Source organism: Camellia sinensis, chromosome 10 (assembly GCF_055761805.1).
Source record: "Camellia sinensis isolate YWXY chromosome 10, ASM5576180v1, whole genome shotgun sequence".
Lineage (NCBI taxonomy): Eukaryota > Viridiplantae > Streptophyta > Magnoliopsida > Ericales > Theaceae > Camellia > Camellia sinensis.
In genome coordinates, this window is record NC_138970.1 from 27040412 (window position 1) to 27176525 (window position 136114).

Here is a 136114-nt window from a genome sequence, read left to right on the forward strand (position 1 = left end):
AAAGATAATGCTTATCCTTCAACACCCTCCTCACTGCTTAAACCAAGTGAGATGGTTTTACCATGGTCAGACTCCACTATGACCGAGGTAAGTATGGCTTATGCTAAGCCGCAGACTAGACCGAGCTAACTTTAGTTCGGCTCTTCCATTCATTGCTCTTACCCAGGTTTCTCCTAGTGCCAACCATGGTGTGATCAGACCGAGCTATCAAACAGCAAGGTTCTGGCCGAGATAACCTCGATAAGCCAAGACTGGGCTAACTTTGAGTACGGCAACCGGGCTATGTTCAAAGCTTCCTTTAGACCGGAGTAACCTCAAGATTCTTTCGGACCGGAGTAACTTTATACCTCTCTTGGGCTGGAGTAACTTTACACCTCTCTTGAGCCGGAGTAACTTCATGGCCTTTTTACTCAGTCCTTTGCAACGTGGCCCATAACGGCCCATTACCCAGCTCGGCCCAATTTATAAGTATAAATTACCCTCTCAATTGCCCCTTAATTCCATCTGCGTAGCATAATAGAGATTACCTGTTACCAGCCGAGCTAAAAAATTTTAGAATTCCAACCGAGCTAAAACCATTTAGCCTTTCCAGCAGAGTAAAAAACCCTTTTAGCCTTTCCAGCCGGGCTAAAAAACCATCTTAGCCTTTCCAGCCGAGCTAAATTCACACCGGGTTGTACCTGTCCGGTCAAAACGTCTCTTCAATCACAGCAACTGAAACGCTTCTTATTTCATGGACACGTGGCATGCTCTTATTGGCTGAAGGCAGCTGTCACGCCGCCCTCGTACCTCGCATTTTTTGAACAGTTCCCGCCTTTTCGTCCTTTCATCTACACAAAACAAACCCTTGCTATTTTGAATCACTACTCATCTCATTCTCTCTCTCTTCTAACCTCCACTGTCCTTCAACCTTGCAACTGTGAAGCTCGTGTTTTGCTGCTGCCGTGTGCTCCCATCCTCTAGGCTGTTCGATCTTCATCAGGTAAGCATTATAAATCTGTTTTATTTTTCTTGTTTTCATATTTGTTCAATCCACTGTATCTTGTCACTCTTTCTTTCTACTTGATTTGTATGTTTCTGGAAAAACTTAGCAATAGAACACTCGAATACATGTAATACCCTGTAGAACACTGGTTTTCGATCCAAAATCATAATGCAACCGGACTAGGATACTGTTCATGTTATGTGTAAGTCTAGCCAGACCATTCAACCGAACCAACACTTGTACCAGTAGTTTTAACAAGTCAAAAAACCATCTTTTGATTTATCTTAGCCGAGATAACAAACCGAACTAAGTCTGCACTTAGTGTGTTTGAAGGCCTTAATTCCGACCGAACTCTCTTGGGGCTAAACCAGCACTCTTAGTTCAGACCGAACTAAGAAAGCTGCCCCTAGAATTTCAACCGATCTGACAAATCACTCGCCCCAACCAAGCTACCAAACACCTTGCTGAAATCGAGATAGGACCTGCAACATTTCACAAAGCCGAAGTAGGACTTAACTTGTTTTTAATTGGTAGCACGGTCTAAAGATCTGTGCTTAACACTTCTGTTTTTTCACTTTGCAGACTTAGGTTGCCCAGGCACTCCTTTTGATCGCTCAACCGAGCTACACAGCAACATTTTCTGACCGAGCTAGCACCAAGCATAATTTATACATAACTTAGGAGTAAATGGGTAAATATAGGTTTTTAGTAGAAACACCAGGTAGCATGGCCGAATTCCGAAGGGATTATAACATCCCTGACGATGTCCACCTAACCTTAGCCAAAAAAGATGTTATACCTTGGGGAAACCAGGGCTTTGTACCCTTTACCCTTCTATCAATAATAGAAACCGGACTAAGATTTCCAGTCCAACCCTTAATTTGTGAATTCCTTAGGCAAACGAGAATATGCCCAACCCAGCTTTCCACCAACACATACCGCATAATAATGGGCATAGCCGAGCTAAACCACCGAGCTGGCATTAACCTTGGCTTAGCCGAAATCTTCCACCAGTACTCCATAGGGTCGAAAGAAGACGGCTGGGTTTACTATCTTAGAATACGCCGCCGCCGAGAAAAAATAATAAAAGACACACCGGACAAAGACTTGAATGATGATGACTTTTTCTGGGTGTCTGGCAATTTTGAAGACCAGCAAGCCCAGATCCCTGGCCGAAGTATAAACTGGAATAAAGGAGAACCTGGTATAATTACTTCGGTTTGTTGGCATGCTTTGTTTTATTTCGGTTACCCGTTTCTGATCCGAACTGACAGCTTGTCTTCTTTATGCAGATTCAGCCAATCTTCAATCTTTGTACAGTTACCCCATCCTGAACACTATCCGCGCCGCACTACGTTTTCCAGAAAGAAGTTGGGCCAAACTTCTAAATTTCGAACCGACATATAGATACAGCGGCCGCCGAAAAGCCAGAGTAACTGACTTTTTGTTGGAGGACGCCCTCGAACCGGACCCAATCTTGCCACTGACTGCTGAAGAAGAAATGGCCAAGAGAAACAGAGTCAGGGCCCTCTTGGCCGAGACAAATAGGGCCGAGGTACCACCACCAAACCAAACACAAGAAACCGTGGTGGCCCTACCATCACAACAACCCTCCTCATCATGCCGAACTAAGCGCGCCCGTACTATCCAGACCGAACAACGCTTAGTTGATGGAGACGAAACCACTCTGCCACCAAGCCCTCCATCGAGCTCACAACCGGAGCACGCCGACCGAGCCAGCTCTTCTAAATGGGCACCCAAACTGACTTTCCAGAACCGTGATATTCAATACACTGATTCAGTTGTCGCTGAAAAAGACCATCTGATGGCTTTCAACCTTGCGAAGAGTGTGTGCCTCCCAGCTGACATGGAGCACCACAAGAACTTGACTGAGCTAAAGGCCATCCGCTCGGCCACAAAATCAATGATCCTGGTAAGTTGTTCTTATTGTCTCTCTAAATATTACCAACTTTCTGTTCGGTTTTGTCATTAGTTTTTTTTTTTTTTTTTTTTCAGGTCGTGCAAAAAGGCCAAATTGCGCATAAAAAGGTGTTGGAGCTCAGGAGCACAGCAAGGCAAGCCATGACAGAGGTTGAAGCAAAAACAACCGAACTAAAGGAGTCCTACCAGAAAACGGCCGAGCTAGAGGCCGAGGTAGCTCGTCTGACCGGACTAGTTACCTCGGCCGATGCAGACAAACAGAAGGCCCTAGCTGTGATGAAGGATAAGTACCTTCGTGAGCTAGTCAAGCTCGAAGGTAAGAAGGACGCCGAGATAACGGAGCTGAAGAAGAAGGCAGAAGACGCCGAGCTCCGGGGTTTCAAGGAGGGCGAAGCCCTTTATATCAAACAATGTGAAGCAGCAAAGGATTTATTCTTCAAGTGCGGCTGGGGAGGTGCTGTGGAGCAGCTCGGTTGTGGGCCCAAAACCGAGGTCTACAATGCTCCTCAGTATTTCATTCCGGCCTCACTGGCAGAGTATGCTGCCCACCTTTAGAAGCAATTTCTTGAAGAAGGTGGAGATGAAGGTTCTTCTTCTGAAGACGTCTCCCAGCCCAGTCGCCAGCCTACTCCTCCAATTCCAGTGATCTCCAATCCCCTAGCACCTGATGCTATAGTCGTGTCTCCAGCTGAGCCGAACCCAGAGGAGCTTGTTTCAACCGAGCCCAACTGAGTTCTGGCTACGATCGAACTTCCTGCTGAGACCGAACTCAGAGTTGAGCTGGATGCTGATCTGGACGATCTCTTTAACTGATTTTGTATCTTCTTTTTTCTTTTTGCTCTTGTAACCGGGCTGTGGCCCCTCCTTTGTACTTGTTTTGAATTTGATCAATGAAAATCATCTTTTGTATTCAACACTTATTCCTGTTTGATCTGTATGCTTGCACTTGTAATGAGTTTTTCAATGAATTCTTTTGCTCTAACTATTATCTCGGTTTACTTTCCTGTTTGTGCTTGCTTTCTAACTGCAATTTGAACAAAACACAATATTTTTCGGCCGAGATACTTTATTCTGGTCTTAGCTGAGCAATCTGACTGAGCTTACTAGCCAACCACTCTTTAGCCGATATCCTTATTTCGGCTAAAGAGTACTAAGAGTTGGTTTAATCTAGCCAACCACTCTTTAGCCGATATACTTACTTTGGCTGAGGAGTACCAAGAGTAGTTTAATCCAGTCAACCATTCTTCAGCCTATACTCTTACTTCGACTGAAGAGTAATAAGAGTTTAATCCAGCCAACCTCTAAGTTGGTTTTTTCCAGCCAACCACTCTTTAGCCGATGTCCTTATTTCGGCTAAAGAGTACTAAGAGTTGGTTTAATCCAGCCAACCACTCTTTAGCCGATGTCCTTACTTCGGCTAAAGAGTACTAAGAGTTGGTTTAATCCAGCCAACCACTCTTTAGCCAATGTCCTTACTTCGACTAAAGAGTACTAGGTGTTGGTTTAGTCCAGCCAACAACTCTTTAGCCGATATCTTTACTTCGACTAAAGAGTACTAAGTGTTGGTTTAATCCAGCCAACCTCTAGATTGGTTTTTCCAGCCAACCTAAAGTAAAGTGTTTGGTTATTTCGAACAAACGTCCTGCAGCCTGGATCCTTATCTTGGGCTTAGGAAGGGTGTTGGTTTTTCCAGCCAACTTTTATATTGGTTTTTCCAGCCAACCTAGAGTATAGTGTTTGGGTATTCCGACCAAACGTCCTGCAGCCTGGATCCTTATCCTGGGCTTAGGAAGGGTGTTGGTTTTTCCAGCCAACCTTTAGATTGGTTTTTCCAGCCAACCTAAGGTATAGTGTTTGGGTATTTCGACCAAACGTCCTGCAGCCTGGATCCTTATCTTGGGCTTAGGAAGGGTGTTGGTTTTTCTAGCCAACCATGTTTTCAATGCCCCTAATTTGCTAAAAAAAATTTTACAGAATAAAACACTTATGCTGAAAAAACTACTTGTTTTATTGGGGAAAAGAAAAATTACAAGTATTTTGAAGAAAAGCTAAAAATAAAATAGTTTGAGATTGGCAGTGTTCCATGGCCTGGGAATTGCTTTGCCGTCCTCATCTTCTAAGTGGTATGCCCCTTTGCCGGCTAACCTAACGATTTTGTAAGGTCCTTCCTAATTGGGCCCTAATTTGCCATCTCCCAGAACCAAGGTGTTTCCCATTACTTTGCGCAGTACCCAATCTCCGATCTTGAATTGCCTTGGATGTACTGTTTTGTTGTATTTCCTGGATAACTCTTGTTGGTATGAGGCAATGTGAACCAGTGCTCTGTCTTTTCTTTTCTCTGCAAGGTCGAGCTCCAATGCTATGGCTTCTCCATTCAAGTCTGGATCAAAATTTTCGCTTCTAATTGTGGGGAGGCCAACTTCCAGCGGGATTACTGCTTCCATGCCATAGGCTAAGGAGAATGGTGTTTCTCCTGTTGATCGTCGAGGTGTGGTGCGGTAAGCCCATAAAACATGAGGAAGTTCCTCCGCCCATTTGCCTTTTGCCTTCTCTAACCTTTTCTTCAGTCCATCCAAGATGACTTTGTTTGATGCTTCCGCCTGGCCGTTGGCTTGGGGATATGGCGGTGTAGAATTGTAGAACTCTATCTTGTATTCTTCACAAAAGCCTCTAAAGATTCTGCCATCAAACTGGGTGCCGTTGTCTGATATTAGGGCTTTAGGTATGCCGAATCGAGTAATGATATTCTGCCAGGCGAACTTTTTCACATCTTTTTCTTTGATTGATGCCAATGCTTCTGCTTCCACCCACTTTGTGAAGTAGTCTGTTGCTGCGAGAAAGAACTTCCTGTTTCCGAGCGCTGTTGGAAGTGGTCCTACTATGTCCAAGCCCCACATTGCAAAGGGCCATGGGCTGGTCAATTGTAGGAGTTCTCTGGCCGGCTAATGTATTTGATGTGCGAACTTCTGACATTTCTCACACTTCTTCACATACTTCTCTGAGTCTGCTTGTATGTATGGCCACCAATATCCTTGCGAAATGGCTCTGTAAGCTAACGATCTTCCTCCTTGGTGGCTTCCGCACACCCCTTCATGTATTTCGAATAAGAATGCTTCGACTTTACTGGGGTGGACACACCTTAGATAAGGTCCTGAGAATGACTTTTTGTACAATACTATAGATGGGGAGAGCCAAAATCGCTATGACTTTGCTCTAATTTTGTTGGCTTCTTTCTTATCTTCCGGTAAGATGCCGTCTTTTAAGAACAATATGATGGGATCCATCCATGAGGGGCCTAATTCGGCGCAACATACCTCTTCTACTTCGGGATCCTTAATGCTTGGTCTTGGTAGGTAGTCAATTAGTAGTGGGTGAGGGATGGATGTATCTGCCATTGACGCAAAGCCTGCTAGTTCGTCTGCTCAGCTGTTTTTCCCCCTGCCAATCTGTTCTATCCTTACTACTTCAAATTTCTTGATCTCTGTTCTAACCAATTCTTGGTACTTGGCCATCCTGTCATCCTTTGCTTCATAGTCGCTAGAAATTTGGTTTACCACCAGCTGTGAGTCGCTGTAGACCATTAATTCGGTGGCCTTCATGTAGAATGCTGATTTGAGTCCTGCAAGAAGTGCTTCATACTCCGCTTCGTTGTTTGATGCTTGGAAGCCAAGGTTGATTGCTTGCTCCACAACCAGGCCGTCTGGTGAGATGAAGACTATGCCAAGTCCTGCACCATGCCGGTTAGATGCTCCATCCACAAAGAGCTTCCACATCTCACCAACGAACAACTTCCAGCAAGTGGAGGGGTCAGATGATGTCGTGGGGTCAAGAATGTTGCTGGTGTTCTCTTCAAGGTCCATGCTTGCTGTTTGCCCCTCGCTATCTGATTGTACCAAGTCTTTATTTGTTGGTGAGTCTTGGCTCGGTGTAGCTTGGTTTGCTTCTTCCTTGCTGTCTTTATTTTGGTCTGCCTTGGGGTCTGACTGAATATCCTGCACCAGGGGTTGTGCTATTCCGGTGTCAACTTCTATCTCTGGTTTGGTTGTATCAGTCAGGTCGACTGGGCAGATATGATGACTTCTTGGGGTGAATTCTGCGACAAAGTCTGCCAAAGCTTGGGCCTTTATCGCAGTTCTGGGTTGGAACTTGATGTCGAATTGTCCCAACTCTACTGCCCACTTTAAGATTCGCCCAAAAAAGTTTACCCTCTCAAACAAAGCTTTTAATGGGAAAGCTGTGAGGACGACTATGGTGCGGGCGTGAAAGTAGTGCGATAACTTTCTTGAGGCCATCATCAAGGCCAGTGCCAGTTTTTCCAGTGGCAAATACCTTGTTTCGGTACCCAGCAATGTCTTGCTGACATAATAGATGGGCAGATGTTGGATTCCTTTCGCACGGACCAATACTGCGCTAATTGCGTGCTGAGAGACTGCCAGGTACAGGAAGAGTTCTTCTCCAGGTATTGGGGTGACCAGTAATGGTGGAGAGGACATGTATTCTTTCAATCTTTTCAGAGCGCGATCGCATTCTTCGTCCCATTCGAACTTGGCTTTTAATGCTTGAAAGAATGGTCGTAGTCTGTCTGACGACCGGCTAATGAATCGGTTGTGTGCAGTTGCCATGCCGGTGAGATGCTGTACTTCTTTTACTGAGTTAGGCCTCTCTAGATTCTGAATAGCTTTGATCTGGAAGGGGTCTGCCTCAATACCCCGGTTGGTCACTAGGAAGCCCAGGAATTTGTCAGATCCTACACCGAACGCGCACTTGGATGCATTAAGGCGCAACTTGTGCTTCTTCAGAATCTGGAACATCTAACCTAGGTCCCTTAGATGGTCATTCTCATCCTTGCTCTTGACCACCATGTCATCGATGTAAGCCTCCATTGTTCTGCCTAACAACGGCTCAAACATCTCGGTGACCATTCTCTGGAATGTTGCCCCTGCGTTCTTTAGGCCAAAGGGCATGACCTTATAGCAATACAATCCTCTTGGAGTGGTAAAGGACGTGACCTCCTGGTCTGGTTCGTATATGGCAATCTAATGGTAGCCTCTGTACGCATCCAGAAAGCTAAGTCGGTTGTGCCCCGCCGTCAGATCTACCAGTTGATCTATCCGTGATAGGGGGAAGCTGTCCTTTGGACATGCTTTGTTGACTGTCTTATAGTCGACGTAGACACGCCATTTGCCATTCTTCTTTGGTACCACGACTGTGTTGGAAATCCATCTGGGGTAATGTACCTCTCTGATTGCTCCTGCCTCTAGCAGGTTTCCCACTTCTTCTGCCACTATTTCAGCGTGGTGGAGTGCTGACCTGCGAGTGCGCTGAATGATTGGCCTGGCGGATGGGTGGACATTGAGTTGGTGACAGATGAAGTTTGGATCAATGCCTGGCATGTCGTAGGGTGTCCAGGCGAATACTTCGATGTTAGAGGTTAAAAATTCCAAGACCTCTGATCTCTCAGTGCTAGACAACGACGAACCGAGCAAAAAGAACTTATCCGGGTTCTTTTCATCTATTCTTACCTCTACCAAATCTTTCACCGCTTTTTGATCAACTGCTCTGTCGATATCTGCGAACAGTTCATTATTCTTAGGTTCTTCCACCGAATGAACATATCCCTTGGCAGTGCGGCTGCCATTAGCCGTGACAAAGCATTGCTTGGACATAATCTGGTCTCCAAAGACCTCTTCAATTACTCCAGTTCCGTTGGGGAACCGCATTACTTGATGGTAGGATGATGCTACTGATTTCATGACATGGAGCCATGTTCTTCCCAAGATTATGTTGTAAGTGGAAGAGACTTTCAATACCCAAAATTCCACTTGTTTTGTCACGCTTCCTATCCTGACTGGCAGGATAATTTTACCGACTGGCCGTTCTTGCATTGAGTTGAATCCGATTAGGGAGGATACAGCCGATGCCAGGTCTTTGTCCTCCAATTTCAGTTGTTTGAAGGTGTCGTAATACATTATCTCACACGAGTTGCCTTGGTCTATCAGAATTCGTTTGACGTCATAATCCTTGATGCGGAGGGTGACGACCAGTGCATCGTTGTGAGGGCAATATATTCTTTCCAAGTCCTTGTCTGAAAAAGACATGACGTTCGTGGCCTCTATTCTCCCCTTTTTAATGGTAGGTTGGGCACTTAGCACCTCCCTTAAGTGCTCAGCCTTCTTGATCGACCCTCTGAGCTCGCATACACGCTCAGGTTCGAATACTCCATGTATCACATTGATCACTCCTTGAGGTGGGGCGTCAATTGGCATTTTATTGGGGTTATTGTGGTCCTGGGGGGCTGGTTGCGTCCCTCCTTCAATGTATTTATCCAAGTGACCGGCTGCCACCAACTCCTCCAGATGCTGTCTCAATGGCATGCAATTTTCAATGCGGTGCCCCTTTTCTTTGTGGAAGGTGCATCGCGACCTTTCGTCGTAGTCTTTCTGTGCTTCTCCTAGCTTTGCTGGCCATCTGATGAAAGGTTTATCGCGTGTTTCGCTCAGAATCCAGTAGATTGGTTTCTTGAATACCGTGGTTATGGCTGTGCATATTCTTAACCATCTTTTATCCTGGTCCTCTCGTTGTCTCGCCTGCTTCGTCTGTTTTTGTTCGGACGTTCTACCGCGTTGATCTTTGCTGTGGTCTTTTTATCTGGTACTGCGGTCGTGCCAGATTTTGATTTGGCACGGGCGCCATCCTCTTCCACCTTGATGTGCTGATGCACTCTTTCCATCAAGGCCTCCATGGTGAGGGGCGATGTCATGGTGATTGAGTCCCTTAGTCTGTTTCCGACTGGAAGGCCTCTTTTATATTGTGCAATGGCGAGATTGGTGGGGCAGTCCCCAATCTGGTTGAATGTCTCCCAGTAGCGACTATTGTAGGATCTTAGTGTCTCCTTTTCACCCATGTCGATGGAGAGTAACTGGTCAATCTCCACTGGGGTTTTGGTGTTCGTTCTGAACCTCGTGACGAACGCCTCCGCCAATTGTGCCCAGGAGGCTATGCTGCCTTCTGGAAGTTTTTTGAACCAAGTTAAACCTAGATCACCAAGGCTTGATGGGAAGAGGATGCACATCAAAGCCTCGTTTCGCCGATATACCGCTATAACCTGGCGGAAGTGGCTTAGGTGTATCTAGGGGTTCGTCTTCCCCTCGTACGTGGTGAATTTGGGCTGAAGGAAGCCTGAAGGTAGGGGCGCGCTTTCTATTGCCGGAACGAACGACGAGGTCTGTAGCCTTGCTAATGCTTTGTCCGTTGGTTCGTAGGTAGGGTACGGTAATGGCATTCCAACCTTGATGCTTCCATGCGTCCGAGGAGCCAACCGCTGAAGGGCAGATACCCTGCGAGGGTCGCGCGCCCTAGTATCCTCTTTCAATCGTGCCCTTTCTTCCAGTATGATCCACAAATCGGATGATTTGGGCAACTCCGTTTGCCTGGATGATGTCTGGTGCGAGCGCGAGGGTCGATAGGTACTTCCCTCTGTGTAAAACCTCAATGATCTCGTTCTCTCAGACCTGGAGAAACGAGTTCTGGAGGTTCTGGATTGAGTATCGCCTGTCCTGAGGCTCCTACTCTCTGCTTGCGATGGTGTGGAATGCCTTCCACGGTCTTCTGAGCGGCAAGGAGGCGTCTTACTTTTGCACCCCTCTCCTGTCGCAACTCCTTTTCCCTTCATCTGGCGCTTTATGGCCTCCATGTCCGCCGCCATCTTCCTTATTAATTCATCTTGCTCCTTTATGTGGTCCTCCAGAACTTGAGGATCAATCGTCCGCCTTTGTCTGTCAGGACTTTGTGAACGAGAGTGACGGGGGCTGTTAGTCCGCCTCCTCCCCCTTGTATCCCTCCTGGGATTTTGTCGCTGTGGCTCCAAGTCCGCTATGGGAGGGATAGAAGGTAGGCTTTCGCGCCTTGCACCCCCCTCTGGTGTTTGTCCGTCGATGGCGGACTACGGCAAATCTTCGTTGTGCGCCATTGCTTCTTAAGAGGAAAAGCTTGATCAAGAGTTTTTGTTCTTGTCTGAATTTCTGACAGACGGCGCCGATTGTACGGGAAAGAAATAAACCTTCTCGTATAATCCTGTTGATCAAGTCTGCGCTCCTCCAAACGTCGTTACTTTACTTCCTGAAAACACAAACGTGAGCTAGCCGGTGGGTCTGTGCCGAAAACCCCTCCGATGCCTAAGTCAGAAAAATAGACAAAGACAAGAAGCTCTGTGTATCAAAGTTGTGTTACCTCTCCCTAGGTGATGTTTGTGAGCTTTTATAGGTTCCGTGTGGTACAATCCAAGTAGGACTCTTACTCCTCCATGTAGAGTCCTCCTAGGATTCATACTCCCGAAAGATAATGCTTATCCTTCAACACCCTCCTCACTGCTTAAACCAAGTGAGATGGTTTTACCATGGTCTGACTCCACTATGACCGAGGTAAGCATAGTTTATGCTAAGCCGCAGACTAAACCGAGCTAACTTTAGTTCGGCTCTTCCATTCATTGCTCTTACCCAGGTTTCTCCTAGTGCCAATCATGGTGTGATCAAACCGAGCTATCAAACAGCAAGGTTCTGGCCGATATAACCGAGATAAGCCAAGACCGGGCTAACTTTGAGTACGGTAACCGGGCTATGTTCAAAGCTTCCTTTAGACCGGAGTAACCTCAAGATTCTTTCGGACCGGAGTAACTTTATACCTCTCTTGGGCCGGAGTAACTTTACACCTCTCTTGAGCCGGAGTAAATTCATGGCCTTTTTACTCAGTCCTTCGCAACGTGGCCCATAACGGCCCATTACCCAGCTCGGCCCAATTTATAAGTATAAATTACCCTCTCAGGTAGGGTATTTTGGGTCAGTTTATACATACCACTAAGTCTTTATAACCTAAACAAGCCTTTCGAAGTAGGACTTATGCTCTGTAGTCCGTGACCTCAAGGTATGCATTTGCTGGTTAGGAAATTCAAATCTGAGACCTGAGAGGGAGCAAATCTCCAAACCCAAGCCGTCACCCACTAAGCCAACCAACAAATTTCTAACTTCTAGGTTCAAGCACCATTGCAAAGTTACATTTTCTTCTTCACCAAACACACGGGAGACATAATTGTTTGGTTTGTATTTTGAAATTTTATTTTAAAAATAACTTTTTGAAGAGCTTTTAAAAAATTGAGACTAGTGTCTCCAATTGAATCATATTAATTTGGGTTGACTTTTTGAATTTTGTTAAAAAAAATAAAATGATTATTATTAGAATGTGATATTTTATCTTATTAATTTTTTAATTGCTAATTTAGTTCCAACCCAACCCAACTCACATAGCCACACGGACCCTTAATAAAAGGCTAAAAGTCATAAGCTAGTAACCTCTAAGCCTTCGTTTGGAATGTGAGTTGTTTTTTGGCTTTTTAATTTTTTGGCTATTTTAACTTTTTGGCGAAGATTATTTTTTGACTTTTTGGGTTAAAATTCACAAAAAGACAAAATAGACCAAAATAGTCAATAAGACAAAATGTCACATTAAATCAATAATCATTTCACTTTTTCTCTCATAAATATCACATCTAACTACAAAAAAATCTAATTATCTCCGTAAACACAAAAATTTTAACCTATTAAAATAGCTAAAAACTAAAATAATCTACTAAAATAGAAACTTCCCAATCACCCAAAAGTTTCGTTTTAGATAAGTTTTTTGACTTTTTTGACTTTTATGAGTGAAAAAATAAAACAATTATGGTTTGAATGAGATTATCTTATTAACTTTTTGTTTATTTTATTTTTTTATGATTAAAATAACCAAAGTAGCCTAGGGTTCGTTTGGAAAGTGAGTTAGCTTTTTGACTTTTTTAGCCTGGGGTTAAAAAGTCTCGTTTATGAATGACTTTTTGACTTTTTATGAGAGAAAAAATGTAACAATTATGGATTGGATGTGATATTTTGTCTTATAAGACTAAAAAATCTATTTTATCTTTTTGTGCCTAAAATATCCCAATCCTTCTTCCCAAACAAAGCCAAAAGGCTATGTTTGGCAATGGATTTTTTGTTAAAAAAAGTACAAAAGATAAACTTGATTACATTAAGGGGTTGTTTGGAATGTCCTAAATAAGTATACTTTTTAATTTTTTAGACTAAAAAGTTGAGAAAAAAAATGTTTGGGTTAACTTTTTGACTTTTTATGGAAAAATGTGTATTAAAAAATTGTATAAATTAGTGTGTAGGGGAAAATTAAGATTGAGAGTTGTGCAGCCGTACTTTTTGACTTTTGGTGAATAGTGATAATTTTTTAATTTTTTGAGTAACTTTTTAGCTTTTTGACTTTATGCCAAACTTAGTCTAAAACTATAATCATTATATTTTTTCTCTCATAAAAGTCAAAAAAATCAAAATCAAAAACAAAAATTAAACGAGACTAAAAAAATCATGTTGAAATAGTTAAAAAATTAAAAAACTAAATTATTTTAACTTTTTCCAAACGAAGACTTAGGCTAAGTTTGGGAAGTCCCAAATAAGCTAAAAAGCCAAAAAGTTACTCAAAAAGTTAAAAAGTTAATACTATTCACCAAAAGTCAACAATTACGGCTGCACAACTCCCAATTCAAATTTTCCTCTACAAACCAATTTTTACAATTTTTTATTACACATTTTTCCATAAAAAGTCAAAAAGTTAACCCAAACATCCATATTTTCAATCTCAATTTTTTAGTCCAAAAAGACAAAAAGTGCACTTATTTAGTCTTCCCAAACTTGGCCTTATTAAGGTTAGTAATATGGTGTTTTAAGTCAAAAAAAACAAACTTCATAATTTATGTCATATAAATTGCTTGAGCTAGTGGCTCTTCATCACCAATTTTCAATTTATGGAGGTTGCGCTAACAAGTGAAATTTTCATTCCTCTTCTCTCCCAACAAACAGCAACTTTTAAAAACTGTAGTCTATAATCTCTTGATAAAAGTTTCATTTTCTGTCATATTCTTTATCCACCTATGGCTATCAATGAGTATACTCTAAAAAATAAAAAATAAAAAATAAAAAAAGGCCTTGTCTTCTGCATTTACAATCATATGATCTGAGTGTATATATATATTATTTTGAAACTTTTATTTCCTAACAGTTCAAAATTTTAAGATAATTAATTAGTAACATGAGTTTTGATTTCCAAAGAAGTATGTTTGGTTTGGATTTCTAGAGTGATTTTGGGGAAAAAAATTTAAAAAATTTGTTTGGTTTGTAAATTTTTCAAAATAATTTTCAAAATCACTTTCTCTTTCTTACCTATCAATCAATTATTTTTTCTTTCTCCTTTCTCCTTCTCAATTACTTTTTTTTCTCACACACATCTACTCAATTATAGCAAAATATCAAATCATTCCAAACTCTCAAACTCCAAAACTGCTTTCAAAATACACAACCAAACAAATCAAAAAAATTTTTTAACTCTTTCTCCAAAATAATTTTTAAAAACTATTTTCTCAAAATCAAACCAAACATACCCCTTGATTCTTGAGTTCAATTCTTGCCTCTCCCGTTATTTTTGTCACTGTGCATCATGTTATGTATAGATATTTTTGTGTTTTGTTGGGTTCTTTCTCTTTGTCATTGTGCAATATGCCAAACATAGTTTGCTGGGCAAATCCTTATAATTTAAAGATTATGTTATTTTAGTATTTGATTTTTCAATTGTAACATATTTAAGTCTGAATTTTAAATCTTATTTTAAATAAGAACAATTGAAGATACTATTACTTAATTTTAAGGGCAAAATTGTTAATTTAATAAAATATAGAAACATTTACACACAAATCTTAATTTATAAACTTATACTCCATTAAATCCCAATTAAGATTTTTTTGACTTTCAAGTATCATTAAATTTCTAATAGTTGGAATTGCTCTTCAAATAATGATTGTTCATCATTTATAATTATCTATATAGGAATATGATAATTTGACATTTATTTTAATTTTCAAAATTTTAAAATATCAACTCTCTAATTGAAAAAAAAAAAATTTGAAAAAAATTATGTACAAAAAAAAAAAGCAAAATATTTTTTTTTTGAAAAAATTGAAAAAATTTTTTTATTTTTTTATGCAAAACTGAATATTTTAGGATCATTATGATAGAACGTTGATGTGCAAAACTGAAAAAATAAAAAATAAAATAAAATATTTTAAAAATGAAAAAGTGATAATATTCTCAGTTTTAAAACTAAAAAAAAAATGGATAATGTTCTCGATTTTATTAGATAATTGTATCAAACCAATAAGTAGAAGATCAAAAGCGTTTAATCTCATGCTCTGTTTTTTTTCATCAGTTAGTGAAATAATTATCTGGAACATCACTATACAAAAATTGATAATATTTTTAGTTTTACTAAATAAAACTTATTGGTTCAAAAAATCTTAAATAAGACTTGAGTTACCATAACATTTGTAAACAGGACTTTTCAGTAATTAGTCTAAAATATAAACTAATATCAAAAAAATATTTTGAACTTTTAAAAATTATTTCTATCTCCAAAGATAAAATTATGTAAAATTGATAATTTTTTTAGATATTTAGTTTTTTTTGTCACCAAATTAATTTTTATTATGTGTTTGAATGATAATCACGTAATTGGTAGTTGTTTTTATTTTCATTAAATTAGTTTTTATTTTTTCAAAAGTCAAATATTGAGACAACTTTGATATCATTATTGAACCAATCCATTAAATCAAAAAATCCAAAACTAAAGATATTTATATATTAAATATATCGATTACACATTAAAATCCTAACAACCACCTATTACATAATCATCATCCAAACATATAATAAAAATTAATTTGATAAAAAAATAAAAGTCTAAAATTTATTAATTTTACATAATTTTATCTTTGATAAGTAAAAATAATTTTTTAAAATTAAAAAAATATTTTTTTGATATTTATTTTTATCAAATTAGTTTATATTTTATCAAATTGATGATTTTACCCTTGAAATTAAGTAATAGTATCTACAATTGTCTTTGTTTGAAACAATATTTAAAATTTAAGGTTAAATGTGTCATAATTTAAAAGTTAAGAATTAAAGTAATACGACTCTCAAACTATAAGGATTAATAGTTTAATTCGCCCAGTTTTATAGTAATTTATACCAAGAATTAAAACAATAGGAGAGACAAAGAACTATCAGCAGGAATTCTTTTCAAAACACAATTATCAAACAGGCATACATATGTATTAAAACATAAGCACTGGATATTTTATATAACATTAGAGAAGGCATAAAATGTTACAACAATTGCCACTAAAAACTATTTTAGAAAAAAGAGTCAGACCTTGTGTTTAAAAAAAAAAACAAAAAAACAAAAACAAGGACAAAAACACAACTGAACAAACCTCAACATTTGAATGGCTTGGCAATAACCACCAATACATGAGAATGAAGGGGTTAGGAGGTCAAGTAACCCAATAGTCGTCCCCTCTTTGATCCCCAACATACTGTGAAAACCTTGAGTGGATTACCTGGAAAACATGAAGTGACACCGCTAAATTTTTTATTCCTAAACTTTTTCCAAAAAACGTAACTAAAATGAGTAAATCCAAGTGTACAAAAGATTTTCACAAAACAAGACACAGTTACGAGACAAATGGTGAATTCCACATATGTGATCAATCATTTATCTCACATCTATACCCATTATGTGAAATTTTTTTGTGTTCATAGCACATCTGAACTAGAATTTTACCTGGGCAAAAAAGGAGAAGAGTTTGAGTGAATAATTCAATGCTTTCCAAACACAATCTGAAACATAGCCTTCACTAATCTTGAAGATGTTGCTTAGATAAACCCCAGTTGCACAACTGAGCATTGCTACAATTACAATAACCAATACATTCCTTGTTCTCATTGTAACAAGTTTCTTGAAAATTGAAGAAAGGTAAAGCAAGATGATCAAACTACACAAAATGATTCCTTTATGATCTTTCTGAGAGATCAATTGGGACAGAAAAGCAATGATTCCAATGACAATGGAACTGACAAACACTGGTTCCTGCAATCACATATGTCAAATTGCAAAAATCAGCATAGAGATTAGGTAGGACTAATTCACTTATAAATTTCATATACAAACAATCAATTTCATCAATTTAATTCTTAAAATTTCTAATTTTAGTTAATATGGTTCAATTGGAAACACTAGTCTTAGCTAATACTGGTGTGAACTTAACCTAAGGTGCAATAAAATAATTAACATAAATCATATAACCAAACACTAATCTTCTTACTCGCACTATAAACATCCATTTTCTTCTCCACCTCTCGTCCTCTCTCATCCTATCCCTTTCTTAATTTGTTCAAATTTTAAAATGATTTTTTCGCCCATCAAATTAGGCTTCAACGATTATTGATTTGACCAATCGTCCTCAATTAGAAACTCTAGGACTAAATACATGATATTTGATTGCTTAGAGATGAAACGCCAAAAAATAAATAAATAATTTGAAGATAAAAGTGAAATTAACCCAAAGATTATAAAGTTACAGCAATACAAGCCCAAAAAATAATAGCAGAAAGCTTATAAAAAGTAATTTTACAGCAAAAAAAAAAAAACACAAAAATAAACACAGTTTTTGCTTTACTAATTTCCCATAAAGCTATACCTCATGAGAAAATTGTCTGGGTTGATTTACTGGAAAATGAGGTTCTGGGTGTCCAAGATTTGAGATTTGCTTGACAGAAGAGGCTTTTTTCTTGGTGTGTGGAGGCCGAATTTTCCCAAGAAAGCGGAGGAATTTGGATTTGAAGGATTTTCCTTTCCTGGGAAGGGGAAGCTGGGGGTCTGATTTCTTCCTGAATTGGAAGACAGAAGGACAGAGACTGAGATTGAGGTTGAGATTGATGGGAAATGGAGATGAGTTGGAAGTGGGTAAAGTGTTGGTGGCATTGAATTTGAAATCGAAGAGTTTGTACTTGGCATGAACTTTGATCTGCCATGGATGTTGTTCTTGTTGTTTTTGTTGTTGACTCTTCGATTGCATTGTGAGGAGGAGAAGAAGAGTGGACTCAATGTGTACTTGCAAATTCACAATCACTTCTGAACTTCCAGAATTGGGTTAAGTATTTGGAGGAAAAATGTAGATCAAAAATCAACCAATTGATAGGGATTAGAAGTTGACTTGACAGTATTGGAGGAAAAAATGTATATCAGAAATCAACCAATTGATAGTGGCATTAGAAATCGACTGCTTAACTGACTTAGGTTTTGTTTGGCGTTTTAAAATAGTCTAGGTTATTTTAGTATAAGTACTATTTTATTTGGATTATAAAATATTTAATTTGGATCATGAAAGGGAGATTTGCGCCGGACAAGTACGGCCAAGCTACGATAACGCGGGTTATAGCGGGTGGCCGAGTCACATCGTTTGCTCGGTTGGAGTGGCTCCACGGGCCGTCGCGTCGGGCCGAGCTAGATCAGTCGATCGGAGCATGGGGTCATGCGTGTTCCCGACCGAGCTGTGATTCGGCTAGGCATTCGTGTTCCTGATCGAAGCCGCGCCAAGCATAGCCCAGAATGAATTTAGACCGGGGCGAAGGCCAGTGCGCCTCACGGCCAGTCAATCCAGAAGAACTGACTTCTTACAGCTTGGCCGTATTGATCGTAGTTGTGTTTCTTCAAGGGATAGGTCGGTCATGATATCCCGGTTGAGTGTGCCACCTGGACCAATGATGTGATGGAGGGGAAACCCGCTCCAAGCACTCATCAATACTGCTTGGCAGTTCTGCATGTATTGTTTGGAGGTTTTGGCCTTTACACGCGTATGGTGGTGAGAGGCGAGCACTGCCACCTGTCTAGGGAAGGACAGCAGAGATAGTACGCGCATAATCCCTGAGGCTGCATGGCCAGCCTAGAAAAGGAAGAAATGGGAACGTTGGAGGTATGCTATCTGAACGACTCTCTCTCTAAAAAACAATATTCTTCTCCCTCAAGTGCTCTGACTTGATCGTCGGCGGGCTATTCGGGAAACACACCGCCGGGCAGCTCACCGTTTCTCTGTTTCCAGGTCAGACGTCGTTACGTGAAGCTTGAGTTCTAGGAGTACGGAAAGCAAAGGATATTTCACCCTCGTACAATTGGCGCCGTCTGTGGGAAGAGTTTGATACACAAACCTTGCTCTTCAAGCTTTTTCGACCGTTTCCATGGCTAACAACGATGAAACTCCACTGTCTGTCGTTGATGGTGTCACACCAGAATTTGTTTGTCGGAGAGAAGGCCCCCCAAACATTCCAACTATGGCGGGCCTAGAGACCTCTTCGAGAGGTGCACGAGACAAACGCGCAAGGAGTACTGATCGCTCAAAGAGTCCAGAGGGCCGTCGTCGGCGGGGGGATTCGCATGCACAGCGCCTGGAGCACAAACTCAAAGATCAGGACGCCCTCATTCGCAAGATGGCGGCTGAAATGGAGGTGCTGAAGCGCCAGATCAAAGGAAAGGGTGTTGCTGGAGAGAACAACCTCAGTAAGCGCACCCCGTCTCCTCGTTCTGGCAGTCGCAGCCAAGGAAGGACGCATTCTCTCTCTATCACCAGGAGCTATGGGGTTGGGGACTCCAACCCACAGGAGGGTAAATCTCTCACTCGCGACAGCGCCTACCGTCCCTCGCGCCCATCATCGACGTCGCGATACTTTTTTTCCACCCGTTCCAGAGACCTAAGGGATATGTTGGAGGAGAGGGCACGCCGTAAAGAGACTCAGAGATTGCCGGCGTTGCAGAGGCTAAGTTTCCAAATCCGGTGTAGTGAGGAAGTGGCAATGCCAGCGCCCAGAATGGTGGCCCCAGCGCTTATGGACAAAGAGCTGGCGAGACTTACAGCTACACCGTTGTCTCCAGAAATCGAGAGTACACCACTCTCTGCCGGATTCCACCAGCCTAAGTTCACCTTGTACGACGGCAAGACGGATCCGTACATGCACGTGAGTCATTACCGGCAAGTAATGGCTGGACACCGGCGCAATGACGTCTTGATGTGCCTTATATTCTCGGCAAGCTTGGGAGAACTGGGCCTGAAATGGTTCGAAAGGCTTCCGGAGGGGAGTATCGAGGGGTGGCAGCAATTAGTGGAGGCCTTCGTCACCAGATTCAAAACCAACACTCGAATACCAAAGGAGGTCAACCATCTCTTGGGCGTCAAAATGGAGTCTGGAGGTTCGTTGAAGGCGTATAATGCAAAGTACTGGGAAACTTACAACGAGATCCTCGACTGCCCCACCAATCTAGCGATTACTCAATACAAGCGAGGTCTCCTAGTCGATCATAGGCTGCGAGATTCACTTACAATGCACCAGTCCACAACCATGGAATTCTTGATGCAACGGATCAACGAATACATCCGTGTGGAGGATGATGCCGCCTCTGCGACCAAGAAGACTAATCCAGTCGCGGCGGATAGAAGAGTGGCGGGAAAGGTTCACTCGGTTGGGCAAGAGGACAACCGCCCAAACGACCGGTCAAAAGATCAACGTCGTAACTCAAACCGCGATGATAGAAACAAAGGCCGCAGAAACGACCGAGCTAACGCTCCCCATGATGAAGAGGAAGACGCCAAGAGGAAATTGAAGGCGCGAACTGGTATCACCACTGTCTTTAAGATCCCCATTTACCGCATCCTGATTGAAATCCGAGGTGAGCCCTTCGTCCGCTGACCGGTAAAGTTGGGGAATGCACAGAGAGGCTTCAACTCAAGGTATCGCTGCACCTTCCATGAGGAACGGGGGCACTGAACGGAGGATTGCTTGCCGCTCAAACAACATTTTGAGGAGCTGGTGGCGGTGGGACATTTGGACCAGTACATAGATAGGGGTATGAAAGCCGCCCCGCCGAGGCAAACCGAGCCAAACGACCTGGCCGCCCTGGAGGCAGCGCCCTAAGGCGTAATCAATGTCATCCATGGCATCATTGAATCGGCAAGGGTCTGCGAGCTGAGAGGGATGATTAAGAAAGCCGATCACATGAGAGAAGTGCTCTCCATTCAGTCCGCTGTAAAGAAAGGAAAGTCCGAAGAGAAGGATATCCTCACATTTTCCAGTAGAGACTTGGAGAGAATTTAGATGCCCCACAATGACGCCCTAGTAGTGACTCTTCGCGTCAAGGACTTTAACATCAAAAGGATCTTGATTGACCAGGGGAGTTCGGTCGAAATCATGTATTACGATACGTTCAAGCAAATGAAGTTGGAGGACAAGGACTTGGCCCCTGCGACGTCTCCTTTGGTTGGCTTTAACTCTCAGCCAGAATGGCCGGTGGGAAAGATCATTTTGCCGATCAAGGCGGGTTCGGTCATAAAGCAAGCAGAATTCTGGGTGCTCAAGGTCCCATTTACCTACAACTTAATCTTGGGCAAGGGCTGGTTGCACGCTATGCAAGCCGTAGCATCAACCTACCATCAGGTTTTGCGCTTCCCGACGCCAACCGGGCAAATAGAAGAGGTTCGAGAAGACTAGGTGATGGCGAAACAGTGTTTCGTTGCGGTGAACGACAGCCGAGCTGCCAAAGGGTTCGTTCAAATGATAAAGGGATCGGAAGGAAAGAAGGTCTTGGAAGACGTGGGGAGAAAGGCCGAAGAGAAATCAGTTGAAGATTTGATGGAGGTGCGCATAGACGATAATGACCCCAACAAGTTCTTTTTTTTGGGCTCATCCCTGTCCAGCGCCAAGCGACATGAGTACGTTGACTTTCTGATTTCCAATATGGAAGCCTTCGCGTGGACGCCTTACGATATGCCTGGCGTCGACCCTAGTTTCATTTTCCATCAGTTGAATATCTTCTCCAATGCACGACCGGTCATCCAGAGGACACGTCGCTCGGCCTTGCACCACACCGAGGTGGTGACGGAAGAAGTCAAGAACTTGTTGGAAGCAGGGGCAATATAAGAAGTGCAATACCCCCGATGGATATCCAACACGGTGGTGGTTCCAAAAAAGAACGGCAAGTGACGGGTGTGTGTCGATTATAAAACAGTCAACCGTGCGTGCCCAAAGGACAGCTTCCCCTTCCTACGGATCGACCAGCTGGTGGACTTGACCGCTGGCCATCAGAGGTTCTGCTTCCTGGACGCATACTGCGGCTACCACCAGATAGCCATGTATGAACCAGACCGAGAGATCACTTCATTCACCACACCGAGGGGCCTGTATTGTCACAAAGTCATGCCGTTCGGACTAAAAAACGCCGGGGCAACTTTTCAAAGGATGGTAACCAAGATGTTCGCTCCCCTTCTGGGACGCACTATGGAGGCTTACATAGATGATATGGTGGTAAAGAGCAAGGGAAAGTCTTAACACCTCGCTGACCTAGCGGAGATGTTTGCTACACTGAAACATCACAAGCTTCGTTTGAATGCCTCCAAGTGCGCCTTCGGAGTCGGCACTGGAATGTTTCTGGGTTTTCTGGTCACGAACCGAGGGATTGAAGCCGACCCATCCCAAATCAAGGCAATACAAGAGCTAGGGCGATCAAACTCCACGAAAGACGTGCAATATCTCGCCAGGATGGCAGCCGCGCTGAATAGATTTATAAGTCGGTCCTCAGATTGTTGCAAGCCCTTCTTCAAAACTTTGAAGGCCAAGTTCTTCTGGGACAACGAATGTGACCGTGCGCTGGCGAATCTAAAAGCGTACCTGTCCTCAGCCCCTATCTTAGTTACACCACAGCCGGGCGAAGAACTGTATCTCTACTTAGTGGTCTTTCAACATGCGGTGAGTGTGGTTTTGGTCCGTGCTGAAGGCACCCAGCACCTTCCCATCTTTTACGTAAGCAAGACCTTGCTCCCTGCTGAATCGAGATATCTGACGCTAGAAAAATTAGCCCTGACCCTGATGATGGCTTCCAGAAAACTGGAACACTATTTTCATGCCCACACGATAGTGGTGTTGACCGAGTTTCCACTCAAGGTGCTCTTTGAAAAGGTAGACTTTATAGGGAGAATTTTGAAATGGGCCGTAGAATTGGGGCAGTACGACATCAAGTTCCAACCGCGTACCGCGATCAAGGCTCAGGCTCTTGCAGACTTTGTGGCGGAGTTTGCCCCTGGAATGCATCTGGTTTGCCCGGTTGATTTGGCTAGTGCGGATTTGGCACGGCCTATGGTACAGGTAATAGAGACAAGTGTTGGGTCACAAATGGAAGAAGGAAAAATGACAGCCGAACTGGAAAAGCCGGATAACTCATCGAAAGACAAGCCTAACTGAGGCATGGAGAAAGACCAGAATGAACCGACCGGAACCTTGGAGTTGAGGAGCTCCCAAAACCCATCCGATTGTTGTAAGTTGTTTATTGGCGAGATGTGGAAGCTCTTCGTTGATGGGGCCTCTAACAGACATGGCGCCGGGCTGGGTATCGTGCTAACTTCCCCGGACGGGCTGATTATCGAGTAGGCAATTATGCTCGGCTTCCCGGTGTCCAACAACGAGGCGGAATACGAGGCCCTCATTGCCGGACTGAGGAGTGCATTAAGAATGAAAGAATCGGCTCTTATGGTATTCAGCGACTCCAAGCTGGTGGTCAATCAGGTCTCTGGGGAGTATGAAACCAGGGATGAAAGAATGGCCAAGTATCAGGCGCTGGTGCGCGCAGAAATAAAGAAGTTTGCCGTAATAAGAGTGGAACAAATCAACCGTGCAGAAAATAACACAGCTGACGAGTTGGCCAGCCTTTCATCCACGCAAACAGCTTTCCCCAATCCTTTGATGATAGAATTCCTACCTCGGCCAAGCATAAAGGAACCAAAAGTGTCTGAGGTACTCTGCACCGACATGGGACTATCCGGGATGGACCCCATCATCGCTTTCCTAAAAGATAGAATTTTGCCAGAAGAGAAGAAGGCGGCCAACAAAATCCAGGCCAAATCAGAGTGGTTTTGGCTCTCTTTGTCCGGAGCCTTGTACAAGAAGTCTTTTACCTGGCCGTATCTGAAGTGCGTCCACCCCGACAAGTTTGAAGCTTTCCTCTACGAGATCCATGAAGGCATCTACGGGAGTCATATTGGGGGTAGGTCTCTGGCTTACCGAGCGATTTCCCAAGGTTACTGGTGGCCATGCATGCAGGCGGACGCACAGAAATACGTTCGCAAGTGTGAAAAATGCCAGAAATTTGCTTACCAAATCCACAAACCGGCCAGAGAACTGCTTCCCCTTACAAGTCCTTGGCCGTTCGCGCTTTGGGATTTGGATATTGTAGGACCACTCCCAATAGCCCCGGGCAACCGCAAGTTCTTCATCGCTGCCACCGACTACTTCACCAAGTGGGTTGAGGCGGAGCCATTAGCGACCATAAAGAAAAAGACGTAAAGAAGTTTGTTTGGCAAAATGTCGTCACTCGCTTCGGTATACCAAGGGCCCTCATCTCAGATAATGGCACCCAATTTGATGGTAAACTTTTTCGTGGATTTTGCGAGGAGTTAAAGATTGAGTTCTACAACTCCACACCGGCCTACCCTCAGTCAAATGGTCAAGCAGAAGCCTCAAACAAGACCATCCTGGACGAGCTGAAAAAGTGGCTAGAAAAAGCCAAAGGGAAGTGGGCTGAAGAACTCCTTAACGTACTCTGGGCATATCGCACCACGCCCAGACGCTTTACCAGAGAAACACCGTTCGTCTTTGCCTATGGCATGAAGGCCGTCATCCCACTGGAAATTGGTATGCCTACCATCCGGTCTGAAAGTTTTGAGCCAAACTTGAACAATGAAGCAGTGGCATTGGAACTTGACCTAGCCGAAGAAAGAAGGGAACGGGCTCTGATCCACATAGCAGCCTATCAACAAGAGCTCTCCAGGAAATACAACAAGGTCGTGCATCAAAGGCTGTTCAAGGTTGGGGAGACTGGGTCTTAAGAAAGGTGATAGGCAACATAGTAGTCCCTGGCGAAGGGAAACTTGGTGCAAATTGGGAGGGGCCATATAAGGTGACTGGCCTGGCAGGCAAAGGGGCATACAATTTGGAAGACTTAGATGGAAAAGCTATCCCTAGACCATGGAATGCAACTAATCTTAGGATTTTTTACTTTTGAAATGTAATTGTTTTTGTTACTTAGCCTTTTGAATCTTTACCCTTTTGGCATTTGATGTAAATCACTGGCATGTAATGAGAAATAGCCCCACTTTTTTATATTATGAGTTTCTGCATAATGACATCACAGGGATATTGGGCCACTGAAGACGCCAGGAGCAAGAAGACCAACTTACACTGAGCCAACTTACACTGAGCCGAACTGACTTTTTCTCGCCGGTGTAGAGACAGGCCATACAAACAGTTAGTATTCTGTCCAAATTGCATGAAGGCTGAGCTGATTTTTGCTCGTCTACAATGAAATGTTGGTGCTTGTCCAACTTTCTTAAGGGTCGAGCTGACTTTGCTCGTCCGTGTAAAAAGTTGGCGCTCTGACCAACCTATAAGGGCCGAGCTGATTTTGCTCGCCCAAACGAAATGTTGGCGCTTGTCCAACTTCCTTAAGGGCCAAGCTGACTTTGCTCGCCCGTGTAAAAGTTGGCGCTCTGACCAACCTATAATTTTGCTCGCCCAAACGAAATGTTGGCGTTTTGTCCAACTTCCTTAAGGGCCGAGCTGACTTTGCTCGCCGGTGTAAAAAGTTGGCGTTCTGACCAACTTGTAAGGGCCGAGCTGATTTTGCTCGTCCAAATAAAATGTTGGCACTTTGTCCATTTTCTTTCAGGGCCGAGCTGACTTTGCTCGTCCATGTAAAAAGTTGGCATTCTAACCAACTTGTAATGGCCGAGCTGATTTTGCTCGCCCAAATGAAACGAGCTGACTTTGCTCGCCGCGTGAAATGTTGGCGTTTTTCCAAACTTCCAACTGGCCGAGCTGATTTTGCTCGCCCAACGAATAAGTTGGCGTTTTGCCCAATTCATGTAAGGACCGAGCTGATTTTGCTTACCCGCAAACTTTGTAATTGAGTTAAAAGCTGGCGTCTACATTTGAAATCGAAGAAAATTTGCACATTACGGGCAAAAAGTAGAATTTTCATTGATAAAGCAAGTTCGGTTACAAAAGTGGGGCCAAGCTCGGTTACGTTCAACAAAAAAAAAAAAAAAGAGACAAAAGAGATCAATCTAAATCTAGAAGGACATTTTGTTCGGCCAGGCCCACCTCGACATCTTCTGTCTCGGCATCAGCGACCGTGACAACCTCTTGTTCCGCCTCACGGTCCTCAGCCCCTTCAGAAGCTTCAGGGGGATTCGGCTCGGCTGGTTGTACAACGGCTGCCTCTTCCTCAGCTGCCTCCTTCGCCTCTTCAATAAGTCTTTTTTGCGCGGCACTAGCGTAGGCCAGCATATAGGCCAGGATGTAGGCAGCAGGCGGGCTTTGGAACATCTTGGCGTCTTGATCAAGGCTAACTTTTTCCACGGCAACTTTCCAACCGTACTGGAAAAATATGTCCTTGGTCGCTTGAACTTGCTGCTCACAAGTCCTTTCACCCTCTGCATACCCGCGGTCTTCAATATCATCTACCGCCTTGTCCCTCTCGGCTTTGTGGGCATCCTGAAGCTTTCGCAGCTCGGCGAGGTAGCGAGCCTTTGTCAGCTGAACGGCCTTCTGCTTGTCTTCTTCAGCCCGGGCCAATTTCTGATGTAGTGTATCGCTCTCGGCCTCTACCGCCTCCTGCGCGGCCTTCAGCTTAGTCAACTCGGCCGTCTTGGCCTTGTTGTCAGAAATTGCATCCTGCAGACTTTGTCGCACGGCGATCATTTGCTCGTGGGCCAAGTAGTTCTTCTACGCGGCCTGAAAGCACGTGAAGATTGTCAGAATGGAAAAATCGAGCAAAAACTTGATGAACAAAGGAGACTATCAACTTACCAGCACTATTGATTTCGCCGCCGAGCGGAGCATCTTCAGGTCGGACAGCTCGTTATGCTTCTTCATGTCAGTAGGAAGGAGCAGCCCCTTGGTCATGTTGAAACCGAGAGAGTAGTCCTTGTCCGCGTAAACTGAATCTGCAGTGGAGACAGTCCGGCCTTTGTATAATAACTCGGGCGACCAGACTGGGGGGGCACTCGACCTTTTGGATGGCCCGGTGATCGGTTGCTCGGTCTGGTCCCCCAAGTCGGTGGAAGTGTGCTCGGTTAAATCCTCATCTGCTAGGTGCTGTTCAGCCTTATCCATTCTCGGCCGCTTCTTCGACCAGCCCACAGCTTGTTCGCTGGCTAGAGCCAACACAACACCCTCCCCTTGCGCGGTCGGCGTGGAAGAAGTCCCCTCGGCTGCCTCCAGTGGCTGAGAGTAGCTCGCCTCGCCGGTGATCATCGATTTGATTGCTTAGATCTTGGCCATCTCTTGCTCGACCGTCAGTGGGACTAGTTTGATCAGTGGAAGGTTGGGATCTGGTTCTGGGGAAGGCGTACGCAAAAATTCAGTTACCCTGCTCTTGGGCGGTGCTGTGTAGTGGTAGGTCGGTTCGAAGCCAAGCAGTTTTGGTGACTCTCGCTCCTCAGCCGAATGGCGCAACACGACCCTTATAGCTTCCTGGTTAACGCGAGAGTTATCCTCTGCCAAGAGCTTATAATCTACAAAAAAAAGACAAGTGTTAGATCGGCAAAAGAAGACCAATGCAGAAAGAAAATAACACGGTTCACCGAGCTCCTCACCGGCACTCCCGAAATCTTTCCTAATGTACCAAACCGGTATGGGCGCCTCGGTGTCCTCATAACGACCGGACACCCACAGGAAATCGTCGTCATTGATTTCTTTGTTCGGATTACCTTCAATGAGCTTTGCTCGGCCTTTCCTGACTTTCAGATACCAACAAAGCCCACCTTTATTTTTACTAAGGGTATATTAGTGAAATATCTAGGCGAGACCGAGATTCAGGCCAAGTAATCTATTTAGCTCAGCCACACCGTTTATTATTTTGTATGTATTGTTGGAAACCTGGGTCGGGCAAAGTCTGGTCTGCCTCAAAAACTCGCAGATCAGGGTTGGACTGGGAAGCGTAGTCCTCCTTCCACTATGGACACGACCGTGAAGGGACACTTGTCTAGCTCGCCCCATGGGGTGTCTCCTTTCTTGGCGAGCTCCAGATGGACATCGTCTGGAATGTTGTACTCTCTACGGAACTCAGCAAGGGCCCTAGGAGAACTCACCATGAACCGGTACTTCCCCATCTATCCCGCTTTTATTTATTGAGGTGACTTAGGTCGTATCTCGATGAAAAATTTTGTGTGTTTGCTCGGACTTTGAGCCTCACCGGAAGTAATGTTGAACGGGCCTGGTCGGTCCTAGTTTGTTCTACATTGTTAAGAAATCAGTCCAAGGGTTAGCACGGCATAAATTGCACGGCTTCTATGTGGAGTTCCTAGCTCAGTAAAAGGTTTCTGGGGAGTTTGACTGACCCGACCCCTATCTCGGCTCGACTATCTGGCCGATTTGGCCTTCATAGTTCGGTTCTGATTCCCTATGTCCAGCACAGTCGCGGCCTCAACGAGAAGCCACAAACTAGTTTTTGCTCAACTGAAGTTCTATCTATGGATCTAAATTATTTTTTTTTAGCTAGGTCTTACCCAGATTTCAGGTTGTTCATCCCGAATACGGAGTTAGTGCTTTAAAACTTGGGGAAGGAAAGGGCACAGGAGCCCCATTTGCTTCTCCGATTCCAGTTTTTCCTAGGGTGTACCAATATTGCCCCTAAGAGGGGGCGCTGATAGGATTCCAACAGTGCCAGGAAAAAACGTGAAAAACAAGAAAGAAGAACATGAAGAACAATGAGAGCAAAAGGCAAAGAGGGGCAGGGAAACTTACGGATGATGGATGCCTGGGCAAGATCAGCATACCTCGAGCTCGTCTGCTGTTTCTGAAATAACGAAGGCAGTCGAAAATAGCCTGAGAAATGGCGATAACGGTTTTGAGAGCTAGGGTTTTGGGCTCAAAAACGAAGATGAACAGTGGGGGCACGAATGACCCCTCGTGTGTGTATAAAAAGGGTGGGAAACCCAAACAGTGGCAGCCGTTTGAATTTTGCGCGTGAGGGAGACAGCTGTGGGGCTGCACGGAGCCAATGGAGTGAAGCCACGTGGCAGTGAAGAGATGGTTCTGTCAGTACGGCTGTACGACCGGTGACAAGACTACTAGCGCAATTTAGAAGACCGACCAAATAGGATAGCTCGATCATGGCGGTAATCCCAATCACGCTTTACTCGGATAGAATTAAGAGGCAATTGAGATGGAAATTTACACCGGACAAGTACGGCCGAGCTACGGTAACGCGGGTTATAGTGGGTGGCCAAGTCACATCGTTTGCTCGGTTGGAGCGGCTCCACGGGCCGTCGCGCCGGGCCGAGCTAGATCAGTCGACTGGAGCATGGAGTCATGCGTGTTCCCGACCGAGCTGTGATTCGGCTAGGCATTCGTGTTCCTGATCGGAACCACACCAAGCATAGCCTGGAATGAATTTAGACCGGGGCGAAGGCCGGTGTGCCTTACGGCCAGTCAATCCAAAAGAACCGACTTCTTACAGCTCGGCCGTATTGATCGTAGTTGTGTTTCTTCAAGGGATACGTCGGTCATGATATCCTGGTTGAGTGTGCCACCTGGACCAATGATGTGGTGGAGGGGAAACCCGCTCCAAGCACGCGTTAATACCGTTTGGCAGTTCTGCATATATTGTTTTGAGGTTTTGGCCTTTACATGCGTATGGTGGTGAGAGGCGAGAACTGCCACCTGTCCAGGGAAGGACAATAGAGGTAGTACGCGCATAATCCCTGAGGCTGCATGGCCAGCCTAGAAAAGGAAGGAAGGGGAACGTTGGAGGTATTCTATCTGAACGACTCTCTCTCTCTAAAACAATATTCTTCTTCCTCAAGTGCTCTGACTTGATCGTCGGAGGGTCTATCCGGCAACACACCGCCGGGCAGCTCACCGTTTCTCTGTTTCCAGGTCAGACGTCGTTACGTGAAGCTTGAGTTCTAGGAGTACGGAAAGCAAAGGATATTTCACCCTCGTACAGATCATATTATTTTTTATTTAAATCATATTATTTCTCTACCACATTAGTCAATCACAACTTATATTTCTTATTTTTTTTTATAAAAAATTAGAAAATATACTAATCTAATACTTTTTGAACAAATCTCAATTGCCCACAATATGCCCACAATACCCCAAAACCCTAAAACCCTATTGACGAGATTATTGGTTTATTGCCTTAAAAACCATTTCTTTTTTCGATTTTGTTTGTTTTAAGTGATGTTTTTTTAATTACCATTATTGTTATACTTTTTTAATCTGTCTTATCTAGATAAATTTAAAAAATAAAAAATAAATCAAAAAATCAAAACTTTTCCATTGGATCTTTGTTTAGTGAAAAGGATAGTCCAATTTATTTTTCTTCATAAACTCCCTAAGGAAAAAACATATAATTGAGTAAAGCCAAAGTAAAATATCTTCTTTTTTTCTTCTTAGACAATATTGACAGAGTAACATATTACTATCAAATAGAGTAATTGTCAAACAGAGTAATATATTACTGTGAGACAGAATAACATATTACTGTCGAACAAAGTAACATGTTATTGTTACTGTTTACATCAATTTCAACAGTAATATTTTTTTTATAAAGAATTTCATAGTCAACATTGATTTTATTTGATAGGCCTTGATGAGAGAATTCTACAAATATTAATTTATTAAAAATTGACATCTACATCAAAAGTTATATTATTTTAAATTTTAATATTTTGATAATAGTAATATTTATTGGACTTTTCAAAAAAAACTTTTTGTGTTTGTCCTTAATACATTAAAATTTTATTACGAGGAGATTTTGACCAAATCCCAAAATGAAAAAACCAAAATAAGAAAAAAAAATCGCTATTTTGGCTTATATTTTATCTTTTGGATGAATTTTTTTTTGAAACTTATAAAATTTTCAATTCATCTTGTCAAGTTAAATCTAAAAATCTAATTTTCTTTTATAAAAAAAGTCATTTAAAAAAAAAATCACCAAATAAATAAATCTCAAACACCCTCTAATAGAGTTATTTGTATAAATGGTCTATAACATATGCGTCATGTATCATTTTAATCTTTAATATTTTAAATATGTCAATTAACTTCCTACGTATTAATTTTGTTACCTTTGGATTATTTATTTATTTATATAATTGATAACAAAAGTATGAATATTTTCATCAAATCATATTATACCAACAAAATAGTCCTCAAAATATGCAATTTGTTTCATTCTGATCCATGATATTTCCAAGTTGTGTCATAGGTTAAAAAAAAAGTGTCCCAAAACTATGATTTGTTTTATTTTAGTTTCCAATGTTTTTAATTGAGTACTTGTTTTTTTGTTAAATAGATAAAAGAATAATTACATTATGAAACAAACCACTATGAGAGAGAAATAAACCCATCATCACAAAAGTTATCAAAATTCTCACTATAAAATTTGAATATGAGATTTCACATCATAAAAATATTATATAATTGCTAAATCAAATATCCTAATTAATTAATTGAGCAATTCACAAAACCAAACTATATAACGAAATCCCAAGTCTATCAAACTTTTTTTAAAAATAACTTCGAGATTAAGAAAATAAGATCATTCATCATGATGTAAAATGTTAGTAATGGGCGCCCATGTGGCATGACCATTTGAACATAATTTGGATCTTATCCAAATAGGTTTTGAATTAAATTCAAACCTATTTAGGATAACCACTCAGGATATAGATATTATCAGTTTTAACTGATATGGATAAATAATGATGATATAATATATATCTGATATATGGTTATGGGTAACCCAAGAGAGAAACAACGTAGGTTTTGTTTCAACCCATAAACTTACTCTCTCTCAAGAAACAACGATCAAGTCATTTTGCACTGTGGTTTGTGTGGGTGATATTCACCATTGTAATATCACCCCACTGCTGGGATTGATTGATTAGATTCTGGAAGCACGTGATTTATCCATGAGGTTTTAGATCGAATCAGGTATGATCTAAACATTTTATTCCGCTGCAAGTTTTGTGAACTCTGATTTACATTGGTATCAGAGCCATTGATGGATATTTTCGTGCTTTCTTTTATCATGTGTATATTTATAAAAGATGTGGAGATCCAAAATATTTCATTTTTATGATCATTAATGTCTTTTTTAAGACCTTAAACGGTTTTATTTTGAAAAAAGGAGTCCGACAGTATAAAAATCGGACCAGAAAACACCCGAGAAGGCGGCGCGTGTGATACACGCGTTGTATGACGCCTCCCAGCGGTGCCACGCACCACCACGCGCAGCCACGCGCCACCACGCGCCGGATGCCCTGCTGACGAGCCTGCACGCGCCATCACGCGCGCGTCGGCGGCGCTGTCCACGCACGCGCGCCGTCCGCGCCTCGCACGCGCGCCGCGTGCTGGAGCCGAGCGCCGAGCCGCGCTCCGAGCCGAGCTCCGAGCCGCCCCTTAAGCTGACTCGCGCCGAGTTGCGCTGAGCGGCGCCGAGCCGAGCCGAGCCGAGCCGTTTTTTCCGCCTGGCTTGGCTCTAAGGCTCTGTTTGTTTGTTTTTTAATTCTGAATTGCGTTAATTGGCCATAATTTATTCGTTATAGCTTTGTTTTAAGCATGGTTGGTACCCTTAGACTCAGAATTAATTTTTCTATATTCTGTAAAATTTTGAAAATTTTACGAAAATATTTAATATTTTTCCTGTGTTAATAATGCATTTTTTTTTGCTTTAAAATGATTCTGGTATTGCATAATTAATTTTCTGGGGTTGAAATTTTTATTGTGGACTTCTGAAATGTTTTACTATCTACTGGTAATATTGTTTCAGTTTATCAGTTTCTGGATTTTTTATTTCTAATTTTATGTGTGTTTATTAGTTATTTAAAATTCCAGAATATTTCAGAAAAATTCCAGAAAATTTCAAAATGATGTACACTTTAATTATGGCATAATCTGAATATTGAATACAGCATATTTTTTTTGGATTTGTAATATGTTGTAATTAGAAGAGCATGATTATTTATTTATTTATTAGAATTCCATTATTAAATAAATATAGCATGAGTTATTTGTAGATTTGCATTAAAATGCTATTGTATGGAATTTATCATGCTTTGTATATGCCATAGTCAGTGGGAGGTTATTCGGTTGAGAGAAATCTTTGTAGATTAACTCCCGAAAACCAATATTTTGCGCATAAATTAAACTAAATTTTGGATAATTGTCACTTGTGGCGCAAGAGATGATTACGAGCATAGCGGATTTTCGATCTTGCGACTTGGTAATATTGTCACTATTTAATTTAGATTTTTGCGGCAAAATTATGTTATGCTAATCAAATTAATCCCAATGCGAATTTCTCTCTAAATTGATTTAGCTTATGGAAGTTAATTTGGTTGACCTAGACTTAGTAGAGATGTTCAAATGTGAACAAACTAATCCCATTCTTTAGATGAGCAAAAGTCTTGGAGACTTTAGGTCAAACCTTAATTGAGCCAAAGTAAGGAAACATGACTCAAAGTCGCCGTGTTTTTGTTGCCTTGTTTGGCACAATAAAAACTAATGTGTGCGTTATAGTTAGCGGCACGCTACATAGTTTTGGTTGGCGAGTTTTGGAGTTATGAAATTAGTTAGCCCTCAATAGATCTGTATATGATCTTGACTAATGAGCTGCGCGGATTGACTTTGTAATTTGACTTGTAAATAATGTTACATCATTGGATGAAGTAACATTCAAGAGTCACGTCATCCAAGAAATGCGAGCTTAAATAAATTAGTCATTAAGTGTAAGACGAGTAGCCAGTACGAGCAGTGTTTTGCTCTCTACCCAATTATTGGGAGTGGATTGAGCGAAATTTCATGCACTATAATAGTGTGCGTTGAAATATCACGTGAAGTTAAAAGATTAGCGCTTAGAAGCTGCAAAATCTATTAACACTGAGTGAAAAGATTGGCGCTTAGTGGCTGCAAAATCTATTAGCATTGCCAACTTGTCTAAGTGTAGACACCTACTGTTTCCACACTTGAGTGTGAAACATGGATGAGGTGCTTCTTTGTGTGATTTCTTTACTAGGCTAACGTTTTGAATAACATTTACCACTAAGCGTAAACGTTGCAGCATAGTAATGAAAAGGTTAAGGCTGACAAGGTTGTTATGACTCTAAGAATTTAACGCATCGCTTGTAAGAGCATTGTGTTGAATTAGACTCTTTAGCCTAATTCGCGCTTAACTTACTTCAGGAGCTATCATAGTTGATAGCTTATTCTCTCCTTCTTGTGGATAGTAGAATTAATTGCAAGTAACTATGAAGCGAGAAATAGAGATGGCAACAGGAGTATCGTCATCTTTCAACTAGATGTATTAAAGTGTATGGAGAATAAAATTGACTTGAAGGTGCAGGGGATTAGCACTTACTAGTTAAATTTGCGACTTAGGCGCAGTTGATATCTCCATGACATCTTTTTTATGATCTAGTGAATATGACTTAGTCGTGAGTCATTACCTAGTTGGGCCTAAACCTTTAAAACTTGTCTTCGAGAACTCACACATTAAGATGATTGGAATTAGTTTATGACATTGGTCATGAACAGTGGCTTATTATACTTAATCACATTAATGAGATGATGACACGATGGTTTGAGTAGGCCTTCTCGGGCCCACTCGCTTATGACATCCTGCTCTCATGTGAATGTGTAACTTTGTTCGCAATGGGTGCGCACAAGTAAGTAGGAAAGCCGCAGAAGGTCATTTGTTTTGGCGCATTTAGTCCACTATGATATTTTGTGACTAGATATGTGTGAGGGTATGATAGCTAAGCCTCAATCTCGACACATTTATAGATTACGATACGCATCTGAGTCAAGACTATTTGATCTCCCATAAGTCAAACGTTTTGAGATGATTTTTGACATTGCACATATGAGATCGAGATCAATTAGATAAGAGTTTTTTGTGCTTTTAGTTTTGACCAAGGTGGCGAGTATCTATTTGAGTTATTTTTTCAGAAAAACTCTGTGAAGAGAGATGGATGCTTAGAAAATTGATTATTCCTAGTACTCAACAACACACTGGTGTAGTAGAGATAAGGAATTAAATATTGTTAATGTTAGGTAGATAATGGCGCAAAATGTTTCCCAATTGGGAATTGCACTAGTTTTTTGCCTATATCCCTAACTAAGTGCCCTCCATATCAGATTTTACACTCCATTTTTGAGTAATGGGTTAGCAGAGAGCCATCTATGGACGATCTGTAACCATTAAGCAGCTTATCTTTATTCTACTTCTCATAAGATTGCGAAGTTAAGACCTAGGGTTCTATAGCGCATTATTGTATGCTGTCTTGTAAACACAAAGGGTCGTGTGGCGCATTATTGTATGCGGTCATGCAAACCCTCCGGGTCATGTGCATATAGGTAAGTAGCTTTGTGGTAGTGTAACTAAGTCACATAAAGTTTTATTAGTAAAGGTGACGTGAATAGAGTTTTTGGAACTCTATAAGATGGAGAATTCCAAGCATAGCGCTCTATGTAGCCTATTTGAGAATGGAAAGAAATTTCCAATATCCTAGGGACAGTGGGAGCGATGTGTCTACTAATGGATTACTCCATTAGAGCAGAATACTCTACATTCTTAGTTGCGTGGTAGCAAATGTGAAAATTTTCCACGTCATCACTGGGTGATTGAGAGGGAAACATTCATGATTGCTCCGCAAGATGATAAAGAGCCTAGGATAATGCCAAAGGCTCTAGTCCCCTGTTTTTAGAAAGTGGATCAATGTTGCGCAGTTAAAGACAAAGTCTTTGAGGATTAACCATTTTTATAATTTGGTTGACTTTCCATTATGACGCAAAACTGTTATAAAGTTATGCGTAATTTGGATAGTCATTGTTGAGGCATAAGGCTCGCTAGATACCGAATGGTCGTACCATTGAGGAAAGTGTAGACCATGAGAAGACTTCTTCCTGGGGAGTGAGGTTATTTTGACTTAGGCTATAATTGACATAAGTTCGGAACATTGATTTGTGGACATTGTGACCTGATTTCTCATTAGAGAATTGGATAAGTAGATCCGTAGGGATTTACCTTCTGCTTTTATGGTGAAAAGTTAGGAGCGCAAAAAGGTTGCTCGTTCCAATAAATCTTTTACAACCTAAAGCAGTTATCCAAACAGTGGTTCTTAGATTTCGTCAAGCCATGATAGGCCAACGATGATCAATGAAGACCACTGAGGCATGATCAATGGTCCAAAAGAAGTTTTTCCTTACTTAGTCATTATGAGCCAGGAATTTATAAGGTTGTCGCCACCTAGGGTGGGCAGTCCTCTATTTTAGATATGATGGACATGGGTGATGTAATTTATATGCTCGGATGTACGATCCTTAGGGATTGTTTTAGGAAAATTCTCGGTCTGTCTTCAATGACTTACATAGAGAATATCTTAGAATGATTCTAGATGCAAAATTGCAAATCCATTGACTTACCTATCAGTAAAAGCCAGAGCCTTAGCTATTGAGTGAATCCTCAGATTGTCTTTGGGAGAAACAGATGACCTATATTCCTTGATCTTTTCTTTGTTGTGGGAGCCTAAAGTACGCTATGTGGGCGTATTCGGCATGATAAGTGTTATCTTTGATAAATGGTTAACTGAGTTGTTCAGACTTTGACCTTGCTCATTAGACTGTGGATAAAATGCTTTATTAGAAGCATATTAATTTGCTCCTTGTAAAATTCAATGCGCTGGTTGGGCGCATCTGCGCTAGTTGGGCGCATTAAGAATGAACGCAAATTGGTCACCAAAAATATCTTTAGAGAGGTTATTGCGCAAGAGGTAGTGATCTTAAATCATTTCATGTGAGGCGCACATGGTGGATTCCGTTGTATATACTTATCGCAAGAGGTGCTGATAAGGCTTATGTTTGGAATCTATAATTGCGCAAGTTGTGGTCAATTTTTTTTTAAAATCGATCACTTATTTTGAGATGATGGGATGTTGACACTATTACGGTTTGTGTCATAATGATTAGCAAATGATGATGTCAGCAGGCAAGATTGGCTCACTCACACGAGCAATCGCCCTTGACGCTTGGGAGCGAGCAAGGATGAGACTGGTGGTTTATTTTATTTGGAGCCAAGAGAGGCTTAAATCATCCACTATGTATGTCGCCTTGGTTATAACCAAGATGAGGTCGTGTTAAGGACCAAACATGGATGTTAGTACCCACTTTCCATGTTGTGCCTGTTATGATTAGCCAGATACGAGATCTCATTTGGCGCCTAGAAGGCGAGCAAATAGAGAATTCGGGTTAGGCGCTAGAAAGCGACTAAACTAATATCTGTACGGTGTATCGAGTATGACATCACTCTTTATGGAAGAGTTACTCCACCGTAACATGTATTCATACTATATGTGCTTAGCGACCGAGTAATGAGGTGAGAGAATGGATCCCTGCTTCCTCACCGTGTGAGTCTTACGAGTCATTATTGATATGACTTTCATTTATGTACCCTTTTGTGACTTTTGACTATGTCATAAGGTAAGGGGTTGATGTTCTGCTACTTTGGTATGTTGCCTGCGGTCATGCATGATTCGGCCTTAAGGGACATCACTGGGAAAGCGGTCAATCCTAAACTAAATGGCATGAGTGCAAAGGGAAGATCATCTAGTATTACACCACTGTTGTATATTCACTGCCGGCAACTCACATCGCTCTGTATGAGAGGCGAATTGAGTGTGAATATATTGCAAGAATTGAGAGGGTCAAACATACTCTTTTTGAGGGATTAGAGATGTTTTTTGGACCGGTGTAATTAGATGGGTCTGGGGTATATGAGACACTATTTCTGTTCTTTTTGGGTTGATGTCTCTATGCTGGCTCATTTTGAGTTTCTAGTATAGAGCTCCCACATGCAGGTGTTCTCAGCAGTCGCACGGTGCAGTGGCTAGTATGAGATTGTTTATTTTTTTGGGAGATTGAGACAGAGATGTGGCAGTGTCATGCCAACTCATGTGCGAGTGGGAGATGTTAGTAATGGGCGCCCATGTGGCATGACCATTTGAACATAATTTGGATCTTATCCAAATAGGTTTTGAATTAAATTCAAACCTATTTAGGATAACCACTCAGGATATAGATATTATCAGTTTTAACTGATATGAATAAATAATGATAATATAATATATATCTGATATATGGTTATGGGTAACCCAAGAGAGAAACAACGTAGGTTTTGTTTCAACCCATAAACTTACTCTCTCCCAAGAAACAACGATCAAGTCATTTTGCACTGTGGTTTGTGTGGGTGATATTCACCATTGTAATATCACCCCACTGCTAGGATTGATTGATTAGATTCTGGAAGCACGTGATTTATCCATGAGGTTTTAGATCGAATCAGGTATGATCTAAACATTTTATTCCGCTGCAAGTTTTGTGAACTCTGATTTACATAAAATCATAAGAAACCAATATCAATGAAAGTGACAGAAATAACTAATCTTGTAACCAAATCCTTAGACCTACTCTCTTTGTTCCTTCTTCGCAAGTGCCTTCTTTATTATAAGATTAAAATCAGAGATATAAAACTTACTATATAAAAGATACATAGTGTAGAAGATGTTGAAATCCCCTCGATTCTGTTTAGTTTATAAATTTGGGATGGAATTATAAACATTTTACTTAATCTTTTTCATTTTCTTTTTATACACGTTTCACCTAATCTTTTTCTTTTCCCTTCTATACAGTTGGAAAATAATAGGTTTTCGGCAATTTTAATTCGAAATTAAAGTGGGACTCAATCGCCGATTGAGGTGGGTCTGAGTGATTTTGTATTCTCTTAAGTAAGAATATTATAATACAAAAATAATAAGCCAAATCCATTGAGTTGTGAATGAGAATTCTCTCATAAAGTAGGCATCAATAAAGTTCGGTTTAAATTTGAACTTAGTCTTGGTTTTGACTAGGCCTAAACTTGTACTTGTGCATGTGTTGGGTTTGGTCTTAGACTTGGACCTGGACCTAGTCTTAAGCTTTGGGCTGAGCTGTGTTGGGCTTAATTTGTGCATGTGTTTGAGATTAGGCTTGGATCGGATTGTGACTCAACACCCGTATCCATTTTGCAACCTATCTAGTTTAATTCTCAAAACTTATACATTATATACACATTATGATTTATATAACACTTTTGGAGTTTTGAACCTTTGTAACTCTAGCCCTAATGGCTAGAGTTGATGACATTTGATGACCTCATTAATGTTAGCCATCATGGCTAAGCCTCTCCACTGCTAGTATAAATAGAGGTCTTTCTCCTCCAATTTAGTTGGTTATTCTAGAGAGGTTTTGTGATGGAAAATAAGATGGTGTTTTGAGATAAAAAGTTGGAGATGGTTTTTTAAACCAAAGAAAAAAATTTCTATCTTGTTTTGTTAGCCTCTTCTTTGGTTCTTGTTAGAGGAAGTGCATTCATTGTCAAGTTCGCCGAAACTATTGAGAAAGTTCTTCTGTATTAACTAGTTTCAACGGTCGTATCCTGGGAGACAGACGTTGGTGTACCTCCAGCATCCATCGAGAGGCGGTGAATCTGTTTTAAGGAAACTGTGGTATCACGCAGGTTTCGGTTTGCTTCTTTTCTTATTATTTATTTTTTAATTTTTCAGAATTTAGTTTACCTTAACGAGTTCTAATATTTAATTATCCATGTTAATAAATTGTTCTTTTAATAATGTAATTTAATTTATTTCTGTATTTAGTTGTATCGTTTATTCTGTATTTCACCCTTTAATAAAAAATAAAAAAAATTAGTTTATCATTTTTATTTAATTTATTTTATATATTTTTCATATACTATTATGGAAAAATACCAACAATCTTAAAACAAATTTTTATAAATAGTTTTTGAAAAAATAATTTAGCTTTTATTTTAATTTATTCTAGTAACTCTTGGAATTAAAATTAATTTAATTGCCTAGAGTTATTGGATTGTTTTGAGTTGTTTATTTCTAATAATTTATTCATGCAATTTATTTTATATTAATTAGTTGTTATTGCATGACTTATTTGATTGTTAGTGTTTAAGTTGGTAGGAGTTTATAAAAATAAAAAAAAAATTATTATATAAGATTCTTACTATTTTATTTGATTTGTTGATTGTTTTCTTTTGTAGCTAACTTTCTTTACAGGTTTACCAAAACAAAAAATGATGATATATAATACCAACAAATAAAATAAATTGGAATTAATAAATTAGACTACTAATTTTTTATTTGAATAGGATTACCTTTGTATGGAATAAAGAATAATATTGGACATTCTGAATTTTAGTGAATTTAATTATTCACTTTATAGTTCAGTTCGATTTCGTATTTATTCCATATGTTGTTTTGAAAGTTTGGTAACAATTTCAATTTAATTTAATTAATTAAATTTTGAAAAAAAAAAAAACAAAGAGCTGAATTTTGAGAATGTCAAGAGATTCGGCTAGTCAAGAGGTTTTCGATGGTATAAAATATCTCTAAACAGGTTTGTTTTGGGAGAAAATTTAGTAAAATAGTTTTGATTTTTCTATATAATGGTCTTATCTCTGAGCTTGCTTTTAATTGTGTTGCATTATCACATGGTGGTATAGCTTGATATTGTAGTGATATTAACTCTTATTCATTCTATTTATTTTTGGTTATATCAATTGTGAGTTCTTTCATGTCTTGATAGATTATCAAGGAAATTACTCCAAAATATTTTTGTATTCATGGAATGATAAGTGGGAATTTAACTCTATTATTATATATATTTACTCATAGTTGCATGATTGGATTGCCAACATTATAACCATAATATTCCTTTATGTATAATTGATTTATAACCATATAACTCATGACATTCTTGTAACGGCAATGTAGCCTTTAAATTGGACATTGCGAGTCATAACTAAAATTACTTGTGGTGTAATATTCACTTTATTGGTTCATTGACTCGTCTTGTAGCCAAGTGTCTATTTGAACAATGAGCGTGAAGATTTAGTAGCAACGAAGATAGAGTTTTGTAATGTGTTTTATACAAAGATAAGCATTACAAGTGGAGAAGTATGTTCTTCGCTAAACAGACAATTCCGAATGCAACCATGAACTCCATTTCACAGATTTAGACAATTTATAATTGTAACAGTTGCATTTCCATTTCCATTTCCATTTGTAGTGTTTTTAATTTCTAATTTGTAATAGTTTCATCATAGTGAAAGGAAAGGAGGAATGAGAGAAATTATAAATCTTTGGGTTTAGAGAAAGTCTTTGTGATTAATTTTTTATTCCCGAAGTGTTTTGATTTTCTGCAATAAAAACCAAAGTTTAGCTTTGGTTAAAGAGTATTTCTGATATGTTCAGCAATGGCAACTAAGATGGATTTAATTTCAAACGTTTGTGGTTAAAGGAAGTCTTTGGGTTTCATCTTTTTATTCCCAAAGTGGTAGGAAACCAAGCTTTGAGAAAGTCTTTGGATATAATTTGATTATTTTCAAAGTGTTTTGTTTTGGATAAAGAAACCAAATTTTAGCATTAGCTAGAAATAATGAGCTCAGTTCCAGGAGTACCGGTTAACTTTTATGAGTAGTGCAATTTTGATAGCAACTTTTAATTGTTTATAAGTTTTGTAAACTTGGTTTGTTTTAACCTAATTTATCTCTTGAAAAACTTAAATCTAAATTTGTTTTTCATGGATTAGTAGTCAACATGCTCTTGAAAGTTTTGTCTAAGGTTAACTGGGTCTTAAGTGAGACTGATGTGACCCCTCCAGTCTTCTTGAAAACTTTCCTGACCATATTCAATTCTAGGTTAAGTGGTTTGGGATTTTCTAGTGTTAAGTTTAATTTCTGAAAAAACAGAATAATGAAATTCTGTAGTGATTTTTCAAAAATGGTTTCAAAAGGAGACAATAGAAAATGTTGTTCCACCTAACAACCTTAAACCTTGCGAGGTTCTTAAAGGAAGGTTAAGAGAAATCAAGTGTGATTAAAGGAAATCATAAGATTGTATGATGATATCTCTAAATTTATCAGAGGCAATTAGTATATTATCTTTGTATCAATTATAACATCTATGATTGCTATGTGACTTTGCTTGAATAGTAAAGATGAGACAACCCGTTAGGGTGGGTGAATGCATTTTTTGAATTTTTTAAATTCTAAATATATTTTTATATTGGTGGCTCCTAGTGAATACAAGACCACTGATCACAGAGATAGAAAACTAGTGGTTTCTAGGAGGTATTAGACCACTGGGTACACAATTATGAGATTGTGGTTCCTAGTAGTGAATATATTACTGATTACATGTCAAGACATGATGGTTCCTAATAGTAGAGAGGCTACTGATCATATGTTAAGGCATGATGATTCCTAGTAATGTAAGAGTCTATTGATCCTATGTTAGGACGTTGTGATTCTTAGTAGTGAAATGACTACTGATCATAGATCAAAACATTGTGATTCCTAGCAGTAGAAAGTCTACTGACCACACTGCTGAGAAGTTAGTGATTCCTAGTGATAAGACTACTGGCCATGTTATGAAGTTCCGAATAGTAGACTATTTGTAACATGCCCGGAGGTACCCGCGTGCGTTAAATAGTTCGAACTCCCGAGATCTCTTTGATCTAGTCTCACGAGTGCAATGTAAAACATAAATGAGAGTCTAAATTTGGCAACTTTCATTAAAAATCCATTTTATTGCAATTTTGTCAAAAATAGACTGCGCCATCAAATCTCAAAGTCGCCACCTAATATTTATTTTGGGAAATTAGGAAACTCATGACTCGCGCCAAGGCCACTGTTCATCGTAACCAAAGTTGTCTCGGTTCGGAACCTTAAGTATGAGAGGGAAAGGTCATTAATTGAGCACCCCCGCTCACCCGATCAAAAGATTGGCCTTTACTAACCATGATATGAATTTTAGTTTCTTTATATGTTCATGTTTTGATTATTTAGTAAATCCTAAAATTTACTATGTGAAGCATACAAGTATAGACTATGTCACCCACTTTGGAACAACTTGATTTCATGTAGTTTTAAAAGAGTTTTGAAGATGTACAACCCAAATAAATTGAGTTTACAAACATGAAAATCAACATCATTCCAAATTAAGCGACCTAACCTTCATCCATTAGCATTCACATAAGCAAATAGCCTCATGGTAGAATGCTAAACATAGTAAGAAAAACACATACAAACGGGATGCTAAAGTATAAAAACTTACATGTTTGACGTCTTGCAAACAAGCTACAAAACAAAGTTAGTAAAACATGCATGATCTTATATACAAAATCTTAATGCAATTCACTCATGAGATGCAACTAAAGATTCGACTTTTAAGATATGACATGTGAATCATCTCAAGAACATGAGGTAGCGCACATAATTACATAGGAATTGATTAAATCTACAAATGTAAAATTAGTCGAATCAAGATGCAAAAAACATGGATGCAAAGCATGAATATAATGAAAGACAAAATATGATGCATATTTATAGATAAAGAAAGCAAGTTAAAGAACGGGATAGAAAGAAGCGGGGCGAGGAATTATTACAACACTTGAAAGAATAATTACAAACCAAATTAGAGAGGGATGATGAGAATATTACATCAAAATAAAAATCTTGCAAAACAGTCAAAATAAAAATAAATAAAATAAAAGCTTCATATTCCTTGGAATCGCCGGCAGAAATTGGTCAACATTGGAAGATTACGCCATCTTGTCCGGAAGAAGCTAACCGACCGGCCAAATAGGTCGGCCGGCCAACTAGGTCGAGCAAAACCTGTCTTGTTGCGAAACCAAGAAAAGGAACAAAAAAAAATATATGTAGGTGGCTCAACTAACCACTACCGATTAGATTAAAAATAAGAAAACAAATATAAAATAAAAAAAAATGCAAAATTATAACATAAACCTAAAACAATAAAACAAATATAAGATAGAACATGCAATATTACAACAAAACTAACATGAGACTAATACAAGAAAAAAATAAATATGAGGTAGAACATGCAAGATTACAACAAAACTAATATGAAATTAAAACATGCGAATAAAAATAAATAAATAAATAATTATGAGCTAAACAAACTACAAGGATTATAACAACACGCTATGAAATATAAAGTTAGAAAATAAATATGAGATAAACAAACCACTTGGATTATAACAAAACACTATGAAATAAAAAGTAAGAAAATAAATATGAGATATAAAATATAAGAAAATGAAAGCCTAGAAATTCACCTTTCAAAGAAAGATTGAACTTCTTGATTTCCAAACTTCCTCTTGATCACCCTCAAGTGTCGGAACTGTGTTCTCAAATCCTCAACTCGAAATTATGGAGTTTATGGTATGGAAAGTGGCTAACTCTCTAGTTTTTCTCACTTTCAATCACTAAACACTCTTTCTTATGATCTAGGCAATTGATCTTTGGATATGTCAGAATTTTTGGAGTGGTTTTGGTGCATGGAAATGAGAAATTTCAGTAGCTATGGAAGGTATGGGGGTGTATATGGAAGCTAGGAGTATTTTTGGCTCAAAAACTCAATTTTCTCTCTTTTTTCACCATTTTCTCACTCTTTTCTCTTTAATTTCGTGGTCCTCCCTCTCTCTTACGATATGATCATTCTATATAGGCAATGAGGGAGAGTGAAGGTCAAAAAGAAGGTGGGAGACAAGAATGTGATAGGAGGGAAGGTGGTTGCATGGGATACTCCTTTATAGATACAAACAAAACCTCTTTTTGACAATAAGGGATGAGTGGAGATAATGGAGGATGAGTGGGTACACTTGAATGGATCAGAAAATAGGTAAATGGGGTGTCCCAACCGAACCAAAACCAAGAAAAACGGGGCTGCTGTTATTTTGGGCCGAGTCAACAAAATTTGCTATTAAGCCCAACTTCAAATGGGCATATCTCCCTCATATGGATTTGGACTTAAGTGGTTCTTGGGTCTAAATTGAAGCCCCATAATATACTTTCCAATGGTAGTGGCCTCATATTTAAATTCCAACTGTACAAAGAGATATACCTAATTTAGTGAAAGCTGTTCATTTCTCTCGGGCCAGGTCAACAAAATTTGCTCTTAAACCTAACTTCAAACGGGCATATCTCCCTCATCTGGACTTGGGCTTAGGTGGTTCTTGGGTCTAAATTGAAGCCCCAAAAGTCTACTTTCCAATGGTTATGGCCTCACATTTAAATTCCAAATGTACAAAGAGATATGCATAATTTAGTGAAGGCTGTTCATTTCTCTCTTAATGATTTGATGCTCATTCTTTTCCTAAACTAGTTTTCTTCCATCCCCTCCTATTTCCTTCAACTCCAAACCTATAAAAAAGATTTTTTTAAATATTTCTCAAGTCTAAAATAGTTTGGCCAAAAAATGTGTAAATGTTGGAATTAAAGTTTAAATTTCATCTCTCTTATTGAGGATTCTGTGAGAAACACATTCTAATTGTCATCATTGGGTAATCAAAAGAAAGCACTCAAGTCTTAAGACCGGTCAAAATAGGGTGTCTACACTATTGAACACTGGATTTGTGTTTCCTAATAGTAAGACTATTGACTTTAGAGTGACATGTTGGACCAAACTTGTTTTTGGGCCTTGAATTTGAGAAAGACCTAATTCGGTTAGTAATGGTTTGGGAATATATTTTTTGTGATATGATTTTGAGAGTTTCATAATTATTGTGACACTAGGAATTGTTTAAAGACCCTATATGAATTTTTGGAGAGGCCGAGAGCCTTCATATAAATTCTACAAATGTGAGGGTGTTATGCAAAATGTGGCAATACCTAAACCCAAGATAGTTAGGATAAGCCTTAAAATCCGTTGACTTTGTATTCAACAATTATGTACAATATAGTAGTGCATATTAATTTTTTGTGTGGACAAATCTGATATTCAGATTTACACAATAATATTATCGTGAAATTGAAGAAGCGATTTTCATGAAAAAATAGATGAACCTAGAAGATGTTAATATGCTAGGACTTTAGTGAATGAAAGCCGATGTAATAGGCTTGTTATCAAAGGATACCGACAAAGAGAAGGACTAGATTACTTTGATACGTGATCCGTAGTTATAATGAGTGTGATCGCAATTGTGCGACATCTGGAAATACATCAAGATGGATGTTTATATAGCTTTCATATATAAAGATTTAGTTGAATAAATCTTTAAGGTTTGAATACTTGAGAAGATATTCAATACTACCAAGTGCATATTGTATTCTAAGTTTGATATGAAAGATATGAGCCTTGCAGATATGATTTTGGGTATTAAGATTACTATAACATCTGGTAGTATTGTACTTTCTTAGTCTCATTATGTTAATAAAATACTTGAGAAATTTAGTAAATCAGATACAAGTGTGTCGAGAACATTGGTAGACTTATGTCTACATTTGGCCAAGACTAATAGTGAAAGTGTATTTCAACTAGTATATTATCGGGTCATTAGAAGTTTAAAGTATCTGATAAGTTGTACAAGGCCAGGTACAGCCTACTCAGGTGGTAAGCTTAGTAGATATATGAGTAATCCTAATACTACTCATTGGAAGGGCATTATGCGGGTGTTGGATTATTTACATTACACAAGGGATTATGGGTTACATAACACTTGATATCTAGTTGTACTAGAAGGGTATAAAGGCGCTTACTGGATATCTGATACAAAGACTACGAATCCATTAGTGGATATGTTTTCTCTAATTGGAGCTACAACCGTGTCTTGGAGATCTTCCAAGCAAATGTGTATCACGAAATTAATAATGGAATCGAAATTCAGTGTTTTAGATAAAGCTACTAAACTAATTGAATGGCTTTGCTGTTTTATTGAGGATATTCCATGTTGATCAAAACTTGTGCTAGCAATTTTGTATACTTTGAGACAACCAATCAAGTATTAGTAGGGCACAGAATAATACATATAATGGAAGGACTAGACATTTTTGTCGAAAACATAGTTCCATACGACGATTACTCTTGTGTGTTGTCACTATAGACTATATACAGTCTAAGGACGATATTATGGATCCGTTAACCAAAAGGTTAAATCGAGAGTTAGTAAGAAAGTTGTCAAAATGAATGAGGTTAAGGCCTTTAGTGAATGTTACCGGGATGGAAAATCCTACCTAGTTGACTGGAGATCCCAAGATCTAGGTTCAAAGGGACAACCTAATTACATGTAGCGGGTGAGTCACTGTGAAGGTAAATCCTCTTACCCATTCCTTAATATAGTGATACTCTATGGAGAGGAAGGTTAAGCTGATGCTTTTAATGACCTAAGTGCTATGAGTAGTCAATCTTGGTATAGCGAGAAACCTTATGTAGGTCACATATGTGAGTGCAAAGTGGGGCCGCTTTTTTAAGAATTGATGAGGCCAAATTCTTTAAAAATACTCTATGAACTAGGATAGTGTTCCAGGGCCAAATCGGACACACCAGTGAGAATAACAACAGTGGTTAGAGTAACTCTTGTGTGAGGTCTAGTGTTTCGGTTTACACAAGCGGCAGAACAGTTCAAGACATCACATTCACTGGTCAGCCAGTAAATCTGATAGGCTTTCACTACAAAAGGTTCAAGGCCAACAGTTACCTTTTCTGATGCAGGGTTATTCTGTGTGCTCTCTCTCACAGAGTCTTTGTTGTTAAGTATTGTCCGTTTTTCTTTATTCAGCCAATTTTATTCATGTGGGGGATTGTTAACGGGTTTTAGGCAACTTTAATTTAAAGTGAAACCTAACAGCCGGTTGAGGTGGATCTAAGTGGTTTTGTATTCTCTTAAGTGAGAATATTGCAATACAAAATTAATGAGCCAAAACCATTGAGTTGTGAATGAAAATTGTCTCATAAAGTAGGCATCAATAAAGTTGGGTTTAGATTTAGACTTGGACGTAGTTTCGGTTTGGACTAGGCCTAGACTTGTACTTGTGCATGTGTTAGGTTTGGTCTTAGGCTTGGGCTTGGACCTAGTTTTAAGCTTTGGGCTGAGCTGTGCTGGGTTTAGTTTGTGCATATGTTTGAGAATGGACTTGGATCAGGTTGTGACCCAACACCCCGTATCCATTTTGCAACCTATCTAGTTTAATTCTCAAAACTTATACATTATTACACATTATGATTTATATAATGGTTTAGGAGTTTTGAACCTTTGAAACTCTAACCCTAATGGCTAAAGTTGATGACATTTGATGATCTCATTAATGTTAGCCTTCATGGCTAAGGCTCTCCCGTAGTAGTATAAATGGAGGCCTTTCTCCTCCAATTTAGTAGGTTGTTTTAGAGAGGTTTTGTGATGGAAAATGAGATGGAGTTTTGAGACAAAAAGTTAGAGATGGTTTTTTTATACCAAAGAAAAATTTTCCTATCTTCTTTTGTTTGTCTCTTCTTTAGTTCTTGTTAGAGAAAGTGCATCTATTGTCAAGTTCGCCGAAGCTACTTAGAAGGTGCTTCTGTATTAGCTAGTTTCAACCGTCATATCCTGGGAGACAGACGCTGTCCATCGAGAGGCGGTGAATCTGTTTTAAGGAAACTGTGATATCACACAGGCTTCGATTTGCTTCTTTTCTTATTATTTGTTCTTTAATTTTTCAGAATTTAGTTTACCTCAACAAGTTTTAATATTTAGTTATCCATGTTAATAATTTGTTCTTTTAATAATGTAATCTAATTTATTTATGTATTTAGTTGTGTCGTTTATTCTGTATTTCATCCTTTAATAATAAAAAAATTTTGTTTTGTCATTTTCATTTAATTTATTTTATATATTTTTCATGTATTATTATGAAAAAATACCAACACATACACATTTCACCTAATTTTTTTCGTTTCCCTTTTAAAATCCTTCCTCAAATTCATGAATTAAAAATAGCCTTAATCTCACGTCATAATTGGTGGGGGTAAGTTTTTATTCTTATAGATTAATTTAAATTTCATTTTAGTAACTATAATTTTAATTTAAAACAATATTTAACTCTTGCAATTTGTCATTCCTTCCAAATTATTGTCAAATTTTTATACATATACCCCTCGTATGATTGACACATGTTAGAAAATTTTAAGTTTTAGAGTTTAATTTGAACGGAATGACCAAATTAAGGTTGAACTTTAAAGTATAGGGTCAACATTGTTCAAATTAAAATTATAAAGATCAAATTAAAATTTGTGTTAAAATATAAATGTGAAAAATGTGTGTATCATATAATGCGATAAGAAAAAAAATGATAAAATGAGATGATCATTCTAACATTATTATTTAAGTTAAGGAGGTAAAAGGTTTTTTTTTGTATTGAGGTCGATAAATTTTTTTAAAAAAAGTTCTTCCACTTAATTAAATAAGGATAAATTTATTTTTTTAAAAACTGGATAAAGAAAATGACATGTTCTTTTTATATTGTTGTGTAAAGATGAAACAATCCCAAAAAAAAAAATAAATAAATAAAAAAACAAACAAAACAAAACAAAACAAAAAAAACAAATGAGAGAAGAAATTAGTCATTTTAGAGACCTAAGGAAATTTCTATAATTATGCTAAATCTCAAGAGAATCCCTAATTTGAATACTGGAGCATTTTTAATTCTTAATCTTCTTTTTCGTTAATTTAAATTTGATTAAAAAATATTGAGTCTGTTTGGTAACATTTACGTTTTCAGTTTATATTTATAAAAATTTTATAAACTGATTTTTGTTTATTTTTTGTTTATTTTTATAAAAACATAAACTACAAACGCGTTTGGTAATTGACAAAATGTTTAAAAAAATTTAAAAATATAAAAAATAGTGAGAAATGGCATGTGGTGGTAAGTGGGGGTGGAAGACGGTGGTGGAAAGTGGTGACGGTGGGTGGTGGCGGGTGGGTGGTGGTGGTGGTGGCGGGTGGGTGGGTGGGTGACGGTGGCGGGTGGTGGGTGGTAGCGGGTGAGTAGTGATGGTGGTGGCGGGTGGTGGTGGCAAGTGGGTGGCGGATGGCGGGTGGTGGCGGATGGCGGGTGGTGGCGGGTGCGTGGTGGTGGCGGGTGATGGTGGCAGGTGGGTGGCAGATGCGCGGGTGGTGGTGGCGGGTAGGTGGCGGGTGGTGATGGTGGGTGGATGGGTGATGGTGGCGGGTGGCAGGTGGTAGCGAGTGGGTGGTGGTGGTAACGGTAGCGGGTGGCAGGTAGGTGGCAGATGGCGGGTGGGTGATGGTGGTGGGTGGTGATGGTAGGTGGCGAGTGGTGGGTGGTAGCGAGTGGGTAGTGGTGGTGGTGGTGGCGGGTGGGTAGGTGGCGGGTGGTGATGGTGTTGGTAGATAGGTGGGTGACGGTGGCGGGTGGTGGGTGGTAGCGAGTGGGTGGTGGTGGTGGCGGTGGCAGGTGGGTGGCGGGTGAGTGGTGGGTGGTAGTGGCGGGTGGGTGGCAGGTGGGTAGTGAGTGGTGGTGGAGGCGGCGGCGAGGGGTGGGTGGTGGTAGCGGGTGGTGGGTAGTGGTAACAGGTGGGTGGTGAGTGGTGGTGGCAGGTGGTGGTGGGGGGTGGGTGGTGGGTGGTGGTGGCGGGAGACGGTAGTGGACAATTGTGGCAGGTGGCTAGTGTTGGGTGGTAAAAAAAAAAATTGAAAACCCAAAATGGAAACACATTTTTTAAGTTTACATTTTTTGGCCAAATTTATAAACTGAGACCACTAATTTATAAATAAAAAATTTACCAAACAAGTTTTTATTTAAATTTTTAAAATTTTTGTAAATATAAACAAAAAATTGAAAACGTAAGTGTTACCAAACGGCAAAAATCATCTCTAATTCATTCATCAAATCAAGATTTTTTTTTTCAAATTGAAAATTCATCAAATCATTTATCAAGTTAAAATTTGATGAAAATTTAAAAAATAAAAGATTAAAAATATTTTTTTTCATCAGATTTAATGAAAAGATAAATTTGTTAAAAATTCATATCAAATTAAGTTTTGGAATGTCAAAAAATCAAATTAAGTGAAAAAATTTAATAAAACGTTAGAAATACTATAAATTATTCATATTTTTCGCCTCTCTTCTTCATGTAAAAAAAAAAAATGAAAAAAAAAGAGTGAATTTCTGTAAAAATAAAATAAAATGTCCATCATCTACTATGATTTGATCACATTCATTTTACGTACAAAATCCGACCCGAAATACTAACTCCCGACATTTTAAAATTTAACACCCCCCAAAAAAAAAAACACATTCAATTCAACATCAACTTCAACTTGCCTCATCATCCACACCCACTCCCAGCCCCACCACCTCGCTCAGACCCCTCCGCCGCCGGAGCTCCGGCGACCACCACTTCATCATGCGCCTCACGTGAAGCCATTGGTGGCTTCTCAAGCAGCGAGAGGCGACAGTTAGGGCACGAAGAGTGCGATCTCAACCACCTGTCTATGCACTTCACATGGAACCCGTGATTACAGTTGGGCAACACACGTACCTTCTCGCCCTCCACAAAATCTCCCAAACAGATCGGACACTCCGTCGCCGGAATCTCCATCCCCGCCGCCGCCCCGTACACCGCCACCGGAATCTGATTCAACGCCGTCTTCTTCAGCCCCGTGGCGGCGGAGAGCCTCGCCGCCTCTTGTTCCGGCGTCTCCGTCGTGAACCTCCGCCTGCAACGGAGCGCGCATCGCACGATTGAGTTTAATCCCAGGGCGCATATTAACGCGCATAGTAATCCGGCTAGTATGATTACCATGTTGGTGTCGAAATTCGCCTCGGTTATGTACGAGGCGGTTGGCGGCTTGTTGGCTGGTGCCGGTGGTGATGTGTGAAGAAGGCGGCGGTGTATATTCATCGTCGTTAGTTTCGCCAATTATCACTCTTTAGACTGTGATATCTGAATTCGAGTCTTATTTGTTGCGTGATCCAACTTTCTGTTATATGTTGTAGAGATTCGAGTGTTATCCGTTACATATATAGCTTTTCTTTCTCTATTCCTCTTTTGCTGATTGTACACCAAAAAGCTAGAAAGGGTATTGTAAGATTGTTGTTACAATTGGTGGTATAATATTTGGATGGGACTTGGTGTTTGAGAAAGTGGGAAGTAATTAACACCAAAAAAGAACAATTCAAGGCTTTTGTTCTCTCTTCTTTGAACAAAAAGATGAAAATAGTGGTTTTTGAGTTACACAAATGTTGTCAAGACTCCAACTAGAAAAAAACATAGAAAGAGCATGTTCCTTGTGTTTAGGATAAGAAAAAAGAGGAAAATTAGTATTTGAGAGAGGAAGTTACAGATTTAGGACCGTTTGTCGAACTTATTACTCCTAAAATAATTTTCAAAACTAACTTAATTGGTTCCGTCATGAATTACAAGACTCAATCTGAACGAAAACTGAACAAAAACGTTTTATTGGAATTATAACGGCAAGACTTAACAACTTACCTAAATTTTTCCTTTTGCATTAATTCAGTGTCACTGATAGCAGCGCCAGTGGTGGTGATGAGTGATTGCCTTACAAACTCTTCTTCACATTATTCACACATTAGAAGCAAGACCTTTATGGCGTGGAGGGACTGAAATGTGGCTTAATTAAGTTCCATGGGTTTTGGAAGGGCCAAAAGATATATACAATGGCTAGACAAAGAAGGGCCAAAAGATGCATACACTAGGATACAAAAAAGATAATATTATGGTAGCTCTGCCTACCTAATCACGATTAGGGTTTGCTAAATCCAAAATCTTAGTACCAAATCCAATATTAATCCTATGTGTACACTTGTCATTTCAACCAAATCCGACCATTGGACCCTATATGTTTGGTATGCCAAGTTGAGACATCATAGTGGAAATATTGGTTGCACTATTTTATTTGATATGGGTAACTTTTAACATCATGGCAAGTAGATGTTAGAGTCATATAATTGAGATAAAAATCACCATCACATCACAAAAATATATTTCTAGCTCATCCTTTTTGCCAGCATAGGCAAAATATCTTTGTCCCATACGAACAGAAATATTATTATTATTATTTAATGATGTCTTAAATTGAGTATTAATATAAATAATTTTTTTTATATGAATGATCTACTCAAAATATATTAAAAACATTTGAGATCTCTAAAGTGGACGTACAACTCTTCAACTGGATTATGTTATCTTAGGAGACATGATTTAATGTCATTCCACTTTAATTTTAACTCAAATGGTTAGAGTTTGTACTTTGCTAACGTATTTTACTAAAAAAACACAATTAAATTATTGCAAGAAAATCAAACTGAAAAACTAGACACGATTTAGACTCGAGATGATTGAAAGTAAACCCCAAACTTTGTGGCCCACTCATCTAAAAATGAAGTGGACCTTCAGATGGATGGTTTTTAATGTGCACCTTCTTTTTTATTAAGATCGTCTCTCCAATCTAACATTAAATATTTCATCAAATTTAAATTTGATGAAACAAATTCATCTTTTATTGCTCCAACCAAGTCTTAAATGTTTCATCAAATTTAGAATTTCTCAAATCTTTCATCAAATTGAAAATGAATTTGCCTTTTATCAAATCATTATTCATAGCCGTTGGAGTTACATGTCATTTTCACCATCGGACAACCAACCGGATGTACAACAGGATATCTCTCGAATGACCACTTTCTTGCAAAAATTTATAAAAAAATTACACTAATCGATCGACTAATCGAATATCTACCCGGTTGTCCACTTGGTGTTTTGATGAAAGTCCATTGGAGCGCATGTGAAACTTTCACTTAAATTTAATGGAAAAAAAAAAAAAAAAGCATTGGAAATGCTCTAATATTTGTTATATTAATTAAATTGCAGTTACATCAGAAGCTATATATGACATGAACTACTGCTTCCTAACCTTATTAACAATATGCAAAAACTGTTGGTGGTTGGAACCACCCACATAAACTCTGCAATCAATACGTATAAGTTGTGGTTGGTTGGTATTATTGTCCCAAACAACCCAAACCAAAATTAGGTGTAGTTTGGAAAGTTGGTTGGCTTTTTAGCTTGATTTTTTTGGTTATTTTACCTTGGGTTAAAAAGTTTGGTTTGAGAAGGACTTTTTGACTTTTTTTGTGAGAGAAGAGTATAATGATTATGAGTTAGATGTGATGTTTTGTTTTTTGTGATTAAAATAGTCTATTTTGTCTTTTGTAACTAAAATAGTCAAAAAAAATCTCAAATAGCTCTTCCAAAATGGAGCCTACCAATATTGCTTCCTTTTTCTTTTTTTAATTATTTTTTACTATTTTTTTTTTTTTTGGGTGCAACCAAACTACCAATCTGATGCTTAGGTGAACTGAATCAGTATGGGTAGGTAGATCCCATTCCATCGAACTTGCAGAATGTATCAAGTCAAAAGTCTCAGAAAAATGACCATAAAATTGTCTAGAATTTCAAATCAATGGTCTATATTTTGAAATTTATTGTTTTGAGACAATTCATAAATCAATCTATTAAATGCAGATTCTAGGTAGTTTTATGGGATTTTTATCTTTATCTGCGAGGAATGTAGTGAGGTGTGATGTGCCGCTAATGTAATTTATTTTTTTTAAAATTTTTTTTGACTAATATCTTTGAGCTAACAAGTATTGTGGTACAATTTTGTACTAGTTGAAAATTAATAATAATTTTAAAAAAAAAAACAAATCATTTGTCATTCTATTTCTTAATAATTAATTAATTAAAAAAAATTTACTTAATAAATTATAGAGTTAATTACTTAAAAGTCCTATTTACACAAATATTATGTTGCTTAGGTCCTTTTGAACATTTTTTGAACCAGTAAGTCTTATTTGTAAAATTGATAATATTATCAGTTTTTTTCCAATTTTTAAAATTAAGAACATTATTAATTTTACATAGTACTATTTCAAATAATTGTTTCACTAACTGATAAAAAAACAGAGCATGAGATTAATTGTTTTTATCCTTCTATTTATTGGTTTTGATTCAACTATCTAATAAAACGGAGAATATTAACAGTTTTTTTCAGTTTTAAAACTGAAACATTATCATTTTTTTATTTTTTATTTTTTTTTAGTTTTGCACATCAATATTCAATTATCATGCTACTTTATAGACACAAAATTTTCAGTTTTGCACAAAAAAAAATTCATTTTTTTCAAAAAAAGTTTAGTTTTTTTTTTTTTTTTTGCACATAATTTTTTTTGAACAAATTATACGAATGGTTCCTATAGTTTAGTCCATGTGTCAATTTGGTCCATGACTTTTCAGTTGTGATACATTTGACCCTGAATTTTGAATTTTGTTCTAAATAAGGACAATACCATTGTTCAATTTCAAAGGCAAAGTCATCAATTTGATAAAATATAAATTAATTTGACAAAAATAAATGTCAAAAAAATATTTTTGAATTAAAAATTATTTCTACCCACTAAAGATAAAATTATGTAAAACTGATAAACTTTTTAGAATTTTTTTTTACCAAATTGTTTTTTATTATGTGTTTGGATGATGATCATATAATAGGTGGTTGTTTTTATTTTCATTAAATTAGTTTATATTTTTTCAAAAGTCAAATATGGCGACAACTTTGATATTATTATTAAAACAATCCATTAAATTAAAAAATTCAAAACTAAAAATATTTCATATATTAAATATATTGATTACACATTAAAAGTCTAACAACTACCCATTACATGATTATCATCCAAACACATAATAAAAATTAATTTGGTAAAAATAAATAAATAAATATCTAAAAAAGTTATCAATTTTACATAATTTTTATCTTTGGTGAGTAAAAATTATTTTTAAAAATTAAAAAATATTTTTTTTGACATTTATTTTTATCAAATTAATTTATATTTTATCAAATTGACGACTTTGCCCTTGAAATTAAACAATGGTATCTGTAGTTGTCCTTATTTGGAACAAGATTCAAAATTCAGGATCAAATGTGTCACAATTGAAAAGGCAAGGACTAAAGTGACAGAAGTCCCAAACTATAGGAACTGTTAGTCTAATTCGCCCCCCCCGGTTTTCTTTTCTTTTTTTCCAATTCGAAAGTTGATATTTTAAAGTTTTGAAAATCAAAATAAACATCAAATTATCATGTTCTTTCATAGATAATCATAAGTGATGAACAATCATTGTTTGAAGGGGCAATTCTGACTATTAAAAATTTAATGGGACTTGAAGGTCCAAAAAATCTTAGTTAGGACTTAATGGAATATAAATTCATAAATTAGGACTTGTGTATAAATGTCCCTAAATTATAAGTAAAAGTTACATCACACAGATTGGGACAAATTTCCAAAATTAAAAAAATAAAAGGGCAAACCTCACTTTACCTCCCTGTGGTTTGGACCGGGTGTGGTTTACTCCCTTGATGTTTTGAAAATAACCACATAATCACAAAGTGGTTTTCTGGATCAAAGTGCACCATCAGCATTTCCATCCAAATTAACGAAATGTGAGGCTCATGCGTCTAGAATGAGAGTAAGTTAATTTTTAAGACTAAGCCTTCGTTTGGGATGTGGGTTGACTTTTTGAATTTTTAATTTTTTGACTATTTTAACTTGGTTCTAAAAAATCTCGTTTGGGATGGACTTTTTGATTTTTTTGACTTATGTGAAAGAAAAAGTGAAATTATTATGGTTTGGATGTGACATTTTGTCTTATTAGCTTTTTAACTTATTTTGTCTTTTTGTATCTAAAATAGCCAAAAAAGACGATGCCAAAGCCTAAATTACCCCGCATTCACCTTCAAATTTACAAAAAATACCCCCTTAGGCCATCTCCAACGATGTACCAAATCTATCACCAAATTCAAATTTGGTGAAAAATATCATTTTTTCCTACTCCAATGGTTTCATCAAACATATATCAAATTGAGACTATACAAAATGTTTCACCAAACTGAGGATGTTTGGCACCTTTCAGCATTCTACTGTGCATGGCTGTTGAGTTGTGGACTCACCAGACGACCGGCCGAATATCCACTCGGTCGTCATCTTAGTTGATACACACCCACAACAGAGCAATGGTTTGGACGACCGGGAGATGTAGGCCAACACATTACCTTTGAAAATTTTACTGAATGATAAATGGATGGCATTCTATGGAACCTAAGATTTTATTCAAAATCACTGCTGAAACTGTTTCACCGGTGGTTTTGATTCTTTCTTTGATTCTCTTTTCTTTTTGTTTGATATCAAGTAAAACTGTTCTCATTGTAAGTTCTATCTGCTAGTGTCTGTTTATCTAATTATTTTTTGATTATATTACAGATTATGTCGTCTCTGTTGGAGCAAATTCCATTTTATTTTAGCATTTCACTAGTTGCTCTTGCTACACAGAAGGAATACATAGATCTTGAGAAATGATTGAATGATAATATAAAAACTCACAAAGATGTATTCTTTGAGGTTGGGTTTTTTTTTTAATTCTTTTTAATTGTTAATGATAGTTGATAACCACAATAATGATGCCGTGGTCAAATATTTTTTTAATTATTATTTTTTTTTTGAATGCAACAAAAATCATGGAGACTATTCTATTATTGGCATGAGTTGTAAAATAAGAGTGAGTGATGGCATGAGTTGTAAAGCAAGAAGTGCATGTGGCATGAGTTGTAAAGAAAAGTGATTGCAGGGATTGTCTAGAAAAACTCCGTATGATAGTCTATATATATGGACTTGTATTTCATAGAAAATATATGAATAAGAGCTATACAGTTGTTCCATGATTCTACATGGTATCAGAGCAGAGATCCTAGGCTTTCTGCTTCACACTTTACACCTTCACCAGACCTAGCCGACTATGGCAACTCCATCCACAGACCAAACATCCATTACCAACCCAACCCTAGAAGACCTAACATCCAGAATCCAGACCCTGACTCAGAACCAGACACCAACCCATGAAATTTTCGCTGCACCGATCGGCATCAAGTTGGATGGCACCAACTATGCTCTATGTTCCCAAGTTTTGGAGATGTATATCTCCGGCAAGGATAAATTGGGATACATCAATGGAGATCTCCAGCAGCCCCAACAAACTGACCCAACATGGCGAAAATGGTGGACTGAAAATTCGATTGTGAAAGGGTGGTTAATTAACTCCATGGAACCAAGCATGATTGGTAATTTCATTCGATTCCCAACGGTAAAAGCATTGTGGGATGCCACTGCCACAACTTTCTTTGACGACACAGACACATCGCATGTTTACGATCTCAAGAAATCGGTAACCAAGATGCGACAGGGCGGTGGGCAAATTGAAACCTACTACAATGGCCTTCGGGCCTTATGGAGGGAGATCGATTTCCGACGTCCCAATCCGATGGTCTGTCCAAATGATATTCAGAAATTTACTTCCATTCTACAAGAAGATCGAGTGTATACTTTTCTTGATGGCTTAGACAATCGGCTTGACAAGCTTCGTAGCAACGTACTCCTAATGAACCTGTTCCCCTCAATCAAACAGGCATATACCTATGTTCGTCGTGAAGATTCACGACAGTCCATGATGATGGTCGGCACAGATGGACATATTGGCGCTGCTATGGCATCTCGAGGAAGAACCCGCTCCAATCCGCAGCCTTTGAAACAGCAGCTGTCGATGGTCCCAACTGGGAAACCTACAGCTGGAACTCGGTCTGGTGCAGTGCTGCCCAAATCTGGTTTGTCATCTTCAAGCCATAGCTCTGGGCAGCCATCTACTGAAGGTCATGGATGTACTTATTGTGGCAAGCCAAAACACGCCCGTGAGACTTGTTTTAAATTAAATGGGTATCCAGAATGGTGAGACGAGTTCAAAGCCCAGAAACTAAGTGAAAGTGAAGCTGCTGTCAACAGTGTTTCAGGACGGGCTGCTTTAGCACATGCGGATCCCGAGTTGTCTCTTATATCGTCCACAAGTACTTCACATCTCCTAGATGGCTCTACCCCTTTCAGTGCTTCAGGTAACTGTGGTTACGCTTTATTTAATTCCATTCAGGATGCCTTTAATGGTTGGATACTTGATTCGGGAGCCACCGATCATATGACGTTTGATCCCAATGACTTTACTACTACTACTCAACCAAAACGAGTAAATATTGCTAATGCCAATGGGGTCACTTATCTGGTTACCGGAGCCGGCACTGTTTCTCTCTCTTCCTCACTCACATTGTCAAACACTTTACTTGTTCCATCCCTGTCCAGTAAATTAATATCTGTGGGACAAGCTACTGAAGAATTCAATTTTTGTGCACTAATATATCCCAACTTTTATTTTTTTCAGAATATTCTCACCAAGGAGATCATTGGTCGTGGTACTAAGAGAGGGGAGGGGGCTATATGTTATGGATGATTTCAGTACCGGCCAAGCTCATCGTGTACAACAAGTGCCCAATGTGAAACGTCAACAGATTTGGCTTTGGCATTGTCGCTTGGGGCATCCATCCGTCAGCTACTTAAAGCATTTGTTACCCGATTTATTTTCTGCCATTAGTGAATTTGACTTTAAATGTGACACTTACATTTTGGCCAAGAGTCACCGTGTACCTTATCCTTTGAGTTTGAATAAAAGTAATGTTCCATTTACTTTGGTACACTCCGATGTTTAAGGACCTTCTCCAGTTTTAACTCCTTCCGGGATTCATTGGTTTGTGACCTTTGTGGATGACTGTACTCGCATGACTTGGGTTTATTTGTTGAAATGTAAGAGTGACGTACTTCCTATTTTCCAATCCTTCCATGCCATGATTCAAACTCAATTCTTTTCCAAGCTTCAAATTCTTCGCTCCGATAATGGTGGCGAATATATAAATGATGCATTCAAGAGTTATTTTAACACCCATGATCTCATTCATGAGACCAGCTGCTCTGCCACTTCTCAACAGAATGGTGTGGCGGAACGGAAAAATCGACATATCTTGGAGACTGCTCGGGCTCTTTTGATTGGTGCCCACGCCCCTCGTAGTTATTGGGCCGATGCCATTATTACAGCGGTTTATTTGTTGAATCACATGCCTTCCAAAGTCTTGGACTTTCAGACATCGCTTCAGGCTCTCTCTCGCTATGGCTCTTTACCCTCTGTCCTGATGCTCCCACCTCGGATATTTGGGTGTGTTGCTTTCGTACATCTCCCGAAAACTCAACGTACTAAGCTTGATCCTTGTGCTCTACGTTGTCTTTTTCTGGGCTATGCAACACATCAGAAAGGGTATCGGTGTTATCATCCACCCACCTGCCGTACTTATATTACCATGGATGTCACATTTCTCGAGTCTGAGTTCTTTTTCCCTACCCCAATGACCGATTCTCCTTTTCAGGGAGAGATATGACATAATGAATAGCAGAATTGGGCTGTTTTCGATTTCCTAACAATGGGGACAGAAGTAGCTTCTCCCGAGCCTACAACAGCTTCTACCACTACTATAGCTGCTACTCCTACTGATTTATCAAGTAGGACTGCTGACCCTGAAATGGAAATCATAACTACGCCTGCTTGTATGGCTGACCGTAGAGAAGAACCTGGTAGAAGTCTCGACGATGAAGACCCCCCTCATCAACCTCTAGTACCCGAGACTGATCAATCTCCTAAGAATATTCGTGAGGTAACTACTCCTCCTCCTGATAATGCTTGTGATACTTCTGTTGGTTATCAATTACCTTTCAGGCATAACCGCGGAAAATCACCAAACCGATACTCTCTAGATCATGTGAGTAAGAAATCCATATATCCGATTGCCAACCATGTCTCATCTCAGAGGTTATCAGATTCACTCAAAACATTTGTACACCAGTTGTCTGTTGATCATATTCCTAACCAAGTACCCGAAGCCTTGCGTGATCTGAAATGGATGCATGCTATACAAGAGGAAATGGCGGCTCTTCAGAAAAATTAGACATGGACACTTATTCCTTTGCCGAAAGGGAAGAAGACTATCGGATGCAAATGGGTCTTTTCTATCAAACACAAGGCTGACGGATCTATTGAGAGGAATAAAGCAAGACTTGTGGCGAAGGGGTACACACAGACTTATGGTATAGATTATCATGAGACGCTCTTTCCAGTGGCGAAGCTAAACACAGTTAGGGTATTATTGTCTCTTGCAGCTAATCTAGATTGGCCACTGCATCAGTTTGACGTACGGAATGCCTTCCTTCATGGTGATCTCAAGGAGGAAGTATATATGGATGTTCCATTTGGGTTTTCATCTTCTCAAAATGGAGTCGTATGTAAACTGAATAAGGCACTATATGGCTTGAAGCAATCTCCCTGTGCATGGTTTGGACGGTTTAGCATGGCTATGAGACAATATGGTTTCAAGCAGAGCAATTCAGATCGTACACTATTCCTGAAACACTACAAGGGAAAGATAACAGCATTGATTATTTATGTTGATGATATAATAATTACTGGAGATGACGTTGGGGGGATTTCTAAACTCCAAGAATACTTGGCGACCGAATTTGAAATGAAAAATTTGGGTGGGTTGAAGTATTTTTTGGGAATTGAGGTGGCTCGGTCAAAGCAGGGCATCTTTCTATCCCAAAGAAAGTATGTGTTGGATTTACTCTCAGAAACTGTAATGCTTGATTGTAAGGCTGTGGACACTCCAATTGTTCAGAATCATCACCTAGGAGAGTATTCTGATCAGCTACCTGCGAATAAAGAGAGGTATCAAAGGATAGTTGGAAGACTAATCTATTTGGAACATACTCGACCTGATGTCGCATATGTTGTAAGCGTTGTAAGTTAATTCATGCACTGTCCTAGTAAAGATCATATGAATGCAGTTGTTCGCATACTTCGATACTTGAAATCAGCCCTAGGGAAAGGACTTATGTTCTCTAAGAATAATCATCTAAATATTGGTGGTTACACAGATGCAGATTGAGCAGGCAACAATACTGACAGAAGATCTACTTCGGGATATTTCACCTTTGTAGGAGGAAACCTTGTTACTTGGAGGAGTAAAAAACAAAAGGTCGTAGCTCTTTCTAGTGCAGAAGCTGAGTTCAGAGGGATGAATAAGGGACTTTGCGAACTCCTTTGGTTAAGGAAGTTACTTATAGAATTTGGTTTCCCACCTGCTTCAACAATGGAGTTATTTTGTGATAACAAAGCAGCCATTAGTATTGCTCATAATCCAGTCCAACATGATCGTACAAAGCATGTTGAAGTGGATCGACATTTCATCAAGGAAAAGCTCGAGACTGGGATAGTTCAGTTTCCGTTTGTCAAATCAAAAGATCAACTGGCAGACATGCTAACTAAAGGCGTGTCAAGTAAAATGTTCTACAACACTCACTCGGCAAGTTGGGCATTTGCGACATCTTTGCACCAACTTGAGGGGGAGTGTTGGCATGAGTTGTAAAATAAGAGTGAGTGATGGCATGAGTTGTAAAGCAAGAAGTGCATGTGGCATGAGTTGTAAAGAAAAGTGATTGCAGGGATTGTCTAGAAAAACTCCTTATAATAGTCTATATATATGGACTTGTATTTCATAGAAAATATATGAATAAGAACTATACAGTTGTTCCACGATTCTACATCTATAACACATTATTCTCATATTGCTACGGTCAGGCATGCCTGAATTTTGTAAAGGAGATACTTTTCCCTCCAGAAGATATCTCTGCAAATTCCTTTCAACATTCTGGTGCTCTTGCAAATTTAAATGTCAGCATAAGTCCAAGGTTTTTAAAGGTTGTATTTCTTTGCTTCAGTTGTGTTAGATGTTATTTATCTTTCTTGCTTTCTTCATGCATTTGGTGGCGTATAAGTTGTAACATACATTATTTTTCAGGGCCTTAAAGATAATAATGTACATATTACCTCTGAGAAGCTCTCTGAGGAACTGAAATGGTTGTGCAAGGCATCCAAATAAGACTTCAGAATGTTGAGAATTCATAAACATTGACACCCAATGGTTTGGAGGAAAATAGATTTTTCAGATTGCACTTGCTGATCGTCCCCCAGTTAATTAGCGTTTTGCTGACAGCCAAAAATTCACCGTTGGAGAGCTGGATATCAGATAGAGGAATTTCTCAAATTTTTACTTAGATTTGGTGAAATATTTGATACACCGTTGGAGATGCCTTTATCCTGAACAAAAATGTTTGGTAGCTCTAAAATAAAAGCTCTAAAAGAGCTCTAATGTGTGGGGGCCACCCACTGATGAAATGCCCGTGCTTGTGTTTTTTTTTTTTTTTCATTTCCATGTAAGTAGAGCTCAACTTAGAGCTCTATTTCTGGAGCTCTCTATCACTTCCTGAGAGGGAGATTAATGATCTGGTACTGGGCCGGACAGATCTAGGCCAGATAGGGTTTTGCCGGATAGATTTGGGTCGGGCAAGTGTTGGGCCGAGGATGTGTGGCCCAGTTTGGAAAGAAACTGCTCGGCAAGGCAGTGCTCGGTTGGACCGAGCTGCTTGATCAGGCGATGGTGGAGCCTGTCAAGCTGAGTGACCGGCGCCCGAAAAGGCGTGGTCAGCCGAGGTAATCGTTTGATCGGCAGGAAGGCCGACCACAGGAGGTGCCTTGGGCCAGGCTTTGCCGAGATGCCGCCTAGCCCGGTCCTCCTTGAGCTAAGCCAGTGAAGTGCTTGGGTATGAAGCACAGCACGGCCGTGGATAGAGAAGCTCGGTTGCCGAGCTCCAGCTGAGAAGGCAGGCAGTTGAGATTAGGTGATGTTCAGCAAGGTTTATGCTGACAGATGGGATAACAGAGCCACGTGTCAGGAGATGACTGGGAGTAGATATGGGGCGCAGAGGGTATATAAGCATGTCTGCGCCCCCCATACGCGGGGGATGAACATCTTTGTAAGGAAATTCTTACACTCAAACACTGCTCTCTCTTTCTCTCTATCCTAAGGTGTGTGCTAACTTGATCGTCGGAGGGTTTTTCCGGCCACACACCGCCGGGTAGCTCACCCTCATTGTGCTTTCAGGTGATCGGACATAAACGGAGCTTGGAAAAAAGGAATACGGGCTTGCCTGAATATTTGCTCCCCGTACACTTCTGTACCCTAAAAATCAATTATATATATATATACATATGTACATACAAATAGAGAGAGAATGACACAGGAGAATATGGTGGTTGAGGGGCAGTGGATTGGGTTTGATATGTATATATGTATAAGTATGTATACATGATCAATAAAAAAGGGTTTGGATTTGGGCAGTAGGAATGGCAATAGGGCGGGGCCGGGGATCACACTCCCTATCCCTGATCCCCGATGGTAAAATTTTTCCCGTCCCTGGCCCCGATCCTTGACGAGGACCTATCATCGCCCCCCATCCCCGCCCTCTAATGGGGATCGGGTTTTCCTGACCTCGAAATTCCTCGAACCCAAAAAAAAAAAAAAAAAAACAACAACAACAGCAAACAGATAGAGAGGGAGAGAGATCAACAACATCAACATCACAAACAACATTATCAACATCAAACAACATCATCAACAACAGGAGAGATCTAATCTGAGTAGAGAGAGAAAGAGAGAGAGCTGCTCGTCGATCTCGTGGCGTCGATCTGCTCGTCTGAATTCAAAGGACAGATCTGAATCTGATCCAGCCTCGATCTGCTCGTCGCCCGTCGTCCTTACATCTCTCTGCTCATCATCGTCAGAGGTGGTGCTCGTCGTCGTCGTCCTAGTCGGAGGTGGCATCGTCGGAGACGGACCGTCGTCGTAATTGGAGGTAGCATCTCAGACGGTGAGGAAGAGAGAGAAAGGGAGTAGAGGGAAGAGAGAGAGAAGAACATTAATGAGATGAAACAAAAAATAGAAATGAGAGAGGGTTGAAATGAGAGACGAAAACAAATAATAAAAAAATATATTATATATATATATATATATATAAATCAGTTCGGGGACATATAGGGCAGGGCCAGACCGGGGCACTTATCACCGTCCCCGGCCCGAAATTAATAGGGGATTGATTTTTGAATACCATCCCCATCCCGTCGGGGGTATTTTTCAGGGAAAACCCGTTCAAATCGGGGTCGGGGGATCGGGTCCCCGTCGGGCCGGTTTCAAATTGCCATCCCTATTGGGCAGTGAACTGAGTTTGATATTATATATATACATTTTCTACCCATGAAAATATATTTCTCAATTTGTGATTTTCTAATTCACAGATTCGTCTAGTTTCTATCCATATAATTATATACATTGTGGTACGAAAGTGGGTTTGGGTAGTCAAAAATTTATCTTTTATCAATACAAGATGTTTTACCATTCATATAATATACAATATGCTTTAGAGAGAGAAACAGTGAGATTTGCAAACCCACGAACAATATCATCTATGGGTTTGGGTTTGATTTGGCCTTACCGTGGTGGTGGCCAAGGATGGACGATGATGGAGTAAGGATAGATCATGGTGTTGGAGCATCAGTTCTATGATGGTATATCAATTCTTCTCTTCTATTCTCTTATCTGTTTTGGATTTTTTTTTAATCAACAGATTTCAGCTGCAATTTTGGGTATCAAAAACTTTTGAATTTGATTGTTGAGGTTTGTTGATTGTTGGCCCATTGTCATTGTTGTTCTCTCTCTCTTCTCTCACTATAGAACTGTGAACAATATATATAGGTTTAGTTTAAATGAAAGGATAGAGATAATGGTATTGTCACGCCCCAAACTCGCCCCTAAAAGTTTGGGCATGACCTATACAGAAACGGACACTTAACCTGATATACATTACATACGGGGCCTGAACAGAAGCATCATATATTATAAAATAACATGAAATAAAGAAAAACTACATCCATTGAGTGACCACTTCATGCCAGGATCACAATCAGTGCATCAGATAATGCATATTTACATATACATATACAAACACCGCCCCTTGCTTGGGTGTATAACAAAAACATTGGAAACATATTATGGAAACGCAGCGTACAAGTCAAAAACTTAGTAAAACTCCACAAAAATAGGCAGGCTTCGCCCAAATGCCTGTACATACAGAGGTTGACAAGAGGGAGATGAGCATCGAGGGTTAAGGCTGACCTCCAGATTTGCTACCTACAGAATCAGACAAAATACAGAATGAGACAACCTCAGTGAATAATAGTACCTAAATAATTAAATGATCAACTTGAGTTACAACGCATATCAATACGTATATAATGTAAAATACATGTAGTTAATTTTATCTTGTAATTGTTTCCATAACGGCCTTGGGCCCAGTCTTCAAACAGAATGGCTTTAAGCCCTTGAGCAGAGTGGCATTGAGCCCTTAAATAGATTGGCATTAAGCCCTTAACAGAATGGCGTTAAGCCCTTAACAGAGTGGCATTAAGCCATTTTCATGCATGTATGAACTCAAGAGGTGGCTCGCACGGATTCTAGAGGTGACACGCATGGCAGCACTTAGTTCCGTGTAGCACTTTGTTTCATACTAGCGGATCATACAGAATGGCCATAGGCCCAGATGTCACAGATTGGCCATAGGCCTCACATATGTCACAGAACGGCCATAAGCCTCATAACATTCACAAAACGGCCATAGGCCTCATAGCTTTCACAGAACGGCCATAGGCCTCATAACTTTCACAGAACGGCCATAGGCCTCAATTCACATATGTATGGACTCAAGAAGTGGCTCGTACGGATTCTAGAGGTGACTCGCATAGCAGCACTTAGTTCCGTATAGCACTTTGTTCCATACCAGAAATCCTTAGGTCTTAAAGACCGAACCATCCATATAGTGTCATAGTATAGCATAACATACATGAACCACAGTATTATTACCCCCAGGCAAGGACCATAAGACCACGGTATTTTTACCCCCGGGTAAGGGCCTTGTGCTAAGGATGCCATGAATACTTATATATATATGGACAATCATTCATTTACATTCTTTGAATCTTTCACGTAGTTATATAATTAACATGCGATAACAGAATGCTAGTGGCAATCATTAGCTGTAAGTAAAGCGTATGTTACAGATTAACACAGTTGTCTTACATATAACCGAGCATTAATAATAATTGTTTAAAGAAGCACATGCGTCATTACGGTACTTTTCATGAGAGCGGATCAATTCACACCATAACATGGGTCATATAACAATGTTGTTGATATTCAATTCTTTGACGTATAAAGCAACCCACGGTTCTATCCAATTATCCATTTCGATAATCCCTTTTAGGCAGATATCAATGTCATAACACATGCACCATACCAAACAAGATGATAGGAGTCCATAATAGGACATTCAAAATATCATGTTTCCATAAGCGGGGTTTACATTCACAATTCCTTCCCGTCAATTAATTGCACAGTATTACTAATTCGTATGTAATTCTTATGCGGAATCATAAGTAACTTACAGGTTGTAGCACATTAATGCTAACTATTAACTGTAACCAGAATGCAGAGTAGATCAAAAGTCATGCCGATGTACACAAAGCCTTTCAACGTTTTCACCGATTTCCAAACAACATAAACATTAACGTAATTACTTGTAAAGAGCAGAGCGTTAATAATAAGAATTATTAACGGTAGTAAACGTACGATTACAGTACTGCTACTCACAGTGCTGTGGTGGAGTGGCAGCCGCTCCCGGTATGTGCCCTACATACACATAACTCAAGTATTAGTTCATTTCCCTTTTTAACTCAATTTTGGATTCGTTTCGATCAAATGAATTTACAAACACTTTAAGGGTATCAAATAATTATTTTAATAATATCCGAGGGTCGACACACGCAAAACGGAGCAGACAAACTTTTTCAGCTTGGGCTGCACGTACGGCTGTGAGCCCCGCACGTGCGGCTGGATAGCCCCGCACGTGCTTTTTTAGCAGTAGCTGAACCCCAAAATTTTGCCATTTCCCGCACGTGCGGCCATGACTCCTACACGTGTGGCAGTACCTCCCGCACGTGTGGCCATGACCCCGCATGTGCGGCGATTTCCCTTGTGAGAGCAGTCCGAATTTCAAGCAAAATCTCATTTTTGGTGAGTGTTTACAAGGCTCAAAACAAGTCTATAAATTGCTAAACCATGATCTAAATATCATGAAAATAAACATTACCAACATACATCAATCTAAATATAAATAGATCTTTAGTCCTTTGAGTTCGCAACACAATTCAATTCAATTCATAAATTTCCAAACACACACACACACACACACACACACACACACACACACGATCCTCCAACATTTAAATGAGTTCAAAGATGCAAGGTAAGGAAATAAGATATAATTCCTCTCTACAAAGCTTAAACCTCCACACCATCACATTCTTGATTTCCAAGCATAACCCTAACTTCCATATTAATAAGAGAATTTCACAATCAATCTTCGAGAGGCTTAGCAAAAGTAAGGATTTCATACCTTGGGCTTAAAATCTCTATAGCTCCTTTAATTTACTCAATCTTCCTTTCTTGCTAGACTTCCCTTCTACCTCTCTAACTTTCCTCTTCCAATGCACTCAGGGGATTTTTTTTTTTTTGGGGTTCTTTCATACCAATGATCAAAAGGCATATATATATATACATAATACAAAACAAGTTGAATAGGACAAAACTCAATCAGTTTAGTCATCCCAAATCAAATTTTTACAAAAGTGCTCATTATGACGTAAAAATTATGCTGATCTCAAATGTGAAATCAATTTCAAATTATCAAGCCTCTAAGGCTCTCAATTTCCAATTTAAACATTCCAATTGTGACAGATACTTCCTTACCAAATAGATATAGATTCAATTCATAAGATACATGTGCTTAAACTTAATTTCTCGTGGAATTTTTCATTAAGGGTTTAAAGGCACAGAATAAGAGACTAAAAATATACCAAGAACATGTGTGAGGGTCGGGTTATTACAAGTATAACAATCAATTTATTACTACTGTTAACAGAAGTTACATGTGCGCTTTGGTGCATAAATCATTTGTGAATTATGTGATTATTTTCAAATGTCAAGGAGTAAACTGCACCCCGGCCAAATCACAAAGGTAAAGTGAAGTTTTCCCAAAATAAAATTATAAGCAACTTCATAATGTCACCAAACATGGTTAGAGTGGATTTGGCTAATCATGCTCTATTTTTTTTTTTTGTTTTTATCATATATGGTAAAAAAGTACTATTATTCAAACAAAAAAAATAGTATAAAAAATTAATACAAAATGATATAATACATTTTAATTATATCACTTTAAGCCAAAAGTTTTTTTTTTTTTTTTTTTTTTTGGGAGGAAAGTAAACCAAAAGACTTATTAACTACTTATAATTTCAAAAATAACACTGTTATATCATTTTTGTCATAAATAATATATGAAAAATTAAAAAACATAACATTTTTCTTGGTAAAAACAACTAACTAGCAATTGGACAACATTTAGGTGAGTTTTAATAATTATCTTAATTAAATTTTATATTATTTTGTTACGTTACAAACTAAAACAATACTAAAAAATAAGAAAAGTATAAGAGCTGGTTTGACAACCCTTGAAAAAGTTAAAAAGTTAAAAAATTATCTAAAATATTAAAAAATTATCACTATTCATCAAAAAAAATATTAAAAAAATAATATATAAATATTAATACAAATAAAAAAAAAGCCCCAAGATTGGTACTGACGTGATGGTGGAGTCAATGGCCGGGGAAACAAAAAAAAATTATAGTAAAATATTCATTAAATTGGATGGTAAAGTTGGGCCCGTGAGGGCCACCATGGGTCCCGTTTTGATAATCTGAACCGTCAATATGTAGAATTCGTCTATTACTATATACTTCTAAAAAATCACGTCTATCAGATATCGCTAACTACATGATCAAATCAGTTTTGTATAAAAATGGATGGTGTTATAGTTAACAGTTAACAAAAAAAACTAACACGATCAGATAGTCATCGATATCTAATCAACGTAATTTTTTGTTAGCATATGGTACTCGACGAGTTCTACACATTGAACGGTTCCGATTAGAAAAACAGGACCTGTGGTGGGCCTCCACGGACCAAACAACACCATCAAATCAAAGTCTGAGAAGGAGACAATATTTTCTCATCTACTCACCCAGCTAGTCACCACTGCCATTCCGTACGGTCTCCTACCCTATCTTCCCCTACACACTTATTTATACAATTTTTTAATACACATTTTTTCATAAAAAGTCAAAAAGTTAATCCAAACATCCATATTTTTTTCCTCAACTTTTTAGTTCAAAAAGACAAAAAGTACACTTATTTAGGACATCCCAAACAACCCCTTAAATTAAAATATTTGTTAAAAACTCAAATTTATCTTACTAATATATTTTTTAATAAGATAAATTAAATAATTTTAGAAGGGACCAACTCGTTTGAATTTGTTTGGGATTTTTTTTTAATTGACTTATTTTAGTCTTTAGTGATTTTTTTTTTATAAAAAAAAAAATAAGTTTTTAAATTCCACTTGATGAGACAAATCAAAAAATTATTTTTCTTACAAAATATTTTAAAAATTCAAAAAAAATAAAAAAAAGTCAAAATAGAGAATTTTTTGGGTTTATTTTGGCTTCCAAAGTTTTTTGGATCGGCAATGCTACGTAGCTCAAATTTTGTGGCTCAAAAGTGGTTCAAATGGCCAAAACGACGTCGTTTTGAGTACAGAACAACATAAAAATGGCCAAAACGACGTCGTTTTGACCATTTGAGCCACTTTTGAGCCACAAAATTTGAGCTACGAGACATTTTCCTTTTTGGATTAATTTTTTTGACCTTTTAGATTCATCTACAAAGATGGACCAAGAAAAAAAAAAACCTTATACTCCGCTGGTTTCGCCGTAAAATATATTTTCCAAATTGTTTTTTTACCCATTTTCCATTGTTTAATTGATCAAAAAGTAAGTAAAATATTTTTTTGGTTAAATATTTTTCCAACAAATTGAAGGAAATTGACTTACAAATTTGATTTCCGCGAGTCAATTTGCAAGCGATGCTTTCATCAATGTGTTGTAGGTCAAGCAAAATGAGTTGCTAGGCTTGCAATGAAAGGATCAATTTATCATTATTTACACAGTGAGCCATGTAATAATTTTTTATGTTTCACCTTTGTTGGATTTTTTATTAGGTTCATTGCCAAACATCAGAAAAAAGATTACTAAAATTATTTTATATCGAAACAAAAAGAACCTTAATTTATATAAAAAAAAAAATTGTCAATAAAGACGGAAAAAAATGTGACTTATTTGAAAATTCTCAAATAGCAATTTAATAACCTTGAATCTTAAAAAAGAATTGTTATATACAATGCCTTGTTTGGGAAGTGAATTTATGGCTTTTTTTAAGGTTAAAATCCATAAAAAAATAAAATAGACTAAAATAGTCAATAAAATAAAATGACACATTAAATCTATAATCATTTCATTTTTTTTCTCACAAATATCATATTTAACTTAAAAAAAATCTAACTATCTTTCTAACACATAAAAATTTTAACCTACTAAAATAGTAAAAAACTAAAATAACCTACTAAAATAGTCAATTTCTCAAAAGAGACCATTGTTAGGTGAGTTAGATTAGACCTAGATATTTTTTTGATACAGTAAGAATATCAAATGTTTAGGACTTGAGTCAATGGAACGATTACAATCACTATGTTTGGTTATCATTTTTCAAAAAATTTAACTTTCTTATTTACAGTGTTTTTTGTTTTTACTGAATTTTTTAAATATTTTGAGCAATTTTTTTAATTTTTAAACACACCTAACATAAATATACCTAAAAAGTAAAAAAAATTGAAAAAAACTTTTTAAAAATTCACTAAATACCAAAAATACAAAAAATGTAAGAATTCAGTACATTTTTTTGTGTTTTTATGTATTTATTAATTTTTAAAAATATTTTTTCACAAATTTTTTACTTTTTAGATACCTCTAAGTAAGGTGCATCTATAGAAGTAAAAAAAATGTTTAAAATTTTAAAAATATTCACTAAAAACAAAAAAAACGAAAACAAAAAACTTAATTTTCAAAAACTCTAACCAAACATACTGAATATTTTTTTTTGTAATTTAGTATACTAACTCCTAATATCTTATCATACGGTAAAAAAATAAAAAAGGAAAAAACCCATCTTGAGTCGGGTCGGGCATGATTTAATAATGATATGTACATACAAATCCTGCCTGAGCCCAACCCGATTGAATGTCCACCACACGTACATACCAATTTTGGTTTTGGCGCCATTCCGCTTACGTCAGCATCACATTTTGAATGCCAAAGCAGCAAAAAGCTTCTCCAAGAAGCTTCACATTTCTAGTTCAAAAACAAAAAAACAAGCTTCACATTTCACTCACGCTACTCTTGCTCTCCCTTCCCTATTCTCTCCCTCTCAGTCTCCCTCTCCCTCTCTCGCTCGATCGGATCGTCATTTTTGTTCCTCACGAAGCACTCGATCCAAGTAATTTTAACTTCTTGTTATTAGGATGAAGAAAGCCTCTCGGAGATCTTCCATTGGACTAAAAGATCGATCCAATTCGGTACTTTTTTTTTTCTCCTCTTTATAATCTCTTATCTATGATTTATGTGTTTGTGTGGATTTAGCTGCTTGATTTTCATTTTTTTGTAGTGGTGACATAGTAACAGAGTGATTTCTAACCTAAATAGATCGATTTTTGAATCTCTAATCAAAGATTTTTGATTTGCAGTTTTGACAAGAACCGCCTAAATCATTGTTCAATTTGTGAGCTCCAAAAAATTTGACATTCCTTTTCTCCGGAAAATTAACTTTGACAAACAAAGTAATAAATTAAATGCAAAATAATGGATAGTTTAGGGTCACAAATTTAGGGCATATAGAACCCTGGGTTGGTCAAGCGGTAAAGACTTGAGAATAAGATTTAATGTTTCAGATTAGTTGATGTGCGCACAAGTTGGCCAGTTATAAAAAAATTATGGCATATAGACATAAGAGATGTCAATGTAAATGTGGGTGTATTTTTTTAAAATTACTTTTTTCTCAATGTTTTTATATCCTCTTTATTTTAACCTCAAATTAGCATTTTTAAATTATAATAAATAAAAACTAAAAAAAATGGTGTCCTAAAATGTGTAACATCACAAAACATGTTTGTATGTGAAGTGTTCCCAATGTGTCCTGCAAAAAAATAATAATTAAAAAAATTGACACGCCATGTGGTATGTCCAACACAGACATGACACCCATTTTGAAGAGTTTGTGTTTTCTAGATCACCATTTTTGTTTTAGGGTCTAGACATCATTTGTGTTATTACCATGCACTAGTAATTTCCTAAAACCTGGTCCTGGTTATGCCTGGACACATTTGCTCCATTTGCTTAATGGGAACTCAACTAGTTCTCAGTCCAGGCTTGTCTCAATAAAGTAGGTAAAATCACCCACTTTTGTACTCATTATAGACAAGGTTATGCGAAAGAGGAAAATAGTTGCCTTTATGTTGTGGGTAACTGATAGCTGATTCTTGTGCTTATGTAAAGTCTACTAAATTTTAAGTCATTCGATGAATTACTATATGCCCTTTACTTTTGGTGCCAAAATTGACCACTATAGTAAAGAATTTTGGCTATTCAAATGCAGATGACTTATAGTGGATGATCACCAGTGCAAAGAATTTTGATTATTGTGTTAGGAATTCATGCATCAAATACTTGTAAGTTTGGGGGAGGGTGTGACTGAATAAAGATATGCTATACTGCGATAGAATCCCTGAAATAATACTTGGTTTTATTGTCTGTATGCTACTTCGACATTTATAATGCATAAACTCATGTAGAAGTGTACTGAATCATGAATATTTATACAATAAAATATAGGGTTAAGTTGAATTCTTGCTAAAACTTCTTCAGAAAAATATTTATCCATATCCATAAAAAGAAAGAAAGTAAAAATAGCTATGTACTGACTGAACTGAACCAATGATCATTCATGATTGGTCTTCTGTGCAGGTGGGGAACTTCAGTACTAGATTTTCTTTGCAACCATTTGTTAAAAGGGTAGACAAACTGACAGAAAACCAGAAAAATGCCATAAAGAGAATGGGATTTGGCAACTTGCTTCGGATCCCTTATCAAATGTTGAGCAAAAATCTTCTTGTCGAGTTGATGGAAAGATGGAGTTGCGATAAGCATGCTTTTCTACTTGTCCCCGGGGATATTACCATGACTCTCATGGATGTCGCACTAATTCTAGGACTACGTGTTACCGGAGATCCTGTGATCCTAAGGGAAGATCAACCTTTTTCTGATTTGGAGAGAGAATATGGAGCAGTTGTTTGGAATAGGAAGATCACGATAGCATCAATCGAGAAGAGACTTGACACACTTGACGGAATAGTTAATGATGATTTTATCAGGTCTTTTTTGTTATTTATATTTGGGACACTACTTTTTCCCAATTCAAATGGCAAAGTAGATTCCCGTTATCTTTCTCTTCTCCAAAGATTGGATAAGGTTTGTCATTTTGCATGGGGTGCAGCTGTTCTTGAGGAGATAAGTAACTGGTTGTGCAAAAGAAAGGAGATGAATGTACAGTATGTGGGAGGGTGTCTTATTTTCCTCCAAGTAAGTTTTTGCATCTTGTAAATAAATATCATGTAGTGCCTATTAAAGTTTAATTTTAAGGTTGAGTTACTTAAACCATGTTCTTGTGTGTACGACATTACAATGATACGCTTTATGTTCTTGCTTTATATGTTGATGCACCATCACAAGCCTGTAGTTATGTCAAAAGCTTGAAGAACACTCCCAAGTATTTTTGTTAGATGACAATGAATTTCTAATAGTTTGTTCTAATTTTATATTCTGAACCCGTTATTATGCTGTGTACAGATATGGTCATATGAGCATATTGATATTGCTCGGCCTGGTTTGCTAGGTTGCCAATTCCCTCGTGCCTGCCGATGGGAAAATAGTAGGTCTCATCAAAGACAGTGGTTGATTACTAAGTTTAAGGAACTGGAAAAGAATCAGGTATTTGAGATCACTCGCTGTGAATTCGTGGTGTTTAAAGGGAGCTTCTAGTCACACAACATTAATACCTGTTTACACCCATATGTACAAGTCTTTCGACATAGAGTATAAGTGTTACAATGCATAAAAGGAGTGTAATGAAAAATTTAATGGGTGTAAATAGAAGCTCTCGTGTTTGAAACCAAAATTCATTTACTGTTATAGTGAGTAGCGCATCATTAAATTTGTGTAAATATTAGTTTTCTTTCAGCCATTTAGTTGCATACTATACTATCTATCCATTCAGATAACGTGGAAGCTTCAATTGACTTCCGAGGAGTCAAAAATGGATACAATCAAAGAGTTATTAGAGGAACAGAGTGATGGCGAAGAGGTTCCTGCACCGAGGTATAATGTTTTGATTCACAAGGTAAATAATTTCTTCTCTCTCTTATGACTATAGAGTTATAGTCCTTAACTAATGATTCACTTGTCACTTTGTGTTCTTATGTTTGATACAAACTAATTTATTCCTCTCAACAGGAGGAGGATAATGTGAGAACAAGATTACAAATTATGGATCAATGGATTGCCGAAATGGAAAATGATTCAAAAATGAATATGGTCGGAGAAGTTCATGTGACACAAGATGATTGTTTCGAGCAATCAAGAAAAGCACAAAATGTACCAGTGATGCTAACAGACAAAGTGGATATTTTACCTACATCTCATAATGTGTCAGAGGGAGAAAGAGAGCACACGGATCATCCACGGACATCACAAGAATCTTCCACATTTATTATCATAAGCGACGTGAGCTAAGTTGAATTGTGCTTTCCTTTGTTTTGTGTATAGTATACATTCTTACATTTTACATAGAATGTTTGATTGTATAGGATGATGGTGACGATGACTTAGGAATAAAAGATCATATTTTACAAGAGCCAGATGCAAAATTGAAGGAGGAGATTGATGACTTGAGGAAAGAGAATAAACTTTTAAAAACTCAGCTCTTGTCAAGTTCAAAATTCGAAGAGGAAAATGCGAAATTGAGGAAGGAAGTGGAGAACTTGAGACGAGAAAACCAACTTTTAGTCTCATCATCAAATAATCTTGTGTATCGATTGGAAAGACTTATATTTGATGAAGACGTAAATGCAACAGAAGAACAGAATTCAGCGTCCCCGTAAATGGTAAGGGAAACAAACAACTGTTGAATGCACTGCTCAAAACTTAAATCTCAATCCTTTTAGAAGAGGACAATGCTTTGAAATGCGCTGACAGTTTTAAAAAATATATATATATATATATATATTTTGGTTTTTGCAGAAGATTTTGTAGCTTAATCTGTGATCTTCTCGGTTACCATGTCAAAGTTAACATTTTGAGGATATGCTTTGTAAGGTTCATAAACTCTGTCCTGAATCTTCACCAAATGAATTATGTTGAGCTTAAAATGTTCCCGAAATTACCTGGCTTTTAAGTATTCATGTAGGCCCTTTTGGTTTGGTGGTTGGCATCTGTACTACATACATCGTGATGAAACTATACGAGAGCTAAATGATTTTGGTATCACCATTGCCACTGCCACTGCCACTGCTATGAAGCTTGGGTTGTTAATATTCATGTGATTCATGTGGACATGACATTGCCAGTGACAACTGTTTTGGTTTGGGGATGGCATGCACTATCTCTTAGCCCATAATTGCATTGATCATAAGTTTTCTGCTTTGCAATCAGGAAGTGCAAAAAGATTCAGTAACCTTACAGAACAATCTGGAATATTGGAAGGTGTTTCCATGACTTTTGGATCGAATAAAATTGTTGGGAAACAATCAAAGCAGGAGCCAAGGAGATAAACTGGTAGGCTGGTGGAATGTTTGAAGTGTTTAGTATAGTTTATAGCTAAAGAAGCAAGTTGAAAACAACTGATTATAGCTCAAACAAGTTGAAAACAACTGATTATTGAGAAACTGATGCTTTTAGTTTCTGTTTTTCTGATTATCAGCTTTCAGCTTGCAGGAAGTTGCACAAAATATGCCAATTGTTGCAAATGTCTTGAGAGAAAGTGGCAAAGTGGAGCCAAGGTGACTGACACCGTGGATCGGAGTGTTCAAGGAGGAGCATGGCTGATAATTTATTATCCTATGGTCTGGGCTGGGCATGCAATGCAGTTGTGGACTTTTGCCGCCATGAATGTTTGCATTATCAATCTGGGTGTTGCTAAGCTACAATAGAGTGTTGCTAGACAGTCAGGTACCTTGTTATTTCAATTTAATTGTTACTGGCTTAAAATCAATATACTTGATTCATGGTTGACTGAATATTTTGCCTATAACTGATCTATTATGCGAGCATGAGTAAGTAAATATTGATGAATGAATTGTTTTTCATCCTGATAGATTTCCCACTAGGATTCGGAGCAATCTCACACTTAGCTTTTCCAGATGTGATTTTTGGCTTCTCGTGCATCAAAATTTGTTCAGACATATTAGTGTGGTTGATTAAATGTGGGTATAGCCAAAAAATAATAATAATTGAGTATTAGATTTTGGATATCAGTTTAATGGATTTCACATTTCATGTTTTATACTAGCATATAAGATAATTCAAAATTCAAGTTCAGGCCTACTTTTTTAAACCATATAATTTTGCAGTCCAATTCCAGTTCAGGCCTGTTGCGTGGTCTGCATATATGACAGGATAAACTCATGTCCAACACAAAAGATCGATTAGAAAACACAAAAGAGTAATGCTAGGGATACCAAATTTTCTACCAAACAAATGATCAAATGTCTCACATGGGTGTGGGGTCCGCAATTTTGTGGACCCCACACCCATGTGAGACATTTGGTCATTTATTTGGTAGAAAATTTGGGACCTCTAGCATTTTCCAACACAAAAAAAATAAACATGTAGTCTTATGATGGGCTCACTAGATATATAATTCACCGATATCTCTAATCCTAGGGTGAATATAAACTTGATGACCTGCTAAGTCTGCCTGAACTAGTCCATGATTTATAAAACTTGAGATTACACTTTAGTCTTATAAGATTGGATTGCCCATCAGGCTCAAATTTTTAATCTCTTCAATCAGACTTATAATCATGAGTATATACTAGAGCTTAGAAGTATATAAAATCATCCCATGAAAACGACTTAAGCCCCAAACACCTACACTTCATAAAAAGTTGTTAAAAGTAGTAGACATGTCATTGGCCATCTATTTGTTATTTGAGAGAAAACGTACAATTTTCATTTAGATATCCTTCTTCGTCGACATAAACAAGATCATTTGGTACATGATGTTTCTTTAACTAGTAGCAATTTAGTTTTGGCAGTTACTCATCTATTTATTTTAACTACCTTCTTGTTTGAGTTTGTTAGGTCATAATAACAACTTGACAAACTATTAAATGGTTGCGTGAAACCATTTGAATTGTCTTAGTTGGATGGATGTATGACTCATATAGAAAGTTAAAGGTTCGTGGAAATGTTAAAAAGAGAAAAAAAAAATTAGTGTTTGTTAAGCTCAAGAATCCTAAAGAAGTGTCAAAAAATGAAGTTTCATCATTTGGTATATGATGTTTCTTTGTCTAGTAACAATTTCGATTCGGCAGTTACACATCAATTTGTTTTGACTAACTTAATTGTTTGAGTTTGTTAGATGATAACAACTTGAAACACTATAAAAATGGTTAAATGAAACCAACTGAATTGTTTTAGTTGAATGGACCTATGAATCTCATATAGAAAGTTATAAATTCATACTAAAGAGTAAGGGTCCATTTTATTAGTAAGGGAGTGATGGAAATGTTAAAAAGAGAAAAAAAAAAAAAAAAAATTTGTGTTTGTTTAGCAAGAGCTCAAAAAAGTGTCGAAAAATGAAATTTGACATAAAGTTGTCTTGAGCTTTTAAATTTAGATTTTTGTTTTTCACAGAATATGCAAGATTTCCAGTAAAAGTGGGAAACAATTATCGTACTTTTTAGATTTGTTCAGGGTTCCATTTCCTTGTTCAAAATAGATAAGGATAATTAGGTAACATGTAAAAAATTTCTGGCAACTTTCATGCTTTTCGAATTATAAATTTTATAAATGCAAATCTTCTACTCCCTTTTGGTGTCCCTTTCTATGCCTCATTAATCTTATTGGATGACAGTGATAGCGATGTTAATTGTCATTTTGTTTTCAATATTAGATATATTCAATATCCAGAATAAGTAATTAAACTAAACAATAAAGCATCTTAATCTGTTACGAAGGTGTTTCTCCATATTTATATTTTAATGTAATTGGCAACCTTGGTTGTTTTTTTGCAGTTTTTTTTTAGATAGGAAGTGTTTCTGCAGTTTGATCTTTCATTAAAAAATTAAGAGTCGTTCCTAGATATAATAAACTCAATTAAACAATCTTAACTAAAATAAAAAAAAAATCAAAATCAACGATCTTAACTAAATAAAAATTCATCCTTTTAATTGGCAACCTTAAGAGGTTTGATTTTTTTACCAAAGTAGGTCTGTGTAGTACAAAAGAAAAGAGGATGACAAAAAAATATTTATATTACAATTCCTAAAATTAATAAATTTTAATTTAATAAAATGGCTTAAATTTAAGCCAAATTAGGCTCATATCAGCCAAACTCAGTCCAAAGTCAATAAACTCGTATTTTTAGGCCAAGTTTGGAGACTTTAAAAAAAGTCAAAAAGCCAAAAAGTTACTCAAAAAGTTAAAAAGTTAACACTATTCACCAAAAGTAAACAATTACGGCTGCACAACTCCCAATTCAAATTTTTCCCTATAAATCAATTTTTACAATTTTTTATTACACATTTTTCAATAAAAAGTCAAAAAGTTAACCCAAACATCCATATTTTCAACCTCAATTTTTTAGTCCAAAAAGACAAAAAGTATACTTTTTTAGTCTTTCCAAACTTGGCCTTAAGCTCACAAATAAGATTTGAGTTTTAGAAATATAAAATAACTCGAACTCAGTCTAACCCGTTTATCGATCAAAACGTACTAGGCTAATTTAGTAACTTTTTGGCTATTTGGCTAAAAAAGTAGGTAAAAAAAATTATATGTTTGGGATGATTTTTTGACTAATTATAAAAAGATGTGTAAAAAGTAGAGAGAAAAGAGAATCTTTGACTTTTTTGTATGAGTTGTTGACTTTTTACTAAAAGGGTAACTTTTTGACTTTTTGGCTAAAAAAGTAAGCCTTCAAACGGGGCTTAAGTTAGGATCTTAAATTTTAGGGTATTGTTAAAACTTAGTCTCGATGAGTTACTCAATGAATTATAATTTAGAGTTATGATCCAATATGCTTAGATTATAAATTAAATCAGATCTATGTACCCATTAGATCTATTACATAAAATTTCCAGCCTGTCAGAGAGGGGAAGGGCATGAAACCCGAGGGGGAGTACAGGTCAGCAAGTGACACGTAATCATCAATCTTCCCAACCAGACTATTCATGTTACTAAATTTGGTTGGCTAACTGTTCGCCAACCCTTGAGTCTATCCTACATGTGAATTGGGCCGTCCAAGTAATACTCGACACCTTACCCCCTCTCCCCCTCTTTGACTTTGACCACCCTTCTTTGCCTGCAATCTTATATTTTGCTTTGAGTATCATCATGTGACCTCCTTCAACACCTTGCTGATCTGTCAACTCTTCAATAACCTGCCACGTATCCTCTTTAACCTCTGGACTTTTTGCCATGTCACTATCAAAGCAGATGGTGAACGCCTCGCCCCTTCTATGAAATTTTTAAGAAATTTGTAGATGTTACGATATGCATATGTGAATTGGTTCCCAACCAAATATAATGAATTGCATGCGTGCATATGATTTTGTCCATATTTGCTTGACCAGACTCAAACGTGATATATATATTGGAGGATATTGTTTAAACTCGTAAGACTTATTATGAATTTCGTTTTGATAATTTGAACCGATTTTTATTTTTGTATATATAATTTATTTAAAAAAGAGTAATGTTAGTGATTTTAAAAATTTTACTAAAGTTTTTATAAAATGTCTCACATGGGTGTGTGACTCACATAATGTGGGCTCATGTGGGTTCTACATTCATGTAAGATATTTGATAAAATTTTTTGTATAATTTTTGAGGTCACTAGTATTTTTGAAAAAAAAATTAAGTTTATAATTTTTGAGGTCTTTAGAACTTGTTCAATTTATCATGTTTGTCACAAAAAAAAAAAAAAAAAAAGTATTTTAAAAAATAGACCATCTATTTTTTTATTGACAAATATGATAAAATGAATGGGGTAAAATTATCAAATGTATGCAAATGACTTTATAAAATGAACAATTTAAATTATTGAAATGAATCTTGTGATAGGTCCCATGGGCCTGGACTTTGGATTAAAGTAAAATCCAGCCCCAATAATAACATATGATATGTTAAATAAAATATAATTATTATAATATTATTAGTGGTTTAACTTTTTGTATGACTGGACGTTTTTACCTAAAATGAATGTGTACCACTTATTGATTTTTCTAGATAAATTTCTAGGCACAAATCCTGAATATGCAGCATTGCTTTTTTTAAAAGAAAATTGATATATATGATCGGATGAATTTAATTGATTTTTTACCTCCTAAATAAATTCACACATGCATATATATATATATATACACACTTGGACAATAATGGGAGACTAGCCAATATTTTTTAAATATGGTTCTTATATACATGTGATAAGCTGAAAAAACTATAAAATTCATCCAATGATATATAATAGCTTTCCTTATTTATTTATTTATTTAAATAAAATAAAAAATCTACATGTGAACTCAGTCCTACCATCACTACCTTCTACTCTTTCAAATTTATGCTTGTGTGTATGTGTATAAATATAGGGTACCCATTTCCCTCACACCCTCAAGCCTTACTCTAACCAAGATATCACAGTACCATACACACTTGAGCAATGCAATATAAGCCATTTCTCTTCTCTCTTGTCAGTTTCTTATTATGCCTTCTTCATGGCACTAGTGGATACAGTGACAAGGCCCATGGACTCTACGGTGGCTGGCAAACTGCTCACGCCACCTTCTATGGTGGTAGTGATGCTTCCGGCACAATGGGTAAGTTTACAATTTCCTGTATGTGTGTGCGTACGTTCACGTGAGTGTGTGCACGTTTTGATAATAGTATATATAATTGGATTGGATTGGGCAGGCAGGGGAGTTATCTTTTCCATTCAATCCAAATCTTAAATGAGTTGAGTCAACTTGAACCAGGCTGAGTAATAGGTAATTCAAATTTGACCCGTATTTAGGAAATTTTGTCCTTAATAAGGATTTAAGCTTGACTTATTTACTTTTAGAATTGACTCCAAATGTATTTCAATTGAACCGAGATTGGTAGTTCAGTTTTTTAAGTGTGTATTTTAAACTGACTTACTTGTATTCATAATGAGCTAATATCAAACAAATTTTTAATGAACCGACTACAAATCAAGTTTTGACTAGTTTGATTCGTTTTACCACCCTATTTATTTCCTCTCAAATTCAACCCTATCACTTTACAATCTTCAAATATTGTGTGTAGGAGGTGCATGTGGGTATGGAAACCTGTACAGCCAAGGCTATGGAACCAGCACAGCAGCTCTAAGCACAGCCCTCTTCAACAATGGCTTGAGCTGTGGCGCATGTTATCAACTGAGATGCAGGAAAGACCCCCAATGGTGCCTTGCTGGTACCATCACCATCACCGCCACCAACTTCTGCCCTCCAAATTACGCTCTCTCCAATGACAATGGTGGGTGGTGCAATCCCCCTCTCCGACACTTCGATTTGTCACAGCCTGTTTTCTTGAAGATTGCTCGATATCGTGCTGGAATTGTCCCGGTAGCTTACAGAAGGTAATAGCAATCGCTAAGATTATATTCAAACATGATATTAGAGTTAGGTTTGAGTGTTCTGAGCCAAGACTGTCTTGAATATGCTTCTCGTCTTGTTCATGTTTTGTTCATTATAACATCAACATTTGCCTTGGTTTTTGAGTAGGGTACCATGTGTGAAGAAAGGAGGAATGAAGTTCACCGTTAATGGAAATTCTTACTTCAACTTGGTGTTGATAACGAACGTGGGTGGTGCAGGGGATATCCATGTAGTGTCCGTAAAGGGCTCTAAGACAGGATGGAAAGTCATGTCAAGGAATTGGGGTCAAAATTGGCAGAGCGACTCATACCTCAAAGGTCAAGGCCTCTCTTTTCGAGTTACAGCCAGTGATGGAAGGACGGTCACTAGCTACAATGTCATGCCAGCAGGCTGGCAATTTGGACAAACTTTTGAAGGAAGTCAATTCTAGAAAACTCGAGACTAAGGGTTGACCCGATGGATAAATCGCTTCTTTATCACCTTCTCTTATTTCTCGTCTTTTGTATAAGATAGGTTTTTTTTCACTTGTATATGTGTTAAATATATGTGTGTATGTTTGTAGTTATAAGCCCCAACTTGGTTAAAGAGAACCAACTATTGGGTTCTAATAAGACATTTTCACATGTCCTTTTCATAATTGGAATGCTATTGTTCTTGTATCTCTTTTTCTCAAGCATTTTAAGGCATAACAATCCTCTCAAATAGACTCTTAAAGTCGACAAAACAGAGGAGATAATAGAAAGCACTTTTAAAAAAAATTCAGGTATGCTGAGTCCCCTGCTTTTTTAATGAAAAGCTTGAATGTGCTAAAGCCACCAGAGGTGCCATTAAGCTTAGAAAAGTAGCTTTTTGGTTGTGGTAACAAAGAGATCAAATTACCCCTTCATGGGTAAATGGGTGATTAGCCCCAACACATGATCTTCTGTTCTAAGATTAATGGGCTTGTACATATTTTTAGAATTTTTTCTTTTTCTTTCAAAAACATTTGATTGAAATTTATTACAAATTTTTTTTCAGAATCATTTCTTTTTACTATACATCAATCAATTAAGAAAATTATTTTTGAAATAATATTTCAAAACATAAATCAGTGAATTTTTTGTCGTATGATTACATATTGGCCTATTTTAGAAAATAGGAAAAAAAGTCAGTTTTTTTACTTCTTTGTACTATTTTTTAAAAAAAATATGTTAAAAACAATAAAGAAGTAATGCAATACAAATAAACTAAATCAATTTTTATCCTAGTTTGCCAAAATAGGCTATTGAGATTTTCACCAAATCGTTCATAGCAGGGGTGAAGGATCACCACAGAGCTGCCAATCACCCAAATTAAGAAAATATTTGAGATCCTCATAAATTTTTTATAATTCAACTCACAATGATATAATTTAACGAGTGTCAATTTTTGATTGATTAAACACTAAGACCTACTACCCTTGCCACATCATTGTGAATACATTTGCAAATATAAAATGTGAGTTTCTAACATTGTTACCCAAATTATTAAGCAAGAAAGCCACACGTTTATCGTTTCTTTATTTCATATTTTTCATCTTAGTCCCTCGTATTATTGAATTTCTTCTGGTAGAAGACCAAAATGAAAAGAAAGAAATAACTCTAAATGATAACTCATAGATACATATACATATACGTTTCAAGAGAGGTAGAACATCATATTTTCTACAAAATTCACAATATCTCACCGAAGAAAAAAAAAAACCCCAGAATTTGAGAGCAAAACTGGAAAGAACTCCAGACATCTAACACCATCAAGGAGCACATTCTCACCTCATTCAACAAAACCCTAGCATTAGACTCAATAATTTAGCAACGAATATTTCACTCTCAAAACAATTTTCCCTTTCTCAACCCCAAGCTTTCCTCCGGAAACCAACCAATGACCTGGAGGATCTTGTGGGCCCTTGCTCATCTCCGACATATCAACAAACTTAGCCAACTTATTGCCCGGGGCCACAATGTTTTCCCTAGATCCTGAACTCGAGTCACCACTATTACTTCCAACGGTGATCACTTTCCTTGATTTGTCATTAGGAGAATGATCCCATAATGATCTTCGAATCGTGCAGCCCGGCAGCCTGGAGTATAGAAGCTTCATATACAAGACGTTTCTGGACCCGAAATCCCACACTCCAAGCTGCGCTCCAGTTACAATGTACACACCGGAGAGATCGCCTATGACAGTTGCGGGGCTTTCAATTGGTGCAGTGCACACGTGAGAGAAGTTCTTCCATTTGACCGGCTCAAACCATCGGCTGTCTTGCTCTTCAGGGCCCTGCCATTTAGGAGCACCAATTGCCACGTGAGTGTCCCAATATGGTTGGAGGATTTTTGGAAGGGACACCGAGTGTTGAACGTGGATACATAGCCGATTCTGCTTAGATCCTTCAAGACACAACCGCAAGCCTGTCACGTGCTTACGTCCAACTGATACCTACATTTGAATTAAGGCCAGATAATAAGCAAAGAGGAAATAAATGGGTTTCTTTGGATACCATTTTATGCGTCAATAACCAAACATTCCCCTCATGGGTTTCCCATGTGTTGATGGGCCTATTGGAGTAGTTTCTTTCTACCAAACTGAAAGCTGATAATCAGAGCTAAAAGCACCTCTCCCTTTGCTTTCGCATAATAAAATTTTTCAGCTATTTTTGGCCTCATATACTGCACATAGAAGCTGCACCAAATAGTTTGGTACAAATTTTCAAAAAAATAAAATAATTATAAGCAACTTCTTAAGCTACACCAAACAGCCCAATATGCTCAGTAGCCCTGTTTGATGCATCTTATGGGGCTGCTTATAGCTTTTTCTTATGGGACTTTGCATAGCTTCTACTAAAAAATATGAGACATAAACACTTAAATAAGCTGGAATTTTTTTATTTATTTTTTATTGAGAAGCAGGCGAAATGGTACTTTTAGCTTGTGTTTTCTTATTATCAATTTTTAACTTGCAAGAAACTACACGAAACAGGCCCAATATAATCTATTGAGATTCCTCTGAGGACAACGAACAAAAGATGGGCAAACATACTTGCTCTTGGCTGACATAAAGCTTTTGCCCCATCATGCTGAACTGCAAAGACGGGCAAACAGGTTCCTTCCTTTGGTGCCCAGGATGCTTGTCCTGTACAGGGGCCCATATCCGAGGGACCTGAAACTCTAGGAAATATCTCAGCTCTTCAATTTGAGGCTTGTCTGTGAACAATTAAACAAAAAAAACTAAGTTAGCAATTAGGATGAATCCCTGAACATTATCATGGTGGTGGTTTGTTATTGTACCAGCCGTTCATGCGTAGAAAGTAAAAAAAAAATTAGCCCAGAGATTTTGAAGTTGAAGATATCTTACATTCAAGATAGAGACCTATAGCACGATCCAAGTGCTCTTTTCCACTTATCCCTTCAAAAAGAAGGGTGATAGGAATGAATGACATCTCAATAACATCTGGAGAGGAATGTACAGTCGTGGCCCATTGAGTATGGCTTTGCTCTAGATCATCTCCTCCCCTCCGTCTGAAAATGACTGTGACATCCTGCACCATGTGTAATTTAAGAAAATTTTGAATCGAATGCTTCATAATAATTCAACAAAACCCAGGTAGAGTGAGTTTTTCCATCTATAAACAAGCACGATGTGGATTCAGAATCCTGACACTGCACAAATTCCTCTCTACCACTCGTGTAAATAAATTCCCCCAACAGTTCAAACTAAGGCCCATTTTGGCAACATGAAGTTTTAACCAAAAAGTCACTACAAAAAACTCAACTCTTTTCTCTCTACTTTTTGCACGCTTTTCGTAAAAAGAAAAAAAAAAAAAAAACCACTAAAAAAGTCAATTCCCAAAACAACCCTAAATGAACAGTGACTGCAGGGGTGGATAAAAACAATTATCCAGTAGGGGCAAAATCTTACATAAAACCCATACAAGAATTTTTTATTTTTTATGTTTTGTTTCTAATTGACAAATGAAAGGAGAAAGAGAGAATCCCCAACCATTTACCCATTTCAATTATAAAGAAACAGACAGCTCCAAAATTTATATATGCAGTTTAGAAGATTAGAGTCCCCTCAGGCTTTTTTGAGAATTTTGATAAATGCATATGCAGAAAACAAGAGTTAGTGAGAGTGCAAGGAGAGATGCTAAAAAGTTCTTTAAAAAAACAAAAAAGAGACCAATGGTTTGGTTGGAGATAAGTACCAAGGGTGTGGGCCAAAAGAGAGGTCAATGAGAGACCTTAAAAAGTTTAAAAAATAAAATAAAATAGATCAATTGTGAAAAGGTAACAAAAACAACTCCGTCTTTTCTAATAGTTAAAATACTAGATTAAGACTTCTACATACTTCTTTACCATTCCCGGTAAGACAAGGCACACTAGTGGGTTGAGGATATATCCCTTGGCTGTTGAATAAAGAAGGATCAGCACCCTGCAAAATACACAAGGAAAAAAAGGAAAGAGATATAGAGTGTGTCAAGGAAAAATGTAAGAGAAACAAAATATGAGAACAAAAATGTTAACTTTTATGAATAAGAAATAAGAAACATCACGGAACTAGCCTTCTCCTTGTATTTCAATAGACCTGAACTTGTTAGACTGTTGGTGTTGGAGAACCTATGATTTCCGACATCCTGAACATATTTTTTTATCTCCATGGTTGACAAAGGCGAAGACTGATGCTGTTTAACATAAATCACGTCCTTACCACCAATGGTTACAGATGTAATAACATGTGTCCCAAAGTTTTCAATAAAGCTGTTCAAAAATAAAAGATCAAAATTATATACAAATAATAGATTCTAGTAGCAACGCCTTTCTATAAGTAATTTGAAGACTAATACCTTGCTAAGGAGGGTGGGTCCCAAGATGTTGGGACCGCTCGTTTCACATTTTCTTGCAAAACTAATGGGGATTTTATGAAATGAACCTTAGCAAGTGGATAGAAAAAACCATCCATGCAAAGGGTCTTTGTAGCTGCAGCATCAATATGCTTGGAACCAGTAAAGCTGAAAGCAGCATTGAAGCTTCCAAGAGGAACATCTCCCGATAGACCAGCCTTTTTATTAAAATACTCCACCATCTGCGGTCATTCCGAGTGACAATCATATTAGAACTATTATGTTGAGTTTGGTTTACTAGAATGAAAGTGGAATTGAATAGAATGATCATTCATTAACCTCCACACAGAATGACCATTCCTTTATAATGTTGAATAATGATTCCATGTGCAATACATTTTTCATCATTTTTTTAGTAAATCAAATGTGAAAATGGACATTCTAATAGAATGATCATTCTGTTCCACCTTCATTCCAGTGAACCAAACACTATCCTAGTGCAATAGAAAGAATAAACAGTAGCCTACATGGTAGTTAGTTTACAAAATAAGTATTGCAATAGTTAGACCATGTTCCATCCTTTGGTACAACTAATTTTTGTAGTTGCAAACATTACTCAAGTTCTCTAAGATCTTATGCCTAATACTATAAGCAACAACCTCACAATCTTGTTGCTTATAGCAACACAGAAGTTTAAGACCCTAAAATTTGGTGTAGCACCTGACTGATTTCAAAGAAACAATGGCACTCAATTGTAAGCTTGACATAGTTACCTGGTGAACACGCTTGAAAAAAATAAAAAAGAAAATTGATGAATCAAACACAAGCTAAGTGGAGAATCAAAATTGAAGTGTAATTGGGACTATCAACTTTTTCCCTCTTCAGTAAGATTCTCACTACTTTATTGCACTTCCTCATGGAAATTTATTTCACGTGGCAAATTCTTTCACTTGCACATCAATAATCTTGAAGTCCAATTCAAATATCAACTTTGCCCTAATTTCTATATATCTATCTTCTATACTATTATAAAGATAAGCCTTATCTAGGTGTTTATGTCTCATCTTTTGGGTTTTCCCAAAATACTCCTATATCAGTTATATTGTCAATTATGCCCTAAATTCAATTTTTTTTCCCTTCAAATCTCTCAACTTTCGATTATTCCAAATTCATTTCAATTTTCAAATATTCAATCATACAATTTACAATCTTATTTTCTGAAACAAAATTATCATATATATACACACATGGCGTGTGCCCCCGCTTCTAGTTTATAATTGAGGGGAGGCGGCTACCTCTTGCAATCACTTATAACTTTTCTGATCATAGTGAAAACCACAACAGCAGTGACGGAGCCCTAATTGTTTGTTCGTGTGTGCCTATGATATATCTTTCTGTGTGTTTGTTCTTTCTGTATTTTGCATATTTCGTATTTTACCGATCATGGTTAGGTTTTACGGATTTCTAACATTTGTAACATGAATCACATAAGCTTTCGAGAGAGAGAGAGAGAATACCATACCTCATGAAAATTGCAAACCCCAGAGCTATCACGCCCAACTGGCTCCAGAGAATTCTTAATGTCCCTTGAGACATTGGGCACAACCAAACCGTCATACAAACATAGATCCCTACAGTGTTCTTCATCAATTTCAACAACCCTAGACCCTCCCAATCCTTTACAGTACAACAACCTGGTATCAAAGTTCACATCAAATCCCTTACCCAACGCCTGTACTGAATTGATAGCCGTATGCAAAGCTGCTGGATTTTCTTCCATTTCATCAACCTCCCAAAACCCTAACAATCCAGTTCTTCAGAAAACCCAATTCAAATTCAACACCCAATTGCCCGTTAGGGCTATTGAATCCGAAAAGTAACCGGTAAAAAGCTGGATATTCAACCATTGATCAACGAATTGGCCATTTCCGAAGCGTTGAATCAGTTGACTCTGAGGGTTGACTTGAAGATATATATATATATATATATATGGAAAAAGAGATTCGAAATGTTCGTGTTCCTCTATCTATGTGATCTAGATCTTGAATCGTATGGAGATTTGATATCCTTGGTTTCACTCTCTATGTCTATTTATCTTCGATAAATTTCTCAGTATACTGTGTACTTGCTCTACTAGCTCTCCCTCGCTATACTGCCAAGTCTATACTCTCTCTGTATTGTCTAAAGGGCCATTGACTACACAGTCATTAATTAACAATTAGGGTTACACTCAAAAAAAATTTAAAAAAAAAAAAAAAGAGTATAAGAGTGTATCACTTTTACTCAATTTGGACCACTCATATATATATATATATATATATAACTTTTATAGTTGTGGCCCGGGGGGGTATGGAACTGTCATTTGTTCATCAAATTGTGAATCCAAAAAAATCAATTCGTATTTGTCTGTCAATTCGGCAGATGTGAATTGAGCGGATTAGTAGAGGGATATAAATCAGTTTAGTGATTTAAAATTTTATAAATTTTCAATATAATTCAACTTATACACCTTCTCACAAAAAAGAAGAAGAAGAAAGTATTACAATAATTGACTTAAAAAAATATTACAATCACTATATATCTTATTTAAAGAAAGAAAGTTTGAAACTTTCGAATATTATAATCATTGCATGTCTCAATTACATATTACAATCATAGCCTGCCTCATCCACATAAAATATTATAATTTGTGCTTATTAAAATATAAAAACAATTCAAAGCACCAAAATCATAAATAGAACAGTAGTAGAGATTGTAGCCTTTGTATTGTTACATCTATATATGTTTTTTAAAACAAAAATCAACCAGCATATATCATCTTTTTTATTTATTATTTTTAGAGTTAGATTTAAAAATAAAAAAATATAGATAAATAATACATTTATTTTTTTCAATTCAAAAAATATATTCAAGTTGAAAACTTTTTTTCAACAGAATATATTCAACAGAAACAGAATATCTAAACAAATTGAAAATACAAAGTCTTAGGTGTCGTTTGGTAACACTTACGTTTTCAGTTTTCTGTTTATATTTACAAAAATTTTAAAAACTCAAATAAAAACTTGTTTGGTAAAATTTTTGATTTATAAATCAGTGGTCTCAGTTTATAAATTTGGCCAAAACATGAAAACACAAAAAATATATTTCCGTTTTGAGTTGACTTTTTTCTTTTTTTTTTTCCTACCCAACACTAGCCACCACCCGCCACCATTTTTCGCCACCGTTTTCCGCCACCACCACCCGCCCCCCACCACCACCTGCCACCACCACTCACCACCCACCTGCCACCATCACTCGCCACTACCACCCACCAGCCACCACCACTACCACCACCACCCACCTGCCATCCACCCGCCACTCGCCATTACCATCCACCGCTCGCCGCCACCGCCCGCCACCTACTTGCCATCACCACTCACCACCCACCTGCCACCACCAACCACCCACTACCACCAGCCACCTGCCACCCACCCGCCACTACCACCACCACCACCACCATCACCATCACCCACCACCCACCTGCCACTACCACCCATCACCGCCACCACCACCCGCTGACTACCACCTACCACCCGCCACCGTCACCCACCCACCCACCACCACCACCACCTGCCACTACCCACCACCACCCGCCATCCGCCACCCACCTGCTACCACTACCCACCACCTGTCACCATCACCCACTCGCTACCACCCACCACCCACCACCGTCACCCACCCACCCACCACCACCACCCGTCATCCGCCACCCACCTGCCACCACCACCCACCATCGTCATCCACCCACCACCTGCCACTATCACCCATCTGCCATCTGCCACCCGCCACCCACCTACCACAACCACCCACTTACTACCACCCACCACCCGTCACCGTCACCTACCCACCCACCCACCATTACCACCACTCACCACCACCAGCTACCCACCACCCACTGTCACCACTTTCCACCACCGTCTTCCGCTGCCACTTGTCATTTCTCACTCTTTTTTATATATTTAAAATCTTTTAAACATTTTGTAAATTATCAAACGCGTTTGTAGTTTATGTTTTTCTAAAAATAACAAAAATCAATTTATAAAATTTTTGTAAATATAAGCTGGAAACGTAAACGTTACATTATTAGGAATGCTTGCGGTTTGGCGGTTCAGTTGCAGCCAAATGAACCTCAAATCCGACATCCATTCAAAACTAGGGGGATTGAAAAAAATCAATCTGCAACCGTCCGCTCGTCATTGTGCATCCATCCAAAATGCGAAGGATCAGTTCGGTTTGGTCGATTTGGACGGATTGATATATCTGCTGCTCACCCCTAGTTGTGGGGTAATATTATGGTACATATTTTTTTTAGGGTTTATATCATTGACAAGTTGTAACATTTGTGCATTTGATTATTATCAAAGTCATAACTCAATCATATATGAGTTATAACTAAAAAAAATAAGTTATAATTAAACACTACAGAAATAATAACCAAAGAGTTCTTGGATCATAACAAAAAAAAAATGTTATAACTAGCATTATAATGAGTCATAACTAGCACCAGAATGTGTATAATCAAGTCAAAGCTAATCCCCCAATAAATCACAAAGTTGTAATTAGGGTATATATGATACAACATAAAAATTTGCATAGTAAGTTGAGAGGGTCAATATGTATATATTTATAGAAAAATGATCAAGTAATATTTATTAATAATTGTGAAAATCTTAGTATAATTAACCTTAATGATTACTACCCAATTACTATTTTTATTTACTGAAACGGAATAAGAAAAAGGGTGCTCAGGTGATAAATTAAATTTTGAATTTTCTTTACCCAAATATCTAGGTGCTCAAATACTTTGTCCATAAGGACAAACCTTTATAAAATGACCAAACTACCCATGTATATATATAGATATTATTTTCCAAACCAAACCCTAATAAAACCATACTCTCTCTGCAATGTCTCTCTCTCTCTCTCTCTCTCTCTCTCTCTCTCTCTCATTCTCCTTAGCTTCTCTCATTCTCTCTCTCTCACCACCACTTTCCCTCACCCTTCGCCACTACACCACCATCGCTGTCGCTGTTGCCGTTTTCGCCATTGTTATGGTCTCTCTCTCTCTACTTCCGTTACCTATATCTCTTTCAGTTTCTCAGCCCTCCTCCTCGCCGAAAAATCTCCCTTTGTCAGTCCAGACCTTGCTCAATGGGACCTTTGCAGATCTGACAAAGGTTGTTGTCTCTATGTTATTCTCTCTAGGAGCGCATTGCAGCAATTGGATAATGATTGTCTTTACTTGTTTCTACTATTCTAGAGATCTCTGATCTTTTCAAGAAGGTCCTCGATCTTTCTAAAAACATAAAACAAACTCAATTTAGACTCTCTCTCTCTCTCTCTCTCTCTCTCTCTCTCTCTCTCTTTCTCTCTCTCTCTCTCTCTCATTCTCATAGGGTTTGGTCTTTGATCCAGATTTGTAACAAGTATGTTCAAAATATTTTGTTTGGTGCTCTCTTTCTCTCTCTCTCTAACAGATCTTATAACGATTCCGGTTTAGACCTAACCCGTTTATTGTTTTTGATTAGGGATATCCTGTCTTGTATCACCGTTCATGTCCTTATTCATCTTGTACTTCATTGAGTTTGGTTATTGGAATATCATTGTCATGTTTGGAACAAGTTAGTAGCTTATTTTTCAAAATAATTTCTGCTTAGGATTTTGCTTGTTCGTTCGAGTGACGCTTCTTACGCTCGAGTGGTCTTTTATAGTCAGTAAATTATCGAAAGCTTGATATCTACCCTCGAACGATGCTTCTTGCGCTCGAGCAAACTTTTGTTGGTTTAAACTACTGGAAGGGGTGCATTGTGCACTCGAGCAGTGTCTTCGTTGTGTCTGGCCACTCGAGCGACTATTCTTGCGCTCGAGCAATCTATGCGTATATCAATCCAAAAGGGGTCACTTTTGGGTTATTTTTCTTAACTTCCTCTCTCTCTCTCTCTCTCTAAAACACTCTAAAACCTAGATCTACTTACTCTCTCTCTCTAGAAACCGTATCTAAAACTCAAATTCATCTTGATCTGTTGATTTCTACACTATAGTCCTTTTGATAAAAAGCTAGAGCACGTCGAGGGCTTCATTTTGATCAGAGCAAAGTTCGTGTTTGTTTTCGTTTTCGTTTTCGGTTTCGTCAAGTTTTAACTCTTGTTCTTCTTGGTCCTTGTCTTTGAAGTAGGGATTACTTTAACACTTTGTATGGTTTTTAACTTAATTATTTTATTTTTTAAGTTAAGTTGTGATTTGGGAATTTTTTAACAAAAAATCTAGGGTTTTCCTTTGAAAATTCAAAAGAGGGGTTTTCAAAATGGGTTCTTTTATAGGATTGTGGCTTTGTAAAAATGGTTGGGTTGGGATAAATGATGGATTTTATCCTTGGGAAATGATTTTTAAAGAAATAAGGTTTGTCTTAAATTATAAGTACTTGGTTTGGTAAAAAGAAAATGGAATTGATGTTGGTATTATGTAATTGGCACAATGATGATGATGATAGTGGAGTTGGATATGCATTATCACTCTTAATTAGAAATGTTGGAAAGTATATATGTATTGAAAATTAATTATCTGTTTAGAGATATCTGTTTTGGGCTATCGGTGGAGGATAGTTATAATTGTTATAGAAATTGCATGAGAATTAGGTAAATTGAAGTTATTTTCTCATCCATTTGCATTGAGCATTGTAACATATTTAACACATTGAAATTATTGTTGTTTTGAGAAAAATGGGTGAATACCATAGTGAATCTGGATAGAAGTGTAGTTGTGGTATTATGCTGGCCTGTGTGTTCTTGGTGAAAGTCTAGAAATCCACACGGTTAGGTGTCGAGCCTTCCGGTTAATATCGGTAAAAATGACAAATTGGTAGTGCTTGTAGCCTACTTGCAGACACGTTCTAAAGATTCTCAATGTTGTATCCACTGCCTTGTTTTCTATTGAAAATGAATTGATTGCATGAAAGCATGATTTTGGAAAGAGTTATAAAAGGTTTTGGTACGAGCATTGTATATGTATTCACCTTATAACTCTATTAAGATTTATACACTGTGTTAGAGTATTACTGGGCTTTGGCTCATCCTATGTGGAAAATTATTTTTAGGTGCTAATGACATGTCTCTGACAAGGTAATAGTTTGAGAGAACTTGACTTGGGGCTTTATTTGTATTGAGTATAAACTCACATTTATTGTAACCAAGTATCGCCTTGGAAAGTTGTAGCCAATAGGGCATTACTCTATCTATTTAACTCTCATTTCATATCTTTTGCTATGACACATGCTATAGATTCAGGATTAGGACTTATGAATGTATTACTACATACGCTATACTTTTGTAAAGAGATGAAACCTTATGAATGAGAGAAGATTGTATTTAGATATCTGTTGTTATTTAATATCTGTTATGGAAGGATCTTATTGTAATATTTTGGGGACATTATAGATTTGTAACTTATAGGTTTGGTGCTTTCTCTGTGTATCGAAACCCCTATCTGGACTAGCCAATTTTGGATCCCGATTCATCGTCGGAGTAAAATTTTGGTAATCTGATATCGTTTGGGAACAACGATAGAGCTTCGGGAGGAGTCATAACATGTTCAAACTAGTTTTGATTAGGGTTTGAGACGAGTTTTGGGGTAGGGTTGTAATTAGTGGGGTTTGAAGAGGGTTTTGGGTAGTGGTGGTGGTGGTGGGTTTGAGTCGCTAGAGATAGAATGTTTTGTGGCGGATGAAGGGTAGTTGTTAGCGAAGTGCCACTGTGACTTGAGGATGGAAGATAAAGAAGAAGAAGGGTTGTGGGATGAACTCTTGGGATGGTTACCTCTTTGCCCTATCCCTATTTCTCATATTTTTTGAAACACTTGAGAATATAATGATAATAATGCATATGAAGCATTGTAACATCTGGTCTTGTGTTCTTCAATTAGGAAACATAGAAAAAAAATTATTATTGTTATTGAATAGATTTGTAACAGATCTGTTCAAAAAATCAGTTCAAAAAAAGATTTCAAAAAATAAGAGAGAAAGAACAAGAAAGAGAAGAGAGTGAGAAATATTTGAACAAATAGTGGGCTCAGATCTATTTAAAAATGGCTCAAATCTGTTCAAAATGATACAGACAGATAGGTATGTATGAATATATGTAAGTAATTTGCACAGATAAGAAATGGATAGATAGGAAAAATTGGATTGGTCAAAGAAATGTGAAGAAAGAAATAGATAGAGAGAAAGTTTGAAACTAATGTTAATTTGAACAGATAGATAAAAAAAAGGTTATAAAAATTCAATAGATAAAAAAAATATTTCAACATGTAGTTAAAAAAATTGATCAGATCATTGCCTTGATGAAGAGAAATTTCAACAGATAGTGAAACTTTGAATAGATAAGGTGACAAAATTGAACAAATAGTCAAAAAATTTAAACAAATAGATATAAATTTGAGCAGATAGTCTACAAAGGGGTAAAATTAAAAACAAAATGTCATTTGAAATCAATGAAATGACTTCTCACCAAATTATTTCACAAATTGTGGATCTTTGACTAACAAAAAATATCTATTTATACCCTCATTACCTTGGATTTTTCAACAATTTTCTTTTAGAAAAATTATTTATGGCGCAAAAGAGTAATATAAACCATTTACTGAATGATCCTTATATACAAAACACAAGAGGGTGAGGTTCACATTTGGGTAAAAATTTGATGACAAATTTCATCTGATGCCACACATTTCAATGTTAATTTTTTAAGTTACATCAAATAATCGGTTGATCAAGAAGACAATCAGCAGAACAACGGAAGAACAACCAACAATGGGTAACTTTGCAAGCAACAATGGGCAGCTTTGCAAGTAACTGGTTGTCTAGGAGGACAACCGGCCGATAGTCTGGTATACGTGAAGCCTCAACGATTATATGCAAAACTTTGATGAACACTGAAGCCTCCCTCAATTTGATGAAAGTTCTGGGTTTCCCTTATTTGATACAGGTTTAATGCCAACAGTGGAGCAGAAAAAGTGAACTTTTTTAAATTTGATGAAAAGTCTGAGTAAGAGTTCATAAATTAATCTGCGAATAGCGAGCATATATCCATGTTGCACAATAGATTGAGAAAATATTAAATATTTCTAGAGTAAGTCTAAGTGACACTCGAAGTTAATAGCTATTGATCTAAATTATAAACTATCACTTTTGTATAAGAATTTTAGGGTTCTTATAAGGGATAATGTGTTAGCTGGTAATTTGTAAATGAGTAATGCTATACAAACAAAAGAATTCATACATAATTATTATGTATAATGATGTGTCTCATTATGTACCTTTCACTTTAAAATAAAATACTATTGAAGATGAATTTATTTATGTGTGTGTCAATTTCTGACCACACTACCAAACAGGTGCTCAGCTGGAGAACACCGGCAGAATAGATTAAGCCCGAACAACCTGTCACAGAAAAGAAAAGAATCCGGCGGTGGTTCATCCACCCAGGGGCACTTCGACAATCAAGTCAGTTATCTCTCAAAGATAGCAAAAGTTCTTAACTCACTATTCAGAATATAAAAGCATACCTTAGACCCATGATGGTACCTCTCTTTTATAACCAACACTTACCTAATCCCAATAGAAGCCTAGCTTCAATGGACTTAGGATTACTGGTAATCTTGGACACCCAGTAGGATTAGGATAAACTCTCTAAGAGTCTTATCTTTACCCAAACTGAAGTCTTCTCTCATTCTAGGACTTTTGTCCCTTATCCGCTTATCCCAGATTCTGGTATCTTCGCAGATAACCTCAGCCTAGCCGAGATGATTTCGGCATCATGACCAGGACACGTGGCACCTCGACTGGCACTTCGGTGACACTTTGGCTACGTGTTGTCATTCAAAAATTATGTCCCCACAACTGCCCCTAGGTACTATTACCTCGTCATCCTGAGGTGATGGAACCTATATCATTCATTCCTTTAATCATGACCCCGGTTTAACTTCAGCATGTAAATTTTTCTGTAAATTTCAACAAGTGTTAAACATGACCTCGGTTTAACTTTAACTTGTAATTTTTTCTTAAAATTTCAACAAATGTTAAACATGACATTGGTTTAACTTCAACTTGTAAATTTTTCTTAAAATTTCAACAAGTGTTAAACATGATCTTGGTTTAACTTCAACTTGTAAATTTTTTTAAAATTTTAACAAGTGTTAAACATGTCATCGGTTTAACTTCAATTTGTAAATTTTTAAAATTTCAGCAAGTGTTTAAACACATCCTCGGTTTAACTTCAACTTGTAAATTCAACTTGTAAATTTAAAATTTCAACAAGTGTTAAACACGTCATCAGTTTAACTTCAACTTGTAAATTTTTCTTAAAAATTTCAACAAGTGTTAAACATGACCTCAGTTTAACTTCAACTTGTAAATTTTTCTTAAATTTCAACAAGTGTTAAACCGATCTTGGCTTGAAAATTCCAACTCCCAAGCATCATTCTCCAGCCCTTTACATGGCTTCCACCCACTCCTTTGTGGACCTTATATAAAAAGTCTTTAACTTAGGCTGAGCTTTTCTCTTCTCGGACTTAATCATCTAGGTCGAGATCTTGTCTTCTGGAATCTGGGATCTACTCACTTTAGGCTGAGCTCTTCTCTTCTCGGACCTAATCATCTAGGCCGAGATCGTGTCTTCTGGGATTCTCCATGCCTGACCTCCCGCGAAGGCCGGTCCCTTGGTCCCGCCATGCTGAGGGACTACAGGAACCGTTTTCTGCCCCCCTTTCTGGGCACCTTTCTTGGCCGTTGGAATCGGCGTATCTTGTAGCAGGAACGGTGGCTGCATGACGTTGTTCTGCATCATGAAATTGACGACCGTTTGTAGGGCCGCCAATTTGTCTACCATTCCCTTCATCTCGTCGTCCCTCTACAGGCATCTATCTTTCTATACCTGGAGGTCGTCCTCGTTATAATACCCGCTCCAGTCCGATTTCTTCGGTACGCCGCCCTCCTGGCCGACGTCCTTTCCTCCGTGATTCTTATCACGAGTCTCTTAATTGCAGTTATCTTCTTCGACGTCAAGGTCTATATGTTTCCCACTCTCAGTAGGGGTGTCGTCCCCAAACTTCTCTTTCTGTCTGTCGTTGGCCATCTATTTTCTTTTCTTTCCCACAGACGGCGCCAAATTGTGTGTGTCAATTTCCGACCACACTGCCAAACAGGTACTCAGCTAGAGAACACCAGTTGAATAGATTAAGCTCGAATGACCTGTCACAGAAAAAAAAAGAATCCGGCGGTGGTTCGTCCACTCGGGGGCACTCCGACGATTAAGTTAGTTATCTCTCAAAGATAGTAAAAGTGCTTAACTCACTATTTAGAATATAAAAGCATACCTTAGACCTATGAGAGTGCCTCTTTTTTATAGCCAATACTTACCTAATCCTAATAGAAGCCTAGCTTCAATGGACTTAGGATTACTGCTAATCTTGGACTCCCAGTAGGATTATGATAAACTCTCTAAGAGTCTTATCTTTACCCAAACTGAAGTCGTCTCTCATTCTAGGACTTTTGTCCCTTATCCGCTTATCCCGGATACCGGTATCTTCGCAGATAACCTCGGCCTACCCGAGATGATCTCGGCGTTATGACTAGGACACGTGGCAGCTCGCCTGGCACTTCAGTGACACCTCGGCCATGTGTTGTCATTCAAAAATTATGTCCCCACAATTTATACTAATAGTATTGTCACATTATTCTTATCAAATTTTTTCTATGAATTTTATGTAAGAATATAATTTTTCTTTGCGAATGGAATGAAAATTATTTTAAAAATAATTTATCGGCCTCATTTGGTGATGCGCAGAAGAATCTTCACTGTTAATTTGTGTGGACGGACAAATAGGTAGTGAAAATTTGTTTTGTAAGATGGTCACGTGAATACCATGTGGAACAATGAATAATTTTGCTCATGAAATAGTGAGCACGATCTAACTTAGGGCTTGTTTGGAGTACAGTAAAATAGCACATTTTTTATTTTTATTTATTTTTGAGTTAAATTACCTTTCTTTTTTTTTTTTTTTTTGTGTGTAAAAAATCAAAAAATACATTTGTTTAAATAATCTCAAATAACTTAAAATAAGTGATTTTATCACCGCACTAATGGCGTTGTTCATAATCTTAAATTACTCGATCATTTTTTTATGTGGATATTTTCAGATTGTATAGATTTTCTCCAACCTTAGCTCACCATGAGTTTCCCTATGTTGATCCAGACCACTTAACCTCTCTTACATTTATCAACAAAGGAAAGGTCTTTTTTCTTGTTGATGTCTTTTAATTTAATATATATATATATATATATATTTTTTTCATGAGTTAGTCAAACATTGACAAGAAAGATTGGCAAGTAGTAAAGTAGCTAGATTGTATCATAAAACATTAATGCCCAAACAAGCCAAAAACATCATGTGCTTTAATGGAATCCGATTCACCAACCTAATATCAACGTATTTTATACGTTTTAAAGTCTTCCCACATGCTATAACAATGTGAGTAATAAATTATATACTTTTAATATTATGATACTTATTGTACTAAAAAAACCCATAATTCCAAAGTAAATATTTGGACATTTAAACATTACGTAGTCTTGAAATAATTAGAAAAAATTCACTTTCACCCTCCAAATTATCACTTGTGTCACTAATTCACTTTGCCTCTAACCATTAACAAAGCTAATAACATCATATTTATCAATACAAAAATATTTAAGCATTGGCTTAATTGCATTATCATCAACAGTAGTCAACAACTCAAGCAATGAAAATCAGAGAAATCGAAATATCAAGATTTCCTTTCTAAATTTCTCTCCACCGACCAAAAAATAAAAAGAAGAAAGGAAACTGTGACACATCGATATTTTATGAGGGCATAAGCATGCAATTGTCTTCACAAACCTTGGAGAACAGGAGCAAGCAAAATAAAGAAAAAGGCCTAAATTTTCCAGGAAAAAACAACAACAATCTCAACTAGCCAGAACTGACGATATAAATTCAGCATTATAGCATTTAAGGCAACATGGATATGGACAGGAAAAATGACTAGAACAAGTAATATCCTTTACAATAAGGTCAACTAGTCTGTATAATCGCTATTTATTTCCCAATGAGTTTTTCTGGTGACATTGTTCTATTTTGATATTTTTCTTCTTTTACTAATCCACTGTGATTCATCAGGTAATCACAATTCCATTTACATATACATAGCCTTTTTTTTTCTATTTGAGATTGAACTCACAAAGAAACTTTTTCTCAAAATTTACCACTCACTGCGAGTTCCTAGTCTTCTTTGCAGTGAAAAGTTGGCGAAGAAAACCAAATTTCCCCCTTGTTCGTGCAGATAACTCAGTCATGGAGGCACCATTACTTGTCATGGCAGCAGCCTCAGTGGTTTGAGAATCAGTTGAGGATGATGGTGAGGGTGGCGTCAGTGTGAAGAGAAATGCGTTGAGCATGCGGATGATTTGGCTGAAACTGGGCCGCATATTTGGATCCTCAACCCAACATGATTGTATGATGAACGCAAGATCGGGGGATATATCCTCGGGAAGAGTAGGCCTCTCTTGCTGTGTTTTTCAGATGACAATGCAATTGGTTAGCAATGAAAGCATTTGATAATCGCTGATAAAAAAAAAAGAAGAAAGTATTTGATGATAGTATTCATTTAGATAAAGAGAAATTTTATGAAAGTTTTTGGTAATGGTTCCCATTTCACTTCCATGATCATCTACATGAAAAAATAATAGTCTCAAAAAAGTGATAGTTCTAGCAGTTGTAAGAGCTACTATCAATAGGTTGGGATAGGGATTTTCTTGGGATAGTCTGAAGTCTAAGCGACTTCTAATTACTTAGGGTTGGCTAGATGGATTCATTTTCTCCAATTGGTTCTATCTGCAGTCATATACTAAGTTTAAGTTAGTCATGTCTTTCTTATCACCTCACCCCAAGTCCGTCATTGCTGTCCCCTATTTCTTTCATCACCATCCACACGAATCAAATCACTTGTTACATGATTAAATGATCATATCAGCTCACATGGCTTTTTCTTACCTTTAATTTCAGTCACTTCTAATTTCTTCCTAATGGATTCATTTCTTACTTTTATATTTTCTTGTTGCTCCTCTCATTCTTCTCAACATTTGCATTCATTCAACTACACTCATTTATTCAACATGTTTCATTCTTAACCATTAGACATTGTGTGTCATATAAATATATTATAGCAGAACTGTAAAATTTTCCATTCAACTTAATAGATATCCCACTATCACACAATGCTACTGATACAGTCCTCCATTTCCTCCATCCCGCCCTAATATTTTTTACCCTTACCATAAGAAAACAAGAATTTGGTTAATGGATTGCTTTAGTTGGTCCCTGTGGCCTTTACTATGGTGTTTTTATTTTTATTTTTTTTTGTGACCGCATACTTCAATACAAGTATGGCACAAGGCTGTCAAGAGCACAATGTTCTAGACAGATGAAAAACATGCCAGCTTGAAGTTTACAGACACATGAAATTTCAACAAGAGGTGCATGGAAATAAACAAAATAAAATAAAAAAAAGGATATGACACCAATGAAGTTCTTTCCTCAAGATATGAAATAAATACAAACAAATGCAGAAGACAGACAGACACGTGAGCCACAGCGTGGACGGAAAAACTTTTGCTGGCCAAAGAGTTAGGAAGCCTCAAACATAGCAGGGCTCTAAAGGTTAAGCCTCAGAGCATGTTCTTAAAGCTCACAGAGCACCACATAGGTGCAAAAATAGCAATCATAGTATAGTCATGTTCCACAATTGAAAAGAAAAATATAACCCACAACCTAAAGTATGAAATATGTTCTGTGAGAAGAGTTTTTTTTTATTTAATTTATTTATAATATATATATATATATATATATTACTCTTGTTTTGTTCACTTAGTAGGAGAGAAAGAAAAGATTCTAAGAAAGAAGCCTCTCAAAAAATCTCCCTCTCAAAAAATTTCCATTACATATAAGAATTTTGGAGGGAAATTTTAACTTAAATTTAAATACATGTAAAACTTAAGGTACGGCAAATCCAAAATTTTTTTCTTCAACTCTCTCTACTTTCTTAACCAAACAAGAGGAATTGAGTAGTTTATTTTCTACCCTCTTCTATTTTCCATTCTCTTCCCTTTTCTCTCTCTTGCCAAGCATACTATTAGCTTTTGTAAGGAATACCAATAGAAAAATGAAATTAGTCAGATTTTTGCTCCAATTAAAGAACCAAATCTAAAACACACATTCAATCACCCAAACTATTGGTTTTTCATGCAAATAGGCATGGCATATACATACTATGCATGTCAATATAAAGTAGGCGAGAAAAGGCTGGGAGTATCACCATTCCCCTCCCATGCATAAGGGTGTTCTCTGGCATAACTGCCTTCAAACACCCAATTGACACCATCTCTCTCTCTCTCTTGATGGTCTGCATGTGAACTGCACAACCTAAACCTACGAAGATATTTTACATTATTATAGCGTGCCTTCACCATGAGAATTTTTTTTCTTCTTTCCTTATTTTTTTTTCTCAGACATAGTATGTTAGATGGCCTTTAAACTATTCTCTCTTCCATTTGCTTGCATTTTATAAATTCTTATCGCCTAATCTACAAATTAAGAAATATATATCCCACATCAACAAACAAGAAGACAAATTGAAACAGACCAATGCAAACAGAAAAGAAGGATTATTGATGGCTTTCAGACCTTAAAAGCAGCAGCATAAGCAGCCTGCAAATTGGACATGCCTTCAAATGGCATGCGATTGGTCAACAATTCCCATAAGACAATGCCAAAGCTGTAAACATCAACCTTATTATTGTAATGCTTCTTCTCTCCTTGACGCAATGTAACAGTGCTGTATAACTGCAAGGTTACAGTCAGATTGACGGTGAAAAGAGAGAAAATAGAGCAGGAAACGTTGTTTATGCTACGAGAAAAGAAAAGTAAACTTATACTGAATCATGAAACGCATGATTTTGACAACCATGAAAGCAAGAATGTTAATAAGAGCAGATAAGAGCATTATAAGTACGTGAAAATCATAATACATGTGCCTGGAACTGAGCATGTAAAAACACAGCCATAAACGCTGCTTGTACTCTGGCTTCGCGGAATGGTCACTCAGCTTACATATTGAACATTTTGACAATCTAATTCCGTTCTTAATAACTAGTAGAGGTTCACAAAGTCCAACAATTAACAGGCCGAGTGATGGTAATTAATGGGATAATAAACACATCCTACCAGAAGAATTTATCAATTTAACCCAAGCAAAAGGCACAAACCTCAGGAGCCATCCAACGGTAGGTCCCAGTTTCTGCAGTCATCATCTCAGTCACAGATTCTTCCCTTGCAAGACCAAAATCTGCGAGCTTCACAGACTTATGATTGGCCGTAAGCAACAAATTGTCTGCATTATTAAGTTTTCAAATACATTTTTAATTAGTGTATGGTATAAAAACACAAATATTGATCTCACAATTAAACATCTAATATATTAGTATCAACAACTCAAAACTCCAAAAGTAAAAGAAATATATATCCCATTAGGCAAAGTATTATCATGTTCACCAAATGGATAACCCTTCTCTCCACCACTGCAAAAACCAAAAATAAAAATTTTCTCTCTTTCCTTCACATAAGCAATTTGGCTATGTTTGCTGGAAGCCTGGAGCCGAGCGTGAAAAAACACAATCATAAGCATTAACATAAAAATAATTTTGAGATAATAAATCAAATCCCAAAGTACTATATGTACAAGGCCTGGTGGCCCTGCTTGAGTTCTTCACAGTAAGGAAGAAAAGATACAAATTAAAATTTGAAGACAAGTTGATGGATCATCAGTATTGTTGCTACAATTTCATTCCTCTACTTCTAAGAAGATACAAAATTTGCCAACCTCTTTTACATGCTGTTTATTTAAAGAATACAAAAATAGAAAAATGAGAAAGGGGAAGAAGCTTAGGAACAACTGTCTATTTATTGGAGAGGTAACAGAATCCTCAAAAAATAGTTTTCAACACAGGCAATAAATTGGGTTCATTCCACATTACAAGATAATAACTGAAAACAAGCAAAACTATACAGCTTAACTAGCCATAAGGTACCAGGTTTTAAATCTCTGTGTATAATCCCATTGGCATGTAGACAATCCATGGCTCGAGCAATGTCAAGGGCATAACTTATGGCCACATGAAGGTCAAGTTGATTAGGACGAATACTGACTAAATACTTCCGAAGCGACATCCCTGGCAATAGCTCTGTAACTATCACCATTAAAGGATCCTTACAAGCTCCAATAAACTGCAAAGGCAATATTTGTATTATGCTTAGCAGGATGAACATGATAAATAAGAAAAATGAGAAAGTGGTAACAGGGATGCAACTATTAATTGTAAAGGCCTACCACAAGCTGAATCAGCTATAGACATACGGGTCCCTCAATAATATTTTAAAATGGAAAAATAGATGGAAACATTCATTATACCAAAGATAATCACCTTTACTAGGTTCTCGTGTTTAACTCTTGACATCATATTAACTTCCCGGGCAAATCGACCTTCAAGTGCAGCTTTTTCTTCTAAATTGTTTCCGCGATGGAGAACTTTTATGGCAACAATTCGATCACCATATCTGGAAAAAAATAATAAGGTACTAGGTAAAAAAGACTTAGTTACCAGTCGCAGTGCACCTAAAATTAAGGATAATTGTCAAATAAGAATTAGCATGCAACAAATGCAACTTAACCTTCATAAGTTCATATGACCACAAATGAGAGGAACTCACAAATAAATAAATACAGAGATAGACATAGAAATATCATGATTGTACAGCTCTTTCTGTTAATCGATTTGAGATTGGCAAACTTAAATATAATTTTAAACCAAGCACACTACAAATATCAAGAAGCCCAATCTAAAATGATTAGAATTAGAACCTAGTTCAAATAATTTCATAAATGACCACAGTTCTAATAACTTCACAAACTACAATATCTTGAAACAATCAACTTTTGACCTTTTGTATAACTTTGTCCTAGCAAGGGTACAATAAAGTTTGCTCACATGGTCGTAAAGACGATTATAGTTGGTCACGGAATCCAGTGGTTACCAACATTAACTTCTGCACTTTATTAGTTACATCCGCAATTCAACAATATTTGTATGAACACAACAATTTTTTTCAAACATCGTACAAAAGATATAATAATAAAATTGAGACATGTCAAAAGAAAATCTTTAATCAAAACATAGTAAAACTGTTTATAAAGCAATAATTTAGCAACCAGAATGGTTAAAGCTTGAACACAAATCACAACATTATAAATAAATTTCACAATTACCTTCCTTCATAAACCTTCCCATGAGCTCCCTCGCCGATCTTTGATCCGATAAACAGTAACTTTGGGTCAACCAACAAACTATCATCAATTGTTAACTGTGGGGCAGTGATTGATCCATTCTGTGAAACCAACTTGGGGTCATCCTCAACCGACTTTCGTAGGACTGGTTTCTCATATTCCCCCTCTTCTCCTCCTCTGTTCTTCTCACTGCAACTCATGTTCCAAGTTGCAATCCCTCAGATTATGCCCAAATGCCTCATTTCAACCCTACCCACAAAGCTCACACCAATCCCTTATTATACCCAGATGTATATTTACATGGCAACCATGTTTCACAAATTCAATAAAGGTCAAGTCTTGGTAAACATTTCAAGCAAAACCCAGTACTACCTTATCAAATCACCACACAAAAACCCAATCCTTGTAACTATCTCAACTTCCATATTGAAAATTATCATTCAGAGCTCAGATTAAAAAAATTCCCAATTTCTTAACCAGTAAAGAAAAACCCTCGAATTTCTTGCTCTTGGAGATTAACTTCAGTTTCAAACTTCTGATTATTCAACTTGAGCTTGACGCCTCGTAATCAGACCAGACGAAGTGAAAAAGAAAAAGAAAAAAAAATGAAACCCTAGAAATGAATATATATATATATATATAACTTGAGCTAAGCTGACTGAATATGTTTGGGAGAGAAATATAAACCCTAACCCTAACCCTAAAAAGGGAAAAGTCTCTGAGTTTTCTCTCTCTAGAACTATCACTTCACTCTCTCTCTCTCTCTCTCTCTATTTCTCTAGAATGGAATCGGAGGAGGGGTTCCGATGAAGATATTCCGGTGAGGAGGGGTTTAAAAGTGAAACAAAAAGAGTAGTTTGGGAGAAAAGCGAGTGGCGAATGATGGAGGGACACGTGGAGGGCATTTTTGAAAGAGGGTCTGTCCCCAGCATCAGTGATTTGGACATGGACATTCTTGGTTGAGGATGCTTTGGCTAGCACTCCAGTACAGACAAACTACTCTGGCTCACTAACTCGGCTCGGCGGCTTGTCTATAGTCTTGACTCGTCTTTTTCCGCTCAACTCGGCTTCCCAAATTATATATTTGAATTTTTTTTTTTTTTTTGGTTGGACAAATAATAAATGTTAGGGGTTAGTAAATTAGATTAGAATGAAAAGATTACAGTGTTCTATCGACTCAAAGCATGAACATTTGGCGATTTCACTGTTTCCAAGAACAATTACATAAACCATTGAGTCTACTACGCTGTCCAAAAAATTGCTAATTACATACCTAGGACTATTTTGAGAAGTTGGCTTTTAACTATTTTTTTAGTTTGTAGTAAAAGTTAAAAGTTAGTTTTTTTTGTTTTTTTTTTTCATTTGGAAAGTTGGTTTATAGCCAACAATGAAATTACAATTTTACCCTCATAAGTCAAAATGTATTACATAGGTGAAGTTGTAAATATTTTAAATAAATGGGGATAGTTTGGTCATTTTATTATGATTTGACATCATAAACAAACATTAATCAAAAAAGTCAAAAAGTCACTTTTTACCAACTTGTTAAATCATTTGTCTAAAAAAGCCAAAAGCTTGGTTAAAAGTTAAAAAGTCACTTTTTACCATCTTCCCAAAATAAGCCATAGTTTTTGTTTTATATTAAAAATTTATAAAAAAAAATGATGTGTTAGTAAAATTTTCATAATTATGGACTTGAGTGATTGGTTTTTAAAATTTTTACTACTAAATGGAGAAAAAAATGAAGCATGTATTATGTATTTTGAGTATGAATTTTATCTTAAAATGAATTTTTTGTATTTTGAATCATGTTGAAATAAAAAAAAAAATGGTGTATAAGAAAATAAGTAAGTAAAAATATTAAATAAATGGTGAATGAAGAGAATAATTTTACTTTAATAAGAAATTTAGTTGTGATAAAAAAAAAAAAAATTCAAAAGGCTTTACAATTTTGATTTTGCTTTTCCTTTCCCCTTCTTCAACTCACTTTACTGTCAGCTACCATTGCAACTCCCTATTGTGCCACCTCCAAACCCTCTCTTATTCTTCTTCATCGCTTCTAACTCCTTATCTATAATTTCTCAACATTGTCACCCCACCCCTCCTCCATCTTCCCTATTACTTCTCTATCCTCCTAACTTTTCTCATCTCCCACTCCACAACCCTTCTTGAAACCCTAGCCATCGAAATTACCCCCAACCTCCAACCCCTCATCTTGAAACCTCCCATACCCGTTGTTGCAAACAAGTACTAAACACTTTGGAGGTGCCATGCTGCATTTGATCTTTGAGCAACATATATAGAGTATAATGTAAAATGACATGTTTTCCTATATTACAACTAATGACATTTTTTATTAGCCACTTTGGTTTGTGATTTATTTTTATTTTTTTGGCTTCGTTTGGGAAGTTACTATTTTAATAGGCTATTTTAGTTTTTGGCTATTTTAGTAGGTTAAAATTTTTGTGTTTTGGAAGATGATTGGATTTTTTTATGGTTGGATGTGATGTTTGTGAGAGAAAAAGTGAAATGATTATGGGTTTGATGTGATATTTTGTCTTATTAGTTATTTTAACATATTTTGTCTTTTTGTGAATTTTAGCCAAAATTAGGCTATTTTTTTTCTTCCCAAACACCCCCTTTATATTATATCGAAGAAATACTTTATAACTGACTTAATATAACGGTTCTTCATCATACTTAATGATATTTCACTATTCACGTTTTGTTGTATTTTATTTTTGGGCAAACTTAACTTTACTCCCTTATAGTTTGGGCGATTTGCGGATTGCTCTTCTGACGTTCGAATATCACCACATAACCCCCATGTGGTTAATGGAGTGATGTGCACAGTTAACACCGTTAATGGCAAACGTAAAAAGAACAATTTGCCCTTGTATATATATATATCTAACCTTACCTACCATTTTCACTTTCAACAGTCGTGCATCTGAGAAGAGGAAAGTGGAGAGAACTAGGTTGTACGATTGAACAAAATCACAAAAATCAAAATCAAGTTAATTCTCTCTCTCTCTCTCTATATATATATATATATATGGATCCATTTATGTTTTGTTGTGCATAGTGACTCATATATGTATTGATTGATTGAATATATAGCTTCATGATCGGAATCAATGGCTTCTGAGCTATTTTCTCTCTCTCTTTATATGGATCAATTTGTGTTGTGTTGTGTATACTGACTCTGATAGCTTCGTGATCAGAATCAATGGCATCCGAGCAGTTGATGTCCGATGGTGGACCTCGCTATGTTCAAATGCAGTCGGAGAGTCTTGGAAGCTAGAGAGAAACCTACAGATCTAAGAAGTTTTTTTTTTTAATTTTTTAATTTTAGGTGAGTTTGTGCTCAGATTAGCTTCCAATCATTTTTCTATACCTTCCCTTTGTTGATGGTTTTGGTGAGCATCATCATCAACGAAGATTATAGCTACAAATTATAATTTGGAGAGAAATCAAAGAAGATTATATATATATAGCTACAAATTATATTCTTATACCATATTCCCAACATATATATATATATATATATATATAGCTACAGATGATATATATACATATATATACATTAATTTTTGATATAAATTATGTTGTTTAAATTAATTTAGGTTTTTGTTTTGAGTTTTTGGGGGGTTTTGATTTTCAGAAGTTCTATAATTTTTATTCATTGTTCTTGGCCTTGAGTTGGAGGAAGAAGATGTGAAATTGAGAGAGGGATAGATGAGGGTAGGTTTTGGAAATTGATGATGAAGATGAAGGCATTTTAGTCATTCAATTCGGAGGAAAAATTAAATTTTTATGCCCATTTGTATATCAGGCGCGTGTCATTCATGACCCTATTAGAAAAGATGGAAAAGCTAACTGTGCACATCACTCCATTAACCACAGTGGGTTATGGGGTGATATTCGAACGTCATGGGGGTAATCCATACATGGCTCAAATCATAAGGCGATAAAGTGAAGTTTACCCTTTTTTTTTTTTTTTTTTAAGGAAAATTTTGGTATGTATTTCAAAGTTACATGGATTTGAAGAATTTAATATATTTATATTTTAAAAGACAAAGTTATGAATAGTTATTTTATGTACATCAATGTTGTGATTGATGTAGTAAAACTTTTAAAAGCAATTCTTCTCTACAAATAGAGTTAAAAGGAAAAAAAGTTGTGAGAAGAATTCATAATGACTACATTTCCAGTCCCCTAGAGCTATATGGTACTTACATTTTGTGTGGATATCCCATTAATAATTTTTCAGATTTCTTTTTATTTCTCTTTTGATACAATCATATATTGTTACTCCCATTTTATGATCTCAAATATTTATAACAAAACTCTATTTTTATTTTAAATATATATTTAGTATCATTTACATTTATTACTATTATAACTTTACAGGAATGCGATTACATCAACATATATTTAATATGAATTCATGAAAAATAATTTTCGCCATGAAACAATATTTTTGCGATATCACTTTTGTTATGAATTATGTAAACATATCATTTTTTTGAAAATGTCATTGTTACATTATTTAGAATTGATTTTCTTGCATAATTTGCTATAAAATTAGAAAAATTTTAATTTAGTAAAATTTAAACTTTAATTTTTTATTTGGTCAAATTGTCAATTTATTATTATTATTATTATAATAAAGTCCGTTGAATTGTAGCTTTTGAAGCCGACCAAAGTGGAATACTACAGTGATAGCATGTGTTTTAACCATTCACTTGAAATAAATAATTAGGTAAAAAGAAAGATAGATATGCTTTATGAAAAGAAACTCTCAAACTTTAAAAGATAAAAAGCAATATGGTCAACTTCTTCTTCTTTTTCTTTAATTTTTTAAAAAAGAAAAAAAAAAAGTTTACTGAAACCAAAGTAAGAATGCAGTCCTAAAGGGTGGCAGCGGCTGTGCAGCACGCGCTATCCGATTGTCTGGGAATTAAATATTTTAGTTAATTTTTTATTTTTATGAAAAAATATGTAAAAAAAATAGATAGAATAATATGATAATTTATAGGAGAATGCACTAATAAATCCCAAATTAATAATTTATACACTGTTTAGTCTTAAAAGTTTTTTTATAGACTGAAAGGTCCCATTACAATGTTTCAAACATCAGATTAATGTTTCGAACATTAGATTTCGAACATCAGATTAATGTTTCGAACATTAGATTGATGTGTAAATGGGACTAAATGGAGCATAAGAAAATTTTTAAGACTAAATGGTTCAACTTTTCAGAAACGAGGACTTATGGGTAAATTTTCCTAATTTATATTGATTTTTTTAACTTTTTTACTATTTTATTACTTTCTAAACGAGAGATTACTTATGATTTTGAATTTTTTTTAAAGTAAAATTATATTGCATCCATTCAAAATACGATTAATTTCACACTTCTAAAATTATTATACAAATTTTGTTTCTTTTAGTATGATTAAAATGATCATAATTAAGGTTAATGATGGGTAAATAAACAAAGATAAATATATATTTTAATAAAAAATATATGATACTCTCATTTTTTTTATTCGTAAGACTGACAAATTATGATAGAAAAAAAGCCTAAATGTTACATACATTAAGACATTAAGGGACGTCAGTGTAAAGTCAAAAGCATAAGATTAACTGTATTGTTTTTAAAATCATAGTGAATGTGAGTATAATTTACTCTTTTTTTTTTTTAAATGAGGGTATTTCAGGTTTCTTTTGAAAATTAGTTTAAAAATTTTAATTTAATAATGAAAAATAAATTTATAAAAAATAATACTAAAAAATAGTTTGTTTGATACAATCTTAGTTTTTTACTTTCCTAATAAATTTTTTGAGTATTAGAGTAAATTTTTTTATTAAAAATAAATTTGTCAAACAAATTAAAGGTTTTTAATTAAAATAAATTGGCCGCAATGAAAAGAAACCTTAATAATTCACATGTAATATAGCTTCTCAACCAGCATATATATCAAGTAAATTATTTTTTTAAAAGGCTATCTAAAAAAAAATATTTTAAAATAGGATCTTATTAACATATATTCTTAATATATACCCATTAAAAAAATTTGAAAGATATTCTATATTATTTAATACACTCACTTTTATGATAATATACAACATTTTCAAGTATGTTAATATCACTTTTATGGTGATATACAACATTTTCAAGTATCTTAGCATGTGTCCTAATGATATGCATTAACAAAACCCTTTAAAGTATGAGAAGTGATTCTATACTTCTGAAACATTGTTAAATGGTACCACAAAAAATAATACAATTGGTATAAATAAATTCCATCACTTATTTTAGGGTAAATTAGAGGGAAATTTTTTTTTTTTTAGAGTTTCTAGTATTAAGATTTTATAGTATAAAGGACATTTAATATTTTCATTATGTCTCAACATCGATTCAAAAAAAATTCAATTCAGAGAATATCTCTAGACTTCCTACAAAATTTCTTTGGAGAGAAATTCTAGGAAGGCCAAAGAAATTCTTTAGATTCTAGTGTAGAGATTTTCTTTGGATTTCCAGAGATTTTCTCTAGTTTTCGCAAGAATTTCTTTTGGTTCAAACAAGAAATTTTCTTTACCTTCCCAATCACGATGTGCAATACACAAATCGATCACCAAAATAAATAATAACAACAACCAATATATATATATATATATATATATATATCCAGAGAATTTCTCTAAAGTCTAGAGATTTTCTCTAGCTTTATAGATAATTTCTCTAGATTTTCTCTAGATTTGAAGAAACAGTAATGAAAAGTTCAAGGAACAGAGCATTTGGCTTTACTGTCATTTGCATTTGTTCATGGGTAGGCCAGAGAAATTCTCTGGATTCCAGTTTACAGATTTTCTCTAGATTTTCTTTGGATTTCAAGAAACAGTAATGAAGAGTTCAAGAAACATTAGAAAATTTCTATACCTTCTTAATCACGATGTGCAATACACAAATCGATCATCCAAATAAGTAACAATAACAACCATTATACATATATCTAGAGAATTTCTCTCCAGAGAAAATCTAGAAAGGCCAGAGAAATTCTCTAGATTTTAGTGTAGAGATTTTCTTTGAATTGTCTCTGGATTTGAAGAAACAGTAATGAAGAGTCCAAGGAACAAAGCATCTCGCTTTACTGTGATTTGCATTTGTCCATGGGAAGGCTAGAAAAATTCTCTAGATTTCAATCTAGAGATTTTCTCTAGATTTCCATAGATCTTCTCTGGATTATCTATGGATTTTCTCTAGATTTCAAGAAACAGTAATGAAGAGTTCAACAAACACCAAAAAATTTCTTTGTCTTCCCAATCACGATGTGCAATACATAAATCGATCACCCAAATAAATAATAATAATCAATATACATATATCCAAAGAATTTCTTTGGATTTTCTCTGAGACAGTAATGAAGAGTTCAAAGAACAGAGCATCTAGCTTCACTGTGTTTTGCATTTGTCCATGGAAAAGCCAGAAAAATTCTCTAGATTCGAGTCTAGAGATTTTCTCTGGATTTTCAGAGAATTTCTCTGGATTTCAAGAAACAATAATGAAGAGTTTAAGAAACAGAGCATCTGGCTTCATTGTAATTTGCATTTGTCTATGTGAAGACCAGAGAAATTCTCTAGATTCCAGTCTAGAGATTCTCTGGATTTTCCGGGAATTTCTCTGGATTTTACTAGATTTGAAGAAACAGTAATGGAGAGTTCAAAGAACAAAGCATTTGGCTTTACTGTGATTTGCATTTGTCCATATACATAATACATATACAACTTCTCAAACACTACAACTTTAAATTCGAAATTCAAGAACTCAACATCCCCAAATCCTTTAAGACCAATCAACATCATACAAAATTATCAAACAAACCGTAATCACATTGTTCATGAGATAGATTTTCAAGAAACACATATTTGCATCAACTATATTACAGAAAATAGAGAGAAGAAAAAAAACAGAGAGAGAAATATATAATATATATCAGAAAACAAAACCCTAATCTTCAATAAACTCGTATTACATTTGTATGGTTTGTATATATTTGTTTATTATATATATATATAAATCAAATTTCTCTGTGATATATGGATGTCAGGGTTGAGAGATATTAGACATCACAAAATAATATTATGAATCTTTTTCATTATTAAAAATGGGATAAGGACTTTAGACTGATTTTTTCTAAATCATATTAATATTTTCTAATTTTTTTTAAAAAATATAATAAATTTCATAATTTTGACATAATTATATTAAGTTTCATTAAAATTTAAATTCACATAACAGTTGGACTCCATCATAACACTTAGACTCCATTTTAATCTGTAATTCGTTAGGCACATGGATAAAAAAAAAAAAAAAAAAAAAACTAATGTCACAATATCATTTATTTTATATTGAAATATAAATTTTACTTTATTTATCTTTATGATTTCATACTATTTACATTTTCTTTAATCTATTTAAAAAAATGAATTTAATTATACCAAAATTATAAAACTGACTTCAACGTAGTTTAGTCTTTATATTAGTATTCCCTACTCAAGTTCTATTTGACGATTAGCTATTTTGATTCACTTTTTAAATTTTTATAAAAATTTAAATAAAGTAAAGGTAATAATGTAATAATTTATAATGACGTCTTAATTTTTTTTCAACACCACTACATTTATCAAATTTATTTAAACCAAATTTTGCCAAATAAATATCTTTCCAAAAAGGACTCATTCAGACTAAGCCTTTCTTTAGGAACATATTATTTTAGTAAGTTTTTTACTTTTTATGAAAAAATGTATAAAAAAGTAAAAAAAATAATTTGACAACTTATAATAATCTTTTAACTTTTTAACTAACATGTATTGTTGACAAATGAAACCTAAGTAAATACGGTGAACCAATTATTAACAAAAATGCTAGAAATTTTAAAAGTTCTACTAAATATGTGTGGGTCTCACACCAATGTGAGACATTTAGTAAAAATTTTAATAGAACTTTTAGGTCTCTAACATTACTCAATTATTAATCAAACGGGATGCTACATGCACCAATTAGTGTACTAACTAATGTACCAATACTAATTATGACATTATTATTGATCCTATTCATTATACAAATTATAAATATCAAAAACCTATTAAATTATGTCATATCATCAATTAATACATTAATTAATACATATAATATTATTCTTAATAAAAAATATTAGTCTCATACTCATGTAAAATATTTATAAAAATTTTAATAAAATTTTTAAAATTTCTAACATTACACATTATTAGGGGTTGTTTGGGATGATATAAATAAGTGCATTTTTTATTTTTTTACGAAAAATTTTACAAAAAATTAAGAGGTAATATGATAAAAAAATAAAAAAATAAATTATTTTTAAGTTGTCAAATTTGACCTAAATTTTTTTTTTTTTTTAATTATAAACCAAGTCGCCAACGGGGCATCAACCTCGTGTTTTTAATGGCTGCTCATTACATCGATGACTGTGCCTGCCTTCCAAGGTTTTGTGACCGTTGGCGTGGCAGCAATGCGCTTAAGCCTTTTAAGTTTGGCTTCGGCTCGGAGCTTTATTAATGAAGAAGACAATTTTTTTTTGAAAAATGCTTGGGAGCACTAATTAGTGCTCCCACTAATTAGGTGGCAGTGGGTCCCGTCATTAATGATGTGATGTTTTGGTCTTGAAGTTATATTTTTTTTTTTTTTTTTTACTTTTTTAATACATTAGTGCTATTAGTGGTAGTATTTTTAGTGGGATGAACCATTGTTGTTTTTTTTTTTGGGAACACAAATGAAGAAGACAATCTAATATTCAAAAATTTTAAAAGTAAAGTCAATCACATTTGGATTCTGGCTAAGAGCTTCAATCCATTAAAATTGACAATTCATGAATTTAATACAAATTATTTTTATTTTTTAATAGACATATATATTGTTATTTATAAAATTTGTGCAGGTCAATGATATTAGTCTCTTTTAAAAAAAAAAAAAAAATCTAATAGTGTTTCAATTATCATTTAGAAGCTGTTATGAATCTGGTTGGTGCAAACTTATTTTTTTTTTCTTTTTTTTTTAAATTTAAAAATTGACAATTAAAAACTGTAATTTAAATATACTATTCTTTTAATTTTGAGATAATGTTTTTAAATTTTTTAAAATTATTTATGATTAGTACGTTATGAGGAAAAGTCACGGTAAATGTTTTATTTTAAATCATTAAAATTGGAAAAAAATTATAAATAATTATACCAAATAGGGATGTGGTAGATGAAAACAAATAACGAGTTTAAAAACAAGTATAGTCGTGTAATAGAAGTAGAGAAATTCTATGGTTATATATTTTTGTGATGTATTATATATTTTTATGATAAATATTATATATTTTTTTGATAAAAGTTATGATACTTTATGATTGAGAAATGAAATTACACATTTTATAGTAGTGTTACGCATTTTTATAATAATGTTACATATTTTTTATCCAAACATTTTCTAATCACAAAATGTGTAATATTAATAATACCACGAAATACGTAATATTACCATAAAATTGTGTAACTTTATTTTTCAACCACAAATTATTGTAACTCCTACCAGAAAAATATGTGACATTTACTATAAAAATATGTAACACACACCGTAAAAACATGTAACAATGTGCATATAGTACACACCCCGTATTTCTCTAAAATGTATTACAAGTGAAGCATACAAGATAACTGAGTGTAAAACTGCTTATATATATATATATATATATATTAAAATTTTAAAAACATGTGTTAGATTAAGATTGTTTGGTGCAATTTTTACTGGTTACTTATTAGATAAAAATTATTTAAATAAATTAAAAAAATTGATTTTTAAAAATTAGTTGAGAGGTACTTTTGGGTTCTTCTTTTGAATTACTATCAATTTTTAATTTACAATAAGGTGGAGCAAACACTACTGTTGCAACTTCTACTTGTAAGGCGGAATAGCTTAAATAAATTAAAAGAAAAAAGAAAAAAAGAGAGAGAGCTAAATATAAGGCAGAGAGGTCCTTTTAATATATATATATATTTTTTATTATCGATTTTTAATTTGTCAAAAACTCACCCCAAAAAAGTCCTAACTAATTGGTTGTTTGCACGATATATAAGTAAAAAATTTAGAAGCACTTTAGAATTCTACTTAGTTCATTCTAATTCAAAGTTTTGTAAAGAGTAAGAATCGAACATATCTTTGGATTATCCATGTGAAGCTGACTTTCTTAAACTCCACCTAACCCTTTTAAGCTTTTGTGAGAGTTCGAAATGGGTTTGTCCTATATCAGTTTGAGAGGCATTCACGACTCACTTAATAAGTTGAGGGTCTGCCTCACATCGGTTTGAGAGACATTCATAGCCCACTTAATAAGTTAACTAACTCCTCTTAACTAGCATGAGATATGTGAAAGCCTAAAATGGGTTTGTCCCATAACTTTATGTCCCACTTCACAAATTTATTTTATTATATTTGGAATGACAAAAAGAGAAGAATAGACAAAAGATGGGAGAAAATAAAAGAACAAATTTATTTTATTATATTTGGAATGACAAAAAGAGAAGGGTAGACAAAACATAGGAGAAAATAAAAGAACAAATTTATTTTATTTTATTATATTTGGAATGACAAAAAGAGTAGGGTAGACAAAAGATGGAAGCAGATAAATTGAAGGGGGGTAGGGAGAAAAATGTCGTTTGGGTAGGAAGAAAGTGATGAGAAAATTAAAGAGAAAAAAAGTTGTGTTCTACTTTGAGTAGTCATACATATGCTTACTGTCACGACCCAAACCTGCCTCTATAGCTTTAGCGCTGTAATCGGCCAGTAATCTTGGGATTACCAAAGGCCTCTGAACAGACTGAACAAACTTAAGGGGCTAACGAAAATAAATATACAAACATATAATATCCATAGAGTTGTGCAGATATATATGAGACATCAAATTTAAAGCTTATATACATATATGTGACATCATATTAATGTTAGTCTTACGTCACCAACACAGATACTGTCAAATGGACTTAGCCCTAAGTACGAAGTATGCAAAAACTGTTTAGACAAATAGAAGAAAACAAAAACCTAAAACTTGTTTGCAGAAACATGACAACACTTTAACTCGGGAACCTCCTCGAGAGGCACTGTGGTTAGCTGACAAAACTGATATCCAGGCAATTATCACTGAGTCTAGTCTTGATCACCTACACACATAAATAATACAGTGAGCTAGAGCCCATTGAATAATAACAAAGTAAATATTTTGATAAATGATATCCATAACAGATTCATAAATTAGAGTTTAGATAAGAAATAGATTCATAATCATATTCATATTCAGAGTTCACAGATAATCATATGTGGTACATCCATTAGCACTAACAGAACAGTTGACCCATTTATATGGGACGTAAACAGTTGACTCATGTGCACAGAGACATTCATAAGGATCTATAACAGTTGACCCATGATCACATGGGATGTACAGTTGACTCGTGATTACATGAGACGTTCAGTTGACTCATGATTACATAAGACGTATACAAAGTAGATAACATATATTACATGATACTAAGGATGCCACGAATACATTTCAGAAATCTAGACAATCATTCATCCATATAGAAAATATCATTTTAGAAAATAGATCATTTCATATCATCAGGAAATAATTAAAGTCAAACATAGTTTTACAGAGTTATTTGTCACGACCCAAACCCGGCCCTATGGGTTTAGCACCGTAACCGGCCAGTAATCCGAGATTACTGAAGGCCTGCAGAATAGTAGTATAGTACAACAGAGTACAGGGCCTGGCGGAAGCCAAAACAATAAATGAATAATGTCCATTGAGCTGTGACAGTCTGTATGCCAAAAAGATTTTTCATGCATTCACATATACAAACAGTACAGTCTATACAAAACTTACAGTCACATAGTACAGGGACCAAATCCCTTGATAACAGTACAGTAGTAGCTGACAGTCTATACAGTAAACCAAACAATACGGAGACAGACGGGGGAAAAACAAGACACCCCAAAGCCATAGCATGGCAACTCGGAACCTCGCAGCGAGGCACAAAGGCTGGCTTGACAAAACTGGAGTCTAACCCGCGCTCCTAGCTCCGATCTGGTGGCTGAGCACCTACATATATATATAAACAGTGAGCTAAAGCCCAGTGAATAACATAATGTGTAAGGAGGTTAAGAATGAAATGTCCTTACAGTAATGAAATCAGTTCATTAAACAATACTTCAGTCTTTCAGTCAGAACAGTTATTCAATCATATGTGGTACATCCATTAGCATAGTAGTAAACAGTAGGTCTTAAAGACCGAACAGTAATGATGGCCATCAATCAGTAAACAGTAGTGGTTCCACGAGGGAACCGACAGAGATCTCTGTAACAGTAACAGTCAGTAACAGTAGTTGCTAAGGATGCCACAATACAGTTCAGAATAGAGGACATTCATTCATTCAATTAACAGTAACAGTTCAGAAAGCAGTACAGTTCAATTGTTCAGAAGATAATCATTTTTGAACATATCTTTACACAATTGTTACTCACAGAGTTTGGGCTACAGTGTGCTAGAGCGCGTCTCCCCAGTCGCCAACCCTACACAGTTAATAGATTGAACACACACACTAAGCTACACAGTTGGGAGATAACATAATTTAACCCCTAATGCCTTGGTGTGTTCTACATCTATCCTCGACAAGATGTCTTAAACTAGGCCTAAGAATGCCTAGAATGGAATGAGGATGCAAAGATGTGATCAGAAGACTGTTTCAGGATTTTCAGAAAAACAGAGTCCCGCTCGAGCGCAGGTTTTCCCGCTCGAGCGGTCATGCAACAAAGGTACACGCTCGAGCGTCAACTTTCCTGCTCGAGCGTACTGTAAAAGTACTGGATGGGTGAAATCTCCGCTCAACGCCCGCTCGAGCTTGAGACATGACTCCGCTCGAGCGCCCAATCCTCCGCTCGAGCGGACTGAAAAACAGTGCAGAGATACTGGATGCTCGGATTCCACGCTCGAGCGGCACTTCCCCCGCTTGAGCGGAAGTGCAGAATCTGGGAATTCCAGATTGCACCTCCAAGCTCAAACTCACATTCAAATGCATCAAAACCAATCCTCTTGGGCCCATTTTCTGGAAAACATTTATAAACACATAGAATATCATAGTTCAAAGCTCAATTTTGAGAAATCAAGTCCCAAGGGTGTTTAATTCAACCTCAATTTCAAACCAATTTCATGAACAATATGAACACGCAAATATGCATGAATTCAAATCATTTGGAAGTTCCAATTTGATGCTCTAAGGAGCCAATTGATCCAAAAACAAGTTGAAAACATGGACCATTACAAAATTATGAACATGCATGTTCCATTTCACCATGGATTCAACTCAAAACTCATCAATTCAAACATGCATGCATGAATTATGTTCTAATCCTACATGTATGAACTAAAACATGGCTTAACTCTACAAATGAAGCATGGATCATGCAAGAATCAAGTCTATGACAACAACAAGAAGATGAATGTCCTACCTTAGTCTTGTGTTCAAGGTTTAGGTGTCCAATTTGACAATTTGCACTTCAATTCCAAGCAATTCAAGCCAATTCACTAGAACAATTCAACTCTCTCCCTTCCTCTCTCTCTAAGGCCGGTTGAACAAGGAGAACTAATGAAATGTTTTGATTCAAGCATGCAAGGGCTCCAATGTGTTATATTGAGTGGGCCACTAAGGGTGGCAATTTGGTAATAAGTCCAGTTCATGTAATTCAGCACCATTAATCTAATTTAATCATACCTAATCAGTTTTCAGATAATTATACCATAAAATCACATTAATTATGAGGATCCTAAAACATCAATCAATTCCCGGTTCGGCCGCCGACAAGGCCTTCAATTAGCAGTTTAAACGTAAAACACGAACAGATCAAATAATCAATCAAACAGATAGATGCACAATTCAACAGATAAACTCAGTCACTTAATTCCAGATTCCAGTCAGTCAGTTCAGTACTTTAATCAATCCAATTATCAGTCATAATCAGTCATAATCAATTCAGTTTAACGGTAATCGATGGTTATCGGTAATCAATCAGTCATTAATCGGTAAACAGTATGAGGGTTGCTACATTATTACTCACAGATAGCTCCAGTAGCAGAATAGTCAGAACCAATGGATCAAACAATCTATGGCGCGTGATATACACAAACACATAGTGGATACATATTGAAACACACGTTTAGAAAACACTTAATGCATTTCTTTTCTATCTTGGTGTATTTCTAATACTTATCCTCATTATTATGTCTTAATTAAGGCTTAGGAATGTTTAAGATGCAATGAGAATGTCAAAAAGTACTTTGAAAACACTTGTCAAAAATTCTGAAAAGGGAAGTTTGCTCGAGCGCAACTTTGGTTGCCCTAGCGGTCCGCAAAATTCTGCAAAAGTGCTGGTTGCTTGATTTTTACCCTTGACGGTCGCTCGATAGTTGCTCGAGCCAAGGACTGAGTAAAAGTGGGTTCGCTCGAGCCACTGTGCAACTATCTACAAAACTTCTGAGAGCTTGAATTTTATACTCGAACCAATGTTCAAAAATAAGAGTGGTCGCTCAAGCGATGATGTAGAATTCTGGAATTTTCAGATTGTTGTTCAAGATGCAAAACTTGAATTCAAAGCTTCAAAACAGATCATTTGGGCACAAAACTTGAGAAAAATATGTCTAAACTTGTATAACACTATGAATTGAAAAAATCAAGGCCCAAAAGCAAGTGAATTATATCAAAAATAAACTTGAAATTGTGAAAACATAACATGCATGTAATCCTTTGAACTTAAACCTTCCAAAGCATAATCAATTGAGGTTAAATGGTATGAAATATGATGAATTCTTAAAATCAAACTAGAATTACCACATGCATGAGGATATTTCTTGGAAAACAACGTCAAAACTTCATGAAATGTACATGCATGCATGATATGCTTTTCTTCCTTTCTTTCTACGTTCAAGTCTCTTGTTTAATCCTCAAACTTCTTGAATTACATAATTGATGACTAAAACATAAAAGGTAGGAGTTGATTATTTACCTAGAGTCTTGGAATAGTAAGAATTCTAAGTTGTTCTTCCTAATTGTTCAAATCTCTAGCTTGATTTCAAGTCAAATCTCCAATCTCCTACAAATTGATGCTCTCTCTTTTTCTCTCTCTCTCTCTCTCTCTCTCTCACTCATGTTTTGTTGGGCTCAAAAGAAAGAAGAAAATGTATAGAATGCATTAGAAATGGCCTTATATAGGCTTGGTTTAACTTAGGCTAATTAATTATAGTTAGTACTAATTATTTTAAGGATAATAAGCTAATTACAGGTTGGGGTTATTACACTTACCCTACTTTTTAAATTCAAATTTTTTCTCTAAATCTCTCTTCCATGTGAAGATGACTTTCTCATGTTTTATGTTTTTATTTTGTTGCAGCGTATTTAATTTTAAATTTTAAATTACATGTATAAACAATTAATATTCAGATTTCCAACCTTAAGTTTTCATTGTTAGGTGAACCAAATCAAGAAAAGAGCTAACATTGTTCTTTTTCTAAATAAAATTCCTTTTGTTTTACAATAAAAAAACGATAATATATAAATAGAATTTTTATATAAAATAATGGAACTTCTTATGATCATTTTATTTTTAATCAAAATACACATTTTTCATCTCATAATTTCAAAAATATTATTAATAAATCATTCTGAATATATTTTATACATGATCTTGCCGTTTGCAAATCACTATACTACTAAAAGTAAGTTGTTTGCGTTGAGCTAATCATTCTATTAAATTTTATAGATAGAAATACTACAAATTCAAAAAAAAAAAAAATAAAAAAAAAAACAAATTTATAGATAACAATTATTCTAAATAGGGTCTACATCACACTAATTTTAAATTAATATTATACAATTTATTTTGAGATAAATTTAAGAGTATTTTTTGATGGTCAGTAGTATTTTAAATTTATAAACTTTGAGTATGAATATCATTAGTCTAACACCAAAAAAAATTATTTAGTTGTTAAATTTACATGGTGCTCTAGCTTGATTTATTGCTTAAAATTATGAGACCCACTATTTTGTTAGAATTTTTGAGAATAACTTGACAATTGTTATTCACCCAAAAACTTGACAATTGTCAAATGATAAGTAGTGCGGAGAGCAATGCTCCAATATCACATGGGTGTTTGGCATGTTGACTTTTTAGTTAAAATAGTCAAAAAGTTAAACATCTAATCACATAACTTTATTTATTTATTTTTTATACACATTTTTGTAAAAAGTTAAAAAATAAAATATTTGTTTGGAAAAAGCTAAAGGCCTATTTTGAAAAGTAAGTTAAAAATTGACTCTTTTTTTTTTTTTTAAATGTGTAAAAAATAAAGAGGTGGTTTGTCCTAAAAAAGCTAAAAAGTAAAAAAAAAAAAAAATTGACTTTTAACCGTGTTGCCAAATGCCTGGCCTGTTTGGTAAGTGAGTTTTTGGCTAATATTTATAAAAAGATAAAATAGGCTAAAATATCTAATAAAATAAAATATCACATCAAATGCATAATTATTTCATTTTTTTCCCTCACAAATATTACATTTAATTACAAAAAAATCCAACCATCTTTTTAAATACAAATGTCACATCTAAACCATAATGAGAACTAAATAAGCACAAAATAAGGCCTAAATAAGCACGATTAAATAGTCAAAAATTAAAAATAGCCTATCAAAATAATCAACTTCCCAAATGAGGCCTAAATAAGCACAAAAAGATTAAATAGACTAATTTAATCAATAAGATAAAATGTCACATCTAAACCATAATCATTTCGTTTTTTCTCTCACAACCATCATATCCAAACCAAAATAAGGCAAAAGTTCTTTCAAAATGAAACTAATTTAGCCATATTAAATTAGCCAAAAATTCAAAAAATTCAAAAAATTAGGCTAAATTAGCTCTTCACAAATGAAGGCTAAAATAGTTACCGCCCAACCCAACTCAGGCCATGTTTGTTTGGCTCTTTGGAGAGAAGGATTGGGCTAATTGTTCATAAGATATATCTAAAGAGTGTTTGATTGGGAATATAAATGAGGAGATTAACTATTCTCTTAGGCTAGTAATCTTCTCCACCAGTAGGACTACCAATTGTATCGGGGGAGTTAGGATTAGAAATCGAGTGAGTGGATTAGTGAATTTTTAAGCAAAATTTATATTTTTAGAACCAAAAATAAAATAAAATAATAATATTAAAAAAATACAAAAAAATAAAAAATATTAAATTTATAGATTAATACTATTTATAGTATTACTAATCTGATGATGTACAAACAAATAGTCTTTATTCTACATCTCCAATTTAACACCATCACACTAATAATTTTCCCACTCAATACCACCATACTCTTACGCTATGTTTAGTTGAGAGATTTAACAAAGAATTTGAAAAGAAAACAAAAAAGAAGATAAATAAAATGTGAATAAAATATATTAATATTTCACATAATTTCACATAATTTTTTCTTTTTCCTTTTCATTTTCAAACTTTCTTCTCAAATCTTCTAACCAAACACGACGTTAATTTCCATCATCCTATGTGCCTGTTTGGTAGAGCTTAATTTTATCTTAACTCAACTTTTAGATTATTTTGAACAGTTTTGGTGTGTTTGGTAAAGCTTAAAATCACTTTTTGTAACTTAAATTAAGCCAAAAAAGTGATTTTTGGTTGAGTGGTAGAAGGGGTGCTTTTCGGATTCAGCTTAAGCAGAAAGCTAAAAATTGAGGGGCTAAATTACTTAAATGCCCTTTACTTAAATGCGCTCAACACTTGTTCTCAACACCACACTCTCTCTCTCTCTCTCTCTCTCTCACACACACACACACACACACAAACCAGTGCTCTCCCTCTCTCTCACATTCACGAACCAGAGCTCTCTTCTCTATCTCTTTCTCTCTTCGCTCTCTCTTTACCACTACCATCGCATTGTAAACCCTAGCTTTACGATCGAGCTTTCGTGTGTGTGATCTAAATTAAGGAATGAAACCCTAACCATCGCGATCTGAAACCCTAGAGTCACGATCGACTGCGTGACGATTGATGGTGGCGATCAACCGCCGCCAGTGACGAACTAGAGCTCATCGCCGTCATTACGATCGCGATCTGCGATATGAAACCCTAGCCACCGACGACGGTAGCTAGGGTTTGTAATGGAAAAATATAATAAATTAAAAAAAATAGCAATTGTTACATTATTAATTGTAATGAAAAAAAAAATAAAAACAGAATCACAATTTTTTTAAAAAAAATTAAAATTGAAGAAAAAAATGAAATACAAAATGATATAACTTATATTAAATGAAATAAAAAAATGAATAGTATAACATCTATTAAATAACTAATTGAAATTAATATAAAGAAAAATAATATGTAATGACATCACAACATTAATATAAATACATGTATATTAATTGTAATGAATTAATAAATTAAACAAAATTAACAAAAAGAAAGAAGAGAAGAAAAAAAAGAAATAAGGAGAAAAAAGAAAAAAAAATGAAGAAAAAGAAAAAAAAAGAAAGGTATTGAACTAATAATAAAAAAATGAAATAATTAAAGAAATAAGGAGGTTTTCAGTGTTTTTTTAATTAAAAATAATAATAATAATAATTAAGTATTTTAGCCATTAATGAAATAAATTTTATATTAATTGATATTAATTAATAATTTTAGTATTAATTGATACTAATTAAGCCATTAATTGATAGTAATTAATATATAATGAAAAAATAAAATAATTTTTTTAATACTAATTATATTAACTTTTATTAATAAAATAACTTTTTTAAAATTAAAACTAAAAAAATGATAAAATAATTATTTTTATATCATATAAGGATAAAAAGGATAATTACATAGTACAAAGTTATCTTGCAATTTATCAATCGAATATTATTTTACTCTTTAAATTTATAATTTCACAATTATATTAAATAAATTAACAATTTATGTCACAATTATAAGTTAAATTTTTTAAGTTATAATTTATAATTACTTCTACACCGCTCTAACAAACGGAATTATAAACCAAACAAAAACTGGCCTTAAATATTCACTCTTTACACCGTTATAGACACGTGTCAAGCTATAGTGTACTGATAAGAGTTGGTCCCTGTAGGATAAGGTAGCTTATATTCTTGGATTTGTGATTGCTTCTAGAGACAAGTAAGCCTTTTTGAATCTAGAGAGATATAGATAGAGCAAAAGCGAGTAGTATTCAGGGAGAGAGTGGGAGAGAGAGAGAGAGAGACATGGAAGTGGAAGAAATGTCGGCAACGTCTTTGTGAAAACCTACCGTGATGTGACTGTTCCGAGACAAAAAACGTGACCTCCAACCTCTCTTTTATACGTATTACTATCGAAAGATATTTAGGAATGGTTTAGTAATATTTACGTTTTTAATTTTTTATTTATATTTATAAAAATTTAAAAAATTTAAATAAAAATTTATTTGGTAAAATTTTTGATTTGTAAATTAGTGGTCTCAATTTATAAATTTGGTCAAAAAATAAAAACACAAAAAATGTGTTTTTATTTTAAGTTTTGAATTTTTTTTTTTTATTATCCAACATTATAGCCATCACCAATTACCATTTTCCACCACCGTCTTCCGCCACCACCACCCACCACCCACCCTCCACCCTCCATCACCACTTGCCACCACCACTCACCACCACCCACTACCCACCACCCACCTGCCACTCACTAGCCACTACCACCCACCCCTCGCCGCCGCCACCACCACTACCACCACCACCCACCTGTCATCCACCACTCACCACCTGCCACTACCATTCACCGCTTGCCACCACCACTCACCACCCACCTGTCACCACCACTCACCACCCACCTGCCACCACCATTCACCACTTGCTACCACCAGCCACCCACCACCACCACCCACCCGCCGCCACCACCACCATCACCCACCACCCACCTGCCACCATCACTCACCACTCACCACCCACCACCCACCACCACCACCACCACCACCACCACCCACTCGCTACTACCTACCACCCGCCACCGTCACCCACCCACCCACCACTACCACCCGCCACCCACCTGCCACCACCACCCATCACCCACCACCACCACCACCACCACCCACTCGCTACCACCTACCACCCGACACTGTCACCCACCCACCCGCTACTTGCTACCACCATCCACCACCGACTGCCATCACCACCATCACCACCCACTCGCTATCACCCATCACCTGCCACCGTCACCCACCCACCCACCATCACCATCCACCACCACCCACTACCACCCGCTACCGCCACTGCCACCACCACCACCACCACCCACTCGCCACCGGCTGCCACCACCATCGTCACCCACCCACCCACCACCACCAATCGCCACCTACCCGCCACCCACCACCCACCACCACTCACCATCGGCCACTCACCACCCACCGCCCACACTTCCTACTCACTACCACCCATCACCTACCACCGTCACCCACCCACCCACCACCACCACCCACCACCAGCAACTACCCACCACCCACCGTCACCACTTTCCACCACCGTCTTCCGCCACCACTTGGCACCACTTTCCATTTCTCACTCTTTTTTATATTTTTTAATTTTTTTAAACATTTTGTTAATTACCAAACGCGTAGTTTATGTTTTTTCTAAAAATAAACAAAAAAACAGTTTATAAAATTTTTGTAAATATAAACCGAAAACGTAAACGTTACCAAACACACCCTTAGAATTTCAAATATTTTTCTAATTATTTTATATAAATATTAAATTTTTATATGTATTTTATATTTATGTAAGATATTTGATAAAATATTTAAATTTTTAACATCACTCTTTACTCTTCTTCTTATTATTATTTTATAAACGTATGACCTTAGTTCATTTTACTTTGAGAAAATTGTTAGAAACTTGAGGATATAGGGTATCTTTAACGGTGCATTACTTTTTTTTTTATATATATTAAATTTGAGTAAAAACTCTCTTTGATATCGCTTGTTTCAATGGAAAGATTTAACTTTTCATTAAACCACTGGTTGACTGAGCGGACAACGGGGTGGTCAACCGGCCAGTGTAATTTGAAATGTATTGAAAGCTTCCAATCTCTAACATCTCAGTCAGTTTGAAACTCCTCTGATACACTCTCTAGTCCATGGGTCAACAAGTGTTTTAGAACAATCAGAGCATTGTATGAAAATCTCTAGTTCTTTCTATCAAATTTAGCCAATCTGATCCACAAGATCAAACACAATAACAATGAAATACATCACAAAAAACAGATCAAAAAGATCCAAAAAAAAAACCCAGAAACCTCTTAAACTTATTAAAAGGTTTGAAAAACTTGAAACGAGAATTGAATAGATTGAGAAGAGAAGATGAAACAAGCTTGGTCAAGTCCAAATTATCTTGCCATTTCTCCTATGTTTCTGAAATGTTCTGTTTCCAAGCTAACAGAAACAACATAGCAAAATGAAATTTTAATCATTGACATAGGTACTTCTAAACAATAAATTGTTGAAATTTCTATATAATTTTCAGAAGAATATTTCTATCTATATGTAATTACATATGAAAAAATAAACATTTCGGCCATTTTGATGAAAACGAGAATTTTTGATGGATTCAACAATACATAGCCAAAAAAAAAAAGAGTACGGGATATCAAGGATGATTCAAACACAAGGACCAGACCTAAACGCTTTTTCGGCCTTGTCATAATCCTTTTCTACCAGAGGACCAACATGAAAAGGAGTGATTTCCACAACCAAATGTGAAGTTGAGAGCTCATCAAACAAAGCTCTAACGTTGTTACAGCACACACTCTCTCCATGAGCGCTCTCCCTCCAAATCTGACAACCTCATCACAAAACAAAAGTAATCTATGATAAGCAACAATATTTGATTTTCAGATTTATGTTTTTAGACAAACATTGCAAATAAAAAAGAACGAGAACAAAACAAAGTTCTAAAATTGCTCTGTGAAGTTGTATTACCTTGTGGGAAGTGGCATCTCTGAACTGATCATCATCTAATAACAAAGATGCAATGGATTTAAGAAGTGCCGCCCTTTAGATTTGGAAGATACTCTGTAATTCCGCTGTAATGTAACCTTGGTCGTGGGATGCCATTTGCTTACTAGTTTCCTTATGTTAGCAGCTTGCTTATCTGCTTGAACAAAACAACATTCAAATTGTTCCATTCTCAAACAAAAAAACACAAACAAGTAGAAAAAGATCTCCATGTTTGTAAAGCCTTTTGATTAAACTAGACAACTATAATAATTACAATATAGAACCAAAACAATCATTCAGAATACACATGTTTTCTTATTGTTTGTAGTCTATTCTATAAGTAGTTTGTGAAGCTAGTAACTGTACCCAAAAAAAAAAAAAAAAAAAAATTGCCTTCGTTATACTTCCCTCAACTGTTGGTAAGGAATTTGCTCTGTTGTGGGAATTTTGCAACTAAGAGGATGAGCGGGTGGACATCCGGTCCGACGTCCAGCCGGTTGTCCAGTAGGTCAACTACTCAACGATTATGCACAGTAAAATGCTGAAAGATGCTAGCCATCCTCAGTTTGGTGAAACATTTTGTATATTCTCAATTTGATATTTGTTTGATGAAACCATTGGAATACAAAAAAGGAAAATTTTCACCAAATTTGAATTTGGTGATGGATTTGGTATAGTGTTGGAGATGACCTAAGATATTAGATTTAGTGGATATATATATATATATATATATATTTTGTAAGAGGTATACCCTTTTATAAAATAATTTGACGAGAGATCCTTTGTTGTTCTGGAATGATATTTTATTTTCAATTTTACCCCTTAAGTTATCTATTGAATTTTTTTTTATCTGTTTGACTTTTTTTGACTCTATGTTCAAATTCGTATATATTTGTTCAATTTTTTTGTCTCTCTGTTCAAAATTTTGTCAATCTATTCAAATTTTTAAACTATCTATTCAAATATTTTTTTATTTGTTGATTTTTTTAACCTATATGCTAAATTTTTTTATTTGTTGAATTTTTATTACCTTTTTTTTTTTTTTCTATCTGTTCTATTAGATTGACATAATTATACCAAATTATTCTAAAGTTTTACTTTACATACTAACATTTAGTCCTTATTTTCAAAAAAAATTCAATAGTCGTATAAATGAAAAAATAATGTTTTCATTTCTTTTATATTAAAATGCATTATTTATCTTATATATTTTTGTGTTTTCATATAATCTACATGAGTTTTGGTTTCTTTAATTTAACTAAGGTTGCAAACGAGCCAAGCTAAGCTGAACTTTTGAATGTTCAAGCTTGTTTATTAAGAATTAGTCGAGCTTCAAAAATCGAGCTTGAGCTTGGCTTGTCAAATATTTGTTGAACTTGAGTTCGGCTCGAGCTCACTCGATTACATAAACGGGCTGAGTTCGAGCTCAAGCTCGAAAAAAATTAAATTTAAATTAATTTACTTATTAAGATAAAAAAATACAAAATTATGAGTAAAATATATAATAATACTTATATTAATAATAAATTTCATCAATCAAATATGTAAATTTACACAAACACCAAGCATAAATAAAAAATAAAATAGATTATTGAAAATTTATTTAATATATTATTAAAAATAAATATTTATTTATTTATTTTTATATTCACGAGTCTTATTGAGCTGAGTTTAGAGCTACTCGAGCTCGGCTCGATTAAGAAATGAGCTTAAAAATCGAACTCAAGTACATTCATTTAGTAAATAAGTCGAGTTTAAACGAGTTTTAAATGAACCGAGCTTGAACTGTTCATGAATAGTTCGGTTCATTTATAACTTTAAATTTAACTTTATTAAAAAGGAAGTCACTGTAATTATATTAAAATTATGAGACTTATTATATATATATATTTTTTCAAATTTTAAGAGAAGCTATTTTAATTTACCCTTTTATTTTATTTTAAAAAAAATATCAAAAGGAAGTCAGTCATTTTTTTTTTTGGTGGGCCATCCAAAACCATATCATGTGCTTAAAAAATCCTATCTTTGTTTTCAGGTGGGCTCACATTCTACGACCATATGCTAATGCTACGTCCATCAAGGGGGATTCTATTTGCACCTAAAATTTTAGTTAGTATATTCAATTTTTCAGTATTTTTTAATAAATTATTTAAAATTATAATTTACTCTTAATATATCATATATTTTTTTACAAATTATTCTTCAAAATAAAATCATAATTTATGATATACTTAAATAATAAACAAATAAAAAATCCAAAATTACATTATTTTGAAAAATCATTTCAATTGACTAATTAGCACAACCCTAATTCATGACTATAGGAACTCATTTGCTTTACTGGAAGTTCGTTTTATATATTTATTTATTTATTCAATTTTTTTTTTTTTTCATTTTTTGGTTCAAATTCACAATACCTTTGTGCACACACTCGCACACTGCATATATGTTCAAGTACTTATTGAACGGAGTTAAAGCTATAGCTTTTGTATGGAAATTATGAATTTTAATTTTTTGTATAGTGTTTATGATTTGAGTTGTTTAAACTTTCTTATATTTGTAAGTAACAACACAACAATAAATGATATTAACGATAATGGTGAGTTTTGGTAAGATAATTGGAGTCTGGAGTAAGGGAGAAGATGAAGAGAAAATGATTGAAACTTATGAAAGAATATGAAAAAGACTTGAATATCAAGAACACATATGAGTGATTAGAATATACCACGAGGAAAAAAATAATATTTTATTTTAGGATTTAATGTGTATTGTCCTTATTAGTAAAATTATATTAAGATATAATAGAAACTAAATTTTCAAAATTTTAATTAGACATACTGATTTTTTTTTTTGGTACAAATAGAATCACCCGTTCATCAAATCTTCATTTTCCATCACTTTTGATTAGTTTATATTTTTTGCCTATACTTAAAACAGTGAAAGTTCTTCAATAATTTTAGGAGGATAATAATTTGATTTCATTTTAGAATAGGTTTTATAAATTATTTTTGAAAAATAAAAATTAGTTTGATAAAAATAATCACTTAAAATATATTTTTAAAATTTTAAAATATGTTCTAAAAAAGGTAAAATTATATGAAAATAATGAGTATTTTATTTTTTCATGCTTTAAAATTTTGAATGAAAAGACATCGTGTCCAAAATTAAAAGGATCAAAGTAAAATTTAAAAGAAATTATAGACTGTAATGAATAAATTACACTAATAATCCTTATAGTTTATTTTGAATTCCACATGTGATTTTTTTTTTCTTTCAAAATTTTAATAATAAGTAATGGAGAGAACACATTACAACAAAACTAAAAGTTTAGGATTTAAATTATTAAAATTAAAATTATGAATACCAAAGTAAAATTTTAGAGGGACCAACAGTATTAAAAAATAAAATGTAGCTTTGTTGATCCTTCCTTACTTCTAGTTTGACTATTTTGGGCTTGCTTCACTTGCTCATCTTTTTTATATTTGGATGTTCGGATCGGTTTACGCGTACTTCTACTAATTTAAAGATCCACACAAAGCGCCATTCCTTGTCGATCGGGCAAATCTCAAGTAGAGTCTACTGGTGTGGATCACCTAATGAGAGTTAAATCTAAGACCTAGAAGGAGGATACTTTTATTAGGCCAACTTCTTAGGGTTGCTTCACTTGCTCATCCTGGACTATTGTACTGTTTATATATGTATTGGGCTCTTGCTACCTGGGCTCGGCTATATTTCTATAAAATTAAAAAAAGAAAAGAAAGAAAGACTGGATTTTTTTTTAATTCTCGGATTAATATGATTTTTTTAATGAATAATTTATATATAAAGATTTTATAAAATAAATAAATTAAATCATTTTTGACGGGCCCATAGAATAACATAGGACCATCTATTTGAATTTTTTTTTTTCAAAATTGTAGAGGAGGTATTAAAGATAATTATATACATATATATAATTTTTCTTAAAACTTATTTATAAGCTTGTAAATGACTTCAATTTTGAAATATTTATGACCATTCTTAAGGTTTAGTGGTGAACTTATACAATTTAAAAATATCATAATTAATATTAAAATACTATATATATATATATACATATATATATATGTTAAAACTTTGAGATGATGCCCCTCTGTAACCACACAAATAAATAGTGTACATGCATAATTATTATTTTTTATTTTATAAAAATAGAAATCTAAAAATTTCCAGTTCTAATCCTCTATTAATTCAATGAATGTTTTAATCAAATTCTCTGGGAAGTATGAAGAGTGAAATGAATATAAATATAGCTTGAATTAATCAGATTAAACTTCATGATCTCCACATTTTGCATCAATTAAATGACATCCGTTTTGGTTAGGTGAGTTAAAAAAAAAATTTCTATCTCTCTCTTCTTTTTGTTTTTTTTTATATTTATTTTTGATTATTTTGTGCACAGAAACCTCTATACTCAAAACAATCCTATGATTAAGAATAAATTATACATGGAAGCATAATTTTGGGTATAGATATCATTTACTATGATTTTGACTTCTAATAACACTCTATCCAATAGACATGTACTATTTTAAGTATTTTTATACAAGAAATTAACATTTTAGTCCATCTAAACTTATGAAAAAAGCTTAATTGCCCTATCCTACTTTAGTTATTTATAATAGAAGTTATCATTTTGTCCTTTCTAAAATTTAAATAATTTTTGTTACCCAAAAGACAACCTAAGAGAGGGGGGTGAATTAAGTTTTTACAATTAAAAATTAATAATATCCTAATAAAAATTATGACTAGCATAATAAATAAATATAGTTAATGAAATAAAAATTAATAAAACAAGTGTTCTAACAACTATGTTAGTTAATGATTTTACTACAGTGAAAATGTGAAATATAGTTATACCAATTTAAATAAAATAAAGAGATAAGGGAGAGAGAGACAAATAAATTTATAGTGGTTCGGCTTCAACTCGGCCTACATCCACTCCTCAAGTTTCACTTGAGATTTTCCACTATGCTCTAGCTTCACGGGGGTGCTAACAACCTCTTTATAAATGGAGCAATCCTCTACAGATTTTACACACACTTTCTAAGTCAAGAACACTGAGTGTATTACATTCTTACAAGGTTGAAAAGAAGGTGTTTTTGCTTTCACAGAAAGGTACAAGAATTATCCTTCAAAGATAGATATAAAAATGAAACTCTGATTTTTCTGTAAACCTCATACAAGAAAGATGTGCTTAAAACTATACGTCTCAGTGTATAATTTCTGAAAGAGGATGTAAACAAAAATTGAAGAACACTTCTCAGAGAATTTCTCAAAGAATAGATGTGAATGATTATAGATCAAAGAATATTTTCTAATTTTTTGTAACTTGTTTACATTACAGGCTTTGGTATATATAATGAAACTTATAACCGTTTATAGCCGTTGTGTTCATTTGAATTTATAGTCGTTTATAACTGTTGTATTCATTTGAATTTATAACCGTTGTACTTCTATCATTACTAATTTGAATATCTTCCATTCCATCATTACAAATTTGAATATCTTCCACTTGAACCTTTTGAATCTTTTGAACTGCTGCTGTGCTGGGCTGTTTGAACCTCTGTTTTTGGGATGTTTGAACTCCTTATTTAATCAAATATTAAATACATTTTAACAACATTTAGGAAAAAGGTTTAGGTGAGAAATAATGGGACAAAATAAATTTTGATTCTATTTTTCTCTTTCAAATAAATTAAAACATAAAATCATCAAAATAAATGTTGATTCTATTTTTCTCTTTCAAATAAATCATCAAAATAAATTTTGATTTTATTTTTCTCTTCCAAATAAATTAAAAACATAATTAAATAAATCATCAAAATAAATAAGTCTAACAATCTCTCCCTTTTTTATGATGGCACACAATGATGTTTTGATTTGATTTGAGAGTAAGAAAAGCTTCCCCTCAAGTCATGCTCCCTGAATTCATTTCTAAATACATAGGCTAGTACATGTGTAATAAATAAGTTTTAATTAGAGACATGATATGAGACTAAGATGTCAAGCTATAAATACATAACCATCAGATTAGTTTTAAAATAATATCATAATTTGAAAATAATACCATAATACATAATATCATGTAATTTCTCTCCATGTGACATTATCAAAAGGAAATCATGGGTCAGAATCTGGAGGGGGAGGAGGAAAATGATAGTGATAAATGGCATAAAAAAATAGAGAATTAAAACATATATATAAGATTCGCTCGCGTCTCCTTTTTTTTTCGTCGAAAATCGCGTCGGACACGCGTCCTCGCTTTGCGTCAGCCGACCGGCAAAAGCGAGACGGGTCAATCAGCTGCCTTGGCTCTCTCGCCCTCTTGTCGTCTTCTCCTTCGTCTTCTTCTTAATCATTCTCTTTGCCTTCTTCTTCCTCATTCGCTTCATGAGAGAGATAGAACAGAGAGATAGAACAGAGAGACTGAACAGAGCAGAAAGGCTGCCAAAAACGACTCTCCTTTCGATTACAGCTCTCTCTCCTACTACATGGCCTCGTCTAGTCCTCTTACTCTCTTTCCGGACCTGAATGATCCCGTAAGCGCTGCTGGGCCGAGTGTCCCGGCTCCCACTCTTCCCAACCTTCCTATGATGTCGATTGAGCAGATAATGACAGCTTAATTAGACATTAAAGCCAATCATTTCATACTGACGTCTTGTATGGAGACGGTGACTGTAGTCACAAAATTGGCTCACCGATTACAGAACAGGACGAGTAAGCTCCATTAGGTCAACGCCCAACTTGCTTTGCTCCAAGGCATGTACAAGGATGTGCGGGTAGAGATAGACGCACTAAAGGTCGAAAATAAAGTGCTTAAATGGAAGACCACCTCCATAGCCCGATTTGGAGCAACGTGGTTCTTGGCTTTTGATAGTCAGCA

At 36.0% G+C, this 136114-nt stretch overlaps 9 protein-coding genes and 1 long non-coding RNA gene across 26 annotated transcripts; 5 read left to right on the plus strand and 5 right to left on the minus strand.

Annotated features, from left to right (window-relative positions):
- Positions 1–16120: 16120 nt before the first annotated feature.
- On the minus strand, positions 16121–18157 carry LOC114294857 (uncharacterized). The gene is made up of 3 exons (XM_028239024.2): positions 17550–18157; positions 16634–16939; positions 16121–16409 (listed from the first exon to the last, which is right to left on the minus strand). Exons 1-3 carry the CDS (start codon positions 17925–17927, stop codon positions 16344–16346), a joined length of 750 nt encoding a protein of 249 aa, XP_028094825.2. The 5' UTR covers positions 17928–18157; the 3' UTR covers positions 16121–16343.
- A 2837-nt stretch (positions 18158–20994) lies between these two features.
- LOC145800244 (uncharacterized) lies at positions 20995–21387 on the plus strand. Its single transcript, XM_082889902.1, has one exon. The coding sequence runs from the start codon at positions 20995–20997 to the stop codon at positions 21385–21387; it is 393 nt and encodes a 130-aa protein (XP_082746028.1).
- A 1938-nt stretch (positions 21388–23325) lies between these two features.
- LOC145800245 (uncharacterized) lies at positions 23326–24773 on the plus strand. Its single transcript, XM_082889903.1, has 2 exons — positions 23326–24185; positions 24278–24773. Exons 1-2 carry the CDS (start codon positions 23326–23328, stop codon positions 24771–24773), a joined length of 1356 nt encoding a protein of 451 aa, XP_082746029.1.
- An 18611-nt stretch (positions 24774–43384) lies between these two features.
- LOC145801040 (uncharacterized) lies at positions 43385–52660 on the minus strand. Its single transcript, XR_014341865.1, has 2 exons — positions 52320–52660; positions 43385–43699 (listed from the first exon to the last, which is right to left on the minus strand). It is a non-coding gene; the product is annotated as an uncharacterized LOC145801040 (long non-coding RNA).
- LOC114262070 (RING-H2 finger protein ATL72) lies at positions 50990–52325 on the minus strand. The gene has a single exon (XM_028202412.2). It carries the CDS (start codon positions 51726–51728, stop codon positions 51153–51155), a length of 576 nt encoding a protein of 191 aa, XP_028058213.2. The 5' UTR covers positions 51729–52325; the 3' UTR covers positions 50990–51152.
- A 5035-nt stretch (positions 52661–57695) lies between the features above and the next one.
- Positions 57696–60204, plus strand: LOC145800246 (uncharacterized). The gene is made up of 3 exons (XM_082889904.1): positions 57696–58623; positions 58741–58839; positions 59486–60204. The coding sequence occupies exons 1-3, from the start codon at positions 57696–57698 to the stop codon at positions 60202–60204; spliced, it is 1746 nt and encodes a 581-aa protein (XP_082746030.1).
- An 11925-nt stretch (positions 60205–72129) lies between these two features.
- LOC114261975 (protein MAIN-LIKE 1) lies at positions 72130–82524 on the plus strand. 17 transcript variants are annotated; one of them, XM_082891168.1, is made up of 11 exons: positions 72130–72349; positions 73794–74408; positions 74676–74816; positions 75103–75225; positions 75339–75608; positions 75692–75988; positions 76125–76658; positions 76811–77051; positions 81798–81919; positions 82014–82087; positions 82386–82520. In XM_082891168.1, the coding sequence occupies exons 1-6, from the start codon at positions 72296–72298 to the stop codon at positions 75983–75985; spliced, it is 1497 nt and encodes a 498-aa protein (XP_082747294.1). In that variant the 5' UTR covers positions 72130–72295; the 3' UTR covers positions 75986–75988; positions 76125–76658; positions 76811–77051; positions 81798–81919; positions 82014–82087; positions 82386–82520. The 17 variants fall into 17 exon arrangements, with proteins under 17 accessions (XP_082747294.1, XP_082747293.1, XP_028058132.1 ...); XM_082891167.1 differs by having other exon boundaries at positions 81828–81919; XM_082891172.1 differs by lacking the exons at positions 81798–81919; positions 82014–82087 and adding an exon at positions 73426–73498 and having other exon boundaries at positions 72136–72349; positions 73794–74200; positions 74323–74408; positions 82386–82524.
- LOC145788836 (expansin-A10-like) lies at positions 76478–83147 on the plus strand. The gene is made up of 5 exons (XM_028202388.2): positions 76478–76586; positions 76804–76882; positions 81828–81919; positions 82386–82698; positions 82844–83147. Exons 1-5 carry the CDS (start codon positions 76478–76480, stop codon positions 83145–83147), a joined length of 897 nt encoding a protein of 298 aa, XP_028058189.2.
- A 1170-nt stretch (positions 83148–84317) lies between these two features.
- On the minus strand, positions 84318–89867 carry LOC114261963 (MACPF domain-containing protein CAD1). The gene is made up of 7 exons (XM_028202294.2): positions 89095–89867; positions 87576–87814; positions 87294–87489; positions 87080–87163; positions 86087–86270; positions 85772–85935; positions 84318–85171 (listed from the first exon to the last, which is right to left on the minus strand). The coding sequence occupies exons 1-7, from the start codon at positions 89350–89352 to the stop codon at positions 84536–84538; spliced, it is 1761 nt and encodes a 586-aa protein (XP_028058095.1). The 5' UTR covers positions 89353–89867; the 3' UTR covers positions 84318–84535.
- Positions 89868–100669: 10802 nt separating this feature from the next.
- On the minus strand, positions 100670–106999 carry LOC114261953 (Protein kinase superfamily protein). The gene is made up of 6 exons (XM_028202283.2): positions 106021–106999; positions 105179–105311; positions 104786–104981; positions 103964–104088; positions 103383–103541; positions 100670–101209 (listed from the first exon to the last, which is right to left on the minus strand). The coding sequence occupies exons 1-6, from the start codon at positions 106236–106238 to the stop codon at positions 100910–100912; spliced, it is 1131 nt and encodes a 376-aa protein (XP_028058084.2). The 5' UTR covers positions 106239–106999; the 3' UTR covers positions 100670–100909.
- Between the last annotated feature and the right edge of the window lie 29115 nt (positions 107000–136114).

Excerpts from the sequence above, each read along its gene's own strand:
- LOC114261953 (XM_028202283.2), bottom strand. The coding sequence starts at position 106,238 with ATGAGTTGCAGTGAGAAGAACAGAGGAGGAGAAGAGGGGGAATATGAG. Across the intron at positions 104,982-105,178 it reads AACACGAGAACCTAGTAAAG|TTTATTGGAGCTTGTAAGGA; the intron begins GTGATTATCTTT and ends TTGCCTTTGCAG. Across the intron at positions 104,089-104,785 it reads ACACAGAGATTTAAAACCTG|ACAATTTGTTGCTTACGGCC; the intron begins GTACCTTATGGC and ends TTAATAATGCAG.
- LOC145788836 (XM_028202388.2), top strand. The coding sequence starts at position 76,478 with ATGCACTATCTCTTAGCCCATAATTGCATTGATCATAAGTTTTCTGCT. Across the intron at positions 76,587-76,803 it reads ACAATCTGGAATATTGGAAG|CTTTCAGCTTGCAGGAAGTT; the intron begins GTGTTTCCATGA and ends TCTGATTATCAG. Across the intron at positions 81,920-82,385 it reads TGATGCTTCCGGCACAATGG|GAGGTGCATGTGGGTATGGA; the intron begins GTAAGTTTACAA and ends TATTGTGTGTAG.
- LOC145800246 (XM_082889904.1), top strand. The coding sequence starts at position 57,696 with ATGGCAACTCCATCCACAGACCAAACATCCATTACCAACCCAACCCTA. Across the intron at positions 58,624-58,740 it reads TCATGGATGTACTTATTGTG|GACGGGCTGCTTTAGCACAT; the intron begins GCAAGCCAAAAC and ends ACAGTGTTTCAG. Across the intron at positions 58,840-59,485 it reads TACCCCTTTCAGTGCTTCAG|GACCTTCTCCAGTTTTAACT; the intron begins GTAACTGTGGTT and ends CCGATGTTTAAG.
- LOC145800245 (XM_082889903.1), top strand. The coding sequence starts at position 23,326 with ATGCTCGGCTTCCCGGTGTCCAACAACGAGGCGGAATACGAGGCCCTC. Across the intron at positions 24,186-24,277 it reads GCCACCGACTACTTCACCAA|GGCCCTCATCTCAGATAATG; the intron begins GTGGGTTGAGGC and ends CGGTATACCAAG.
- LOC114261963 (XM_028202294.2), bottom strand. The coding sequence starts at position 89,352 with ATGGAAGAAAATCCAGCAGCTTTGCATACGGCTATCAATTCAGTACAG. Across the intron at positions 87,815-89,094 it reads GGGTTTGCAATTTTCATGAG|ATGGTGGAGTATTTTAATAA; the intron begins GTATGGTATTCT and ends GAATGACCGCAG. Across the intron at positions 87,490-87,575 it reads GACCCACCCTCCTTAGCAAG|CTTTATTGAAAACTTTGGGA; the intron begins GTATTAGTCTTC and ends ATTTTTGAACAG.
- LOC114262070 (XM_028202412.2), bottom strand. The coding sequence starts at position 51,728 with ATGAATATACACCGCCGCCTTCTTCACACATCACCACCGGCACCAGCC.
- LOC145800244 (XM_082889902.1), top strand. The coding sequence starts at position 20,995 with ATGCCCCACAATGACGCCCTAGTAGTGACTCTTCGCGTCAAGGACTTT.
- LOC114261975 (XM_028202308.2), top strand. The coding sequence starts at position 72,296 with ATGAAGAAAGCCTCTCGGAGATCTTCCATTGGACTAAAAGATCGATCC. Across the intron at positions 74,409-74,675 it reads GGTGTCTTATTTTCCTCCAA|ATATGGTCATATGAGCATAT; the intron begins GTAAGTTTTTGC and ends TGCTGTGTACAG. Across the intron at positions 75,609-75,691 it reads CATTTATTATCATAAGCGAC|GATGATGGTGACGATGACTT; the intron begins GTGAGCTAAGTT and ends TTGATTGTATAG.
- LOC114294857 (XM_028239024.2), bottom strand. The coding sequence starts at position 17,927 with ATGCAATCGAAGAGTCAACAACAAAAACAACAAGAACAACATCCATGG. Across the intron at positions 16,940-17,549 it reads CCAGACAATTTTCTCATGAG|GAACCAGTGTTTGTCAGTTC; the intron begins GTATAGCTTTAT and ends ATGTGATTGCAG. Across the intron at positions 16,410-16,633 it reads TCTTCTCCTTTTTTGCCCAG|GTAATCCACTCAAGGTTTTC; the intron begins GTAAAATTCTAG and ends CATGTTTTCCAG.